The sequence below is a fragment of the Tachyglossus aculeatus genome, chromosome 4 (genome assembly GCF_015852505.1).
Source record: "Tachyglossus aculeatus isolate mTacAcu1 chromosome 4, mTacAcu1.pri, whole genome shotgun sequence".
NCBI classification, from domain to species: Eukaryota; Metazoa; Chordata; class Mammalia; order Monotremata; family Tachyglossidae; genus Tachyglossus; species Tachyglossus aculeatus.
Window position 1 is genome coordinate 49,089,217 of NC_052069.1, and position 144,179 is coordinate 49,233,395.

The window sequence follows — 144,179 nt, forward strand, 5'->3', positions numbered from 1 at the left end:
ATGCTTTCCACTGGTTCATTTAGCTTTTTCTATATCCATTCAGTTGATATACTTCTTTTTTTTCTTACTTTTTCTTCTTGCTGAGTCATAAGCCCGCTGCTGGGTAGGGACCGTCTCTATATGTTGCCAACTTGTACTTCCCAAGCGCTTAGTACAGTGCTCTGCACACAGTAAGCGCTCAATAAATACGATTGAATGAATGAATGAATATGACATATGCATTCCCTGCCCACAATGAGCTTACAGTCTAGAGGAGGAGGCAGACATTAATATAAATAAATACAATTACAGATACGTACATAAGTGCTGTGGGGTCGGGAGGGGATCAATAAAGGAAACAAGTCAAGGTGATGCAGAAGGGAGAGGGAGAAGACCAAAGCAGGGCTTTGTCACGGAAGGCATCTTAGAATCAATCAATCGTATTTATTGAGCGCTTACTGTGTGCAGAGCACTGGACTAAGCGCTTGGGAAGGACAAGTTGGCAACATATAGAGACGGTCCCTACCCAACAGTGGGCTCACAGTCTAGAAGGGGGAGACAGAGAACAAAACCAAACATATTAACAAAACAAAATAAATAGAATAGATATGTACAGGTAAAATAGAGTAATAAATATGTACAAACGTATATACATATATACAAGAGATGTGCCTTCAAGAGGACTTTGAAGCTGGGGAGAATAATTGTCAGATATGAAGAGGGAGGGTGTTTCAGGTCAGAGGCAGGACGTGAGTGAGAGGTCGGCGGCGAGATACGACTGCTAAGCACTGTAAATCAATCAATCAATCAATCAATCAATCAATCAATCGTATTTATTGAGCGCTAACTGTGTGCAGAGCACTGTACTAAGCGCTTGGGAAGTACAAGTTGGCAACATATAGAGACGGTCCCTACCCAACAGTGGGCTCACAGTCTAGAAGGGGGAGACGGAGAACAAAACCAAACATATTAACAAAACAAAATAAATAGAATAGATATGTACAAGTAAAATAAATAGAGAAATAAATATGTACAAACATATATACAAGATATGTGCCTTCAAGAGGACTTTGAAGCTGGGGAGAGTAATTGTCAGATATGAAGAGAGAGGGTGTTTCAGGTCAGAGGCAGGACGTGAGTGAGAGGTCGGCGGCGAGATAAGACTGCTAAGCACTGTAAAGAAACAGAGAAGATTCAATCATTTTTTCCAAACTGCCAGGAGGTTCAGCCACCGGATAGTAATAATGGCATTTATTAAGCGCTTACTATGTGCAAAGCACTGTTCTAAGCGCCGGATGAAGTGGGAACAAGAAGGTTCCCATTATCTCAGGCGTTTTATTCGGTTTATAAATGGTCTCCTTAGCAACCTCAAGTGCCGAGGCAATCGGTAACCAGTCTCAGATGTTGCAAGGTAAATGTCGCACGTGTTTGGGGGTGGTTTCAAGGAACCCATCTGGAAGGATTTTTTTTTTAATGGTTTCAATCAATCAATCTGTGATATGTATTGGGCATTTACTATGTGTGAGGGCACTGGACTTAAGTGTTAGGGAGAGTACGATACAACAGAATTAGCAGACGTGTTCCCTGCCCAATTCAGTCTGGATATATGCATACTTTGTGCCAGGCACTGTGCTAAGCTCTGGGGGACGTAGAGGCCACTTGGGTTGGACACAGTCCTTGTCCCACGTGGGGCTCACAGTCTTAATCCCCATTTGACAGACGAGGGAACTGAGGCACAGAGAAGTGACGTGACTTGCCCAAGGTCACGCGGCAGACAGGTTTCAGTGGCAGAATTAAACCCCAGGTCCTTCTGACTCCCACTCCGATTCTCTGTCCACTATTCATTCCTTCATTCAATCGTATTTATTGAGCGCTTACTGTGTGCAGAGCACTGGACTAAGCGCTTGGGAAGTACGAGTTGGCAACATATAGAGACGGTCCCTGCCCAACAGTGGGCTCACAGTCTAGAAGGGGGAGACAGAGAACAAAACAAAACATATAAACAAAATAAAATAAATAGAATAGATTTGTACAAGTAAAATAGAGTAATAAATAAATAAATAGAGTAACATTAATAAATAAATAGAGTAATAGGCCCCGCCCGCCCGTCCTTCTCGGCGCTCCCATGGCGCCCCGCGGCGGCGCGCGGGGGGCGGGGGGGGGTCTCGGCCGCCGTCCGCCAATCGGAAGCCGCGCCGTGCCCTGACCCCGCCCCCTCCCGAAGGCCCCGCCCCCTTCCTTTCGTCCTTCTCGGCGCTCCCATGGTGCCCCGCGGCGGCGCGCGGGGGGCGGGGTCTCGGCCGCCGTCAGCCAATCGGAAGCCTCGGCGCGCCCCGACCACGCCCCCTAGTGGCGGCCACGCCCCCGCCCTTCGAGGGTGCTCCCATGGCGCCCCGCGGCGGCGCGCGGGGGGCGGGGTCTCGGCCGCCGCCCGCCAATCGGAAGCCTCAGCGCGCCCTGACTACGCCCCCTCTCGGAGCCCCCGCCCCCGTCCTTCTCGGCCCTCCCATGGTGCCCCGCGGTGGCGCGCAGGGGGCGGGGTCTCGGACAACCTCCGCCAATCGGGAGGCTCGCCGCGCCCCGACCACGCCCCCTCCCGGAGGCCCCGCCCCCAGCCCGTCTCTGGTGCTCCCAAGGTGCCCCGCGGCGGCGCGCAGGGGGCGGGGTCTCGGCCGCCGCCCGCCAATCGGAAGCCTCAGCGCGCCCTGACCACGCCCCCTCTCGGAGCCCCCGCCCCCGTCCTTCTCGGCCCTCCCATGGTGCCCCGCGGTGTCGCGCAGGGGTGGGGGTCTCGGACAACCTCCGCCAATCGGGAGGCTCGCCGCGCCCTGACCACGCCCCCTCTCGGAGGCCCTGTCCCCCGCCCTTTTCGGCGCTCCCATGGTGCCCCGCGGCCGCGCTCGCGGGGCGGGGTCTCGGCCGCCGTCCGCAATCGGAAACCTCAGCGCGCCCTGACCACGCCCCCCGGACGGCGGCCCCGCCCCCGCCCTTCTCTGGTGCTCCCATGGTGCCCCGCGGCGGCGCGCGGGGGGCGGGGTTTCTGCCGCCGCCCGCCAATCGGAAGCCTCGGCGCGCCCTGACCACGCCCCCCGGACGGCGGCCCCGCCCCCGCCCTTCTCTGATGCTCCCATGGTGCCCCGCGGCGGCGCTCGGGGGGGCGGGGTCTCGGCCGCCGTCCGCCAATCGGAAGCCTCAGCGCGCCCTGACCACGCCCCCCGGACGGCGGCCACGCCCCCTCCCTTCTCGGCGCTCTGTGGCGCCCCGCGGCGGCGCGCGGGGGGCGGGGTCTCGGCCGCCGTCCGCCAATCGGAAGCCTCAGCGCGCCCTGACCACGCCCCCGAACGGCGGCCACGCCCCCCTCCCGTCTCTGGTGCTCCCATGGCGCCCCGCGGCGGCGCGCGGGGGGCGGGGTCTCGGCCGCCGCCCGCCAATCGGGAGGCTCGCCGCGCCCCGACCCCGCCCCCTCCCTCCCGGAGGCCCCGCCCCCGGGCGTCCGTGCGTCCTTCGGGGCGCTCCCATGGTGCCCCGCGGCGGTGGCGGGTCCGGGCAGCCATGGCGGCCTACAGCAAGTACCTCACGGCCCGAAGCTCGTCCGTGGTGGGTGCGGCCGTCCTGGGCCTCTGCCTCCTGCACAGGCAGCGACAGCGGCGACGACGACGGCTGCAGCAGCAGCAGCAGCAGCAGCAGGACTCCGCCCTCCAAGGGTGAGCAGCCCGTCCCCTCACTCCTTCCTTCAGTGCTATGTATTGAGCGCCTATTCTGTGAGGACAAGTCGGCAGCGTAGAGAGCTACCCTCCCCCCCCCCCACTCATTCATTCATTAATGGTATTTATTGAGCGCTTACTGTGTGCAGAGCACTGTACTAAGCGCTCGGGAAGGACAAGTTGGCAACGTGGAGAGACGGCCCCTACCCGACAACGGGCTACCCTTCCCCCCTTCCCCATCCCCCCCCCCATTTATTCATTCATTCATTCATTCATTCATTCATTCAATCGTACTTACGGAGCGCTTACTGTGTGCGGAGCACTGGACTAAGCGCTTGGGAAGCCCAAGTTGGCAACATGGAGAGACGGTCCCTACCCAACAGCGGGTTCACAGTCTAGTCGGGGGAGAGAGACAACGAAACAAAACATATCAACAAAGTAAAATCAACAGAATAGTAAATACGTACAAGTAAAATAAGCAGAGCCATTTATTTATTTTACTTGCACATTTCTATCCTACTTATTTCATTTTGTTGGTATGTTTGGTTCTGTTCTCTGTCTCCCCCTTTTAGACTGTGAGCCCACTGTTGGGTAGGGACTGTCTCTATGTGATGCCAATTTGTACTTCCCAAGCGCTTAGTACAGTGCTCTGCACATAGTAAGCGCTCAATAAATACGATTGATTGATCGATCGATGTATACATTCAGTCGTATTTATTGAGCGCTCACTGTGTGCAGAGCACTGGACTAAGCGCTTGGGAAGGACTAGACGGCAACATCTAGAGAGGGTCCCTACCCAGCAGCGGGCTCACAGTCTAGAAGCGGGAGACAGACAACAAAACAAAACATATTAACAAAATAAAATCAATAGAATAAATACCTGAGTAAAATAGAATAGTCCAGCTTATATACATTTATTCGTTCATTCTATCGTATTTATCGAAAGCTTACTGTGTGCGGAGCACTGGACTAAGCGCTTGGGAAGGACAAGTCGGCGACATCTAGAGACGGTCCCTACCCGACAGCAGGCTCACAGTCTAGAAGGGGGAGACAGACAACGAAACACGACATATTAACAAAATAAAATAAATAGAATAAATATGTACAAGTAGAATAAGTAGAGTAATAAATGTGTACAAACGTATATCCATTCGATCATTCAGTCGTATTTATTGAGCACTTACTGTGTGCAGAGCACTGGACTAAGCGCTTGGGAAGGACAAGTCGGCAACGTAGAGAGATGGTCCCTACCCGACAACGGACTATCCTTCCCCCATTCCCCATCTTCCCCTCCCCCCTTCTCCATCTTCCCCTCCCCCCTTATTCATCTTCCCCTCCCCCCTTCTCCATCTCCCCCATCCCCCGTCCCCTTACCCCCGTCCCCTTTCCCCCGTCCCCCTTCCCCACCTCCCCCTTCTCCATCCCCCCTTCCCCACCTCCCCCTTCTCCATCCCCCCTTCCCCATCTCCCCCTTCTCCATCTCCCCTTTCCCCCTTCCCATCTCCCCCTCCCCATCTCCCCATCACGCTTAGAAGCAGCATGGCTCAATGGAAAGAGCCCGGGATTTGGAGTCAGAGGTCATGGGTTCCAATCCCGGCTCTGCCAACTGTCAGCTGTGTGACTTGGGGCAGGCAAGTCACTTCACTTCTCAATGCCTCAGTTACCTCATCTGGAAAATGGGGATTAAGACTGTGAGCCCCATGTGGGACAACCTGATCACCCTGTAACCTCCCTAGTGCTTAGAACAGTGCTTTGCACATAGTAAGCACTTAATAAATGACATCATCATCATCATCCCCTCCCCCCACTCCCCATCCCCCCATCTCCCCCTTCCCATTTCCTCCTTCCTATCTCTCCCTCCCCCCCACTCCCCGTCCCCCCATCTCCCCCTTCCCATCTCCGCCTCCCCATCTCCCCCCTCTCCCATCCCTCTCCCCCCACCCCTATCATGCTCCCCCAGGCTGGGCCAGGGGGGTGAAGGTGCGGGGGGGGGGGGGGGGTGTCCCCGTCCTTGTCAAAGTTGGCATGATGAGCTGTCAATCACTCAAGCTGTCCACCCCCCTACCCTTCCCAGGAGGAAGGACAGCACCGGCCAGCAGGCCTGGAGCCCCTCGGACCCCCTTTGTAAATTGGCTATGCAAAGCCATCATTCAGCGGTATTTATTGAGCACTTTTTTGGGGTGCAGAGCACTGTCCTAAGCGCTTGGGACAGTATTTATTCATTCATTCAATCAATCATATTTGCCTAGCGCTTACTGTGTGCAGAGCACTGTACTAAGCACTTGGGGGAGTGTACACTATAACAAACAGAGACAATCCCTGCTCACAATGAGCTCACGTAACCGAGTCGGTGGACGGGTTCCCTAACTCACAGCGAACGTACGGTTTAGAGGATGATGATGATGATGATGATGATAATGGCATTTATTAAGCGCTTACTGTGTTGAAAGCACTGTTCTAAGCGCTGGGGAGGTTACAAGGTGATCAGGTTGTCCCACGTGGGGTTCACAGTCTTAATCCGCATTTTACAGATGAGATAACTGAGGCACAGAGAAGTTAAGTGACTTGCCCAAAGTCACACAGCTGAGAGCACCGTACTAAATGCTTGGGAGGATACAATCCAACAGAATTAGCAGTCCCGTTCCCTGCCCACAGAGGTTTGCAGTCAAGAGGGGGAGAGAGCCATGCCAGGCTAAATCTATTTTCCATGAAATTTATCTTCCTCTCCAGGTTCCTGGTGTCCTTATGTAGGTGAAAGGTGAAAGTCAACCACTTCCTAGATGAGAACAAGCCCAAATCCACTTCCCTGAAACCCAGACAGAATTCCCAGCCAAAATCTGTGCCCTTCTCATTCATCTCCTCAACACATAAAACCTCGACCCACACAGCCATTTAATGGCTGAAAACACGCCGGTAACTTTTCCACTCAGAAAAAAGGATTCGAGGGCAGTAACTTTTGCTCTGATGTTGTGTACATTTTAACTTCTTCAGGTTTTGGAATTAGGATATGGGAAGAACTTTGGATTCAACACGAAAACTTGCCAAAACCCCCCTCCAAAACAGGGTAGTTTTGGGAAGGGATGGAAGAAGGGTGGATTAAGAGGGTTATTGTGGGAAGTGTTAGAACTTTGATTAGACTATCTGTCTCTTTAGAGGATGAGATTTCTGTAGGGAACAACTCACAGGCAGAAGTTACTTGTGAGATAACTTGATAAATTGGATGTGGAGTGGGGATACTTGTTTATGGGAAAAATAGAATCGGGTCTTGGCTGACCCAGATTTTTTTTTTTTTTTAGTTTTAATGCCAGTGAGGGCTTTATCGTTCCACAATTTTGAAGGGCTGCCGTTCACTAGAGCCTGAATTTCCGCTTATGGAAGAATTGAGCCCAGTTAAAGAATCAAGTGCAGCACTAAGAACCACTATGATTTGCATTTAGCATCAATCGTATTGAGTGTTTACTGTGTGTAGAGCACTGTAGTAAGCACTTGGGGAAGTACAAAATAATAGGGCAGACACATTCCCTGCCCAGCATTTGCTGTCATTTACTGTTGCGTAATGCTTGCCCCGAGCAGTAGAGAGGAGTAGGTATTATCACCCCCATTTTATAGTTTGCATTAGGTCACGTATAATTAGTTTGGTCAGTCTAAAAACTAGTCCAATGCTTTGTCTACTGTACTCTGAGGTTTCCTCTTATGTCATTACCATCTTTTTGGACCCTCTCTCCTGTGACATCTGCAGTCCTCCAAGTCTGAAGCCACGGATAAGTTGACAAGGAGGAGAGGGGAGATGATCCACATCTAGGAGAGTGGATTGGCTATTACATAATACCTCAGTCCTCTACTATTTACTTAGTCGTGAACCCCAGAGTGATTTGCTTAGGCCAAGCAGAGAGTTCCGAGTTCTTAAAGCCTACAAAGTTTCCTTTGGCAGGTGCCATATAAAAGACGAAAGCAGAAGAGAGACACTCTGAGATCGGTTCCTTCCCCCCGGCCCCTAGGAGTACAAATCAGTTACAAACATGTTTGGAGCATTCCAGTCAAGGGAAATGTGCCAACATTTGAGTAAGAAAACTTGGCCTTGGATGGTGAGGTTCTTTATCTTAGAGCATTGCTTCAATGTTTAGTGTTCAGAGAAAGGACTCCTCACTGTTTCCGACTGGAGCCAGCCAAAGATTCTCTCGCAGAGTTAATCTGGAAAAAAAGAAGGTGGTCAGCAAAAAGCTGCAGACTGTATTTTAAGATACTGAAAAAGCCTCTTGGGTTCGTGATAGATTTCATCATTAGACCAATTTTACAGTGTCACAGCCCCTGTGCTATCGAGACAGTCCCAAGTGTAGCCACAGGAAAATTTTCTTTGCAAGCCCCCGCTCGAAAATATTCTTTCATTCATTCAGTCGTATTTATTGAGCGTTTACTGTGTGCAGAGCACTGTAAAAATACAGACCGGCCTCAGCAAAGACTGTTCAAACTCTGACTTGATGGGAAAGGAGTTTAGCAATAATAGTGCAACAGTGTTACAAAACGTTTTACAGTGTTTCATTAGTGTTCGTAAGGTGGTAAGAAAATCAGAAATCTAGAGAAGGAATTTTGTAGAATTTCTAAAATTAGAGTGTAGCTCATTGTGGGCAGGGAATGTGTCTGTTTTATTGTTGTGTTGGGCTCTCCCAAGCACCTTGTAGAGTGCTCTGCACACAGTAAGCACTCGGTAAGTGTGATTGATCGGTACACGGCTGATGCAGAGTTATAAGTCGTGTGGTGTTAGACGAAGTTTGAAGAATAAATAGGGTGGGAAATCAAAGGTTTTAGTTGTCCCCTACCCAGTCTAAACAGGTTTGAAAGTGTCTTCATATGGAGAAAAATATCTGCAGAGCAAATTCAACTTTTAAGGGGAAGGGGAAAGACTGAAAAATAATGCATTTAGCCCAAGACTACTCTCCCAAGCACTTAGCACGGTGCTCTCCACACAGGAAGCGCTCAGTAAGTACGGTTGATTGAGTGAAAGCATCTTGTGGGCAGGGAACATGTCTACCAACTCTGGTAGAGTGTACTCTCCCAAGTGTTTAGTACAGTGCTCTGCACATGGTAAGCACTCAATAAATGCCACTGATTGATTTAAGCTTCGGAGACTAAAGTGGGATGAATCGAACAGCTTTAAACCAATAGTTATAAATAATGGAGTAAAGAGTGTAACTCTTTAAATTCAGAGTTCTCAAAGTAGCATCCTGGTAGTGAAAGAAAAATGATCTTCCGTCATGACTTGTGAAAACTTGGAAGAGTTTAGGGTGGAGTATTTAACTGACCTTATGCATGTCTTCCTTGGTAGCCAGGTAATTAGATATACTATCTGCTGTTTAATCAAGGAGGGCAAATCATGCCTTTCCTTATTCTTTGTAGTTTAGCAGGTTTTTCTTGCCTGCCAGAGAATGCCAATTCAGGCCTAGTAAAATTGTTTTTCCTCTTTTTTTCACTGTCTTAGGGAAAATAAGCCAGTTTCTTATGCAACTGTGTTTAACGTGCAAAGGAGCACAGTTTTTGTGGGTCTGTTTATTGTTATGTTGTACTCTTCCAAGCGCTTAGTACAGTACTCTGCACACAGTAAGCACATAATAAATACAGTTGAATGAATGGGCTATTTATTCCATTTTATAGATAGCGAAAAAAAATACTTTATGGCACCAATTATCCATTTTAAATTCCTCTTAGCATTTGAAATGGTTTTAAAGAAAGACGCTTCTATGTTATAGAGAGTTCATAGTAATTTCTGAGGAATGTTCCTTAGATTCATTCACTCATTCATTCAGTCATTTATTGAGCACTTGCTGTGTGCAGAGCACTGTACTAAGCGCTTGGGAAGTATAGTGCAGCACATAGAGGCAATCCCTTGGCACAGTGGGCTCACAGTCTAGAGAGACCAGTCTGAAAAGCAGAGTGCTCCGCCCATAGCAAGCACTCAATAATACTAATGTTGGTATTTGTTAAGCGCTTACTGTGTGCCGAGCACTGTTCTAAGCGCTGGGGTCGATATGGGGTAATCAGGTTGTCCCACTTGGGGCTCACAGTCTTAATCCCCATTTTATAGATGAGGTAACTGAGGCACCGAGAAGTTAAGTGACTTGCCAAACATCACAGCTGCCAAGTGACAGAGACGGGATTAGAACCCACCACCTCTGACTCCTAAGCTGTGCCCTTTCCACTAAGCCATGTTGCTTCTACTAGTACAGTGCTTTGCACATAGTAAGCGCTTAACAAATGCCATTATTATTATTATTATTATTATTATTATTATTATTATTATTATTATATGAGCCCCATGGTCAATCATGCCAACTCACTGAATCCAAGTAATTTTGCAGTGTGGATCAAACCCTCTGTCTCTCCCTCCCTTCCCCCTCCACCCCTGTCATCCCTTTTCCCTAATGACCTGGCTGCCTCCTTTGAGAAAATTGAAGCCATCCAGTGTGATCTCCCTAAAACCTCCCCTGCTTCTCTCCGTCCTTCACCCTCTGACTCACCCGTCTTTCCCGACAGTATTGCAAGAGCTTTCCCGCCTCCTCTCAAATTCTCCTCCCGACTCCTGCATTTCTGACCTCATCCCGTATCCGAACACTCGCCCCCTCTCTCCTTGTCTCCCGGACTGCTGTCTTCAAGCATTCATACTCCAGCGGCTTCTTCCCCACTGCTTTCAAACATGCTCATGTCTCTCCCCACCTAAAAAGACCCCTTCCATGGCTTCCTCCAGGTATTGCCCCGTCTCCCGCCTAGCATTGCTCTCCAAACTAGTTGGGCGAGGTGCCCACGTCCACTGCTTCCATCTCCTCCCCTCCAGTTTTTCCTTGATCCCCTCCGATCTGGTTTCTGCCCCCTTCAGTCCACAGAAACCGCCCTCTCTAAGGTCACCTTCTTCTTGCCAAATCCGACCGGCCCTGTATTATTATTATTATTATTATTGTTACGGTATTAAGCACTTTCTATGTGTTGAGCACTATTTTAAGGGCTGGGGTCGATTCAGATTAATCAGGTTGGACACCCTCCGTGTCCCACATGGGGCTCACAGCCTCTTCTCCATCTGAGTCCTCCTCGACTTCTCAGCTGCCTTGGGTACTCTGGACCACCCCCTTCTCCTTGAAGCATTATCCAACCTTGGCTTCACTGATACCATCCTCTCCTGCTTCTCCTCCTGTTTCTCTGGCTGCTCAATCTCAGTCTTTTTCACGGCCTCCTCCTCCTCCTGTCTCCCACTCCTTAAATGTGAGAGTCCCTCTAAGGTCAGTTCTGGGTTTTTCAATTCTCCATCTGCCCCCATTCCTTTGGAGAGCTGATTTGCTCCCATGGCTTCAACTACCATTTCTACATGGAAGATTCCCAAATGCACCTCTCCTTCTCCGCAGCCTCATATTTCCACTTACCTTTAGGACAGTCATTCATTCAATCATTTTTTGAGCGCTTACTGTGTGCAGAGCACTGTACTAAGCACTTAATAATAATAATAATGATGGTATTTGTTAAGCACTTACTCTGTGCCAAGCACTGTTTTAAGCATTCGGGTAGATACAAGGACATCTCTACCCAATTATCCTGCTAACTAAACACGTCCAAAACAGAACTCTGCACACAGTAAGCGCTCAATAAATACTACTGAACTCATCTTCCCACCCAAACCCCACCCTTTCCCTGTATTTCCCGTCAGTATAGGCAATACCACTATCTTCCCTGTCTCCTAAACCCATACCTTGTCATTTTCCTCAATTCTTCTCCGTCATTCAATCCACGTATTTAATCTGTCACCAAATCCTGTTGGTTCTTCATTCATTCAATTGTATTTACTGAGCGCTTACTGTGTGCAGAACACTGTACTAAGCGCTTGGGAAGTGTCCGCATCACTCAAATCCACCCTTTCCTCTGCATCCAAACTGCCACTACCTTGATCCAAGCACATATTACTCTATTTATTTATTTATTTATTTATTTGTTCATATTTATTCTATTTATTTTATTTTGTTAATATGTTTTTGTTTTGTTCTCTGTCTCCCCCTTCTAGACTGTGAGCCCACTGTTGGGTAGGGACCGTCTCTGTATGTTGCCAACTTGGACTTCCCAAGCGCTTAGTACAGTGCTCTCTGCACACAGTAAGCGCTCAATAAATACGATTGAATGAATGAATGAATATCCTTTCCTGCCTTTATCACTGCTTCGGCCTCCTTGCTGACTTCCCTCCCTCCTGTCTTTCCCCACTCCAGTCCGTACTTTACTGCCTGGATCATTTTTCAGAAAAGAAATTCAGCCCATGTTTCCCCACTCCTCAAGAACCTCTGTGTGCATCAAACAGAAACGCTTTTACCGTTGGCTTTAAAGCACGCATTCAGCTCGCCCTCTCCTGTTTTACTCACCGATTTGCCATTCCAACCCAGCCCGCACTCTTCATCCTCCAATGCCAACCTACCCACCCTACTTCAGTCTCATCTCTCTTGCTGTCGATCCCTGGGCACATCCTCCCTCTGACCTAGAACTCCCTCCCTCTCCATATATGAAGACCACCACTCTCCCCATCTTCAAATCCTTATTAAAATCACATATCCTCCTATAGGCCTTCCCCCAATTAAGCCCTCTTTTCCCCTTTCCCCTCTGTGTCACCTATGCCCTTGGATCTATACCTTTATAGCAGTTGATATTCATTCCATCCTTAGCCCCACACACTTACGTACATATCCAAAATTTATTTATTTATATTAATATCTGCCTCCCCCTCTAGACTGTAAGCTCCATAGGGGTAGGGAAAGTGTCTACCAACTCTGTATATACTCTCCCAAGTACTTAGTACCATACTCTGCACAAAGTAAGCACTCACTAAATATGATTGACTGCTTGATTGAAGTTAGTGACTTTCTGAATATAAGTACTGAATATAAGTATATAAGCCCCTTTTAGACTGTGAGCCCACTGTTGGGTAGGGACTGTCTCTATCTGTTGCCAGTTTGTACTTCCCAAGCGCTTAGTACAGTCCTCTGCACACAGTAAGCGCTCAATAAATACGATTGATGATGATGATGAAGTACTCTGTGTAATGCCTCTGTCCATTTTAAGTTATTTAAAATGATATATGTGAAAATGATAAGATGATGGGCACGTCACGAAATCCAGGCTTTTAAATTCAGGTATTGCTAGTTCATCGAAAGGAAAAAAATGTATTGAAATCCTCTTAAATTGTCATCAATCAAATCCTTAATGAAATAGAAGCAGGGGGGTAGGGGAGGAGCATAGAGAAGTAGCATGACTTAGTGGATAGAGCATGGGCCTCGGAGTTAGAAGGGCCTGAGTTCTAATCCTGGCTCCACCACTTATCTGCAGTGTGACCTTGGCCAGGTCACTTCACTATGCCTCAGCTACCTCATTTGTAAAAGGGGATTTACGACTGTGAGTCTGATTTGGGACAGGGACTGCATCCAACTTGACTAATTTGTGTCTACCCCAGCACTTAGTACAGTGCCTGCCATGTATTCATTCAGTCATATTTATTGAGCACTTACTGTATGCAGAGCACTGTACTAAGCGATTGGAAAGTACCATTCGGCGACAAATAGAGACATTCCCTACACATAGTAAGCACTTAACAGGTAACATTCAAAACAAAACTGGAATAGGATATCATCATAATTCATTCATTCATTCAGCCGTATTTATTGAGTGCTTACTTTGTGCAGAGCAGTGTACTAAGCGCTTGGGAAGTGCAAGTCGGCAACAGATAGAGACGGTCCCTACCCAACAACGGGCTCACAGTCTAGAAGGGGGAGACAGACAACAAAACAAAACATGTTTTGTTTATTATATTAATATTATTTTATCACCACTCTATTATATTAATATAATCAACATATCAATTAACACAATACATTAGTACAGTATAATTATATTATTAATAATAATGATAGTATTTGTTAACCGCTTACTATGTGCCACGCATTGTTCTAAGCGCTGGGGGGACTACGAGGTAATTAGGTTGTCCCACGTGCGGCTAACAGTCTTAATCCCCATTTTACAGATGAGGCACAGGGAAGTGAAGTGACTTGCTCAAAGTCACACAGCTGACAGGTGGTGGAGCTGAGATGAGAACCCATGACCTGTGGCTTCCAAGCCCGGGCTCTTTCCACTAAGCCCCGTTTGAAACACTTGAACGTTGTAATGGTATGGACGGAATTCAACTAAGTCATCCTTACCAAAATATGTTAAATAGTCTCTTGATGCCTAGGCGTTACTTGCAACGATCGCTTAATGCTAATGAAAGAATGGTCCTACTCTCCCAAGCACTTGGTACAAGTGCTCTGCACACAGTTCAGTGCTCAATAAATACCGTTGATCGTGAATTTGCTTAGACGTTACTTGCTGTGATCGCTTAATGCTCAAGCCAGTCCAGTGCTCTGCACACAGTAAGTGCTCAGTAAAGACATTTGAATGAATGAATGCCAGAATGGTCAGGGCCAGAAGGTACGTAGCGCTGTTATTAAAACTTAAATTGTTTTGTGTCAGTAGCTTATGTTCCTAAGTATCTTCCTCTCCATCCCCCCATCTTACCTCCTTCCCTTCCCCGCCGCACCTCTATATATGTATATATGTTTGTACATATTTATTACTCTATTTAGTTTACTTGTACATATCTATTCTGTTTTATTTTGTTAGTATGTTTGGTTTTGTTCTCTGTCTCCCCCTTTTAGACTGTGAGCCCACTGTTGGGTAGGGACCGTCTCTATATGTTGCCAACTTGTACTTCCCAAGTGCTTAGTACAGTGCTCTGCACACAGTAAGCGCTCAGTAAATACGATTGATGATGATGTTGATGATGCGGGAATTGTTGAAGGATGCTCCTTTAAGATGGACTTTTTCACCATCAACGGATGTGCATAAACGGGCTAGCAGAGGCAAGGATCCGGACAGAATTCCGTGCTAATTCGTGCCGCCCACCTCCTTTGCTGGTGTCTCTTAATAATAATGATAATAATGATGGTATTTGTTAAGCGCTTACTATATGCAAAGCACTGTTCTAAGCGCTGGGGGGATACAAGGTGATCAGGTTGTCCCACGGGGGGCTCACAGCCTTCATCCCCATTTTACAGATGAGGGAACTGAGGCCCAGAGGAGTGAAGTGACTTGCCCAAAGTCACCCAGCTGACAACTGGCAGAGCCGGGATTTGAACCCATGACCTCTGACGCCAAAGCCCGGGCTCTTTCCACTGAGCCGCGCTGCTTCTCTGGTTTCTTGTGCTTTCTAGTAAGGAGCTATTATCAGAGCGTGTTCATGATAGCTTTTAAAGGCAGAAATTCTAAGCTGGCCTTTCGAATAGTTGCCTGAAAATAGAAAATTAAGATCTCCCCCAAATGAATCTTGTGATTTTATAGTAGAACAGCGTGCAACGTTTCTAGATGATTCAAACGCTGTTCAGGATATGAGAGTTTTAGATTGAACTAAATAGCAGATCTAAATTTTGAGGGATTTTAGTTTTTTTGATAGAAGACATGTGTTGCTGTATTGTTTTTGTGTTTTCCCTTTCTCCCCCTTGCACCCAAGTGCCACTATACTCATGGCATTGGGCCCCAGGTAGAACCGTGGCATGATTCATATAATTTATTGGCATTTGGGTACTCTTTTAGTAGGGTAAAGGCAAATTTGTGACATTGGACACCCATGTGCTCTCTGAATTAACTGTCATTTATGTCTGTCAGTATTCTGCGATGTGTGAGGGTCAAGTGTTACCCTATTTCAAGGATGAAATGACTCAAATGTCAAGATCAGAAGAGATAAGCCATTAAAAAATCCTGATGTACTCAATTAATTTCAGGAATTGTCACAATTTTTAGCTCTTGGGAAATGGAAAGCAAGACTGTTGAATTTGGGTGACTCACCATGATCTTTGTTTAAAATACGTCTTAACTAATCACTGGTGTTTATTGAATGCTCACTATGAGCAGAGCACTGTACACTAAGCACTTGGGAAAGCATTCATTCAGTAGTATTTATTGAGCACTTACTGTGTGCAGAGCACTGTACTAAACGCTTGGGAGAGTACAGTATAACAATAAAAAGGCACATTTCCTGCCCACAATGAGCATACAATCTAGAGGAAAGATAGACATTAATATAAATGAATAAATTGCAGGTATGTACATAAACGCTGTGGCTGTACATAAGCATGTAGTACAGTGCTTTGCACAGTAAATACGATTGAATTGAATAAATGCTGTGGATGTACTTAAGTGATGTGTATGTAAGTGACAGTACAAAGGAGTAGGTATAGACCATCTTGCTCATAAGGAGCTTAGAGAATTTTATGAGAAACAGGGAAGCTTTTGAATCTTTCCAACCTCAGAGGCTTTTTGGCTAAAAACTGTAAATTTTATTTATGTAATTCTCATAAGAGCAACATATCTATAACAGAGCTAAATTACTCTTTCTAATTTTACCATCTTAAAAACAGTTGAAATGATATCTTTCCCCTAAAATCGCATTCTTGAGGTTATAGTTCTGTGCCAGTTTTTAGATGAGAATGAATTTTATTATTAAGGCAGGCATCTATGGTTTTCAGAGGGTTTTTTTTTTGGTCTGGGCTGGTATTTTATGGTGAAAGAATTTAACTCTTGTGCAGAAGATGAACTTTGCAGAAATGGCGTTAACTCCTTCAATCTGAGTATGACTGATGTATTCTAATCTGAAAAAATAAATCAATCAATCGTATTTATTGAGCGCTTACTGTGTGCAGAGCACGGTACTAAGCGCTTGGGAAGTACAAGTTGGCAACAACTGAAAATCTGATAAAATGCATAAGTATTTGGTGATAGTGAATATTATCACTTTCATTAGGAGTCTTTACTCTTTTAATAGAGCTCTTAGATTGTGAGCCCCCACAAGGGGCAGGGATCATGTTTCAATTGCACCTCTTTATTCTCCTCCAGCGCTTAATCAATCAGTCGGTTGTATTTATTGAGCTCTTTGTGCAGAGTAGTATACTAAACACTTGGGAGAGCACAGTATAAAAACATAACAGACATATGCCCTACCCACAACAAGTTTACAGTCTAGAGGGGAAGACAGACAATATAAATAAATACAATTATAGATATGTACGTAAGTGCTGTGGGGCTAGGAGAGGGGTATAAATAAAGGGAGCAAGTTGGTGATGAAGAAGGGAATGGAAGAAGATGAAAAGAGAGTTTAGGGAAGGTCCTTGGAGGTGATGTACTTTCAATAAGGCTGTGAAGGAGGGGAGAGTTTGGTATGGGCCCTGTTACTACTACTCATCTTATGCTATCGAGTTGTCTCTGACCCATCGCGATGCCATGGACTATCTCTCCCAAACGCCCCACCTCCACTCGTTCTGGTTGGGGGAAGCAGCGTGGCCCAGTGGAAAGAGCCCGGGCTTTGGAGTCAGAGGTCATGGGTTCAAACCCCGGCTCCGCCAATTGTCAGCTGTGTGACTTCGGGCAAGTCACTCAACTTCTCTGTGCCTCAGCACCTCATCTGTAAAATGGGGACTAAGACTGTGAGCCCCCCGTGGGACAACCTGATCACCTTGTGACCTCCCCAGTGCTTAGAACAGTGCTTGGCACATAGTAAGCGCTTAATACATGCCATTATTGTTATTAGTGGAAGCCATAGAGTTTTCTTGGTCAAAATACGAAAGTGGTTTACCATCAGCCTCCCTCCACACAGTCAACTTGAGTCTCCGCCCTCCACTCTCTCCCCTGCCCAGCGTAGTGCTGGGCACACAATAAGCACTCAGTTAATCATCATCATCATCATCAATCGTATTTATTGAGCGCTTACTATGTGCAGAGCACTGTACTAAGCACTTGGGAAGTACAAATCGGCAACATACAGAGACAGTGGGCTCACAGTTAATACGACTGATTCTTTTCCAAACTCAAGCGAGCCGTCTGCACCCGCTGCCTCCACTTCCTCGCCTCCAGTTCCCTTCTCGACGCCGTCCAATCTGTCTCCCACTATCTTACCTTACCAGCTGCCCAGCATGGGAGTCTTGTAGCAGATAGCGTCCACTCGCTAGGCACTGGCCAAGTTAGTAACGGAGCGGGTATACCTCCGCATGACTTTTAGACTGTGAGCCCACTGTTGGGTAGGGACTGTCTCTATATGTTGCCAATTTGTACTTCCCAAGCGCTTAGTACAGTGCTCTGCACATAGTAAGCGCTCAATAAATACGATTGATGATGATGATGACTCTGCCTCCTGTAGTCGAGACTGGTAGCGGACTGGAAGCTCCCGGTGTGACCCTGATCGGGGAACTATTACTACCACTGCTGTTATCGTCTCAAACGATAAGACCACCACCCTCCCCATCCCAGAAGCCCCGCAACCTCGACGTCACTGTCTTTCAATTCCTCACTTCCTTTCAACTCTCACCTTCGGTTTACCGCCAAATTCTGCCAGTTTCTCCAGTGTTGTGGCATCTTGTGGATCCTTCCCTTCCCCCCTCAGGCATGACTGTTTTATCATCATCATCATCGATCGTATTTATTGAGTGCTTACTATGTGCAGAGCACTGTACTAAGCGCTTGGGAAGTACAAATTGGCAACATATAAAGACAGTCCCTACCCAACAGTGGGCTTTTATCAGTCACCTTGCTGGTCTCCCGGTCTGCAGCCTCTCTCCCCCACGCCATACCGCTCCACAGATCATCCTGTAGACTGTAAGCTTACTGTGGACAGGGAAGGTGTCGACTACCTCTGCTATAATGTACTCTCCTAAATGTTTGGTATAGTGCCCTGCATACAGTTAGCGCTCCCCCACGCCACACCGCTCCACAGATCATCCTGTAGACTGTAAGCTCACTGTGGACAGGGAAGGTGTCTACTACCTCTGTTATAATGTTTAATGTTATAATGTTAATGTATAATGTATATGTACATTATACATATACATAATGTATACATGTATACATAATGTATGTATGCATATATGTACATGTATAATGTATGTATGCATAATGTATGTATACATAATGTACATTATATATATGTATATATGTGTGTGTGTGTATATATATGTATATATGTATAATGTTAATGTATAATGTATAATGTTATGTTAATGTATAACATTATAATGTTATAATGTTTAGGATAGTGCCCTGCATACAGTTAGCGCTCTATAATCACAATTGATTGATTTCTAAAGTGAAGGGAAAGGCAGGGGAGGCTAGAGTTTGCGTGGGAAGTTTAGTTCTGTTTTGGACATGTTAAGTTTCATGTTTCGGCAGGACTGTGAGCCCCTTTGTTAGGTAGGGACCGTCTCTATATGTTGCTGATTTGTACTTCCCAAGCGCTTAGTGTAGTGTTCTGCGCACAGTCAGTGCTCAATAAATACAAATTAACGAATGAATGACATGAAAGTAACAATAATAATTATGGTACTTGTTAAGTGCTTACTGTGTGCCAAGCATTGTTCATTCATTCATTCAATCCTATTTATTGAGCACTGACTGTGTGCAGAGCACTGTACTAAGCGCTTGGAAAGTACAATTCGGCAACATATAGAGACAGTCCCTACCCAACAGAGGGCTTACAGGCTAGAAGGGGGAGACAGACAGCAAAACAGAACAAGTAGACAGGTGTCAGTACCATCAAAATAAATAGAATTACGGGCATATACACTTTGTTCTAAGTGCTAGGGTAGATATAAGTTAATCAGATTGGACACAGTCCCTGGCCCACATGGGGCTCACACTCTTATCCCCCCATTTTACAGATGAGGTAACTGAGGGACAGAGAAGTGAAGTGATTTGCCCAAGGTCACCTAGCAGATATGTGGTGGAGCCAAGATCGTAGAGATGTTCCTGAAGGCAGGAAGAAATGTGACACTGTAGAGGAGGAGAGAGGTCAGGGCTGGAGGGGTAGATTTGGGAAATAACCACAAAAAAGATGGAAGTTGAAGCTGTGGGAGCAGATGAGTTCTCTCAGGGAGTGTGTGTAGTTGAAGTATAGAAAAAGACCCAGAACTGAGCCCGGAGGGACTCCCACGGTTGGGTGGAAAGCCAAAGAGGAGTCCATAAAAGAAGCTGGGAATAGCGGCCAGAGAGATCAGGAGAGAACCAGGAGAGGACCGTCAACGAAGCCAAGGTCAGATGACATTTCCAGGAAAAGGGGGTGGTTGACGGTGTCAGAGGCAACTGAGAAGTCGAGGAGGATTAGGATGGTGTAGAAGTGGTCGGATTTGGCAAGAAGGTGGTTATTGGTGACCTTTGAGAGGGCAGCTCCCATGGAGTGAAGGGGGTGGAAACCAGATTGTAGCAGGTTAAGGAGAGCATTGGAGAGGAAGTTGAGACAGCAGGTGTAGACAACTCACTCAAGGAGCTTGGAGAGGAATGGTAGGAGGCAGATGGGCCGGTAACCGGAGGGAGCCGTCGGGTCAACAGAGGGTTTTTTTTTTTTTAGGATTGGGAGACGTGAGAATGTTTGAAAGTAGTGGGGAAGAAGCCTTTGGAGGGAGAAGAGTTGAAGATAATGGTCTGAGAGGGCAGAAGGGAGGAAGCAAGTATATTTATAATGTGCGAAGGGATGGGGACGCAGGTGGAAGGGGTAGATTTTGAGGGAAGAGGGGAGATCTCTTCTTGAGATGCTGCCGGGAAAGATGGGAGAGCCAAAGGAAAGGAGCAGGGGAGATTTCCCTCTTGCTTCTTTCCTTCTCATGGGACCTGAGAGAAATATATCTGTGGGTGTGGAAGCTCTGCAAGTTGATTCAGGGGTAGAGAGAGTGTGGCCGAGGGGATAAAGGTGATTCCCAAATCTACCTCTCCAACCTTAAACCGTCTCTTTTGATTCACTGTGCTACATGCTTATGTACAGCCACAGCATTTATGTACCTGTCTGCAATTTATTTATTTATATTAATGTCTGTCTCCCCTCTACAAGATTGTATGCTCATTGTGGGCAGGAAATGTGTGTTCTTATTGTTATTGTTATACTGTGCTCTCCCAGGTACTTGGTACAGTGCTCTGCACCCAGTAAGTGCTCAATAAATACAACTGAATGAATGTTTTCCCAAGTGCTTAGTGTAGAGAAGCAGCGTGGCTCAGTGGAAAGAGCCCGGGCTTTGAAGTCAGAGGTCATGGGTTCAAATCCCGGCTCCGCCACTTGTCAGCTGTGTGACTTTGGGCAAGTCACTTCACTTTTCTGCGCCTCCGTTCCCTCATTTGTAAAATGGGAATGAAGATTGTGAGCCCCTCGTGGGACAACCTGATCACCTTGTAAGTGCCCCAGCACTTAGAACAGTGCTTTGCACATAGTAAGCGCTTAATAAATGCCATCATTATTATAATTATCTCCCTCCTACCATTCCTTCACTTGAATCTTTACATGCTTGATCAGCCTCAGATCAGTCAATTATATATATTGAACATTTACTGTATGCAGAGCACTGTACTAAGCACTTCATAAGTACAGTAGTATAAACCTGGTAATTGTGGTATTTGTTAAGCATTTACTATGTGTCAGACACTGTAGTAAGCACTGGGATACATCCAAGATGATCAGGTCCCACGTGGGACTCAGTCTAGGAGGGAGAAGAGGTACTGAATCCCCATTTTGCAGATGAGTAGAACAGTGCTTTGCACATAGTAAGCGCTTAACAAATACCATAATTATTATGAGAGAACCGAGGCACAGAGAAGGGAAGTGAAATGCCCACGGTCACACAGCAGGCAAGCATCGGAGTTGGGATTAGATCCCAGATCTTCTGTCTCCTAGGCCCGGGGCTCTTTCCACTAGGCCACGCTGCTTCTCTCACTATAGCAGAATCGGTAGGCACAGTTCCTGCCCACAGTGAGTTTACAGTCTAGAAGGGGAGACAGACGTTAATATAAAGTGTGGAGCTGAATAAAAGATGCAATCCAACTGTGAGTGGGATGCAGAAGGGAGAGGAGGAAATGAGATATAGTTGGGACAACTCTGAGCTATGTAGCCATAGTTTATTTTCATGTCCATCTCCCTCTCTAGACTGAAAGCACCTGATGGGCAGGGGACGTGTCCACAAACTCTCGACTGTACTCTTCCAAGCGCTTAGCTTAGTGCTGGGCACACAATAAGCGCTCAGTTAATACGACTGATTCTTTTCCAAGCTCCTCAAGCGAGCCATCTGCACCCGCTGCCTCCACTTCCTCTCCTCCGGTTCTCTTCTCGACTCCCTCCAATCTGTCTCCCACTATCTTACCTTATACGCCACAGAAACTGCCCTGAAGTCACACCAGTCATCTCCTCTTTGCCAGATTCAACGGCCTGTACTCCATCATCCTCCTCCTCTACTTCTCGGCTGCCTTCAGCCCTGGAAACATGATCTAACTTGGCTTTCACTGACACTGTCTTCTCCTGGCTTGCCTCTTGTATCTCTCTCTACCTCGATGTCCCACCACCATCTCAAACTTAACATGGCCAAAACAGAACTCCTCATCTTCCCGCCCAAACCCTGGCCTCTCCGTGTCTTTCACGTCACTGTCGACAACACCACTTTCCTCCCTGTCTCACCTGCCCTTGGTGTTATCCTCGACTCACCTCTCGTTCAACCCACGTATTCAGTCTGTCACCAGATTCTGTCATTCTGCCCTCACGGCGTTGCCAAGGTCTGCCATTTCCTCTCCATCCAAAAGTGCTGCTACGATCCAAGCACTTTTCCTGTCCCTCCTTGATTACTGCATCAGCATCCTCGCTGACCTCCTGTCACTCCCTACTCCTGTCCATACTTCAGCCTGCAGCTCGGATCATTTTTTTTTTAAGTTCCATCCACGTTTCCCCATTGCTTGAGGACCTCCAGTAATTATCCATCCACTTCCACCTCAAACAGAAACTCCTTTCAAGTACTCCATCAGCTCTCCTCCTCCTACCTCTCCTTTTTGATTTTCTACCATAACCCAGCACACATTCTTCACCCCTCCAAGCATCAGCCTACTCACTGTACCTCGTCTATGTCACTGCCAACTCCTTGCCTCCGGCCCGAAATTCCCTCCCCCTTCATATGCAACAGACACCCTCCTCACCCTCAAAGCCTTCCTTATTAAAAGCACATCCCCTCCAGGAGGCCTTCCATAATCACACCCTCATTCTCTATTCCCTCTTCCTTCTGCATTGTCCCTGCATTTGGATTTGTAATAATAACAATTATTGTGGTGCTTGTTGCACGCTTACTATGTGCCAGGCACTGTACTAAGTGCTGGAGTGGATACAAGCAAATCGTGGTGGACGTAGTCTCTGTGGCACGTCTTGGTCCCCAGTTTGCAGATGAGGGAACTGAGGCTACATATGTGTAATTTATTTTAATATCTGTACAAACTCCCCCTCTAGACTCTAGATTTACTGTGGGCAGCAAGCGTGTCAGTCATTCATTCATTCATTCATTCAGTCATATTTATTGAGCGCCTACTGTGTGCAGAGCACTGTACTAAGCGCTTGGGAAGTCCAAGTTGGCAGCATATAGAGCCGGTCCTTACCCAACAGCGGGCTCACCGTCTAGAAGGGGGAGAATCTGATATACTTTACTCTCCCAAGAGCTTTGTACAGTGCTCTGTTCACAGTAAATGCTAAATGAATATCATTGATTGATTTTTAAAGATATTTTCAAATTTTGCCTTATAACACCATTTTATTAAATGGCAGTACAATTAGTTTGCTTGAAGGCAGTGTCTATTATTATTCTACAGTACAAAAATCTGGGGCGATTAGATAATTTTTGGAGGACTACAAACCACTACCCTTTCATACTGGATTTAAATGCCTAAGCGCTTAGTACAGTGCTGTGCACACAGTAAGTGCTCAATAAATACGATCGAATGAATGAATGAATATAAGCTTTTGCAAATGAAGGAACGGTTGTTTGGGAAGAGATTTCTTCTCTGTTGACTCTTTCTGAAACGTATTAATTGCTTATTAAACCAGAGAGAAATCATCATCATCATCAATCGTATTTATTGAGCGCTTACTATGTGCAGAGCACTGTACTAAGCGCTTGGGAAGTACAAATTGGCAACATGTAGAGACAGTCCCTACCCAACAGTGGGCTCACAGTCTAAAAGGGGGAGACAGAGAACAAAACCAAACATACTAACAAAATAAAATAAATAGAATAGATATGTACAAATAAATAAATAAATAAATAGAGTAAAAAAAATATGTACAAACATATATACATATATACAGGTAATATACATATATACAGAGAAATTTTCATCGTGTGTGTGTGTGTGTGTGTTTAACTGGGGGCAAATTTACTTGCTTTTTAAATCTGTTGAAGTACTTTGAAAGTATCTGAGGGCAGGTGATGTTGAGGGCTATTAGAGATGATTGCCAACAGATGATTAGATTAAGTAGATCGAATGTTACGTGAATTATTATATTAACTATTCCCAAATAATTCCAGTTTTAAAACATTTCTCCTTGCTTTCCTCTAATGCCCTGTCGTAATGTTTGTAAAGTGATTTCACTGTTTGAGTAGCCTAACTGGGTTTAGTAGGGCAGGTCGCTTGCCTCCTCATTTTGAGGGTTCAGAGTCTACTGCGGGAACAGGGTAACCCTGCGACTGCCTTTTAGCCTCAATGACCTTCGGTAATTGTCTTTTTCTGCCCACATGGCTGAATTGTTTCGGATCCCTTGACTGTCCTTCGGCTTAAGTGGTCCATGCGGTTCTTGCCGAGGAAGGAAAGAGGCAATTAAGGTATCGGGTCGGCTAGTGCAGACCTAGAAGTCTTGGGTAAGCAGGGAACCATACAGCAGTGTAGACCATCCTAATCTGAAAAAAATAAAATGATTATGCTAAACGTTAGCTACTTGCTTCTCCCCACACTCTCCTTACTTAACAGGATGAAGCCAGGGGCCTATCCCAAAATCCTAGTAGCTGCCCCACCACAGACTCTGCCAACTGTCAGCTGTGTGACTTCGGGCAAGTCACTTCTCTGTGCCTCAGTTACCTCATCTGTGAAATGGGGATTAAAACTGTGAGCCCCCTGTGGGACAACTTGATCACCTTGTAACCTCCCCCAACGCTTAGAACAGTGCTTTGCACATAGTAAGCACTTAACAAATGCCATCATCATCATCATCACAGACCAGCACTGCCCCAGCCTAGGTGCAAAATCCAGATCAAAAAGGAGCCAGCGCTATACTTCCTGGGGCAGGTACACCGTGGCTCAGTGGAAAGAGCCCGGGATTGGGAGTCAGAGGACAAGGGTTCTAATCCCGGCTCTGCCACTTGTCAGCTGTGTGACCTTGGACAAGCCACCTAACTTCTTTGTGCCTCAGTTACCTCGTCTGTAAAATGTGAAATAAGACTGTGAGCCCCATGTGGGACTACCTAATTGCCTTGTATATACCCCAGCGCTTAGAACAGTGGCACATAGTAAGCACTTAACAAATACTGTCGTAGTTATTATTATTATTATTATTTATAATAATGATAATAATGGCATTTATTAAGTGCTTACTATGTGCAAAGCACTGTTCTAAGTGCTGGGGAGGTGACAAGGTGATCAGGTTGTCCCACGGGGGGTTCACAGTCTTAATCCCTATTTTACAGATGGGGGAACTGAGGCCCTGGGAAGTGAAGTGACTTGCCCAAAGTCACACAGCTGACAAGCGGCTGAGCAGGGATTAGAACCCATGACCTCTGACTCCCAAGCCCGGGCTCTTTCCACTGAGCCACGCTGCTTCTCTAACCTTTGACCATCCTTCCTCTCCCCCTCCTTCCCCTCTCCATCCCCCCCCGCCTTACCTCCTTCCCTTCCCCACAGCACCTGTATATATGTATGCACGTATTTATTACTCTATTTATTTTACTTGTACATATTTATTCTGTTTATTGTATTTTGTTAATATGTTTTGTTGTCTGTCTCCCCCTTCTAGACTGTGAGCCCACTGTTGGGTAGGGACCGTCTCTATATGTTGCCAACTTGTACTTCCCAAGCGCTTAGTACAGGCTCTACACACAGTAAGCGCTCAATAAATACGATTGATTGACTGATTGATTGACCCTGGCCCAGTAGCCCTGGGCTAAAACTGGTAGCTTCTTCCCGCTCCGTCCCATAGGCTGAAGGATCCCAGCCTGAGGAGATCAGTGAGTTGTCAGTTCCCCTGGGATCTGGGCCTTCTCTAGTTCAACCTACTGGACTCTGGGGCAGGGCCAGAGCTCAAAGCAGAACCCCCTCTCCCAAACATGGGAACGGGATTAAAATACACAATAAAACATCTTCCCAGCTGGTCTCGTCTCCCCCCGAGTCCCAGAGAAGACTGGCAGAACTCCAGGCGGCTTTTAAACCCTCCTGACGGTCCTGTTTGCAGGTAAACCTTGAAGCACCAGGGGTATTATTATTATTACATGTCCCACAGCCCAAGGGGATCAGTCAGCGAATGGTGTTTTATTGAGTGCTTTCCGTGTGTAGATCACTGGATTAAGTGCTTGGAGGAGTACAGTATAACAGAGTTGGTAAGCGTGATCGCTGCCCACGGGAACTGCTCTTACAGTTCAGAGAGGGAGACAGATGATAAAATAATTACAAGGTGGGGAAATTGCAGGGTATGAGGATATGTACGTAAATGCCATGTCAAGCATAAACGCAAAAAAATCAGCACTTGGGAACAATATTCCAGCTGCTGAGCCTCCCTAAACCATTCAGTCATTCATTCCTCTATATCGAGCGCTTACTGTGCGCAGAGCACTGTACTAAGTGCTTGGGAGAGTACAATACAACAATGAACAGAAACAGTCCCTGCCCACAACGAGCTTACGGTCTAAACCAATCAGTTAATCATATTTTACCTCCTCCAGGAGGCCTTCCCAGACTGAGCCCCTTCCTTCCTCTCCCCCTCATCCCCCTCTCCGTCCCCCCATCTTACCTCCTTCCCTACCCCAAAACACCTGTATATATGTATATATGTTTGTACATATTTATTACTCTATTTATTTATTTTACTTGTACATATCTATTCTATTTATTTTATTTTGTTAGTATGTTTGGTTTTGTTCTCTGTCTCCCCTTTTAGACTGTGAGCCCACTGTTGGGTAGGGACTGTCTCTATACATTGCCAATTTGTACTTCCCAAGCGCTTAGTACAGTGCTCTGCACATAGTAAGCACTCAATAAATACGATTGATGATGATTTATTGAGCGCTTATGGAGTGTAGAGCACTGTCCTAAGCGCCTGGGAGAGTACAATATTACAGACACATTCCCTGCCCACAATGAGCTTACAGTCTAAACCAATCAGTTAATCATTTTTATTGAGCGCTTACGGCGTGTAGAGCACTGTCCTAAGCACCTGGGAGAGTACAGTATTACAGACACATTCCCTGCCCACAGTGAACTTACAGTCGAGAGGGGGAGATAGACATGAATTTAAATAAATAGTGCGGAGGCGGGGGAGAGTGTGGGATCCCCAGGTTGGGATGAGCTCAGCCCAGAGCAGCCTTAGAGCCATGGTCTTTGCATTTTTGTGCGTACAGCATTTAGTAAATATCACAATATTTTTTCCAGCCTTAGAACAGTGCCTGGCACATAGTAAGTGCTTAACAAAAACCGTAAGCGAACATGCCCTATTTTAACCAGTTACTCTCCTACTCACTTTTCCCTTTTATTTGTCAATTATTTTGTCTGAGTCTCCTACCAGCTGTGAACGTCTTGAGGGCAGGGATTCTGTCTTCTTCGTCATCATCATCATTAATCGTATTTATTGAGCACTTACTGTGTGCAGAGCACTGTACTAAGCCCTTGGGAAGTACAAGTTGGCAACATATAGAGACAGTCCCTACCCAGCAGTGGGCTCACAGTCTAAAAGGGGGAGACAGAGAACAAAATCGTATTTATTGATCAATCAATTGCCTGTATTGAGCACGTACCATGTGCAGAGCATTGTACCGTACACTCCGGAGAGAGAGCAGAGTTGGTAGACACATTCCCTGTCCACAGTGAGTTTACAGTCTAGAGGTGGTTACAGATCATTAATATAAGCGAATGAATTATGGATGTGAGGGGGGCAGAGGGAGTGGGTTAATAAAGTGCCAATCCAAGTGCAAGGGAAACACAGAGGAAATGAAGTTTTTTTTTAGGAGCAGGGCTTTTTTGAGGGGGTGTGCTTTTAATAAAAGGGAGTTCCAGGTCAGAGGAAGGATGTGGGTGAGTGGTTGGTCGCAAGATAGACGAGATTGGAGGTGCAGTGAGTAGGTTGGCATCGGAAGAGCGAAATGGGTGGCCTGGGTTGTAGTAGGACATCACAAACTAAGGTAGGAGGAGGTAAGGTGATTAGGTGGCTTAAAGGCAATGGTCAGGAGTTTCTGTTGAATACGGAGGTGGATGGGCAACTGCTGGAGGTTCTTGAGGAGTGGGGAAACTTGGACTGAACGGTTTTGTAGAAAAATGATCCGGGCATCATAGTGTAGTGTGGTCTGACGTGAGGAGGGACAGGAGGCAGAGAGGTCAGTAAGGTGGCTGATGCCGTAATTGAGGCAGGATAGGAGAGGGGTTGGATTAACATGGTAGCAATTTGTGTGGAGAGGGAAGGGTGGACTTTAGCAGTGTTGTGAAGGTAATAATAATAATGATGATGATGGGATTTGTTAAGCACTTACTTTGTGCCAAGCACTCTTCTAAGCGTTGGGGTAGATACAAGGTAATTATGTTGGACCCAGCCCCTTTCCCACTTGGGGCTCACAGTCTTAATCCCCATTTTGCAGCTGAGGTAACTGAGGCACAAAGAAGTAAAGTGACTTGCCAAGGTCACACCGCAGACAAGTGGCGGAGCTGGGATTGGAATCCATAATAATGATAAAGTTGGTATTTGTTAAGTGCTTAATATGTGCCAAGCACTGTTCGTTCATTCATTCATTCAATCGTATTTATTGAGCACTTACTGTGTGCAGAGCACTGTACTAAGCGCTTGGGAAGTACAAGTTGGCAGCATATAGAGACGGTCCCTACCCAACATCGGGCTCACAGTCTAGAAGTGGGAGACAGACAACAAAAAACAAAACGTATTAACAAAATAAAATGAATAGAATAGTAAGTATGTACCAGTAAAATAGAGTAATAAATCTGTACAAACATATATACAGGTGCTGTGGGGAGGGGAAGGAGGTAGGGCGGGGAGGATGGGGACGGGGAGAGGAAAAAGGGGGCTCAGTCTGGGAAGGCCTTTTGGAGGAGGTGAGCTCTCCATAGGGCTTTGAAGGGAGGAAGAGAGCTAGCTTGGTGGATGTGCGGAGGGAGGGCATTCCGGGCCAGGGGGAGGACGTGGGCCGGGGGTTGACGGTGGGACAGGTGAGAACGAGGCACGGTGAGGAGGTTAGCGGCGGCAGAGGAGTGGAGGGTGCGGGCTGGGCTGGAGAAGGAGAGAAGGGAGTAGGAGGGGGTGAGGTGATGGACAGCTTTGAAGCCGAAAGTGAGGAGTTTCTGCTTCATGCTGAACACGTTTGGCCTTTGGGTCGATGATGCTACAACTTCAAGAAACTACCCAGGACCTTTTTGTCTCAACAAAATCTGTTATCAATCAGTGGTATATGTTGAGCACTTACTGTGTGCAGAGCACCGTACTAAGCTTTTTTGAAAGTACAAGATTGGTAGATGCAATCCTTCTGTCCTTCTACACAATCCAACCCTCACACTCTGCTCCTCTGGTGCTAACCTTCTCTCTGTGCCTCCATCTCGCCTTTCTTGTCGCCGGCTTCCCGCCCACATCCTCCCTCTGGCCTGGAACGCCCTCCCTCCTCAAATCCGCCAGACAGTTAGTCTCTCCCACTTTCAAAGCCTTAATAAGTCCCACTTTTCTTCATCTCCCACTTCATTAAGCCCCGCTTTTCTTCATCTCCCACTTCATTAAGCCCCGCTTTTCTTCACCTCCCACTTCCTTCTGCATCACCCTAACTGGCTCCCTTTACTCTTCCCCCCTCCCAGCCCCGTAGCACTTATGTATTTATCGATAATTTTATTTATTTGTATTGATTTCTATCTCCCCGACTCTAGACTGTAAGCCCTTTGTGGGCTGGGAATGTGACTGTTTATTGCTGTATTATACTCTCCCAAGCCCGTAGCATACAGTAAGCGCTCAATACATTGAGTGAATGAATAAATGAATGAATACATTGTCATAAATCTTTTAGCGCAGGCCTGGGAATCAGAAGGATCGGGTTTTAATACCCAGGCTCGACACTTGTGTGCTGTGTGACCTCAGGCAAGTCACTTAACTTCTGAATGCACTTGTAAAATGGGGATTAAGACTGCGAGCCCCTTGGCAGACAGGGATTATGTCCAATTTGGTTAGCTTGTATTTACCACAGCGCTTAGCGTAGTGCCGTAGCCCATACCACTTTAAAAAAAGCCAACAAAAAATGCCAAGGGAAAGAGAATGCTGGGGAGATACCCAGCTAAAGGCCATGGATGGAAACATACATCAGAAAGATTTATTAGCCAGAATTTTTTTATAACTCAGGGAGGGAGGTATAATTTGGGACATTAGCAGCAGTAGTCATAGTATTTATTAGTCACTTAGTATGGGCAGAGCTTTCTACTAAGAGCTGGAAAGGAATACATGTGTGGGATTAGACACAGACTCTGTTCCTCAAGGGGCTCGTAATAATCTAAGAATATAGGTTGGGGGAGAGGACCGGCGACAACAATTCATTCATTCATACAATTGCATTTATTGAGCACTTACTATGTGCAGAGCACTGTACTAAGCGCTTGGGAAGTACAAGTCGGCAACGTATAGAGACGGTCCCTACCCAGCCACGGGCTCACAGTCTAGAAGGGGGAGACAGACAACAAAACAAAACATGTAAACGGGTGTCAAGATCGTCAGGAGCAATGAAATGATAAGACACTAAACCAGCATCACAGGGAAAATACATAATATATGAATTAAAACAAAAGTTCCGTGAGTCGCCGTGTCTAGAGAAGCAGAATTTAGTTAGAGGAGCAGAATTTCAGCCTCCTGGTGATTGAGTCCAAGGAGCATCCGCAGCCACATCAATATTTACCAAAGCCACTAGCTTTCCCGAAGTTTACCGAGGTCTCAGGTTGCTGGGGTTCCTCCTCGAGGTTGCCAAGGGGAGCCGGTACTTGTTCCTGCGGAAGCAGCCTGGCTGGGGCACAGAGCATGCCGGCGGACAGGATTTGATTCTGTGCTCCTTTAATAATAATAATAATAATAATAATAATAATAATAATGGCATTTATTAAGCGCTTACTATGTGCAAAGCACTGTTCTAAGCGCTGGGGAGGTTACAAGATGATCAGGTTGTCCCACAGGGGACTCACAGTCTTCATCCCCATTTGACAGATGAGGGAACTGAGGCCCAGAGGAGTTAAGGGACTTACCCAAGGTCACCCAGCTGACAATTGGCAGAGGCTGGATTTGAACCCATGACCTCTGACTCCAAAGCCCGGGTTCTTTCCACTGAGCCACGGTGCTTCCGTTGACCGTGTACTTGGTATAACAGCACTATCTGTTGGAACAGATTGCTGTTTGTGGTTTTACCTAGCATCTTAAGTACAATATGAGAAGCAGTGTGGCCTAGTGGGTAAAGCATGGGCCTGGGATTCAGAATCAATCAATTGTATTTATTGAGCACTTACTGTGTGCAGAGCACTGTACTAAGCACTTGGGAAGTACAAGTTGGCAACATATAGAGATGGTCCCTACCCAACAGTGGGCTCACAGTCTAGAATAATAATAATAATAATAATTTAATGGCATTTGTTAAGTGTTTACTACGTGCAAAGCACTGTTCTAAGCGCTGGGGGGATACAAGGTGATCAGGTTGTCAGAAGGACCTGAGTTCAAATCCTGGCTCTGCCCCTTGTCATTTCACTTTTCAGCGCTTAGAACAGTGCTTTGCACACAGTAAGCGCTTAATAAATGCCATTGTTATTATTATTATTATTCTCTGGGCCTCAGTTACCTCATCTGTAAAATGGGGATTAAAACTGGGAGTCCAGGTGGGACAGGGACTGTGACCAACCCAGTTATCTTGTATCTAACCCAGAGCTTAGTACACTGCCTGGTGCAAAGTAAGCACTTAAAAAAATGCCGTAAAAATACATTTTCATCCTTTTTCCCGTGTAAAGCAGAGAGCCCATGGGTTTTTATTTTCTAAACACCCAGATACATATTGGGATTACATCACCTCCGCATCAAACAGAAACTCTTTGCCATTGGCTTTAAAGCACTCAGTCAGCTTGCCCCCTCCTTACCTCACTGTTGTACTATAGCCCAGTCTGCACTTTGCTCCTCCAGCCTCAGTTTACTCACTGGGCCCCAGTCTCGTCCATCTCACTGCTCACCTCTTTCCCATATCCTCCTTCTGGCCTGGAACTCCCATCCTCCTATATGTTGCCAACTTGTACTTCCCAAGTCCTTAGTACAGTGGTCTGCCCACAGTAAGCGCTCAATAAATACGATTGAATGAATGAATCCTCCCCCCCACCCTACCTCCTTCCCTACAGCATCTGTGTATATTTGTACATATTTATTACTCTATTTATTTTACTTGTACATGTTTACTACTCTATTTTATTCATTCATTCAGTCGTATTTATTGAGCCTTTACTGTGTGCAGAGCACTGTACTAAGCACTTGGGAAGTACAAGTTGGCAACATATAGAGACGGTCCCTACCCAACAGTGGGCTCACAGTCTAAAGTGATGTGCATTCAGTATTATTATTGTTATTATTATTATTAATGATGTGCATATAGCTATAATTCTATTTATTCTGACGGTTTTGACACCCATCTACGTTTCGTTTTGTTGTCTGTCTCCCCCTTCTAGACTGTGAGTCCGTTGTTGGGTAGGGTCCGTCTCTATACGTTGCTGACTTGTACTTCCCAAGCGCTTAGTACAGTGCTTTGCACACAGTAAGCGCTCAATAAATACGATTGAATGAATGAATTGGTCGGCTATGAAGAGAGAGCGATCCAGGAATGCTTAGGCCCATCTCCTTGCAGACTTGGCAGCTGGAACAAGGGTCTGAAATCCTGGTGGAAACTTCCCATCTTTGCACAGTGGAGCGAGCCCACTGTTGGGTAGGGACTGTCTCTATATGTTGCCAATTTGTACTTCCCAAGCGCTTAGTACAGTGCTCTGCACATAGTAAGCACTCAATAAATACGGTTGATGATGATGATGATGAGGCAGGGAAACCAGGCACACCGGACCTTTCTGCCCCTGATTCAGGCTTGCTTCATCTTCATTGTGCGCTTTCAAGTTTCTAGACTGTAAGCTTGTTGTGGGCAGGTCCTGTTTATTGCTAGATTGTAGTCTCCCAAGCGCTCAGTACAGTGTTCTGCACATAGTAAGCAATCAATAAGCAATTCTTCTAGACTGTGAGCCCGTTGTTGGGCAGGGAATGTTTCTGTTTATTGTTAGATTGTAGTCTCCCAAGCGCTCAATCAGTCAATCGTATTGAGCGCTTACTGTGTGCAGAGCACTGTACTAAGCGCTTGGGAAGTACAAGTTGGCAGCATATAGAGACAGCCCCTACCCAACAGTGGGCTCAGAACAGTGTTATGCACATAGTAAGCAATCAATAAGCTATTCTTCTAGACTGTGAGCCCGTTGTTGGGTAGGGACCGTCTCTATATGTTGCCGGTTTGTACTTCCCAAGAGCTTAGTACAGTGCTCTGCACACAGTAAGCGCTCGATAAATACGATTGAATAAGTACGACTGAATGAATGAAATTTTGTGGTGAAGGGGGAAGAGGAGGAAATGGCTGAGACATCCATGAATCCTTCCTGTACATGTTTACCCCCCTTTTTTTCCATCTTGACTCCCTTTCTCTCTCTCTCTCCCTCTCTCTCTGCAATTTGTTAAGCACTTGCTAGGCACTGTACTAAGTACTAAGCACTGAGGTAGTTACAAGCTAATCAGGTTGGACACAGTCCTTGTCCCACAAGGGGCTCACAGTCTTAATCCCCATTTGACAGACAAGGTAACTGAGGCACAGGGAAATTATTGGTCCAGGGTCCAAGGTCATACAGTACATATTCAACAAGTACAAGGTCAACATACATATTGGTATGTCCAAGGTCATACAGTAGACTAGTGGCAGAGCTGGTAATTTTATTTTTATTTTTATTTTTTTAGTGTGTGTTAAGTACTTAGCATGTGCCGGACACTGTATTAAGTGCTGGAGTAGATACAAGCTAATTAAGTTGGATACAGTTCACGTCCCACTTGGGGCTCACTGTGATAATCCCCATTTTACGAATGAGGAAACTGAGGCCCAGTAAAGTAAGTTGCCCAAGGTGACACAGCAGATAAGTGGCAGAGAGGGGATTAGAACCCAGGCCCAGGCTCTATCCACTAGATCTCACTGCTTCTTTTCCTCCCTGTCAGGGAACAGATGACTTCATTATGCCGACTTCACCAGGGAAGTGCTGCAGTGACCTTTTATAATCAAAAGCCGCTTTTTGTTTTGAGGCTGCCAGATACGGGTGAGGCCGTGAGGGAGAAAGGCTAGGCACATTTATTCATTGTTCCCATTCAGGGAGAGAAATTAAGGAAGCAGGGAAGGTTGCTGCTAGAGACAGAGAAAAATAAATAGAGCAAGGGAGTATGTGAGAGAGGGAAGAAAGAAGAGAAGAGCAGCTGGAAAGGAAGAGAAGGAGAAATGCCAAAGGAGAGCAAATGACATGCTTAAGGGGAGCGGGATCGAAATGGAGAAAGATTACAGAGTAATTAAAAAGCAGAAAAGGGAAAGACAAAGGATAACGGGAAAAAGTAGAGACATTGAGTGGCAGAGAAGACTGAAAAGGAGGAATCATCATCATCATCATCAATCGTATTTATTGAACGCTTACTGTGTGCAGAGCACTGTACTAAGTGCTTGGGAAGTACAAGTTGGCAACATAGAGAGACAGTCCCTACCCACCAGTGGGCTCACAGTCTAAAAGGGGGAGACAGAGAACAAAACCAAACATACTAACAAAATAAAATAAATAGAATAGATATGGACAAGTAAAATAAATAAATAAAAATATGTACAAACATATATACAGGTGCTGTGGGGAAGGGAAGGAGGTAAGGCGGGGGGATGGAGGGGGGACGAGGGGGAGAGGAAGGAAGGGGCTCAGTCTGGGAAGGCCTCCTGGAGGAGGTGAGCTCTCAGCAGGGCCTTGAAGGGAGGAAGAGAGCTAGCTTGGCGGATGGGCAGAGGGAGGCCGTTCCAGGCCCGGGGGAGGACGTGGGCAGGGGGTCGACGGCGGGACAGGCGAGAACGAGGTACGGTGAGGAGATCAGCGGTGGAGGAGCGGAGGGTGCGGGCTGGGCTGGAGAAGGACAGAAGGGAGGGGAGGTAGGAGGGGGCGAGGGGATGGACAGCCTGGAAGCCCAGGGTGAGGAGTTTCTGCCTGATGCGCAGATTGATTGGTAGCCACTGGAGATTTTTGAGGAGGGGAGTAACATGCCCAGAGCGTTTCTGGACAAAGATAATCCGGGCAGCAGCATGAAGAATGTGCCAGGGATCCCAAGTCATATAAACCTGTTGGCCAACTCTGGCATTTTATGTAACTACAGCGTGGCTTAGTGGAAAAAGCCCGGGTTTAGGAGCCAGAGGGCGTGGGTTCTAATTCCGGCTCTGCCACTCTGATGTGTGACCTTGGGCAAGTCACTTTCATTCATTCATTCAGTGGTATTTATTGAGCACTTACCGTGTGCAGAGCACTTTACCAAGCGCTTGGGAAGTACAAGTTGGCAACATATAGAGACGGTCCCTACCCAACAGCGGGCTCACGGTCTAGAAGGGGGATAGAAGGAACTAAATGTCAGAGGTTCAGTTCCCTCATCTGTAAAATGGGGATTAAAAGTGTGAGCTCCACATGGGACAACCTGGTTACCTTTTATCTACCCCAGCGCCTAGAACAGCGCTTGGCACATAGTAAGCGCTTAACAAATACCTCTATTATTATTATAATAATGGTATTATATGGTATAGTCTCCCCCTCGCCCCCCTGTCCATCCCCCCCCGTCTTACCTCCTTCCCTTTCCCACAGCACCTGTATATATGTATATATGTTTGTACATATTTATTATTCTGTTTATTTATTTATTTTACTTGTACATGCCTATTCTATTTATTTTATTTTGTTAATATGTTTGGTTTTGTTCTCTTTCTCCCCCTTCTAGACTGTGAGCCCACTGTTGGGTAGGGACTGTCTCTATATGTTGCCAACTTGTACTTTCCAAGCGCTTAGTACAGTGCTCTGCACACAGTAGGCGCTCAATAAATACGATTGATTGATTGATCGATTATAATATAGCCTTCCTCAGAATTTATTTTATTGTCTATTCAATCATTCACTTTGATTACTCTCCTTGTAGAAATTTTTATTCCCATCTCCTCAGGTAGAGTGGAAGTTCCTTATGAGCCGGGAATGTGTTACTTGCTTGTTTGTTTTACTTTTCCGGTCAATAAGTGGTATATATTGAGGGCTGATTTTGTGCAGATCATTGTATGTCATTCAGTCGTATGTATTGAGTGCCTCCTGTGTGCAGAGCACTGTACTAAGCGCTTGGGTGAGAACAATATAGCAATGTAGCAGACACATTCCCTGCCCATGATGAGTTCACAGTCTAGAGTGGGGGAGACAGAGATCAATATAAATAAATAAAATTGCAGTTATGTGCATACGTGATTTGCACTTGGGAGTGTACGATACAGGATTTGATAGACACATTCCCTGCCCGCAGGGAGCTCACAGTCCAGAGACTTTAAGTACTTAGTACAGTGCACTGCACCCCATGGGTGCTCAGTAAATACGGCTGTGTTTACTGGGTACTCTAATGGTATCGTACGGTGGGCAGGGAGCAATTTACTTGGAGAAGTATGGATAGAGAGGGGCGTGGCAGTCAGAAGGACTTGGGTTCTAATCCTGACTCCACTTTGCCATGTGACCTTGATCAAGTCACTTAACTCCTGTTTGCCTCAGTTACCTCATCTGTAAAATGAGGATTGACTGTGATGGACTGTCCATAGCTTGTAACTTACACAGCACTCAACATAATGCCTGGCATATATTACGCTCTTAACAAATACCATTAAAAAAAATCCATTCGTTCATTGGAAGGAATGTTGGCCAAAATGTGTACTTTGAACTTTGCACGCAGAAAGAAGCCCTATTAAAATCCTACCAGTTTTTCAGTCGTAAAAATAGTTTGATCATGCTCCCTAGTCAATCATTCAATCATATACTTCCCAAGCTCTTAGTACAGTGCTGTGCACACTGTAAGCGCTCAATAAATACGGTTGAATGAATGAATGACTATTTATTAATAATGATGGCATTTATTAAGTGCTTACTATATGCAAAGCACTGTTCTAAGCACTGAGGAGGTTACAGGGTGATCAGGTTGTCCCACGGGGGGCTCACAGTCTTTATCCCCATTTTACAGTTGAGGGAACTGAGGCCCAGAGAAGTTGAGTGACTTACCCAAAGTCACACAGCTAAGTGGCTATTTATTGAGCATTTACTGTGTGCAGAGTACTGCACTGAGCACTGGAAAGATTACAATATAACAATAAACAGACACATTCCCTGACCACAACAACTTACAGTCTCGAAGGGGAGACAGATATTAATATAAATTTATAATGGATATGGACCTAAGTGCTACGGGGCTGAGGGAGGGGTGAATAAAGGTTGCAAATCCAGAGCAACTCAGAAGGGAGTGGGAGAAAAGGAAATGAGGGTTTAGTCGGGGAAGGGCTCTAGCTCAGGGTATCAGTTTTATATTGAATGGAAAATGTCCAGTTGGCTAAAACGGTTATCTTTAAGCTTTAGGAACCCGGCCAGTTTGTACCTGCTTAAATTCTATTCATGGGAAAAATACACATTCAGTTGATTATGTTGGAGGATTTGAATTTTGGTTAGCTTTTATTAATGTTTTCCTACTGACCATGAACTCTAGTGAAGTGGCTAGGACACTTGTACTGTTGTACTGGTCAAGTCATCTCTCCTTTCAGTGGTCGTGATCTCATTGGTGGTTTAGAAATAGGTGAAAGGAAATGCCTGTGTACTTTGAATTCCTACCTAATGACTCTTTAGTTTTCTGTAGTAAGGTTATTCAAGGGCTGTGGAGCAGAAAGTATTAGCATATACACTTACACACACACACACACACACAAGTTCTGGAATAAAGTTTCTTCTTGTATTGTTCGTTATATAAATGGCAAACTACCAAGCAGGATTCAGTTCTTGCTTTTCAGTTGTATTAGGGAGTGAGCTGATTTTTAAAATGTCTTTGGCCGAACACCCAGCATTTCATCCTTATCAACAAAAACTTCGCTAGGAAAGTCTTGGCAAACTCATTCCTATTCATTCAGTCATATTTATTGAGCGCTTACTGCGTGCAGAGCACTGTACTAAGCCCTTGGGAAGGACAAGTCGGCAACATATAGAGGCGGTCCCTACCCGACAACAACGGGCTCACAGTCTAGACAGACAACAAAACAAAACACGTGGACAGGTGTCAAGTTGTCGGAACAAATAGAAATAAAGCTAGATGCACATTATTAACAAAATAAATAGAATAGTAAATATGTACAAGTAAAATAGAATGATAAATCTAAGTAACATGTCCGTAGCGTTTCCTATGGGTGGAGTGGTTATGCAGTTCTACATTCGAACACGGGTCACGTGTAAAAAGGTTCAAATTACTCACAAATCCTTTGTAAATTTTTAGCCACAAAATCTATTGCTATTAAACAGAAGAAAGGTAATCAAATAGTCAGTGCAGGGCACTATACTAAGCACTTGGGAGTAAACTACAACACTGTTGGTAGAAACCTTCCCTGCCCCCAAGGAGTTTACTGTCTAGAGGGGAGTGAGACCTAATTAGAGGTGTGGAGCTTTCATTCATTCATTCAGTCGTATTTATTGAGCTCTTCCTGTCTGCAAAGCACTGTACTAAGCGCTTGAGAGAGCATAATGCAACAACGGGCACATTCCCTGCCCACAACGAGCTCACAGACTAACGACGAGCTCACAGTCTAGAATCATTTTTTACAGAGGCGTTCAGGCTGTGTTTCCCGACTCCTCAAGAAACTCCAGCGGTTGCCCATCTACCTCCACATCAAACAAAAGCTCCTCACCATTGGCTTAAAAGCACTTAATTATTTTGCCCCCTCCTACCTCACCTCCCAAATCTCTACCCTCCGTACTCCCCTACTACAGCCCAGCCCGCACACTTTGTTGCTCTGATGCTAACCTTCCCACTGTACCATGATTTCGTTTGTCTCGCTGCTGACCTCTCCCTCACATCCTGCCTCTGACCCGGAGTGCCCTCCCTCCTCGTGTCCAACAGACAATTACTGTATATATGTATATATATACCTGTATATATCAATCAATCAATCGTATTTATTGAGCGCTTATTGTGTGCAGAGCACTGTACTGAGCGCTTGGGAAGTACAAATTGGCAACATATGCAGTCCCTACCCAACAGTGGGATCACAGTCTAAAAGATATATGTTTGTACTTATTTATTACTCTATTTTATTTGTACATATTTATTCTATTTATTTTATTTTGTTAATATGTTTCGTTTTGTTCTCTGTCTCCCCCTTCTAGACTGTGAGCCCACTGTTGGGTAGGGACCATCTCTATATGTTGCCAACTTGTGCTTCCCAAGTGCTTAGTACGGTGCCCTGCACACAGTAAGCGCTCAGTAAATACGATTGAATGAATGAATGAATTACTCTCCTCTTTCAAAGCCATTTAGAAGGCACATCTCCTCCAAGAGGCCTTCCCTGATTAAGCCCTCCTTTCCCTTTGAGAAGCAGCGTGGCTCAGTGGAAAGAGCAAGGGCTTTGGAGTCAGAGGTCAGGGGTTCAAATCCTGGCTCCGCCAATTGTCAGCTCTGTGACTTTGGGCAAGTCACTTAACTTCTCTGTTCCTCAGTTCCCTCATCTGTAAAATGGTGATTAAAACTGTGAGCCCCCCCATGGGACAACCTGATCACCTTGTAATCTCCCCAGCACTTAGAACAGTGCTTTGCACATAGTAAGTGCTTAATAAGTGCCATTATTATTACTATTATTATTTCCTCTTCACCCTTTCCCTTCTGCATCACCCTTACTTGCTCCCTTCATTCATCTGCACCACCCAGCCCTGTAGCACTTAAGTACATATCTGTAATTTATTTATGTTAATGTCTGTCTCCCCCTCTAGACTGTTAGCTCATTGTGAGCAGGGAATATGTCTGTTTATTGTTCTCTTGTACTCTCCCAAATGCTAAATACAGTGCTGTACACACAAGTGCATGATAAATACCATTGAATGAGTGAATTAATGTAGAAGGAAGCATTCCCCTGTGAACCACACATACCCCAACGAATTGTATGGGGCCAAGGACAGTGATTTTGCCATCCTGGTTTAGAATTAGTCTACCTACAGTGCTAGGTTAAAGTTGTCTATTTTTCTCAAATTTTCTTTATGCTGTACCTCCCCCATTTTGAATGATAAACTGCCAGGAAACCCAGAAAAAGCCTTAAACTACATCATGAAACTTTTTAAAGTTTCTTTTGTGTGAAAAATACGTGGGTTTGTTTAGTTAGAAGTGTCCGTTTGGGTTCATCTTGAAGGCAAAACCGAGAACAGTATATTACATTCAGTTCTCCCATCGTGTCTTTGAGGATTTCTGTGTGTTCTCTGGCCCTTTCTGGAAGCGTCTTTAAAAGTTTCAGTGGTGATGGGAAAATATGTCAAGGAAAAGTAATTCTGGGGGCAAAATAAAGACCTGTTTTTCTTTTTTTTTTTCTCTGCAGCAAGAAAAGTGGAAAGCCACCATTACAGAGCAATGAGGTAATACTTCCAAACGATTCTCTATGAGATAAAATGCTTCGTTGTCACTTCTGTTTTAGTGGAAACAAGCTATTTTAAAGAATCATTCCTCTTTTCTGTTGTGTCCATGAGGTGAAAGGAAATATCCTTGAGTGGCTCATTTGGCAGCTATAGATCTATAAAACCAACAGTGTTTCTCACCCTCTTTGGATGATAATGTGCTGATTAGAGGAATCAGTAAAAGAATTGATCAGTGTAAATGTTTCATGAGGGTTTAGAAATAACATCTGGCCTAGTGGAAAGATCAAGGGCCTGGGAATCAGGTGACTTGGGTGCTAATTCTGGCTCTGCTACTTGCCAGCTGTGTGACCTTTAAGCTCACAGTTTAAGGGGGAAGGAGGACAGGTATATTACACATATATTTTACAGATGACGAAACTGAGGCACAGAGCAGTTAAGTGACCTCCCCTAGGTCATACGGTGGTTAGAGAAGCAGCGTGGCTCAGTGGAAAGAGCCCGGGCTCTGGAGTCAGAGGTCGTGGGTTCGAATGCCGCCTCCGCCACAAGTCTGCTGTGTGACCTTGGGCAAGTCACTTAACTTCTCTGAGCCTCAGTTCCCTCATCTGTAAAAATGGGGATTAAGACTGTGAGCGCCACGTGGGACAACTTGATCACATTGTATCCCCCCCCCAGCGCTTAGAACAGTGCTTTGCACATAGTAAGCGCTTAACAAAGGCCTTCATTAAATTAAATTAATTCCTAATTCTGTGCTCTTTCTACTACGCTGGGGCTGTTTATCTGCCCCTTCCTGCTGTGTGACCTTGGGCAAGTCACTTAACTTCTCTGGGCCTCAGCTTTCTCATCTGCGAAATATCTGTTCTTCCTTTTAGATTGTGGTTCCCATATGGGACAAGGACTATGTCTGATTTGATCATGAATCCATCCCAGCACTTAGTATAGTACTTGGTACATAGTAAGTGCTTAATGAATATTATTATTATTATTATTGTGACCATCTCTCTCGCTTCCAGATCAGATTTCCTCAAGCATCCTGCTGAGTCATTTCTGTGTCGTTTCACCTTTCCAGGCCCATTACAAACTGGATGGGAATACTTTTAATAATAGCGATGGCATTTGTTAATCAATCAATTAATCGTATTTATTGAGCGCTTACTGTGTGCAGAGTACTGTACTAAGCGCTTGGGAAGTGCAAGTTGGCAACATATAGAGACAGTCCCTACCCAGCAGTGGGCTCACAGTCTAGAGTGAGCGTAGACTGTTAAGTGCTTACTATTTATTTTGTTTTGTTGGTATGTTTGGTTTTGTTCTCTGTCTCCCCGTTTTAGACTGTGAGCCCACTGTTGGGTAGGGACTGTCTCTATGTGTTGCCAATTTGTATTTCCCAAGCGCTTAGTACAGTGCTCTGCACATAGTAAGCGCTCAATAAATGCGATTGATGATGGTGATGATGTGCAAAGCACTGTAGTCGAGGTACCCTCAAACTTCGGACGAAGGGATTTGTAATCACAGCATTTTATTTTTCCAAATACTTGACTGTGAATTAGTTGGATAACTCTTCAGATTCTTGGCCTCCTACCCTGCATCCTGGAGTTAGGAAGAGAGGTTGATCTGGGTGAACAGAACTAAAATATTCCCTGTCACATCCTTTGACCCTACTCATAATGGGAGATCATGTTCACCTAGACTAGCCGTCGTATTTGATCCCGGAACTTTTCAAATTAAGCAAGTTTTCCCCTCCAGCCTCCCTGTAAATCAAGATTCTTGTAAATACCCAAGAAATAAAATGTTAGGGGAAGCCATTCTGTAAACACCCGCTTTTAGGGATTCCCATAGTTCATCACCAACAATCTAGTAAGACGTATTATTATAAAGTTTTGCTGCTTAGGAGAAGCAGCGTGGCTCAGTGGAAAGAGCCCGGGCTTGGGAGTCAGAGGTCATGGGTTCGAATCCCAGCTCCACCACTTGTCAGCTATGTGACCTTGGGCAAGTCACTTAACTTCTCCGAGCCCCAGTTCCCTCATCTGTAAAATGGGGATTAAGACTGTGAGCCCCACGTGGGATAACCTGATCACCTTGTATCCACCCCAGCACTTAGAACAGTGCTTTGCACATAGTAAGCGCTTAACAAATGCCATTATTATTATTATTATTATTATTTTTAGACTGTGAGCCCACTGTTGGGTAGGGACTGTTCTATATGTTGCCAACTTGTACTTCCCAAGTGCTTAATACAGTGCTCTGCACACAGTAAGCGCTCAATAAATACGATTGATTGATTTGATTGATTGATTATAAAGTTTTATATTTGTAAGTTTTAAAGAAGCATTTTTGTTAGTATCAGTTCTGCCCCAGCTCCCAAGGAATTCCCAAATTGTTGCCCGGTAGAAAACCTCTTGTTTGACAAAAACTCAACTACTTTGTTGTTGAAGTGTTTATTTTCTTCAGTTCTGTGTACTAAGGGTACTTGTTTAATCGCATGAATGATCTCTTATTCATTCATTCATTCACTGAGAAGCAGCGTGGCTCAGTGGAAAGAGCACAGGCTTGGGAGTCAAAGGTCAAGGGTTCGAATTCTGGGTCTGCCACTTGTCTGCCATGTGACCTTGGGCAAGCCGCTTCACTTATCTGTGCCTTAGTTACCTCATCTGTAAAATGGGGGTGAAGACTGTGAGCCCCACGTGGGACAACCTGATCCCCTTGTATCCCCCCAGCACTTAGAACAGTGCTTTTCTCATAGCGCTTAGCAAATGCCATTATTATTATTATTATTCATTTAGCCACTCAGTCATATTTATTGAGTACTTATGCTGTGCAGAACACTGTACTAAGCACTTGGGAAGGTACAATACAACAATAAACAGTGACATTCCCTGCCCACAATGAGCTCACAGTCTAGAGTTGGGGAGATAGACATCAATACAAATACATAAAATTACAGATACCTACATAAGTGAGCCTGCTGTTGGGTAGGGACCGTCTCTGTATGTTGCCAACCTGTACTTCCCAAGCGCTTAGTACAGTGCTCTGCACACAGTAAGCGCTCAATGAGCACGATTGAATGAATAAGTGCTTTGGGGCTGGGAGGCGGGAAGAGCAAATGGAGGAAGTCAGGGTGACGCAGAAGGGAATGGGAGACTAGGAAACGTAGGGCTTAGTGTGGGAAGGCCTCCTGGAGATGTGCCTTCAATAAGACTCTGAAGCGGGGGAGTAGTTTTTCAATTGAAAAAAAAATTTGTGCTCAAATGAAACAATACAAAATGAAACACTTTTGGGTGATTTCACAGCTCAGTCAGGCTGGGAAAGCAGGCAGACAAGGTGACCTTTCATTCCTGAGGTTGCTTTTCTTTATTTATTTCATTGCACCCCAAGAGATACCATATTCATTTGTATTCATGTTTTGAATTCATCAGTCAATTTATGGTATTTATTAAGCACTTTGTGTTTGTAGAGCACTGTACTACAGTGCTCTACACATACAGTGCTCTACATATGTGCTCTACACATACAGTGTATGTAATAGAGAAGCAGCGTGGCTCAGTGGAAAGAGACCGGGCTGTGGAGTCAGAGGTCATGGGTTCGAGTCCCAGCTCCGCCAGTTGTCAGCTGTGTGAATTTGGGCAAGTCACTTCACTTCTCTGTGCCTCAGTTACCTCATCTGTAAAATGGGGATTAAGACTGTGAGCCCCCCGTGGGACAACCTGGTCACCTTGTAATCTCCCCAGCGCTTGGAACAGTGCTTTGCACATAGTAAGCGCTTAATAAAATACTATCATTATTATTATTATTACTAAGCACTTGGGAGAGTACAATACAACAGAGTGGGTAGATATGTTCCCTGTCCACGGCAAGCTTACATTTAGAGTGTCTTTACGTGTTCAGTGTGGTTTTTGCAGCTTCACACCCACCCGTGGGTGAATTTCACTTTGGCTCGCATCTCCTCCTGCCTTCAGGACATCTCCATCTGGATGTCCGCCCGCCACCTAAAGCTCAACATGTCGAAGACTGAGCTCCTTGTCTTCCCTCCCAAACCTTGTCCTCTCCCTGACTTTCCCATCTCTGTTGACGGCACTACCATCCTTCCCGTCTCACAAGCCCGCAACCTTGGTGTCATCCTCGACTCCGCTCTCTCATTCACCCCTCACATCCAAGCCGTCACCAAAACCTGCCGGTCTCAGCTCCGCAACATTGCCAAGATCCGCCCTTTCCTCTCCATCCAAACCGCTACCCTGCTAATTCAAGCTCTCATCCTATCCCGTCTGGACTACTGCACTAGCCTTCTCTCTGATCTCCCATCCTCGTGTCTCTCTCCACTTCAATCCATACTTCATGCTGCTGCCCGGATTATCTTTGTCCAGAAACGCTCTGGACATATTACTCCCCTCCTCAAAAACCTCCAATGGCTACCGATCAATCTGCGCATCAAGCAGAAACTCCTCACCCTGGGCTTCAAGGCTGTCCATCACCTCGCCCCCTCCTACCTCACCTCCCTTCTCTCCTTCTACTGCCCAGCCCGCACCCTCCGCTCCTCCACCACTAATCTCCTCACCGTCCCTCGTTCTCGCCTGTCCCGCCGTCGACCCCCGGCCCACGTCATCCCCCGGGCCCGGAATGCCCTCCCTCTGCCCCTCCGCCAAGCTAGCTCTCTTCCTCCCTTCAAGGCCCTACTGAGAGCTCACCTCCTCCAGGAGGCCTTCCCAGACTGAGCCCCTTCTTTCCTCTCCCCCTCGTCCGCCTCTCCATCCCCCTGTCTTACCTCCTTCCCTTCCCCACAGCACCTGTATATATGTATATATGGTTGTACATATTTATTACTCTATTTATTTATTTATTTATTTTACTTGTACATTTCTATCCTATTTATTTTATTTTGTTGGTATGTTTGGTTCTGTTCTCTGTCTCCCCCTTTTAGACTGTGAGCCCACTGTTGGGTAGGGACTGTCTCTATGTGTTGCCAATTTGTACTTCCCAAGCGCTTAGTACAGTGCTCTTCACATAGTAAGCGCTCAATAAATACGATTGATTGATTGATTGATAAAGGGCAAATGATTAATCTTAACTTCTTAATAACATCTTTGATTTCATATCAGTTTTATGATCTCTTAGTGGGCCCCTCACCTGTAGCTTCCATAATCAATATTGACCTCGTACAGGTAGATCTAATCTTTGTATACTGGCCTCATCATTTATATTAGTGTCTGTCTTTCTTTCTAATAATAATAATAATAATGATAATAATAATAATGACATTTATTAAGCACTTACTATGTGCAAAGCACTGTTCTAAGAGCTGGGGAGGTTACAAGGTGATCGGGTTGTCCCACGTGTGGGACTCAGTCTTAATCCCCATTTTACAGATGTGGGAACTGAGGCCCAGAGAAGTGGCTTGCCCAAAGTCACACAGCTGACAAGTGGCGGAGTCGGGATTTCAACCCATGACCTCTGACTCATTCATTCATTCAGTCGTACTTATTGAGCGCTTACTGTGTGCAGAGCACTTTACTTGTACTTGGGAAGTACAAGTTGGCAACAGATAGAGACGGTCCCTACCCAACAGCGGGCTCACAGTCTGGAAGGGGGAGACAGAGAACAAAACAAAACATATTAATAAAATAAATATAATAAATATGTACAAGTAAAATAGAGTAATAAATAGGTACAAACAATAACATTAATATTAACCATATAATATCATCAATCGTATTTATTGAGCGCTTACTGTGTGCAGAGCACTGTACTAAGCGCTTGGGAAGTACAAATTGGCAACATATAGAGACAATCCCTACCCAACAGTGGGCTCACAGTCTAAAACATATATATATATATTATATAATCTATATAATATATAATAATATTAATATTATTAATAATAACGTTGGTATTTGTTAAGCGCTTACTATGTGCAAAGCACTGTTCTAAGCGCTGGGGTAGATACAGGGTAACCAGGTTGTCCCACAGGGGGTTCACAGTCTTAGTGCCCATTTGACAGATGAGGTAACTGAGGCCCAGAGAAGTTAAGTGACTTGCCTAAGGTCACACAGCAGACAAGTGGTAGAGACGGGATTAGAACCCATGACCTCTGACTCCAAAGCCCGGGCTCTTTCCACAGAGCCACGCTGGAGCTCGTTTTGGGCAAGTTACATCAATTAATCAATCAATCAACCATATTTATTGAGTGCTTACTGTGTGCAGAGCACTGTACTAAGCGCTTGGGAAGTCCAAGTTGGCAACATATAGAGACGGTCCCTACCCAGCAGTGGGCTCACAGTCTAGAAGGGGGAGACAGACAACAAAACCAAACATACTAACAAAATAAAATAAATAGAATAGATACGTACAAGTAAAATAAATAAATAAATAGAGTAATAAATAGTTACAAACATATATCCATATATACAGGTGCTGTGGGGAAGGGAAGGAGGTAAGATGGGGGGATGGAGAGGGGGACGAGGGGGACGATTTGTCTACCAAATCTGTTAAATCACACTCTCCCAAATACTTAGTACAGTGCTCTGCACACAGTAAGCACTCAAGAAATACAATTGATTGACTGATCATCAGCTCTTCTAAGGCAGTCAATCAAAAGGAGGCCTGGAAACCAGTTTTCCTTCTGATGTCATCACTTCAGCAGCCCCTGTGAACATCTTTCATCTCGTGTCCATGATTTTGCTTAAAAAAGAATCGAGTGCCCACTGAGAACAGAGTTCCGTTTTTCTTTTATTTCACCTTTCTGTTTATATGCTGCTTTTTCAGCTGTGAACCACGCAGGGATTTCTAATTATTGGCCTTTTCCCCCTTAATAAATCAGCACTTCCTCTGTTGTTTCTTCACAACACTGTATTTTCTTGTTTGGGGCCAGTTATCATTATTAAGGACAGCTGAGGAAAGGGTGTTAACTTTTGCAGAAGGAATGTGAATCTATAAGTGTTCCACTTACTGTGCTTTTAAATTCTGATCAATGCCATGAAAAATGATTTCTAATGATATTTTTTTAAAGGTTCCCCAGTTTCCAAGATTTAGCCTGTATTGAGAGATTTGTAATTGTGCTCAACTCACATCTAGTGTTTCAGGGAACCAGAATAATTGTCTCATTTTGTTGTTGTTGTGAGGGGTGAGCCTGTTGTTGTGTAGGTACAGTCTCTATATTTTGCCAACTTGTACTTCCCAAGGGCTTACTACAGTGCTCCGCACACAGCGCTCAATAAATACGATTGAATGACTGAATGAATGTATTAATTTGGACTGAGAAAGTGGCACATTTTTCTCTTTATGTAATCAATATTTGTCTGAAATCACCAAGAAAGCTTCACTTTGTGTTTCTTTCTCAAATTTATTACGCAGAAAGAGGGAAAGAAAGAGCGGGCTATGGTGGACAAAGTGTTCTTTGCAAGGATCCGGCAAATCCTGAAAATCATGGTCCCCCGGATGTTTTGTAAAGAGGTAAGTCTTGCTCTGAGTTACTAGGTTAATGTTTAATCCGTCAGTTTAGTGATCGAACACAGCTTGGAAGGATATCATAAAATGAAAACGTTACCAATTCCGCCTGCTCTTGTTTTTGGTCTTCGCAATTTTTTGAAAAATGAGGTTAGTAGGCCTCTCAGTTTTATTGATCTGAGAGATTAGGACTAATTACATATTTTCTATGGAACACCTCTAGATGGAGAACAGATGAGAATTTTAAATCCTGGTAATCTGTAGAGAAGCAAAGGAATGTGGAGAAGTTGTTAATGCAGAGAGCACAGACCTAGGAATCAGAGGACCTGGGTTCGAATCACAGTTCTGCGACGTCTGCTATGTGACCTTGGGCAATTACTTTTTTTCTTCCTTTTTTTTTTAAAAAAAATGGTGTTAAGCACTCAGTATGTGCTAGGCACTGTAGTAAGCGCTGGGGTAGATTCATTGATTCATTCATTCAATCATATTGAGCGCTTACTGTGTGCAGAGCACTATACTAAGCGCTTGGGAAGTCCAAGATGGCATATAGAGATGGTCCCTACCCAACAACGAGCTTAGTCTAGAAGGGGGAGACAGATAACAAAACAAAACGTATTAAAATAGGATAAATAGAATAGTAAATATGTACAAGTAAAATAAATAGAGTAATAAATCTGTCCAAACCTGCAGCATGACTTGCAGTTGGGATAAGAATGAAGAAAGCGATGCTGACCCCTCTCTCCTCCACCCCCCAAAAAAGTCAATGATTCCAACATTCCTTGTAATGATAAACTCCCCTTAAATAACCTCTCAGGGTTCAATAGTTTTCTTAAAAAAAATGATATTTGTTCAGTCGGTCATTTTATACTGAGCGCTTACTGTGTGCAGAGCACTGTTCTCAGTGCTTTAGAGAGTGACTTGCCCAAAGTCACAAAGCTGATAATCGGCAGAGCTGGGATTTGAACCCATGACCTCTGACTTCAAAGGCCAGGCTCTTTTCCACTAAGCCACGCTGCTTCTCTACTGAAAGAGGGAAGCAGCCTGGTCCAGGGGAAAGAGCCCGGGCCTGGGAATCAGGGGACCTGGGTTCTAATCCTGGCTCTGCCACTTGTCTGCTGGGTGACCTTGGGCATCTCATTTCATGTCTCCGGCCCTCGGTTATACAAGCTAATTCATCCATTCAGTCATTCAGTCGCATTTATTGAGCGCTTACTGTGTGCAGAGCACTGTACTAAGCGCTTGGGAAGTACAAGTTGGCAACATATAGAGACGGTCCCTACCCAACAGTGGGCTCACAGTCTAGAAGCTAATATGGTTGGGCACAGTCCATGTCCCACCTGGGGCTCAAAATTCAAGACTGTGAGCCGCTGTTGGGTAGAGACCGTCTCTATATGTTGCCAACTTGGACTTCCCAAGCACTTAGTACAGTGCTGTGCACACAGTAAGCGCTCAATAAATACGATTGAATGAATGAATGAATGAATATGAATCTCCACTTGACAGCTGAGGCACAGAGAAACTCAGTGACTTGCCCACGTCACACAGCACGTAAGTGACGGAGCAGGGATTACAACCCAGGTCCTTTTGACTCCAGGCCCATGCTGTATCCACTACTTGATTTCCCTGTGCCTCAGTTTCCTCATCTGTAAAATGGGGATTAAATTCGGCTCCCTTTAATTTAGACTGTGAGCCCCATGTGGGATAGGGACTCTGACCAGCCTGATTATCTTGCATCTATTCATTCATTCATTCATTCAATCTTATTTATTGAGTGTTTACTGTGTGCAGAGCACTGTACTAAGCTCTTGGGAAGTACAAGTTGGCAACATATAGAGACGGTCCCTACCCAACAGCTGGCCCAGCGCTTGTCACATAGTGCTTGTCATGTAGGACACGCTCAATAAATACCATTAAAAATCTGAGATAAAATGAAACTAATTGGGCCGGACGAATGCAGCTGACCAAAAAATTATTAGAATGCACGAACCACACCCTGTTATCTGAAACCACTGAGTTTCCGAAGAGGCAAATTGGCCAAGAGAGAAAATTTGGTTAATCTTACCACTTCTCCCTTTATTGTTTTCTCGGCCTCCTAGAGAATGCACAAGAGCATAGTTCTCGATAGGTTCTTTTCAGCGTGACAGATGGGCTCAATCCTGTGGAGAAATCATCACAGAAAAATTCCGCGTAAAGGCCTCTTAGGCCTGAGTAGAAAGAAATACAGGTGGTAATGGGAAAATTAAAGAGAGGCAAACATGGACCGTGAGGTTTGTGAACAGTGCGGGGAGGATCCTTGTTTAACCCTCGCAATATAAATCTTCTGAGTGCTTGGTATAAGGCCGGATAACAGCCACCAAGGTATTTTATCCTCAACAGCGCTCAAATAGTGGGCCTGCCGTGACCAAATCAATTGACATTTTGAAAAAAGCAACCAAAAACCAAATTAGATCTGATCCTGCTCACTGCTAAATGGCCCTAGTATTCCCAGTCTCATTTCCATTTCTCAAGAAGAGGGATTTGTCCCTGGCATTTTGTCGTCTCAACTCAGTCCGTCTTCCGTGGAGCATGCCAGGTGGGATTGATACAGACAAGGCTGCAGGTCCTTGTGCGTGTCTCTTAATTAGCGTAAGGATATTATATATTATAAATTACATATTTATTCATATTTCAGTCTGTCTCCCCCTCTAGACTACAAGCTTATTACGGGCATGGAGTGTGTCTGAGAATTGTGTTGTATTATACTCTCCTAAGTGCTTAGTACAGTGCTCTACACATGGTAAACACTCCATTCATTCATCATTCATTCATTCAATCGTATTTATTGAGCGCTTACTGTGTGCAGAGCACTGTGCTAAGCGCTTGGGAAATACAAGTTGGCAACATATAGAGACGGTCCCTACCCAACAGCGGGCTCACAGCCTAGAAGGGGGATAATCAATAAACGTGATTGATTGAATGAATGAATATGTAATTCAACAGATGCTATCCTATGGAATCAGTAACCCCAAACCTCTGTTCCCCCTCAATTTTCCCATGGCTTCCTGACCGGTCTCTGGTATAATAATAATAACAATGATAATGATAATATTTGTATTTATTAAGTGCTTCCTGTGTGCCAGGCATTATTCTAAGTGCTGAAGTAGATACAAAATAATCAGGTTGGATACCGTCCGTGCCCCACATGGGGCTTCCGGTCTTAATCCCCATTTTACGGATGAGGTACCTGAGGTCCATAGAAGTGAAGTGACTTGCCCAAGGTCACTCAGCAGACAAGTGGTGGAGCTGGAATTAGAACCCAGGTCCTCCTGACTCCCAAGCCTGAGCTCCATCAACTAGGCAGTGCTGTTTCTCAGTTTCCTCCTAGCTTTCCTGCAGTTCCTCTCCAAAGTTCTCAGAGGCAGCATTTTTCCTTGTACTAAGTGGAGTGGAAAGGAACTGATTATTCATAAACTCCTGAATGTTCGTGGGACTTTTCTAGTAGCCAGCCTCCCTCCTTCCTGTGGAACTACCTGCTGTTCTCCACATCAGACAAAAATTCCTTGCCATCAGCTTTGAGGCATTCGATTTGCTCCTCTTCGACTACTACTCAGCCAGCACACTTTATTCCTCTAACACCCGTCATTCATTCATTCATTGTTGTATTTATTGAGCTCTCACTGTGTGCAAAGCACCGTACGAGGCGCTTGGGAGAGCACAATACAACAACCTGCTCACTGTACCTCCATCTAGACTCTAATCTCTGAGCCCTTGCTCACATCCTCTCTGAGACTCCCTCTCTTTTTATATCCTTTAGACTGTAAGCTCACTAGGGGCAGGGAATGTGACTGCTAATTCTGTTGTATTGTTCTCCCCGAAGCACATAGTACAGTGCTCAGCACATAGTAAGGGGTCCATAAGTACGATTGATTTGTATCAGTCAATTGTATTTATTAAGCACTTGCCATATGCAGTGCGCTGTACTAAACACTTGGGAGAGTGCACTACAGCATATCCAACAAGCTACTACTATATACACTTTAAAGTATACTTTAGAGTCTACTTTATACACAATGTTTAAAACCCCAGTAAAATCCTGTCTTCTCCAAGAAGCCTTCCGTGACTAACATTTCATCTTCTCACTGTATTCTTCCTCCCAGCTGCTTGCCTCCGTGCTCCGATCTGTAACCCTTAAGCACTTTGAGATTCACCCGACCACCGCAGCACTTACGTACATATCAATCAATCAATCAATCAATTGTATTTATTGAGCGCTTACTGTGTGCAGAGCACAGAACTAAGCGCTTGGGAAGTACAAGTTGGCAACATATAGAGACGGTCCCTACCCGGCAGTGGGCTCACAGTCTATCCTCATTCTCTTCTGCTTTCCCTATCGTAATTTATTTTAACGTCTGTCTCCCCAACTACAGTAGAATCATTCTGAAGGCAGAGATTGTGTTTACCAACTCATTTACTTGTATAAGCACTCAAAAAAAAAACCCCTTGGTTGATTGACTATAATAAGTTCTGGATGTTTAGTGTATAGATTCCAGATTGTAGTAGTTGATTGGGGTAGGCGTGGTAAAAGATTGATAGATTTTTTTAAAAAAAGTATAGCTCAGAAACTGAAATATTACTTTAACGTTATAATTGAGCCTAACATAGAAATCAAAAAACAAAAAAACTCCCTCCTTTATGCCCCCTGTAGTATGAACCCATTTGTACTGTAGGGAGGCTGATTTAGGACAGAGTCAAGGGTTGAAGTCACATCTGAATGAGAACAGCCTTGTAGTTTGTTGAAAATTTCTCTTAAATTTGTGGTGCAACCTGTATTCAGACCCAGCTACACCTGTGTGGCTTTTCAGGGTAGTAGTAGGTAAAACATGGATTTCTTTTTGGCAAAAATGTTGGCCAAGAATGGTCTCGGATGGCTAGCTGGTAACAGTAGGTAGATGAAATGGAGAGCAGAAGGATTTTGGAGAAAGATTGATTGCCATCTTTGCAAAAAAAAAAGTGATTTTGAAAACTTCACACTGCGCTTGTTTTGATCTCTCAAGTAGACTTTTAAAAATTGTATTTGGTAAATGACCAGGTTTCATTCACTCAGTTTAATTAAAATGTTTTCTACTAGACAGGTTATTTGTTACTTATTGCTGTTATGCTGGTATCTCGCACGTATTGTGATGTTTGGATGATTCAAAATGGAACCCTCATTGAAAGGTACTTTTCCGTTAAACTTCTGCTATTATATCTCTCTGTCTCATTTACTCCTGTGCTATCCTGTTAGCTCGGCCCTAAGTAGTTTAGGCTTTCGGTTTTCATTTTGAGCCCAGTGATGAACTTGGACTGTAATTTATTTATTTATATTAATACCCGTCCCCCCCTCTGGACTGTAAGCTCTTTGTGGGCAGGGATTGTGTTTGTCACATTGTTATATTGTACTTTCCCAAGCTCTCCGCACACAGTAGGTGCTCAGTAAATACTACTGACAGACTCTAGGAAACAGCCTCAGAGAAAGGAAAATGAAGACAGAGAGAAACCTAGAGAAGAGGTACAGGAAAATTAGAGATGAAGGAGAGAAAGAGAGAGAGATACAGGAAGACAAAGAGGATTTAGGACCCAGAGAGGAAGAAGAAATCAGAGGGGAAGATGCTGGGGGAAGAAACACCCAGCCGTGGCCCAAAAAACCAGGACCGAGCCACGTTGCCGGGTAGAGAAAGAGACATCTCTCATCATCATTAATTGTATTTATTGAGCGCTTACTGTGTGCAGAGCACTGTGCTAATCTCTCCCTCCTCCCCAGCTCTGAATTGGCATTGGCAGGGCAGAAGGGAGTTCACGAACACCCCAATTCAGGCCTTGGTGATGGCCCCGGTCGGAGCTGGAGGTGCTCAAGAGTGGTGGATTGGCATGGGTGCAATGCTAAGCAACAAACAAGCACAGTGGGAAACAGTGCGGTACAGTGGATAGAGCACGGGCCCGGGAGCAAGAAAGACGTAATTATCATTCCGGCTCTGCCACTCGTCTGCTGTGTGCCCTTGGACAAGTCACTTCGCTTCCCTGTCCCTATTAGCTCATCCGTAAAATGGAAGTTAACATCGTGAGCCCCATGTGGGACAGGGACTGTGTCCAACCAGCTTATCTTGTGTCTACCCCTGTACTTAGTGCCTGGCTCATAATAAGTGCTTAATCATCATCATCATCATCAATCGTATTTATTGAGCGCTTACTATGTGCAGAGCACTGTACTAAGCACCTGGGAAGTACAAATTGGCAACATATAGAGACAGTCCCTACTCAACAGTGGGCTCACAGTCTGAAAGGGGAAGACAGAGAACAAAACCAAGCATACTAATAAAATAAATAGAATAGATATGTACAAGTAAAATAAATAAATAAATAGAGTAATAAATATGTACAAACATATATACATATATACAGGTGCTGTGGGGAAGGGAAGGAGGTAAGGTGGGGGAGATGGAGAAGGGGACGAGGGGGAGAGGAAGGAAGGGGCTCAGTCTGGGAAGGCCTCCTGGAGGAGGTGAGCTCTCAGTAGGGCCTTGAAGGGAGGAAGAGAGCTAGCTTGGCGGATGGGCAGAGGGAGGGCATTCCGGGCCCGGGGGATGACGTGGGCTGGGGGTCGATGGCGGGACAGGCGAGAACGAGGTACGGTGAGGAGATTAGCTTAACAAATACCATTTAAAAAAAACCAGACAACAACAACACAAAAGAAATGCCGCCTCCTTGGGTGCGCGTAACGTGGCCTGTAGAACAAAATATCTTTTGGTCAGCCCCAAACCGGGCCAGGAATTCCCAACCTAGTGTGGGCCCGGTGCCAGGCATTTGCCCATCGTGGTCCAGGCCTTGCCCTGGGGTTTTGTGGAAAGGATCTCTAGCCTGGGGCCGGGTAGAGGTGAGAGGGATGTCTAAGCCTGCCGGGTGGGGAGGGGGAGGACCGAGAAAGAGAATATGAATATCGGTCTAGACGAAACACTGCCCTGATCCATTTTGGTATTGCTTATCTGTTTATTTGCAAAAGATCAATTCAAGGTTCCAAGCTACGGGTGATTTTCTTGCCTTAAATGGTATAAAAGATCACAAGGTTGTGATCGGGCGACAACTCGTTAAGAAATGCAGAATATTTTGTGGTCTTCCTCCTTATTCAGTCTCCCTCCTTAGAATCATCATCAGTCGTATTTATTGAGCGGTTACTGTGTGCAGAGCACTGTACTAAGCGCTTGGGAAGTACAAGTTGGCAGCATATAGAGACAGTCCCTACCCAACAGTGGGCTCACCGTCTAAAAGGGGGAGACAGAGAACAAAACCAAACATACTAATAAAATAAATAGAATAGATATGTACAAGTAAAATAAATAAATAAATAAATAGAGTAATAAATATGTACAAACATATATACAGGTGCTGTGGGGAAGGGAAGGAGGTAAGATGGGTAGATGGAGAGGGGGACGAGGGGAAGAGGAAGGAAGGGGCTGAATGGGAGCCCCAAATGGGATTGGGACTGTTCAAACTGCTTAACTTGTCTGAATCTCAGTGCTTAGAACGCCCCTTGACTCATAGTAAGTGCTTAACGAATACCATCATAATAATAGTGCTTGATACATACTGAGCTCTTAACAAATGCCTTAATTAGGGATTAGAAGTCCCAGCTCTGCCACTGACCTACTGTGTGACTTTGGGCAAGTCAATCTCTCTGGGCCTCAGTTTCCTCATCTCTGAAATGGCGATAAGATTTACTGTGAGTCCCTTATTTTGGACAAGGGCTTTGTCTGATCTCGTTACCTTATAACTTCCCTAGAGTCTACCTTATATTGATTTTAATAAATGCCATAATGATTACTCCACCAAGAAATAGTTATCACTCAAAGATAAAATCTTAGCCAATTCTCCTTATTTAAAAAAAAATCCCCCCTTTATATTTTCGTCAAGTTATTAAAGATGCTTTCATTATTTGTTTGCAAAAATATATTTTTGCAAGATAATTTGGATTAAATTATTTTAGAAATTAAGGTTTAAAATGACCTATCTGCTGGTGCTGGAGTCTTTTTTTTTTTTTTAAAGAAAATTATGGTGTTCGTTAGGTACTTACTATATGTCAAACGCTGAACCATGTCCTGGGGTAGATACAAGTTGATCAAGTTGGACACAGTCTCTGTCCCATATAGGGCTCACTGTTTTGATCCCCATTTTACAGATGAGGTACTGAGGCTCAAAGAAGTTGTAACTTGCCCAAGGCCACCCAGCAGACAAGTGGCGGAATCGGGATTAGAACCCAGGTCCTTCTGACTCCCAAGGTGGTGCTCTATCCATTAGATCATACTCTGTCCAACGTGATAAACTTATTTACACCCCAGAGCTTAGAACAGTGCTTGATGCATAGTAAGCACTTAACAAATACCATAAAACAATAAAATAAGCAAACACTAGCCCACCTTCTCTTTCCTCTATGTTTTTTAGGCTGGATTTAAATGTTCTAAAGAACAAGTGTTTTTTCATGGAATATTATTTGCTAATAATTTGCTAATAATTATTTGCTAATGGGTTATTTCAAGCATGAGTTTCTCAGACAATTTTTCAACTATATGTAGTACAATTTCTCAGTTTTTACCTGTGGAGAATAACTTCAGTTCCCAAATATTCAATTTGGCTATTCAGACTAGTACAGATAGCTCTTAGTCCTTGTAAATGGATTTTTTTTTTAGTATTGTGTTTTATGTTTGCTAAGTATCTTTGAGTGTAAATTACTTTCTGCTACTTACTGAAGGATTCCTGGTGTCCTGGCAACAGAATTGTGTGCCTCAAACCATCTTCTTGCTCTGTCCCAGAACGAACTGTCCATTTTTGCATCTGTAGCAAATTGAAGACTCATTTAATAAACTGTCGCCTTCAGTGTCTTTCACTTGAATGCCATCTTTTGGATGATTCTTTTCCTCTTTGTTATGTAGGTTGAACTCTGTCTTTTCCCTTAACAAAACTGAAGCCGTCGCTTAGTGTTGTGGTTTCTCCTTTTCCCAGGCATTCATTCATTCAGTCATATTTATTGAGTGCTTACTGTGTGCAGAGCACTGTACTAAGTGCTTGGGAAGTAGATAGAGACGGTCCCTACCCAACACTGGGCTCACAGTCTAGAAGGGGGAGACAGACAACAAAACAAAACATGTAGACAGGTGTCAAAATCGTGAGAATAAATAGAATTATACCTATATGCACATCATTAGCAAAATAAATAGAATAGTAAATATGTACAAGTAAAATAAATAGAGTAATAAATCTGTACAAACATATATACAGGTGCTTTGGGAGGGGAAGGAGGTAGGGCGGGGGAGATGGGGAGGAGGAGAGGAAAAGGGGGCTCAGTCTGGGAAGGCCTCCTGGAGGAGGTGAGCTCTCAGGCATTCCGAATGTCCTCTGAAAATTTCATTAAAGCAGAATGTGCATGCTATCTTTTCAAAGTAGCGAGCCCAATTTCTCAGGCTAAAGTTACCTTTTGGAATTAAGGAAGACAAGTCGGGGAGAGCATGTATCTTACAGTAGGCCAGTAGGTTCCATGCATATAATAATAATAATGGTATTTGTTAAGCCCTTACCATGTGCCAAGCACTGTTCTAAGCACCAGGGTAGATACAAGGTTATCAGGTTGTCCCATGTGGGGCTCACAGTCTTAATCCCCATTTTACAGCTGAGTTAACTGAGGCTCAGAGAAGTTAAGTGGCTTTCCCAAAGTTACACAGCTGACAAGTGGCAGAGCTGGGATTAGAACCCACAACCTCTGACTCCTGAGCCTGGGCTCTTTCCACTAAACCACATTGCAGTGTTTAAATGGCTCCATAGAATCTGAATTAATTCATACTCCTTCCAAAGGAGTAAATTTAGGCATTGGAAGAATTGGACTGGACATGGTTTAAAAACAACCCGAAACTAATTCCCTTTATTCTTGAAGAATTTAAATGCTTTCCCCTCTGTTTAAAAAATTGAGGTCATTTCCCTTTTATTTGTCAATTCAGTTCAGTTGTATTTACTGAGTGCTTACTGTACCAAGCACTTGGAAGTTTTCAATTTTGGTAGCACTCAGTATTTCGTTGACTTAGTGTAGTAGATTTCATTTGTTTCAGGTGGCTTTGCAGTTAAGATGTAGCACACCAGATTCATTCCTTTTACACGCTAATTTTATAGTTACATCAAAACATGTTTCAGAAGCCTTAACCTGTGATGGGTGACCAGAGTCCGTTGTCACTGGAAAATAATTTAATATAGGATTATGACTTTTTTTTAATGGTATTTAAGTTCTTACTATGAATCAGGCACTGTTCTAAGCGCTGGGATAGATACAGTTAATCAGGTTGGACCAAGTCCCTGTCCCGCGCGGGGCTCACAGACGAGTTAAGTGACTTGCCCAAGGTCACATGGCAAACAGCAGAACTGGGATTAGAATCCAGGTCCTCTTATTCCCAGGCCTGTACTCTTTCCATTAGGCCATGCTGCTTCTCAAGTCCCTTTTTTTTTTTAGTACATTAGAGACTAGTAAAAGAAAATGTCAAATATGTTTTTGAAGTTTACATGACTGTGGTAAATGCCCAGCACTACTTCTTTTTAGAAATTAGTTTTTAAAAACATCACTGTATCTTTTTCTTTTTTCCAGTGGAATCATAAGCAGAAATAAGACACTGTTCAAGAAACACTTTTTTAAGTTTATAGCTGCCTCCCCAATGGTAAACCATTGCTGAAAAATAGCATGCACATGTCCCCACTTCTGTAATTCTGTGTGCTTCACGGCTTGGGCAGCACTAAAGCACTTGGCTTTTCACCTGAAATTTGTTCCGTTCCAACTATTTCAGCCGAAATGTTTTGTTTCTTGCAGCAGTCTCAGTTGCCTGATCTTAGCTTTTGGTGTTCTTAGAGAGGTAAAGAATGTGGTTTTGTGGCTTTCCATCTCACTTCCGCTCTCCAACCTATCTGTCCTCCGTGTCAGACTTTTTTTTTTTAATTTTTCAAGAGCGATAATGAAAATTTAGAGGTCTCAGTTGAATTTTCCTGCCAGTATAAGTAGCTTACCTTTTTGGGTCTCAGTTGAATTTTCCTGCCAGTATAAGTAGCTTACCTTTTTGCTATTGGGGAAATTGTTATTCTAGTTAGAATGCCATGCTTACTGATATCTGGGTAATAATAATAATAGTTGCGGTATTTGTTAAGCACTTGCTATGTGCCCAGCACTGTTCTAAGTGCTGCGGTGGATACAGGGTAATCAGGTAGGACTCAGTCCCTGTCCCAGTTTGGGCTCACAGTCTTAATCCCCACTTGACAGATGAGGGGACTGAGGCTCAGGGAAGTGAAGTTAGTTGCCCAAGGTCACACAGCAGACTTGTGCTCTGCACACAGTAAGCGCTCAATAAATATGATTGATTGTGGTAGAGCTGGGATTAGAACCCAGGTCCTTCTGACTCCCGAGCCGAGCTCTATCCACTAGGCCACGCTGCTTCCATAAGAAGCTGACCTAATAATGTAGAGGGAGCGATTTAGCGTAATTCTATAGAGTGCAGAGCTTCATTTAGGAAATTAGTAACTCTATTGACACAGTATCCTATTGGACTTGGTCACTTTCCTGGTAGGCCCCAGGACCTTAGCTACTGTGGTGTTTATTTTTATTTCATGGGTTATGTTCTAATCCTGGCTCCGCTACTTGTCTGTGCTGTGCCCTTGGGCAAATCACTTAGCTTCTCTGTGCCTCAGATACCTCATTTGTAAAATGGGGATTGAGAGTGTGAGCCCCACGTGGGACGGGGACTGTATCCAACTGGATTTGCTTGAATCCAGTGCTTAGTACAGTCCCTGGCACATAGTGTGTGCTTAACAAAGACCATATTCATTGTTATTCTTATTATTAATAAGAATATTTATCATTTCTTTGCATAAGTCCAGAGTCAGGTGTGTCCTATGGTGTAATAAAGACAAACAGGCTAGGAGCACCTTGTCTTTTCCTGGGCCCCCGGTGTCCGGGACTTTAGAGAAGCCAGGGTCCATCTGTGTCTCCTTGTTAAGATTTGGGTGGGCTGTAGCAAGCACCGTATTTGTCTTGAGGCTGTATACGGTTAATGATCGTTCATGGTTTTGGGGGTGTGTGGTAATCTTCTGTAGCCTAAATGTATATTGTAAATATCTTAAATGGTATGCCTGAGCTACACTAGAATTGAGTGAACGTGGCCAACTTTAGTAGACCTTTCTCTGTATGAGAAAATTATTTGTGGTGGTTTTCAGTTGTAAAATAATCCCCCTAATTATCCTGTTAATTGACCAGGAGCATCAAGAAAAGCAGTTCATAGAATCATAGGCCTGGAAGAGTTTGAGATCATCCCTAGTGTATTCCCCTTATTGCTTTAAACATGATTTAGGCGCCATGCCGAAATCACTCCAAAGAGATGAGAATCTTTGCATTTTCAAGCTTTCAAAGCGGGTAATCCAGTGCCACTTCCAGTATCTTCAACTGATAAATCGCCCCTAGAGTCACTCTGTATCTTTGATACTACACCTATTTGCTCTTGTTTTGCTCAGACTAGATGATCGGTTGTGTAATATAACCTTGCCAATGCTCTTAGACCTCTGTTGTCCCTGTGGAAAATGTGGCTCCTGGAAAACTTTCTAAACAAAACCCCAAACATTTGGAGTACCGGTGTATTAAGGAAATGTAGGAACTTTTATGTGTTGACATCTGTATAGTTTAGTAAATTTAGCACCACACAGTGATCCTTCAGTATGACGTTTTGCATTGGCTTCATTTGCAACTAACCCTTTGCATGTGGTGGTTTGCAGTGGTATCATTGGTCGCAGCAGAAAAGATTTCAAGAAATATTTGTTCAACTTCATCGCTGCCATGCCTCTTGTAAGTGCAATTCTTTAAAATTTGCATTTCTTTAAAAAGAAACACACGTACTGGTTTGCTAAAAATGTTTATAAAGACTGGTTTGTTTTTTAAAAATCTTTTTCACAAGAAAATTATCTGTGGTGATTTTCAGTCAGCATCAACCGGAGCATTACAGAAGTAGCTTTCTAGAAAGTGGGGTGGTTCAAACCAGTTTGGAGAAGGTCTTTAGACCCACATTTCAAACATATATAAGTGGGTTAAAGGAGGCTCTCCACTCATAATTGATAATAAAGAAAATTCAATCACGTTCAGACTTGGTCAGAAACTCTGATTTAGGCAACTTTAGAGTGGGACCACTGTATGAGTTGAACTCAAAAGAAGACTCATTTTCCAATCTGGGGCATTTTGTTGAGCTACTTCTATGAGATACAGAACATCTGTATGTAGCAACCAGTGTGACTAGTACATTTTGAAACTAAAAGTAGGAATCCATTGAAACCTGAGTAGTTACAAACTCAAGAAGGGTTAATTGCAAGCAAGCGTTAAACAGCCAGAGCAAAGAACCAAAGATACGGGGCCGGAAGCCACCTTGAAACTCTCATTGATTGGTCAAAATCACTTGTGTCATTTTTCCAATTTTTTTCTAAGTGCGTCAAGTCCAAGTGTCCAGAAGTGCTCAAAGGCGATAGGACAGGAAAAGAAAATTCAGATTTTTGTAAAGTAAGAAAGATAGTAAGAGGCAAGGAGTTAAAGGGCATGTGACAAGATGTTATTTGTGGTACTTAGCATCATATGCCAAAATAAAATCCCAACTAAAATCTAGCAAATTTAGATTATTGACTGTCCCTACAGGTTTAGCGTGTGTTTCGGCTGTAGATAACCTTATTCGAAACTCTGTTTAAAAAGTGTAAGGGAAACTCGAATCAAAAAACTTATTTCAAGTAATATGACCTGTCTCAAGTTACCGTCCCATCATAAGTTAACTGTCCCATCATAAAATGTTAAATGTTGGGGGATAGACCAGATGTGAGAGGAACAAGGTTTTCTGGCGGGGGGGAAAGTGACCTAAATGAAGTAAAGCCAATCACATATTTTTGTAATTTCTCAGATCTCTCTGGTGAATAACTTTTTGAAGTTTGGGCTAAATGAACTTAAACTGTGCTTCCGAGTAAGACTCACCAAATACCTCTATGAGGAATATCTACAGTAAGTAGTCACTTGCCTGTCTTTTTTTTATGGTAAGCATGGGGTGTATTTTTGGTTTTGTGTGTTATAAGATGCCATTAGTTTAGCTCTCAGAATAATTCGTACAGCTTCATTGTGAAACTTGGGTGGATTAAAATAAAACTTCTCATTTTGCTATTTCAGAGCTTTCACATACTATAAAATGGGCAATCTAGACAACAGAATAGCTAATCCGGACCAGTTGCTTACTCAAGATGTAGAAAAATTCTGTAACAGTGTCGTTGACCTGTATTCCAACCTTAGCAAGGTGAGTCTTATTCAAGAACCTTAATATTTAGAACTTGTCAATTGTTGAACTCCCTGCAGGTATGTAAGAGCACGAACTAAGTGTTCAGGTGTTTTTGTTTAATTCCTCAGTTCACTGTATAAAATGCCAATTCAATTTGATCATATTTATTGGACACTTACTGTGTGCAGGGCACTGTACTGAGCGCTTGGGAGAGTACAGTACTACGATAAACAGATGCATTCCATACCCACAACGAGCTCACAGTCTAGATGGGGGGGGGGCAGATATTCACATAAATAAATTACAGGTGTATACATAAATGCCATTAAATTCATTAGAAAAATTATACTTTATTTCAATAAAGTAAAATAAATTATTTTCAAATAATATTTTCTGTGTTAAAGTAGGCTTGCTTCTAAGTAGAACTCCAGTTTCCCTTCAAATTCATCTGAATTTGGGGGCTTTTTTTTACAGTGAAATATGTACATGTTAACTTATAAATAGTATATTCTGTAAATCAGTCTGAGAGAGACTCTAATCTCGCTCACTGTTTTCCCTCTGCCAGTTCTCAGGTCCAAATAATCACTTGATTATTACCCCTTGCGGGAGTCTCTGCCATCAGTCTTTCCCCTCTCCAACCAGTCCTCTCCAGGGTAGTAGATCAGATAATCACTTGATTATTACCCCTTGCTGGAGTCTCTGCCATCAGTCTTTCCCTTCTCGAACCAGGCCTCTCCAGGGTAGTAGATCAAATAATCACTTGATTATTACCCCCTTGCTGGAGTTTCGCCATCAGTCTTTCCCCTTTTCCAACCAGTCCTCTCCAGGGTAGTAGATCAAATAATCACTTGATTATTACCCCTTGCTGGAGTCTCTGCCCCAGTCTTTCCCCTTCTCCAACCAGGTGTCTCCAGGGTAGTAGATCAAATAATCACTTGATTATTACCCCCTTGCTGGAGTCTCTGCCATCAGTCTTTCCCCTTCTCCAACCAGTCCTCTCCAGGGTGGTAGATCAAATGATCACTTGATTATTACCCCTTGCTGGAGTCTCTGCCATCAGTCTTTCCCCTCTCCAACCAGTCCTCTCCAGGGTAGTAGATCAAATAATCACTTGATTATTACCCCTTGCTGGAGTCTCTGCCATCAGTCTATCCCTTTTCCAACCAGTCCTCTCCAGGGTAGTAGATCAAATAATCACTTGATTATTACCCCCTTGCTGGAGTTTCTGAAATCAGTCTTTCCCCTTCTCCAACCAGTCCTCTCCAGGGTAGTAGATCAAATAATCACTTGATTATTACCCCCTTGCTGGAGTTTCGCCATCAGTCTTTCCCCTTCTCCAACCAGTCCTCTCCAGGGTAGTAGATCAAATAATCACTTGATTATTACCCCTCGCTGGAGTCTCTGCCATCAGTCTTTCCCTTTTCCAACCAGTTGTCTCCAGGGTAGTAGATCAAATAATCACTTGATTATTACCCCTTGCTGGAGTCTCTGCCATCAGTCTTTCCCCTCTCCAACCAGTCCTCTCCAGGGTAGTAGAAAGGGGCTCTCACAGGTGTCATTTGGGCTGCATCATTCCATACCGCTAGCTTCCAGGAGCCTACGGCTTCAAATCCAAGCGCTCGATGATTTACTTCCAGGCTCTTCAGTCACAGCTTTCGCCTTCTTCGAAAGCATCTAGCAGGGCTTTGGCCCAAAAAGGCTGGGGCCAAGGAGAGTTCTGACCGGCCCCGTCCCCTGCACACAAGTCACGCCTCCACTTGCCACGGCCACTCCTTGGGCCATTTTGAAGCTGGGGCCATTTCTCAAACAACTGCCACAGCGGTGCCCCTGGGACCGGCTCTTGAAGGGGGCTCTGCCTTTTAAACGGTGGCGGATAAAGTTTAAACGGTGGGGAAGGTATAAGAAATTTACATTCTAATTTATGTGAGGATGTATTTTTATTTCTTTGTTATTCATTCGTCTATAACTGAATAAATTATTAACGATAAATAAATAATAAATAAAATATATGCGTAATTATAAGTATAATTGCGGCAATATATTATTACCATTGTTTATGATCGTATTTATAATTACATATAAATAAATAAGATTTAAAATAATAGATATTTATTTATTTTTTAAACTGTGGGGAAGGTATAAGAAATTTATATTCTAATTTATGTGAGGAGGTATTTTTATTTCTTTATTGTTCATTTATCTATAACTGAATAAATTATTAACGATAAACAAATAATAAATAAAATGTATGCATAATTATAAGTATAATTGTTACAATATATTATTACCATTGTTTATTATCGTATTTATAATTACGTGTAAGTAAAAAAGATTTAAAATAATAGATACTTATTTATTTTTTAAAGTTCTGGGGAATCTATAAGAAATTCATATTCTAATTTATGTGAGAATGTATTTTTATTTCTTTGTTATTCATTTATCTATAACTGAATAAATTATTAACAATAAATAATAAATAAAATTTATACATAATTATAGGTATAATTATTACAATATATTATTACCATTGTTTATTATCGTATTTATAATTACCTATAAATGAATAAGATTTGAAATAATAGATATTATTTAAACTGTGGGGAATAAATTTTTAACGGTGGGGAGTGTATAAGAAATTTATATTCTAATTTACGTGAGGATGTATTTTTATTTCTTTGTTATTCATTTATCTATAACTGAATAAATTAGTAACAGTAAGCAAATAATAAATAAAATTTATGCATAATTATAAGTATAATTATTCCAATATATTATTACCATTGTTTATTATCGTATTTATAATTACATATAAGTAAACAAGATTTAAAATAATAGATATTTATTTTTTAAACTGTGGGGAATGTATAAGAAATTTATATTCTAATTTATGTGAGGATGTATTTTTATTTCTTTGTTATTCGTTTATCTATAACTGAATAAATTATTAACGATAAATAATGAATAAAATGCATGCATAATTATAAGTATAATTATTGCAATATATTATTACCATTGTTTATAATCGTATTTATACTTGCATATAAATAAATAAGATTTGAAATAATAGATATTTATTTATTTAAACTGTGGGGAATAAATTTTTAACCGTGGGGAATGTATAAGAAATTTATATTCTAATTTATGTGAGAATGTATTTTTATTTCTTTGTTATTCATTTATCTATAACCGAATAAATTATTAACGATAAATAAATAATAAATAAAATTTATGCATAATTATAAGTATAATTATTACAATATATTATTACCATTGTTTATTATCGTATTTATAATTACATGTAAGTAAATAAGATTTGAAATAATAGATATTTATTTATTATTTAAACTGTGGGGAATAAATTTTTAACTGTGGGAATGTATAAGAAATTTATATTCTAATTTATGTGAGAATGTATTTTTATTTCTTTGTTATTCATTTATCTATAACCAAATAAATTATTAACTATAAATAAATAATAAATAAAATGTATACATAATTATAAGTATAATTATTACAATATATTATTACCGTTGTTTATTGTCGTATTTATAATTACATATAAATAAATAAGATTTGAAGTAATAGATATTTATTTATTATTTGAACTGTGGGGAATAAATTTTTAACGGTGGGGAAGGTATAAGAAATTTACATTCTAATTTATGTGAGAATGTATTTTTATTTCTTTGTTATTCATTTATCTATAACCGAATAAATTATTAACGATAAATAAATAATAAATAAATAAAATTTATGCACAATGGTATAATTATTACAATATATTATTACCATTGTTTATTATCATATTTATAATTACATATAAATAAATAAGATTTAAAATAATAGATATTTATTATTTAAACTGTGGGGAATACATTTTTAACTGTGGGGAATGTATATATTAGAAATTTATATTCTAATCTATGCGATCATGCATTTATTATTCATTTATCTATAACTGAATAAATTATTAATGACAAATAATAAATAAATAAACCTTGCGCACAATTATATGTATAATTATTATTACCATTGTTTATTGTCATATTTATAATTGAATATACATAAATAAGATTTAAAATGATAGATACATTTATTTATTATTTATTTTATTTATTTTACTTATATTTACATATACATATTCATGTGTAATTTATGTATCTGTTTATATTCATGTCTGGGTCCCCCTCTAGACTGTAAGCTCATTGTGGGTAGGAATGAGTCTGTTGGTTAATAATAATAGTAATAATGGCATTTATTAAGCGCTTACTATGTGCAAAGCACTGTTCTAAGCACTGGGGAGGTTACAAGGTGATCAGGCTGTCCCATGAGGGGCTCACAGTCTTAATCCCCATTTTACAGATGAAGTAACTGAGGCCCAGAGAAGTTAAGTGACTTTTAGACTGTGAGCCCACTGTTGGGTAGGGACTGTCTCTATATGTTGCCAACTTGTACTTCCCAAGCGCTTAGTACGGTGCTCTACACACAGTAAGCGCTCAATAAATACGATTGATTGATTAAGTGACTGGCCCAAAGTCACCCAGCTGACAATTACATTGTAGTCTCCCAAGTGCTCAGTACAGTGCTTTGCGTGTAGTAAGCACTCAATAAATAGGACTGACTGACTATAACGAATGAATAGGCCGCCTGAGGAAGGAGACTGCATGTCATGTGGAGTTCATATCAGGAGGGTCTTGGGTTGTTCCTTTAAAATCCTTGCTACCTGAGAAGCAGCGTGGCTCAGTGGAAAGAGCACGGGCTTTGGAGTCAGAGGTCATGGGTTCGAATCCCAGCTCCACCACCACGTGTCTGCTGTGTGACCTTGGGCAAGTCATTTAACTTCTCGGAGCCTCAGTTACCTCATCTGTAAAATGGGGATGATAACTGTGAGCCCCATGCGGGACAACCTGATCACCTTGTATCCCCCCAGTGCTTAGAACAGTGCTTTGCACATAGTAAGCGCTTAACAAATGCCATTATTATTATTATTATTATTACCTCAGTTTCCTCCTCCTACTCAGCTCATTTGGGGCCTGGGGAGAGGTCGGATGACGCCCTTCCTCCCCCAGTTGTCCACCCCCTTCCTCCCCAAATTGTCCACCCCTTCCCTCCCATATTGATCTCCAGGCATCAGGGAGGAATCTTGCTTTTTATTTTGTTTTTCATTTGGAGAGGTTAGATGCTGAGTAGAAAAGGGAAAAGTTAGTGTAGTTTTTTTTTTTCTTAATGGTATTTGCTAAGTGCCTATTATGTGCCAGGCACTGTGCTAAGCACTTGGGTAGATACGAGGTAATCAGATTGGACACAGTCCATGTCCCACGTGGGGCTCACAGTTTTAATCCCCGTTTTACGGATGAGATAACTGAGGCACAGAGAAGTGAAGTGACTTGCCCGAGGTCACACAGCAGAGCTGGGATTAGAACCCTGGTCCTTCTGACCCCCTGGCTCAAACTCTATCCACTAGGCTATGCTGCTTGTCACATTTAAGTCTTTTAGACTGTGAGCCCACTGTTGGGTAGGGACTGTCTCTATATGTTGCCAATTTGTACTTCCCAAGCGCTTAGTACAGTGCTCTGCACATAGTAAGCACTCAATAAATACGATTGATGATGATGATGATTTAAGGTGTAAGGTAGTTTTACCTCATCTATAAAATGGGGATTAAGACCATCAGCCCCACATGGGACAGCCTTATTGCCTTGTTTCTACCCCAGTGCTTGGAACAGTGCTTGGCACAATAATAATAATAATAATAATGATGATGGCATTTATTAAGCACTTACTATGTGCAAAGCACTGTTCTAAGCGCTGGGACAAATGCCATAATTACTGTTATTATGGAAAATCAATCCATCAGTGGTATTTATTGAGCTTTACTATGTGCAGAGCACTGTACTGAGTACTTGGGAAGGTACAGTTATTCATTCATTCAGTTGTATTTATTGAGCTTTACTATGTGCAGAGCACTGTACTGAGCACTTGGGAAGGTACAATTATTCATTCATTCAGTCGTATTTATTGAGCTTTACTATGTGCAGAGCACTGTACTGAGCACTTGGAAAGGTACAGTTATTCATTCAATCGTGTTTATTGAGCGCTTACTGTGTGCAGAGCACTGTACTAAGCGCTTGGGAGGTACAAATTGGGAACATATAGAGATGGTCCCTACCCAACAGTGGGCTCACAGTGTAGAAGAGGGAGACAGAGAACAAAACATATTAACAAAATAAAATAAGTAGAATGAATATGTACAAATAAAATAGAGTAATAAATATGTATAAACATATATACAGGTATGCACATATATACAGGTGATAATAATAATGGTATTTGTTAAGCGCTTACTATGTGCAAAGCACTGTTCTAAGCACTGAGGAGGTTACCAGGTGATCAGGTTGTCCCTCGGGGGGCTCACAGGCTTAGTCCCCATTTTACAGATGGGGTAACTGAGGCCCAGAGAAGTTAAGTGACCTGCCCAAAGTCACCCAGCTTACAGTTGGCGGAGCCGGGATTTGAACCCATGACCTCTGACTGCAAAGCCCGGGCTCTTTCCACTGAGCCACGCTGCTTCACAGTTAAGCAGAATTAATGGGCACAGTCCCTGCCTATAATGAGTTTAAAGTCTCGAGGGAGGGGAAGGGAGGGAGGAAATGAGAAATCTCAGTGGGTCTGAGGTGATTTCCTCATGTGGCCCCACCTTTTTGGGCGTGTTTAGTCATCGAATGCTTGCCCCACTGCCGTGCAGGGGGTGACTTCAGCTGGAGGAATGGGAGGGCTCGTCCCCTGCCCCTCTCCCTCCCCCACACATCCGCCTTGAAGCCGACTTGGTTTTCAGAAAAGTAGGCCACAGAGGGAAATGAAATGGGACAAGCAGCGTGGCCCAGCAGGAAGAAAATGGTCCGGGGAGTCAGAGGATCCGGGTTCTAATCTTGCCTCTGCCGTTTGTCTGCTGTGTGACCTTGGACAGGTCACTTCTCTTCCCCTCAGTTACCACAACTGTAAAATGGGACTGTGAGCCCCTGGTGGGACATGGACCGTGTCCAACCCGATTAGGTTATATCTACCCCAGAGCTTACAACAGTGCCCGGCACATAGTAAGCACTGAACAGATACCGCAGTTATGATTATTACCTGGCACATACTAAACGCTGAACTAGTGCCATTTTTTAAAAAGGAGTTGGGAAGAGAGGCACTTTTAGTGTCACCCAGTCATGGCGGGAGTCCGACTGTCGCTAGGCAGTAGAAAGCCCAGTCCTGGCTGTCTCTGGTCAGGAGGGAAGCTTGTGGACGGTTTCTCCTACCCCGCCTTCAATCCTGACCCCCCAACCTGGAAACAGAATGCAGGGTTTGAGGTTCTCCGTCTGAGGTTACCTCTATATCAATCAATCAATCAATCGTATTTATTGAGCGCTTACTATGTGCAGAGCACTGTACTAAGCGCTTGGGAAGTACAAATTGGCAACACATAGAGACAGTCCCTACCCAACAGTGGGCTCACAGTCTAAAAGATATGTGTAAGTTCATCAAAGGGATCACCTACTAAATCTTAGGGTGTCACTACACCTGGGCGTCTTCTAGACTGTGAGCCCACTGTTGGGTAGGGACCGTCTCTGTATGTTGCCAGCTTGTACTTGTACTCAATAAATACGATTGATGATGATGAGTGCTCTGCACACAGTAAGCGCTCAATAAATACAATTGATGATGATGATGATATGTGTATATATATATATATGTTTGTACATATTTATTACTCTATTTATTCATTTCTTTATTTTACTTGTACATATCTATTCTATTTATTTTATTTTGTTAGTATGTTTGGTTTTGTTCTCTGTCTCCCCCTTTTAGACTGTGAGCCCACTGTTGGGTAGGGACCATCTCTGTATGTTGCCAGCTTGTACTTGTACTCAATAAATACGATTGATGATGATGAGTGCTCTGCACACAGTAAGCGCTCAATAAATACAATTGATGATGATGATGATATGTGTATATATATATATGTATATATGTTTGTACATATTTATTACTCTATTTATTAATTTCTTTATTTTACTTGTACATATCTATTCTATTTGTTTTATTTTGTTAGTATGTTTGGTTTTGTTCTCTGTCTCCCCCTTTTAGACTGTGAGCCCACTGTTGGGTAGGGACCGTCTCTGTATGTTGCCAACTTGGACTTCCCAAGCGCTTAGTACAGTGCTCTGCACATAGTAAGCGCTCAATAAATACGATTGATGATGATGATGATGTACTTCCCAAGCGCTTAGTACAGTGCTCTGCACACAGTAAGCGCTCAATAAATACGACTGATTGATTGATTGTCTGCTGGGTGACCTTGGGCAAGGCGTTTCGCTTCTCTGTGCCTCACTTACCTCATCTGTAAAATGGGGATTAAGAGGGAGCGCCTCATGTGGAACAGGGACTGTGTCCAACCTGATTAGCTTGTATCTACCGGAGCACTTAGAGCAGTGCTTGACACACAGTAAATGCTTAACAAAAACTATTTATTATTATTATTATTGCTGATCAAATGACTCTGATCACGTGAACTATTCCAGGAACCTTCCTTTCTTTCTTTGTTCCTCCACACCCACCCCCTATACTCCAGTCCCCTGTTCATTCATTCAGTCATTCATTCAATCAGTCGTATTTATTGAGCACTTACTGTGTGCAGAGCACTGTACTAAGCGCTTGGGAAGTACAAGTTGGCAACATAGAGACGGTCCCTACCCAACAACAGGCTCACGGTCTAGAAGGGGGAGACAGACAACAAAACAAAACATATAGACAGGTGTCAAAATAGAACAAATAGAATTAAAGCTATAACAAATAGAATTAAAGCTATCCATTCATTCAGCCATATTTATTGAGTGCTTATTATCATCAATCGTATTTATTGAGCGCTTACTATGTGCAGAGCACTGTATTATGTGCAAAGCACTGTTCTGAGCGCTTCCCTGTCCACCCTCTCTTCCTTGCCAGAGCCAACCCTAGCACAGTGTGAGATCTGAAACAAGTCGCCTGTTCTAGAGGAATGAGAAGGTAATAGTATTAATAATAGTTGATAAATGCTTATTATGTGCCAAGCACTGTACTGGGATCGATAAATATTTGATATTCAGGTTGGACACAGTCCCATGTCCTAAATGGGGCTCACAGTCCGAGTAGAAGGAAAAGGATTTAATCCCCATTTTACAGATGAGGAAACTAAGGTAGGTAGGAAGAGGAGAGCTTAAGGAGTGGAACTACTTGCCAGCAGTTACGTACATATCATCATCAGTCGTATTTATTGAGCGCTTACTGTGTGCAGAGCACTGTACTAAGCGCTTTGGAAGTACAAGTTAACATATAGAGACAGTCCCTACCCAGTATTCATTTTATTTAGTCTTCCTCTTTAGATGGTAAGTTTATCGTGGGCAGGCGATGTGTCTGTTTATTGTTATATTGTACTCTCCCAAACTCTTGGTACAGGGCTCTGCACATAGTGAGCGCACAATAAATGCAGTTGACTGACGGGCAGTACAGTTAAACCGCCCTTAAGAGGTTCCCCGTACAGTTAGAGTGTTTCCATCCTGCCAGAAGAGACTCGGCTAGGAACAAGAGAGACAGGCCCCCACAGTTACCCCGGTGCATTCAGTCGTATTTATTGAGCACTTACTGTGTGCAGAGCGTGGTATTAAACATTTGGGAGAGTGCAGTGCAACAATAAACTGACATGTTCCCTGCCCACAATGAGCATCAGGTGCGTAGGCATATTTAATGTATAACTGAGTACCTCCATATAGATCTGCGTGTGATTGTATGTATTTGGTGTATCTCATACGTGTGTTGTATGTTAGCGTTTGGGAGAGTACAGGGAAGCAGTGTGGCTCAGTGGAAAGAGCCCGGGCTTTGGAGTCAGAGGTCCTCGGTTCAAATCCCGGCTCCTCCACTTGTCAGCTGTGTGACTTTGGGCAAGTCACTTCACTTCTCTGGGCCTCAGTTCCCTCACCTGTAAAATGGGGATGAAGACTGTGAGCCCCACGTGGGGCAACCTGATCACTTTGTAAACTCCCCAGTGCTTAGAACAGTGCTTTGCACATAGTAAGCGCTTAATAAATGCCATTATTATTATTATTATTATTATTATTACAGTACAGCAGAGTTGGTAGGTAAGTGCCCTGCCCAAAGGGATTTTACAGTGTAGAGGGAGAGGCAGACGTTAAAATAAGCTAGGGATAATAATAATAATAATGGCATTTATTAAGCGCTTACTATGTGCAAAGCACTGTTCCATGTGCTGGGGAGGTTACAAGGCGATCAGGTTGTCCGGCGGGGGGGCTCACAGTCTCAATCCCCATTTTACAGGTGAGGTAACTGAGGCACAGAGAAGTGAAGTGACTTGCCCAAAGTCACAAGCTGACAAGTGGTGGAGCCGGGATTTGAACCCATGACCTCCGACTCCAAAGCCCGGGCTCTTTCCACGAAGGAGGGATGTGTACGTAAGGGCTGCGGGGCAGAGGATGGGGTGAATAAAGAGTACAAATCAAAGCGCGAGGACTTCTCAGAAGGGAAAGGGAGAAGAGGAATTGAGGGCTTAGTTGGGGAAGGCTTCTTGGAGGAGATGTGATTTTTAATAAGGCTTCGAAGATGAGGGGGGTGATGGTCTGTTGGACAATAAAGATGGAGAGAGTTCTGGCAGGATGAGGGAGAGGGGTTGGCGGCAAGATGGTCGAGGTACATCTACGCAGTAGTCTTGTCTTTGTTAAATTGTTCCACTCTTTTAAGGTTGGGATCATTCTCTCGTTTCTTTTTTTGTAAAATTTCCTAGTACCTATCTATAGTAAACTGAATGTTTTCATAGAGAAGCAGCATGGCTTAGTGGAAAGAGCACGGGCTTTGGAGTTAGAGGTCGTGGGTTCTAATCACATCTCTGTCACTTGTCAGCTGTGTGACTTTGGGCAAATCACTTAATAATAATAATAATAATGATGATGGCATTTATTAAGCGCTTACTATGTGCAAAGCACTGTTCTAAGCTCTGGAGAGGTTACAAGGTGATCAGGTTGTCCCCCGTGGGGCTTACAGTCTTAACCCCCATTTTACAGATGAGGGAACTGAGGCACAAAGAAGTTGAGTGACTTGCCCAAGGTCACACAGCTGACAGTTGGCAGAGCCGGGATTTGAACCCATGGCCTCTGACTCCAAAGCCCGTGCTCTTTCCACTAAGCCATGCTGCTTCTCTGCGCCTCAGTTACCTCATCTGTAAAATGGGGATTAAGACTGTGAGCCCCACATGGGACAAACTGATTAACTTGTATATACCCCAGCACTTAGAACAGTGCTTGGCACATAGTAAGTGCTATTATTATTAGTAGTAGTAGTATGATTATTATAATTTGTTAATGGATATTACTGGGCAGTTTAGTTGTGTAGTATAATTAAGTTTTAACAATAATTCTTTTTTTTTTTTGGACAGCCATTTTTGGACATAGTTTTGTATATCTTCAAGCTAACAAGTGCAATTGGAGCTCAGGTAAGTAATTCCCTACACCTAAAAGCAATGAATTAGTTGTTTAAACTAATGGAAAATTATTTTTAATGACTGCTATTTAATATTGATTATTGTGTTAAGCGCTCATTATGTCAAGCACTGTTGTAAGCGCTGGGATGGATACAGGTTAATCAGGTCAGACATAGTTCCTGTCCAACATTGGGGGGGTCACAGTCTCTAAGTATTTCTTCCAATCCAATTAATAAAATTCAATCTAAGTGGTGGTTTTAGTTCATATTTTATTTCTAATCTCAAACATTTCAATTTCACCATACTTTTAAATCGTACTGCTTATTCATCTTCCAGCATCCGATATGTTAATAATCATCCTTAGCATGTTGTCATTTGTATCGTAGTTCACATTACTTCATGTCATTTGCATAAAGTACAATTTAATCTTTCAATTGTAATTTTCATTTGGCCCTTTCTATCTTGCATATTGCAACAGATGTGTGTGTTTCCCCACCCGAGATGGTTTAAAAATCTGAGTCCAAACTGGAAGATGTTTAAATATCTCAAGTATTCAAAGATAAAGATTCAGACTGTATTTTAAGTCTGTCTTATTTATTATACGACATAAGTTTTTGAAAAATGAACCAGATATCGGGTTAGGAAGTGGGTGCCTATAATTTAAGGTAGGCTGCCATATGTAGGTAATTGGCTTAGGTTTTAGGATCGTACTAATAACCCAAATACCTGGCTTCACCCTGCAATAGAAGGCTCGTGAACAAGTTTAACTGGTCTGTGATTTAATTACTGCCTCAGGATCTTAAGCTGTGAGAGGGCTTGCTCCGTACCCCTAGTTTCAAGAGCTCTTCATAAACCAGTCCAAAAAGAGGGAGGGAGAAGCCCCATTCTTCCCGTATCCATTTTAACGAGTGTACTAAATGATCAGGTCATATCAAGTGCAGTTATGCCCCTTGGGAAGGGGCAGAAAATTTATACTCCACAGATACCCTTTTTTAAAAATGGTATTTAAGTGCTTATTATGTGCCAGGCACTGTCCTAAGCACTGGGGTAAATACAAACTAATCAGGTTCGACATGGGGCTCATAGTCGTAATCCCCATTTATAATAATAATAATAATAATGGCATTTATTAAGCACTTACTCTGTGCAAAGCACTGTTCTAAGCGCTGGGAAGGTTACAAGGTGATCAGCTTGAGCGCTTACTGTGGTTAGAACACAATGGTTCTAACCACAATGGTTCTAATCCTCAATGGTTAGAACAAAGCTTGGCACATAGTAAGCACTTAAAAAGTACCATTATTACTATTAAGAATAATAATAATAATGACATTTAAGCGCTTACTATGTGCGAAGCACTGTTCTAAGCACTGCGGGGGAATACAAGGTGATCAGGTTGTCCCACGTGGGGCTCACAGTCTTCATTCCCATTTTACAGATGAGGTAACCGAGGCCCAGAAAAGTTAAGTGACCTCCCCAAAGTCACACAGCTGACAATTGGCGGAGCCGGGATTTGAACCCGTGACCTGTGACTCCAAAGCCAGTGCTCTTTCCACTGAGCCAGGCTGCTTCTCTAATTTGATAGAGGAGGGGACTGAGGCTCAGGGAGGTGAAGTTAATTGCCCAAGGCCAGGCGGCAGACGGGTGGCGGAGCCGGGATTGGAATCCAGGTCCTTTTGGCTCCCAACCCTGTGCTCTAATAATAATAATAATTGTGGTGTTGGTTAAGTGCTTACTGTGTGCCAGGCACTGTACTAAGCGCTGGGGTGGATACAAGCAAATCGGGTTGGGCACAGTCCCTGTCCCACATGGGGCTGACAAGCCACACGCTTCTCAATTTATTAGATTAATGCAGTAGTCCAGATTTCCCAGTGACCCTAAATCAATCAATCAATCAATCAATTGTATTTATTGAGCGCTTACTGTGTGCAGAGCCAGGATATTGCTAAACGAGGAAAGGGAACATGATAGGGACAGTAGCTCCATGGAATTAGGATTTGGATTAAAGCCAGTAATTTCTAGTTTTTAAGAGGCTCTAGATCCCAGTTTTGGAACAGTTGCTCTGGAGAATAATAATAGTAATAATGGTATTTGTATAAGACTTTACTGTGTCTCAAGCACTGTTCTTAAGAGCTGGGGTACATATTACCTAGTCATTTATTGAGTGCTTACTGTGTGCAGAGCACTGTACGAAGCCCTCAGGAGAGGACACTATAACAAGAAACAGACTTATTCCCTGCTCACAACGAGCTTACGTTCGGGGACTTCTCCCCTGACCGTTTGTTGCTCCCGGGCTCCAACTCACATAGACACTGGGCCACAGTGCAGAGTCAAAATTGGGTTGGATGTTAGGTGGCACAAGCTCAAGAGCACAAGAGAAGCAGCGTGGCTCAGTGGAAATATGTATATATGTATAAATATAAATATAATATAAATAAATATAAATATGTATATATGTATAAATATGCATATATGTTTGTACATATTTATTACTCTGTTTATTTTACTTGTACATATCTATTCTATTTATTTTATTTTGTTAATATGTTTGGTTTTGTTCTCTGTCTCCCCCGTTTTAGACTGTGAGCCCACTGCTGGGTAGGGACTGTCTCTATATGTTACCAACTTGTACTTCCCAAGCGCTTAGTACAGTGCTCTGCACACAGTAAGCGCTCAATAAATACGATTGATGATGATGATGATAGTCAGATTAGACACAGTCCCTGCCCCATATGGGGGCCCACAGTCTTAATCCCCATTTTACAGATGAGGGAACTGAGGAACAGAGAAGCAAAGTGACTTGCCCAAGTTCGTACAGCAGAGCGGAGCCGGGATTAGTCCTTGTGACTCCCAGGGCTGTGCTCTCCCCACTGAGCCGTGCTGTTTCTAAGTTTATTAGATTAACAGAATAGTCCAGATTTTACAGGTTTTCTGGCTGTCACCCAGGCCTTGAACTGGCAATTACCACTCTTGGCCTAGACCTGCCCAGCCTCAAGCTGGAAATGAACGTGCCGGGCCCCGAATTTTCCAGTGACTCTTAATCACCATTTTTGGTGTGTGTAGGTGTGTCTGCAAATCTGTTTTTTTTGACCCCATCTGGTCCATACACCCTATTCTTGTCAGTGTGTGTCTCCCGGTTTTTTTTTGTATTGTGGGGGAACTTCACTCCCTGGGAGCCCCATTCCAAATCCCCCCTACACAGAAAATAAAAAGTTGGCACCTTGTCTCATCCAACAGTCACCCTGCGAGATTATATGTCAGCAGGGTTAGCCATAATAGCAGTATTTTCATAAATACTTGAAAAATTTTCGATGGCACAACCTGATCTATAAAATATGAACTAGGTATATCAGTCAATCAGTCAATCAGTCGTATTTATTGAGTGCTTACTGTGTGCAGAGCACTGTACTAAGCGCTTGGGAAGTACAAGCTGGCAACATATAGAGACAGTCCCTACCCAGCAGTGGGCTCACAGTCTAGAAGCGGGAGACAGAGAACAAAACCAAACATACTAACAAAATAAAATAAATAGAATAGATAGGTACAAGTAAAAGAAATAAATGAATAAATAGAGTAATAAATATGTACAAACATATATACAGGTGCTGGCATAGGTATATAAAACAGTACTTGTGGAAATAAAAGTTACCCTTGCAAAGTAACTTGGAAAGAAAGACTTCTTAATAATCATTTTGTTGCGGTTACTTGGGATGTTGTCTTTTTATTCTGCTATGTTCTACCTTCTCCACTCAGGGCATCTCAAAGCAGTTTTCAGAGTATTTTAGGAGATTTTCAAACCAAAGGGTCAGACTGCCTCTTATATCCTGGATCGCTGTTATTTGTTCTGCTTGATGTTAAGACTGAACTCGATTCCCTAGTCGTTAATGATGAATTCAGGTTTGAACTATTTTACACTTCAGATGGAAATGTGAAGTTAAAAGAAAATAGTAAACCAGTAGATTCTTTGACTCTAATTAGTCACCATACTCGTGTTTTCTTTACACTGATGTAGGATTTTGGTCTAGTGAAATGATCGTGGTTGTATTTTTAATTTTTCTATCATTATTGTAGGGCCCAGCTAGCATGATGGGATATTTGCTTATCTCGGGCCTACTCCTTACCCGTCTCAGGAGACCTATTGGTAAAATGACTATGACTGAGCAAAAATATGAAGGAGAATACAGATATGTCAATTCAAGGCTTATAACAAACAGGTAGGACTTTTCTGTTTAAGATATACTGTAAATTCTTATTGATGTTGAACCTAGGAAGATTAAGGTAAATACAAAACAAGTGGAGTTGTGGTGGTCGATGGGCCAAATTTGAAGTCAGGCTATTAAGTTCGTGTATATCAAGCCGTGAGACAGTCTTTAAAAACTAGACTGAAATTGCTATTGCCCCTTTTAAGTCTTTGGAATCTCACAAAATGGGATTTAGTCAATATTCCAATTGGGAGACTAGAGCCCACTATGCGCAGAATTGTTTTTATCTTCAAAAAACATGTCCAAAAGTGACCAATCCCAGACATTTTATCCAAGAAATTAGCTTTGTTTTCCTATTCTAATTGTAATGCGAGAATTAATTTTCATTTTTAAATTTTTTTTCAACGACTGAAACGTTTTGATTTTCCTTAATGGTCCTTGAAATGTTGGGTTTTTTGTTTTTATTTTTAGTTTGGTGGGTGGGGGACACACTCACAACACCTGTGTCAGTTTACCAAAGAACAACAAGGAGAGTCTGTGAAAATCAAAATGTTATTCACTTGAGTGACAGCATGACCAAAAAACAGTTGAGAAATGAAGAAATGGGCAATGGTGAAATTTCGCTGAGACTTGGGAATTATGTCCAAAACTTGGCAATTCATCCATTGAAAAAGAAGATTCAGATTCACTGTATGGCTGCCTTGCACCTCCAATGTTTGAATTTATTTTAAAATGTAATCTAATCCCCCAGGGGCAGGCCACATTTGATTTATCTTCCTAAATGGGTGTACTAAATTTCCTCTTCCCTCAGTCATTTACCTTATTTGTGTCTTTTGACATTGGAGTTTTTAATAGCTCCAGAGAGGCTAAAGAAAAGTTTGGCAGATCACTTTTTTGTTTAAACTTGCTAAGGGAATAAAAGCAAAAGACTTCAGCAAGGCTGTTCTTGTCAAGCGGACCAGCCAAAAAATTTGCCGGAAAATAACATCGGTAATCGTCAAACCCTCAGGCAGACCTCCCAGTTGAATCTCCTGTTTCTTTTTTCTTCAGCCAGTGGCCTTCACTCTCGAAACAAATAGCAGCCCTGCTCTCCCAGATAGATTGGGTCGATTTAAGTGGATCCATGCTCTGATAAGTGTAAAGGATTCACCTGGGTTCCTTATTCCCTTTCTGTTCCAAGATTGTGAAATTTGCAGCCAACCTGTCAAAGCCCGTGCAGTGTGCGTGGAAGATATGTGACGTAATTGGAAAGAACAAGTAGCAGTGGTTTCTCTAGCAGGGTTCTTGTAAATTCATTGCTCTCCCGGGCTTGCTTAATTCACTTGAAACAAATGCTGAAACCCAAATAAAATGAGGACGGGTGACTAAAGAAGCATCATTAAGCAGGGAACTTGTGTCTGCTAACTTGGTTGTATTGTACTCTCCTAAGTGTGTAGTGTAGCGTCCTGCACACAGTCAGCGCTCCATAAATACCTTTGTTTGGTTGACCAAGAGAAACAAAATGCCAGCATCCGCTTTGACTCCGAAGGCATAGAAACAGGTGTGGCTGTGCTGCATTCAACAGTTTCGAGCTTCCTTTGAAGAAAAATGAAATGCTGTGCCTTGCCCCGCAAATTGCAATGATAATAATACTTATGGTACTGGTTATGCCCTTACTATGTGTCAAGCACTGTTCTAAGCTCTGGGCTAGATAGGAGTTAATTAGGTTGGACGCAGTCCCTGTCCCACAGAAGGCTCACACTCTTACCTGCATTTTACAGATGAGGTAACTGAGGCAAGAGAAATTAAGTGACTTGCCAGAGGTCTCATAGCAGACACGTGACGGAGCTGGGATTAGAACCCAGGTCCTTCTGGCTCCCAGGCTCATGCTTTATCCAATGAGCCACGCTGCTTCTCCAGGAATTGTTACTAGTAAGATCCAGTTTTTCAGTATTACTGAGAGTGATCTTCCTTTTGAAAATGAAGGATTTTCAATCACTTAAAAAAACCAACCCCGAATCTCTTGTCATTTCCAGCTTTCACCTGAAACATCCCCATTTCTCCTCTTCTTGAATGTTAGTCACCCCCCCAAACGCTCATCCAGGCCCATTCTCCCACAGATAATAATTAATAATTATGGTATTTGTTAATGCTTACTATTTGTTAAGCACTTTTCTAAGTGATGGAATAGATAGAAGGTAAGCAGGGTGGACCCTGTCCCTGTCCTATATGGGGTTTAAAGTCTTAATCCCCGTTGTACGGGTGAGGAAACTGAAGCACAGAGAAGTTAAGTGACTTGTCCAAGGTCACAGGGCAGACAAGTGGTGGAGCTGGGATTAGAACCCACGTCCTATGACTCTGAAAACTGTACTGTTGCCACTAGGCCATGATGCTTCTTACATAAAATATCCACACTACACAGTGCCATCATCACTTCCCCTCCTAGATACTCACGGTAATGCTTGAGTGTTTCTTCTGGTGTCCAGAAGTGACTCAAAATATGGGAAGCTGAGCACGGCAGTCATCACTGGGCTGTTGCTGTTTCTTGCTGAGTTCCTTAGAAGTTCCCATTATCTGGCCTCATGATCCACAATAATGACTGTGCCCATTGCGTTGCTTTGATGGAGGAGGAGGGAATGGTGAGGGTTGGCAACCTCAGATTTAGAATATTGGTGGTGCAGTAAAACATGGTTTTAAGCAGTCTGATTTGCTGACTTCAGTTAGAGTTCAGTTTAAAATTGTATTTCTACAATGGGAAGAATTTTGATGGTTTTTAGTCATTTAGTTTTGCGCTTTCCATTTTATAATAATAATAATAATGGTATTTGTTAAGCGCTTACTATGGCAAAACACTGTTCTAAGCACTGGGGGGATACAAGGTGATCAGGTTGTCCCACGTGGGGCTCACAGTCTTAATCCCCATTTTACAGATGAGGGAACTGAGGCACAGAGAAGTGACTTGCCCACAGTCACACTGCTGACAATTGGCGGAGCCGGGATTCGAACCCATGACCTCTGACTCCAAAGCCGGGGCTCTTTCCACTGAGCCACGCTGCTTCTCTATAATAATGGCATTTACCAAGTGCTTACTATGTGCAAAGCACTGTTCTAAGCACTAGGGAGGTTACAAGGTGATCAGGTTGTGCCACAGGGAGCTCACAGTCTTAATCCCCATTTTACAGATGAGGGAACTGAGGCCCAGAGAAGGTAAGTCACTTGCCCAGTCACACAGCTGACAATTGGTGGAGCCGAGATTTGAACCCATGACCTCTGACTCCAAAGCCCGTGCTCTTTCCAGTGAGTCACGCTGCTTCTTTTGTCAGTTTGGAATATCAGAGTAGCATTAAAGCAACTAAGAAACGTGATCATGTAATTTGAGTCGTGAGATACTTTTTGTAACAAGTCAGAAGCAAATGAGAGCAAGCAGGAAAAATCATGATTTTAGAATGTTATTAGATGTAATTTCAAACACTTCTATTTTCTTTGTTACTGGTTGAGTAACTTCTTACGGTACCTTCAAGGTGCACAACACTATTAGGCACTTGGACAATTTGGAGTGTTTAAACATTGCTCACTTGTGTAAACTCTTCCTTAGTTACAGAAAGGGTATTTCATATTTTTTCCTTCAGGATGTGATGATGTGTGCTAATTAAATGTGATACTGTTTTATAGTGAGGAAATTGCCTTCTACAATGGGAATAAAAGGGAAAAGCATACAATTCACTCAGTCTTCCGCAAACTGGTAAGATAAGGATGCCCGTGAATAACTTCATATTCTTCATAAGAAAACAAAATTTGTGAGAAGCTTCGTCTCTGAAATTAAACTTGTATTGATGTTTGAGCTATAGTACACTTAAGTACAGTGTTTTATAGGTTGTTGACGGGGTCTTAGTGGGGCAGAAGGGTAGAGTTAGGAATTCTTTTGTCACTTCTAAACTGATATGGCTAATCACAATTTTAAGTTTGGGGGAAAAAAATCTTAACCGCTAGTATAACTATTTTTAAAAGAGAGTTTTTAAATAAAGAACCATAAACTATTAGGTTACAGATCCAGAATTGTACACATATATTTAATCAAGAGCATTTGTATCTTAATCCTTGGTGTCTTATTTCATTATTTTGCCATGACTTCCTGATTAGAGTTTCACATATCAGATTTGAAAGTTGATCATTTCAGTGGGATCATTGTAATGAATTAATATTGCCATTTGTTTTATTGAGCTACAGTACACTTATGTACAGTGTTTTATAGGTTGTTGATGGGGTCTTAGTGGGGCAGAAGGTTAGAGTTAGGAATTCTTTTGTCACTTCTAAACTGATACGGCTAATCACAATTTTAAGTTTGGGAGAAAGAAATTAACCACTGGTATAACTATTTTTAAAAGGGAGTTCTTAAATAGAGAACCATAAACTATTAGGTTACAGATCCAGAATTGTACACATATGTTTAATCAAGAGCATTTGTATCTTAATCTTTGGTGTCTTATTTCATTATTTTGCCATGACTTCTTGATCAGAGTTTCACATATCAGATTTGAAAGTTGATCATTTCGGTGGGATCAATGTAATGAATTAATATTGCCATTTGTTTTATTGAGGCAATTGTTTGTAATTGCCATTTGTTTTATCGAGGCAAATGTTTGTAACATTCATCTGAACGTCAGCCTCCTGAAAAACCAAAATTTAAATTGTGGTTTTACTTGTTTGGAAATTTAGTAGAGTTTGAACCCCTAAAAATTGTATGCAGATTTGAGTGGATTTTAGTTATAAGACTGGAAGGTGGTTTTTTTTATTCATAGGAGGTGGAAGGAGAGAGCATCTCCTATCCTGTAAATTTTGCGTAATATGATGTCCTAAAATTGCAGGAAACTTTGAAACAATGTGTATTTCAAACAGATTTGAAACTCCTCAAAGTCTGCATTCATCGTTTGCCAACCAGATTAAATATGAAGTGCTTTCAAGGTATAACAAATCTCAACGAGGGACTGACATTTTTCCCCTACTACTTAACTAGGTGGAGCACCTACATAATTTCATCTTGTTCCGGTTCACTATGGGCTTCGTCGACAGCATCATTGCCAAATGTAAGTATCCTTCAAAGAGCTGGTCAAGGAAGAAAAGGGATGAAGAAAAAGGAAATTCTGTCAAGTTCTTTCGGTGTTAAACCCACTCTCTCTGTCCCTGCAGATCTGGCCACTGTGGTCGGTTATCTCGTCGTCAGTCGTCCTTTTCTGGATCTGTCTCACCCTCGCCACCTTAGGAGCTCGCATTCCGAACTCTTGGAGGTAAGACGTAGAAGAGAAACGAGCACGGTATGGAATTTTAAGGCCGGATAGATCATAAGGTGGAAATAACGTTTTGTTTCTGTTAAGGATTACTACCAAAGTGGAAGAATGTTACTGAGAATGTCTCAAGCCCTGGGCAGAATAGTCTTGGCTGGTCGGGAAATGACCAGATTGGCTGGGTAAGATTGGTGACAGCGGGCCGCATGCACTTCAGAAACTGTTTTCTTTGAATGTGCCGTCCCCCTTGGGTTTCCACGCCCGCTTTCCTGATGCTGAACGAAAAGATTTTGTGATCCGGGGGCTGGTTATCTTTATTGGATCGGTCTGCCGTGCGTGTCTCAGCACTGTGATTTTGATACGGTTAAGGACAGCTGGGGTGGAAGAGTTTATGTAGACATCATCATCCTTCCTTGGTCATGATTTCAGTCAGTCAGTGGTATTTATTAAGCACTTGGGAGAGTTTTCCTTCATTCAGTCATATTTATTGAGCGCTTTCTGTGTGCAAAGCACTTTACAAAGCGCTTGGAAGAGTACAGTGTAACAATAAACAGACACATTCCCTGCCCACAATGAGCTCACAGTCTAGAGTCCAATAAAATCGAGTTGGTAGACACATTACCAGCCCACAGGGGGCTTACAGTCCTTTCTCTGGCTCATTCTTCATCCAGCTGCCCTAATTTCCCTGAGGGCCTATGAGCTGAATAGGAGAAGTTCTATAAAACTGCCTCTCCAGTTCAGTTCCTCCCTGGAAACTGTAAAACTAAATTGTAACGGAGGACTAAATCTTAACTAAATTTAAGTTTAACTATAAAACTAACTGTTAGTTTGTTCATAAACTCCAGCTCGGAAAGCAATAGGGTTCAACAAAATAAAGGCCTCTCCTCGACTCAGAACGGGACCCCAAGGAAACCAAATGTTTTTCACTTTATCCGTGTAACGTCTCCCCATCTTCTAATAGTAACCTGATTAATAGATGCAGTTGTTCTACAGGAAAGGAATGGCAGTATAGAGGTAGGTGTCTGAGCAGTTGGCATCAGAACGGCCTTCTTAAGTTTGCTGTCAGTCTGGTGACATTTAAATAATAATAACAGTGGTGGTATTTGTTAAGTGCTTACTATGTGCCAAGCACTGTTCTAAATTCCACCTTCAGTTAGAACAGTTTTGTCAGTCATTCAATCAGTTGAATTTATTGAGCGCTTGCTGTCTGCAGAGCACTGTACTACGCACTTGTGGGAGTACAATATAACAGAGTTATAGACTCATTCCCTGCCCACAAATCCCTGAAGATATTGACTCACAGAAGCTAAAAACGTTAGGCCGAAAATTTGGAGGTTGAGAGAATCCCAACTAATGATTCAGTTTCATGACGACATTATTTTCACAAGTCAGCCCAGAAACAAGCTCTGGTTTTTTAGAGGTGATAACTCACTCATTCATTCATTCATTCATTCAGTCGTATTTATTGAACGCTTACTGCGTACAAAGCGCTGTACTAAGCGCTCGGGAGAGTATAATGCAACAACAAACAGACACATTCCCTGCCCACATGAGGTCAAAATCCTCTCTGTAATCCAAGCTTTTGCTTTTGGTTCAAGTTGGAACTTTCTGTCCACCTTCAGTGGGAATTGGTGCCCTGAAGAAGCTTATTTAATGAATTTGAATGGCCACAAACTCCAGAATGGACTTAGATATCTGATCTCTTTTAAGAGCGGTCAATATCTGGTTAACCGTTGGCACAGTGAATCCAGACCTGGCACGATGGTTTAACTCTGGCAGGGACTGGCCTTGCCAGTTTTGCCTGGGCCAGGCATCTAGCTGAGGCAATATAACCTTGGATTATTTTTCCACTATGACCCCGGGCATAATAAAAATAATCTTACACCCTATAAAACAGAAGGTGAGATTACATGTTTAGATTAAATGTAGTTTTAAGTGAAAAATTGGCCCCAGAAATAGTTTTGCAGGAAAGTGTTCTCTACTTTGTTAGAACTGCTCTCCCCCACAGTCCCTATAGGGTCCAGAAAATTGGAACTTGACATCCTTAGGATTAAAGCATAAGGGGGTTTCTCTTATCTGCCTGTGTGGATTTTTATTTCATTTTATCTTAGTGGTATTTAAGCGTTTATTATGTGCCAGCCGCTGTACTAAGCTCTGGATTCAGTGGGACTATTTTCGTGGATTTACCTGGAAAACAACTCGCAAACGATTTCAGGATCTAGGCAGTACCCATGTCAGACTGAGTGATTCATGTTTATCAAATCATTCTTAACAGCTTAGGAAGGGGGAAAAAAGCAAACCTACTTTCCAAATTGAATCCTAAAATGTGTTCATCATCTTATATTGAGGGTGACCATAACTTTTTTTGGTGGCTGAAATTTTTTAGCAACTTTTACAAAGGAGCAAATGGAAAATCTATAGTGAGAACAGGTGCTCTACCTATTTCTAATAAGCTCTTGCCATGTTTTACTGAGTAATTGTTGGTGCTCCATTTCTAACAAGCTGTTGCCATGTTTTACTGAGTAATTGCTATCTTGCAAGAGTACTAAATACAAAGATTCCTCTTATAACTCTCTTCTGTCTAGTACTTTTCCCGAGGTAGCACTACTGAATCTTAATGCCACACTCTTACTTTGAGGAAACACTTCAAAGTTCACCTTGGCTTTAACATTCCCCTTCTCAAAACCGTCGAAATATTTTGACTTACTTGAACAGAGTGATCAAAGCCCATTTCATTATCTATTTCTCATTGACATTGACAGGTCTCTAGTCTGTTAGAACCAGATGCCTTTCGCTGAATTCATTCATTCAATCGTATTTATTGAGCGCTTACTGTGTGCAGAGCACTGTTCTAGGCGCTTGGGAAGTACAAGTTGGCAACATATAGAGACGGTCCCTACCCAACAGTGGGCTCACAGTCTAGAAGGGGGAGACAGAGAACAAAGCAAAACATATTAACAAAGTAAAATAAATAGAATAGATATGTACAAATAAAATAGAGTAATAAATACGTACTAACATATATACATATATACAGGTGCTGTGGGGAGGGGAAGGAGGTAAGGTGGGGGGGGATGGGGAGGGGAATAGAGTGTACACCTAAAAAAACTGAATTAGGAGTATGTAATTATTCGTATATGTTTAACTTCAGTTTCATCAAGTAACTAGATTTGCGTTTATCAAGTTTTGGATTTGGAGACTGGATTAATGTCCAATACCTTATTTTCTATTGGAATACATGCTTCATCTATCATTCTTTCATTTTCCACTCTTTTTGTGAAACCATTTAAATAGCGCTAATTGGAATATAGCTATACTCATTTTAAGTATAATCAACCTATCAATCAGTGGTATTTATCGAGCACTTACTCTGTGCAGAGCACTGTGTTGAACGCTTGGGAGAGTATAATACAACAGAGTTGGTAGACACTTTCCCTGCCCACAATGAGCTTACAGTCTAGAGGGGGAGACAGATATTAATGCAAATGTATGAATATTTATAAAATAAGTAAATGTGTCAGGGAATAGTAGTTACTGTGTTTGGGGAATTTCCTTATGTCCAGTAGTTACTTTGCGACCCTGTACATTTGGATCTGGGCACCCTTAATTGAGGTCCAGATAATGGACTTTGGTCTAGGGGTTTCAGTGGGTTTCATGTCCTTGAAGAACCTCTTCCAATCAAAAAGAAAATTGAATCGTATTCTAAATGTAGTCTCATATGCGTTTTCATTTTCACTCCTGTTGTCATTTTTAATAATTATAGGGTAATTTGCAATATCCATTTTTGTGTATGTAATGGTAAAATCTAAAAGAGTGTCACATAAACGTTCTCTTGTTTTCTCCAAATTTTAGTTTCACTGCTCGGATTACAGAATTAATGCAAGTGCTAAAGGACTTGAATCATGGAAAATATGAGCGTACAATGGTTTCCCAGCATGAAAAGGGTAATTTAATAGTAATCATTATTGTTTGTGTTTAGTGCCCATAGTAATATGGGCAAGTAATGTATTAAAGGCTGGGGTAGGTACAAAATAATCAGATCAGACACAGGCTCTGTCCCACATGGGCCTCACCGTCTAAATGGGAGGGAGGACAAGAATTAAGCCCCCATTTTACAGTTGAGGAAACCTGGGCACAGAAAGGTTAACTGACTTGCCCAAGGCCACTCAGCAGGCCAGTGCTGGACCTACGGCTAATAATAATAATTATGGTATTTAAGTACTTAATATGTGCCGGGCACTGTACTAACTAAGCACTGGGGTGGATACAAGCAAATCAGGTTGGACACAGTCCCTGTCCCATCATGGGGCTCACAGTCTCAATCCCCATTTTACAGATGAGGGAACTGAGGCCCAGAGAAGTGAAGTGACCTGTCCAGGGTCACCCAGCAGATAAGTGGCGGAGCCGGGATTAGAACCCCATGACCTTCGGATCCCGAGACCCAGGATCTAGCCACTGTGCCACACTGCTCCTCTAGACTAGAGCCCAGGGCCTCTGACTCCTAGGCTGTTCTCCGTCTACTAGGCCGCCCTGCTTCTCAAGTTAAGTGCGCAGTTTTAGGGACTTCCACGCATAGCATCTAGTCTGAAATATGTTTTTGTCATTTAAGGTGCTGAAGTATCCCTGCCCCTTCCCTTGATACCTGGTGGTGGAGAAATCATCAATGTAGATAATGTTATCAAGTATGTACAAAAAAAGTTGCCTCCTTGTTGCGCAGCTATTGTCATTTGAACTTTCTAGCAGCCTAGCTCTTTTCAAATGGAAGCGTACATTTTAGTGTGAATGTCTCCTTTTCCTGTTTCCTTTTCCGTATAGGTTTGATCATGTTCCTTTAGCTACGCCTAATGGGGATATTCTGATTCGCGATCTGAATTTTGAGGTAAGTCTTGTAATCAGAAAATAAAACCACTTTGAAAAAGGTGAGCAGAATGTATGTTCCTGGGTCATTAACCCCATCAGGAGTGAGTTTAAATCCCAAGTTTGAAGGTTGAAGTGTTTTAAAACCCTAATTCCACTAAATTCCTCTGATCTCCACTTCAGCTGCTGATCGTGTTGCATAATATGCTAACATAACTATTCCTTTAGAAGACCAAGCAGATTAATTCCTTCTAGATTGTGACTTCTAGCCTGTGAGCCCACTGTTGGGTAGGGACCGTCTCTATATGTTGCCAGCTTGTACTTTTCAAGCGCTTAGTACAGTGCTCTGCACACAGTAAGTGCTCAGTAAATACGATTGAATGAATTAATTCCTGCAGTAGCACATTTTCAGTCAAGAAAACATTTTGGTGTATTGTTCATCTTTAAGCCTCTTACATGCTTTTGAAACCTTCAGATCTGTGTAATTATTAAATACCCAGATACGCCATTTCAAGTTTCCCTGAATGAAAACCACTTTGTAGTCATTCCCTTGCCTGGGTGGAACGTGCCATGTTTCCTTTAGTCGATGTTATGACTAAAAATAATGAAGGGGATAGCTACTTACCCAAGGTGACACCAAATGGCTTCTTATGATAAAATCTAATGATCAAAGTCATTTTGGTGGGGGTGGATTGTTCTGGGGCTCATTTTCGTGTGTGGCAATGCAAGGTCCCCGATTAAGCTGGGCCTTGAGGTTAGTACAGTGCTCAATAATTAAGATTGAGGAGTTGCTGAGACTCGTGTGCTGTTTTAACGCAGTGATGCCATCAGAACGCTTTCTCTCCTCCCTTCCTACAGATCTGGCAAACCCACTGGTTTCAAAACTATTCAGGGCCAAAATGATTTAACCATCAGAGGCAGATCAGAGGCAGGGCTCACCTGTTTTGGTCCCTTGTATTTCCCGGGGGTCTGCCATGGGCAGTCCACCCCAGGTCAGAAATGGAAGCCAGACGTCTCAGTCCATCAATCCGTTGTGTTTAAGTGCTTACTGTGTGCAGAGCACTGTACTAAACACTTGGGAGAGTACAATGCAGCAGTAAACAGACACGTCCCCTGCCCACAATGAGCTTACAGTCTCAGCAGCGCCAGAGGTGAAGCTGGAGTCAGCTGTAGATTATCAGTTGTATTTATAGTTTGCTTTGTGTGTTCAGGGCACTTTACTAAGCACTTGAGAATACAGTATAACAGAGTGGGTAGACATGTTCCCTGCCCGCAGTGAGCGGGGGTTGCAGACACTATTGTAAATAAATAAATTACAGATGTGTACACTGGTGCTGTGGGGCTGAAGGAGGAGTGCAAATCCAAGTACAAGGGTGACGCAAATGGGAGTGGGAGAAGAGGAAATGAGGGCTTAGTCGGGGAAGACCTCTTGGAGGAGATGTGTTTTGAATAAGATTTTGAAGGTGAGGAGAGTATTTGCCTGCAGGATGGGGAGAAAGGAGGGCATTCCAGGCCAGAGTCAGGGTGGTGGTGAGAGGTCGGCGGCGATGTAGACTATATCGAGGTACATTGAGTAGGTTGGCATTAGAAGAGCTGGGTCACAGTAGGAAATCTGGGAAGTAAGGTAGGAGGGGACAAGGTGTTGAGTGCTTTAAAGCCGGTGGTATGGAGTTTCTGTTTGATGAGGAGTTAGATGGGCAACTGGAGGCTCTTGAGGAGTGGGGAGACACGGGCTGAACGTTTTTCTAGAACAATGATCTGGGCAGCAGAGTGAAGTATAGACTGGAATGGGGAGAGACAAGGAGACTGGGAGGCTGATGCAGTGATCAAGCGGGAGAGCACAAGTGTTTGGGTTAAACATGGTAGTAGTTTGGATGGAGAGGAAAGGATGGTTTTTAGTGAGTTGGGAAGGTTGAACTGAAAGGATTTGGTGACAGATTGAATATGTGGGTTGAGTGAGAGAGATGAGTTGAGGATAACTGTAAGGTTCTGGTCTGTGAGACAGGATGGTAATGCCATCTACAGTGCTGGGAAAGTCAGGGGGAGAAGAGAGTTGGGGTGGGAAGATGAGTTTTGTTTTGGACATGTTTAGCTTGAGGTGTCCATGGAACATCCAATTAGAGATGTCCTGAGGGAAGGGCGAAACGTGAGACTGCAGCAAGGGGAGAGATCGGGGTGGAGATAATGTGGAAATAACCCACTCATTGCTCTAAGCTCAAAGCTGGTGGTGATGATGATGATAATAATAATGATGGCATTTATTAGGCACTTACTATGTGCAAAAGCACTGTTTTAAGCGTTGGGGAGGATACAAGGGGATCAGGTTGTTCCATGGGGGGCTCACAGTCTTCTTCCCCATTTTACAGATGAGGCATCTGAGGCACAGAGAAGTTAAGTGACTTGCCCAAGGTCACACAGCTGACAATTGGTGGCTCAATAAATTGGTTTCTCCGGCCCCACCACTGCAGGCGAGTGGCCCTGCAGACCTCCATTTGTACCAAGTACTGTTCTAAGCGTTGGGGTAGATACAGTCTAATCAGGATGGACACAGTCCCAGTCCCACGTGCAGCTCATAGTCTTAATCCCCATTTTACATATGAGGTAACTGAGGCACTGAGAAATGACGTGACTTGCCCAAAGTGACACAGCACACAAGTGGCGGAGCCGGGATTAGAAAGCAGGTCCTTATCCACCGGAGTGGAGCTGGACTGGCCAAGGCCCCCACCTTGAGTATAAACGCTCAAAATTTCAATTATCCAAAATTTTTATCAGGAAAAAAAATTGTATAACTGAAAAATTGAGTAATCGCTATTCACTAAAAGCTGGGTCTCTGCCACTCGTCCTGGAGGCTTTCAGTCTCTCAGGGAGTGTCTGTCTGGTGATAAAAGTCTAGGCCTGGGAATTGAATTCTCCATTCTGCCATTGATGTACTATAGTTTGGGGCAAATCCTTGAGCCCCTCTACTGCATTCAGTCAGCTATTTATAGGGATGCATCACGTTTCCTACAACCATATTATTTCCCAAATTCTTAAGCTGAAATATCGTTCCATATGAAGAGCATAAATAATGTTTGTGGTATTAGTGAAGCACTTCCTATGTGCCAAGCGCTGAATTAAGCACTGGTGGGAGTATCAGATAATCAGGTCCCACGTGGGGCTCACATTCTAACCTGGAGGGAGCACAGGTTTTTGAAGCCCCATTTTGCAGATGAGGGAACTGAGGCCCAGTGAAATTAAGTGACTTGCCCCAGGTCTCAAAGCAGAAACGTGGCGGAGCTAGGGTTAGAATCCAGGTCCTTTGTCTCCCAGGCCTACTCTCTTTTCACTAGGCCAGCATCCCAAGAGCCTTGGATACGCTGGTATTTCAGCGTTAAGGTTTTAAATTCAAATATACAAATCAAGAAATAGAAGGGTATACTTAGAGTCAGGTAAAACTTTTTGTTTTATATGAGCAGTCACAGGAGTGCCACTGTAGGGTCTTGAAGAGGCAAGTGATCAGATTGCTTGAGAAGGGTGATCCTTGCTGTTCCACGTCGCATAAACGAGCAGGGAAAGATCAGAGACAGGGCGTTCCAACAACTTCAACAGTAATCCCATGGTGAGGTAATAAGATCTTGTATTGATTTTGAAATCTGAAAACTCTTAGCTCGAATAATGCCTTCACTGTTCGTGAAATTCCCCATATTTAAGTGTGTTTTCTATTTTGAGCACTTGCTGTTTTGCTGTGCTCTGAATAAATCATGGAATCAGACATCCTGTACCAGTTGGCGTCACATAAAAATCATGTTATTATCTTGTTCTGACTCGTGGCCTATCGTGAGACAACAAATGATGATAGGGAGAGAGAAGGTAAAAGGAAGTCTTTAACTGACTCTCCCGGCCAGCACACACTTGGTTGTGGACATTCATTTGTTGAGAGGTACAAACCTTTTCACTTAACAAAGAGTATGTTGAAAGTTCATTCATTCAATCGCATTTACTGAGGGCTTACTGTGTGCAGAGCACTGTACTAAGCGCCTGGGAAGTACGGGTTGGCAAAATATAGAGACGGTCCCAACCCAACAACAGGCTCACAGTCTAGAAGGGGGAGACAGACGACAAAACAAAATATATTAACAAAATAAAATAAATAGAATAGTAAATATGTACAAGTAAAATAAAGTTGAATAAAATAAAGTTGAAAATACCACTCATGGGAGGGAGTTGGGGGAGGAAAGCAGGAAGAAAAAAACAGTTTTTCATCAGCTGGGAATAGTTCTCACTAACTCACCAATTAGAAATTATTTCAGGGTGCATCAGTTGACAAAGAAGCGTAACAGTTGCATTCAAGGAGATGACACGTATCAGCAGCGCTTAGTACGGTGCTCTGCACACAGTAAGCGCTCAATAAATACGATTGAATGAATTTCAGACTTGAGGTTTGAAATTGGCTAGCACACTAACATCCAGGAGCACATTTATTTTTCAAAGTCAAGATAAAAATTGCCGCGTTCCTCAGAAAGAAGCAAAGGTTCTTTGTTATGTTTGAGAAGCAGCGTGGCCCAGGGCTAAAAGCACAGGCATGGGAGTTAGAGATCCTGAGTTCTAATTCTGCCTCTGCCACACTTATCTGCTGTGTGACCTTGGGCAAGTCACAAGCAGCGTGGCTTAGTGGAAAGAGGTCACGGGTTCAAATGCCGCTCCGCCAATTGTCAGCTGTGTGACTTTGGACAAGTCACTTCACTTCTCTGGGCCTCAGTTCCCTCATCTGTAAAATGGGGATGAAGACTGTGAGCCCCCTGTGGGACAACCTGATCACCCTGTAACCTCCCCAGCGCTTAGAACAGTGCTTTGCACGTAGCAGGCGCTTAATAAATGCCATTAGTATTATTATTATCGGTTTCTTCAACTGTAAAATGGGGATTCAGTACTCAGAACCATGTGAAACAAGGACTGCATCCAACCTCATTATCTTGCATCTATCTCTGCAAATAGAACAGTGCTTGACACGTAGTAAGCATTTAGCAAATACTATTATCGCTATTACTAGTATTAAGAATAATATTTTGATCAAAGAGTCTTTCAATAACAATTTTATGTATATATATGTTTGTAGACTGGTAATCTTATCTACTTTATAGGTTCAATCTGGGGCAAACGTTCTGATCTGTGGTCCAAATGGATGCGGGAAGAGTTCACTTTTCCGTGTTCTCGGTGAGGTAAGTTTCCGTATTCCAGAATGCAGACTCTTTCTTTTGCAAACTGCCTACAGTTCGAAACGTTTAAACCTCTCTTCCCCATTCTTTTAAAGCTCTGGCCTCTCTTCGGGGGCCGACTAACGAAGCCTGAAAGAGGAAAGTTATTTTATGTTCCCCAGGTAAACTTGACAACATTTTATCACTTTTTACCTTTTTTTTTTTAACCCACCCCCCAATACACACACACTTTCTTGGCGGGGTGGCGGGGGGAGGTGTTAATATTTTTATTTAAATCCAGCCTTACTTACCGTTATATCCTAAATTAGAGACCCTATATGACCCTTGGGACACTTCGAGACCAAGTGATTTACCCAGATGGAAAAGAAGACCAGAAGAAGAAGGGGATATCTGACCTAGTAAGAGAACACTTATATCTGCGTTCTAGTTGAAACCTTGTCTCTCAAATTATTTCCCAAAGCAATGCAGATTTTTTTGAAATGTACTCACAACTTCTCATACAGGCCTTGTCAACTTTCCATTAGGCCCAAAGCAAGGGTTAATTGGAGAAGACTGAGTTTGTCAACAGCTATCATCAGATAGTTTACAATCTCCGGAGACCTCTTAGAATCGTGCAGTTCATTAAGTAAATTCCGCCTCCTGCTTGTTGAGGCAATTTGATATTTTCTGTTTAACTCCGGACCTTTTTATCAAGAAATGTCCAGCTTCCGTCAGAGCATTTATTCATCTTTCCTATGTTTTCCCTCCTTTAGCTCTGGATTACTGAGTTATAGCCTGCTACTTGATTGGTCTCGGCACAGGTGCTTTGTAAACTGGAAGTGGTTGAGGAAGCTCAAAAAAGTCAGAAATTTTTCACACTAGAGTAACTTGTGGAGTCAGGATAAGCACTTAGGAGCATTCTCTTGGAGATCTTTGTGGATATATCTAGGCACTCAACAGTCAAATGCCAGTAAATCCTCTGCTACACAATTCTTTTGCTCTAAGGTGCTGAAAGAATATTTGGACAATGTCCAGCTGGGCCATATCCTGGAACGTGAAGGAGGCTGGGACAGCGTTCAGGATTGGATGGATGTTCTCAGTGGAGGAGAAAAACAAAGAATGGCGGTATGTGTAATACCTAAAAACTTTGGCCCCGAACTAATATTGAGGCGTTTGCTTCCCTACAGCCCAATTATGCAAGTGATATCTTTATTTTTTATGGTATTCGTTAAGCACTTACTATATGACAAGCACTTTTCTAAGCGCCGGGTAGCTACAAGGTAATCAGGCCGTATACAGTCCCTGTCAATCAATCAATCGTATTTATTGAGCGCTTACTATGTGCAGAGCACTGTACTAAGCGCTTGGGAAGTACAAATTGGCAACACATAGAGACAGTCCCTACCCAACAGTGGGCTCACAGTCTGTCCTGTGTGGGACTCACAGTCTTAAGTAGGAGGGAGAATTAGCGTGGCTCAATGGAAAGAGCCCAGGCTTTGGAGTCAGAGGTCGTGGGTTCAAATCCCGGCTCCACCCAATTGTCAGCTGTGTGACTTTGGGCAAGTCACCTCACTTCTCTGGGCCTCACTTCCCTCATCTGTAAAATGGGGATTAAGACTGTGAGCCCCCTTTGGGACAACCTGATCACCTTGTAACCTCCCCAGTACTTAGAACAGTGCTTTGCACATACTAAGCGCTTAACAAATGCCATCATTATTAGACGAGCAGCGTGGCTCAGCGGAAAGAGCACGGGCTTGGGAGTCAGAGGTCATGAGTTCAAATCCTGGCTCCGCCACTTATCAACTGTGTGACTTTGGACTTTGGGCAAGTCACTTGACTTCTCTGTGCCTCAGTTACCTCATCTGTAAAATGGGGATTAAGACTGTGAGCCCCACGTGGAACAATCTGATCACCTTGTAACCTCCCCAGCGCTTAGAACAATGCTTTGAACATAGTAAGTGCTTAATAAATGCCTCAAGAAAAAAAAAAGGTATTGAATCCCCATCTTGCAGTTGAAGAAACCGAGGCCTGGAGAAGTTAAGTGACTTTGCCCAGGGTCCCACAGCAGTCAAGTGGTGGGGTCGGCATTAGAACCCAGGCCCTCTGGCTCCCAGGCTTTATCCATTAGGCTACGCTGCTCCCCGTGTATTTATCATCCTTTTTATTTAGCAAGGACTGAATTGTAACACCGGGACACGCGCAGATAGTCCAAGATGGCCAGTGCCAGCCGGGGAACACATATAGAACAGTGCTTTGCACATAGTAAGCGCTTAACAAATACCAACATTATTATTATACGTGCGATCACCAGTCCTACGTTGTAAGAGGGAGAGAGAAGATAGTCCAGTGATTAGGGAGGCTGAACCGGTCTGCAGGCTTTGGTGGTGGGTTTGATTGCATTCATTCATACATTCAGTCGTATTTATTGAGCGCTTAGTGTGCAGCGCGCTGTACTAAGCGCTTGGAGAAGGGTGCTGTGGGCTGATAACCCAGCTCCACTGCCTTCTACCTCCTTCTGCTGCTTCCCCTGCAGATGTTCTGATGAGATCAGGGGCTTGGGCTGCCGACAGCGTGGCCCTGATCCGTGCTGCTGCCTTCTTCGGTGCCTGGCCAGGCGGCTGTGTAGACGAATCACCGCTCTCCCCGCTCACGCAGTGAGGTTAAAGAGTTTAAAATGGTGATCCCAGGTAGTAGGACAGTGACCATTGCAAGCGCAGAAACCTGTGCACCTGATCCTTTGTAAGCCAGATGCCAATCAGGAGCTGATTTCCACGGCGGCCAGGGAAATGAGGTTTCTCTTCTCACACTGCTGTGTTGACTGAAAAATGAGTGAGGCGGCGTATGAGTTAAGGATTACGGAATCTAGGGCAGGTCATCCATTTGATTTGGCCTGAAAGACGTAGGTGTCCTTGAAAGTTTCCTGCCAGATGCCAATCAGGAGCTACAGTGATTGAACAGAGCGATTGCCTCTTCTCAGAAAATTATCCCAAGAAGGAGAGTGGCTCTTGAAGTTAGGGAGAAAATGCATTCTGTGGCAGCTTTTATTTAGGGTTGAGGGCTCCGCTTCCTCCTCACACTCTCTTTGTATCCCTCTCATCCGCTGCCGTCCATGGCTCTCCCCCCACTCTCTGGATTCAATCCACCGATCATCATCATCATCATCAATCGTATTTATTGAGCGCTTACTATGTGCAGAGCACTGTACTAAGCACTTGGGACGTACAAATTGGCAACATATAGAGACAGTCCCTACCCAACAGTGGGCTCACAGTCTTAAAGATCTATTTTAGCATTTACTGAGCCCTTAATATGTACTAAGCACTTAGGAGACTTAGGAGACTTTTAGACTGTGAGCCCACTGTTGGGTAGGGACTGTCTCTATGTGTTGCCAATTTGTACTTCCCAAGCGCTTAGTACAGTGCTCTGCACATAGTAAGCGCTCAATAAATACGATTGATTGATTGATAGGAGAGCACTTGGGAGAGAAGCAGTGTGGCTCAGTGGAAAAAGCGCCAGAGGTCGTGGGTTCTAATACGGGTTCCGCCGCTTGTCAGCTATGGGACCTTGGGCAAGTCACTTTTCAATCAATCAATCAATTGTATTTATTGAGCGCTTACTGTGTGCAGAGCACTGTACTAAGTGCTTGGGAAGTACAAGTTGGCAACATATAGAGACAGTCCCTACCCAACAGTGGGCTCACAGTCTGAAAGGGGGAGACAGAGAACAAAACCAAACATACTAACAAAATAAAAGAAATAGAATAGATATGTACAAGCAAAATAAATAAATAAATAAATAGAGTGATAAATATGTACGAACATATATACATATATACAGGTGCTGTGGGGAAGGGGGTAAGATGGGGGGATGGAGAGGGGGAGAGGAAAGAAGGGGCTCAGTGTGGGAAGGCCTCCTGGAGGAGGTGAGCTCTCAGTAGGGCCTTGAAGGGAGGAAGAGAGCTAGCTTGGCGGATGGGCAGAGGGAGGGCATTCCAGGCCAGGGGGGTGACGTGGGCCCGGGGTCGACGGCGGGACAGGCGAGAACGAGGCACAGTGAGGAGGTGAGCGGCCGAGGAGCGGAGGGTGCGGGCTGGGCTGGAGAAGGAGAGAAGGGAGGTGAGGTAGGAGGGGGTGAGGGGATGGATGGACAGCCTTGAGGCCCAGGGTGAGTTAATCCTTAAATGAGCTGAGTTAAGGATTACGGAATCTAGGGCAGGTCATCCATTTGACTTGGCCCGAAACGTGGATGTTCTTGAAAGCAAATGAAATAAATGTGAAATTGTTATTTGTAGATGGCCCTCAGAATCAATCCATTAATCAGTGGTGATTCATTGAGCGCTTTATGTACGCAGAACGCCATATTAAGCGCTCAGGAGAGTCAGTAGATGCCAAAAAGTTGGAAAGACAGGAGAACAAGGGTGTGAATGTGTCTTGTTTCCCGGGGAGCATAGGAAAAGGATAAGGAAGTATGTAGGTAAACAGGTTAAACTATGACCTGGCTGTGTGGGTGGAGGTTTCCAGAGATAAGGGAATCAAGGGTGTGACTGGCTAAAGGAGGAATGAGAGGGGGAGTGGCTGAAGATGAGTAAAGGGGAAAAGAAACCCGTAGAAGTAGATCAATCAATCAATCATATTTATTGAGCGCTTCCTGTGTGCAGAGCACTGCACTAAGCGCTTGGGAAGTACAAATTGGCAACACATAGAGACAGTCCCTACCCAACAGTGGGCTCACAGTCTAAAAGGGGGAGACAGAGAACAAAACCAAACATACTAACAAAATAAAATAAATAGAATAGATATGTACAAGTAAAATAAATAAATAGAGTAATAAATGTGTACAGACGTATATACATATATACAGGTAGAGTATATAGAGTAGTATTTCTCCAAGTATTATTCCTCAGAAACCTCTTATCAATCAGTGGCGTGTGTTAGTTCATGCATTCAACCGTATTTATTGAGCGCTTACTGTGTGCAGAGCACTGTACTAAGCGCTTGAGAAGTACAAGTTGGCAACATATAGAGACGGTCCCTACCCAACAGTGGGCTCACAGTCTAGAAGTGGGCTCACAGTCCACTGTGGGGATGAAGACGGTGAGCCCCACGTGGGACAGCTCTCTGTGGAAAGAGCCCGGGCTTTGGAGTCAGAGGTCATGGGTTCAAATCCCGGCTCCCCCAGTTGTCAGCCGTGTGACTTTGGGCAAAGTCACTTAACTTCTCTGGGCCTCAGTTATCACCTTGTAACCTCCCCAGCGCTTAGAACAGTGCTTTGCACATAGTAAGCACTTAATAAATGGCATCATTATTTTTATTATTATTGTTATTATTATTATTATTATTATCTGTAAAATGGGGATTAAGACTGTGAGCTCCACGTGGGACAAACTGCTTACCTTGGAACCTCCCCAGTGCTTAGAACAGTGCTTTGCACATAGTAAGCGCTTAACAAATGCCATCATCATTATTATTATTATTATCTGTAAAATTGGGATTAAGACTGTGAGCCCCACGTGGGACAAACTGCTTACCTTGTATCTACCCCAGTGCTTAGAACAGTGCTTGGCACATAATAAGGGCTTAACAAATACCATAATTATTCATCATTATTATTATTATTAGCATTACTAAGCACTTGGAAAGTACAATTCGGCAACAGATAGAGGCAGTGCCTACCCAACAACGGGCTCACGTAGTACTCTCTCAAACACGAAATAGTGTTCTGCACACAGTAAGCGCTCAATTAATATCATTGATCAATGGGCCTGATTATCATTAGTGGTAATCATGATGATGATGCCCGATATCCTTTTCCTACAAGCTGTTTTTTAGAATGGAGCAGTTACTGCAATTGTCCATTCGTTAGTCAGTCATATTTATTAAGCGCTTACTGGGTGCAATGCATTGTACTAAGCGCTTGGAGAAGTATAATGCAACAATAAACAGTGACATTCCCTGCCCACAGCGAGCTCACATTCTAGAGTGGGGGAGGCAGGCATCAATACAAATAAATGAAATTACAGATATAGGTCTTGTCTGAGAACCACGCCTTTAGAGAGGCGATTGGGGGTCAATGCAATTTCTTTTCCCACCCCAACCCCAAAGCGGACAGTCTCCAGTTCAAAGGAGGAGTTCACTCTGCTGAAATGATCTGAAACGGTCCTGAAAAATCTGAAGATGACTGAAGGAGAGGGACGGTATTGGAGAAGAATAAGAAAAGGGGGAGTCGACTGAACTCATCTTCCCACCCAAACCCTGCCCTTTCCCTGTATTTCCCGTCAGTATAGGCAATACCACTATCTTTCCTGTCTCCCAAACCCATACCTTGTCATTTTCCTCAATTCTTCTCCGTCATTCAATCCACGTATTTAATCTGTCACCAAATCCTGTCGGTTCTTCATTCATTCAGTCGTATTTACTGAGCGCTTACTGTGTGCAGAACACTGTACTAAGCGCTTGGGAAGTGTTCGCATCACTTAAATCCACCCTTTCCTCTGCATCCAAACTGCCACTACCTTGATCCAAGCACATATTACTCTATTTTATTTGTACATATTTATTCTACTTTATTTTGTTAATATGTTTTGTTTTGTTCTGTCTCCCCCTTCTAGACTGTGAGCCCACTGTTGGGTAGGGACCGTCTCCGTATGTTGCCAACTTGTACTTCCCAAGCGCTTAGTCCAGTGCTCTGCACACAGTAAGCGCTCAATAAATACGACTGAATGAATGAATGATGGGAGGAATCATTGAGTGTGGCGGATAGAAGCCTGTTCTGTGGGAACATATTGCCAGTCGTCTTCGGGGAAAGGTTTTGGGTGAGAGCTGAAGTAAAATGAAGTGGATATTGTCTACAGATGAGGGTTAAAGCACGTAAAAATCTTCTTCAGTTTAGCCTTGTGGCTAAACTTCAAATTCTGTCTAAGATGATCTGAAGAAGCGAAATCCGCCCAAAAGTTAACAGTGAAAGGAGAAAGTGTGGACAAGAGGAACAGTTTATTCTGTGGAACTGTGAGCCCACTGTTGGGTAGGGACTGTCTCTATATGTTGCCAGCTTGTACTTCCCAAGCGCTTAGTACAGTGCTCTGCACACAGTAAGCGCTCAATAAATACGATTGAGTGATTGGTTGATTGGAACCTAGGCAAGGAAATGCCGATCATAGTGAAAAATGGTTCAGGATGAAGATTTTGCAGTTAGACAGTGGAGGTGTGGAACTACAGTTATGCTGTATAGATTGAAGTCGATTTACTGATACATCACCAGCATTATGAATAAAAAAGTAGTGTCAAATAAGTGTTTCTTGCCCCTCATGCTTTCTTCTAGGCATTCTTTCAATAACGTGGCTCAGTGGAAAGAGCCTGGGCTTTGGAGTCAGAGGTCATGGGTTCAAATCCCAGCTCCGCCACTTGTCAGCTGTGTGACTTTGGGCAAGAGAAGCAGCGTGGCTCAGTGGAAAGGGCCCGGGCTTTGGAGACAGAGGTCATGGGTTCAAATCCCAGCTCCGCCACTTATCAGCTGTGTGACTTTGGTCAAGTCGCTTCACTTCCCTGGGCCTCACTTACCTCATCTGTAAAATGGGGATGAAGACTGTGAGCCCCCTGTGGGACAACCTGATCACCTTGTTAACCTCCCCAGCACTTAGTGCTTTACACCTTCTAGACTGTGAGCCCACTGTTGGGTAGGGACCGTCTCTATATGTTGCCGACTTGTACTTCCCAAGCGCTTAGTACAGTGCTCTGCACACAGTAAGTGCTCAATAAATGATTGATTGATAGTAAGTGCTTAATAAATGCTATCATTATTACTATTATTATTTATTGAATGACTGTTTTGCAAGGAGGACTTTATTAGACCCTTGGGAGAGTAGAGTAAAAGTAAAAAAAAAAAAAGAAGAGAGAAAAAATCTGCCCCTGCTGTAAAGGAGTTTTGATTAAGGTTTAGTCTTAAATTTGAAATCAGCCTCAAGAGATGAACTAATCCTCAACAATTCGGCAAATGCGAAGATGGAAATCAGGAGGCGTCGTCGGTCTTGCAGACTGCATCGGCAGGCCCCATAACAACTAGCCCTGGACTCCCTCAGATGACTCCATTAGATTGTAAACTTCTTGAGGGCAGGGATTGGGTATACTAATTTCTATCAATCTCCCCCAAGCACTTAAGTGCTCTGCCCCACAGGAGTTGCTCAATAAATGCCACCGATTAAGTGGCGCCTCCTTTATCATTATTCTTCTTATTACCATTATCATTAACAACAACAATAATAATAGTGTTTTAAGGTGCTTATTATACATCAAGAATTGTCCTAAGCATTCATTCAGTTGTATTTATTGAGCGCTTACTGTGTGCAGAGTACTGTACTAAGCGCTTGGGAAGTACCTGGGGTAAGTACAAGGTAATCAAGTTGGGTACAGTCCCTGTCCCACATGGGGCTCATAGTTAAAGTAGGAGGGAGAACAGGAATTAACCCCCCCATTGAGATTATTTAACAATAATAATACTACATATCATCATATTCATTCATTCAGTTGTATTTACTGAGCGCTTACTGTGTGCAGAGCACTGTACTAAGCGCTTGGGAAGTACAAGTTGAAATATGATACAAATGACAAAATGAATAAGCAGTATGTACATAAATGCTTTGGGACATATGGTGAAGGTGCGGTGAATAAAGGGAACAAAGGGTGAGGCATAAAAGAGTGGGAGAAGTTTAAGCGCTCAATAAGTACGATTGATGATGATTATTAACATATTGGATGCTGGAAGATGAATAAGCGGTACGATTTAAAAGTATGGTGAAATTGAAATGTTGGAGGTCAGAAATAAAACATGAACTAAAACCACCACTTAAATTGAATTTTATTAATTGGATTGGAAGAAATACTTAGAGACTGTGACCCCCCCCCCCCACCCCACCCATGTTGGACAGGAACTATGTCTGACCTGATTATTAATGGTGGTATTGGTTAAGCGCTTTCTGTGGGTCAAGCACTGTTCTAAGCACTGGGGTTAGATACAGGTTAATCAGGTTGGACACAGTCCCTGTCCCTCCTGGGGCTCAGAGTCGAAGGAAGAGGGAGAACAGGTATTGAATCCCGATTTTACAGTTGAGGAAACTGAGGCCCAGAGAAGTTAAGCGACTTGCCCAAGGTCACACAGTAAGCAGTTGGCAGGACTCCTGCCTCTGATTCAGCTTCTAACTCCCAGGACTGTGCTCTTTCCACTGGGCCACACTGCTTCTCCTAGATCTCCAGCTCTCTAACACCTTCATTTTGATTAAGGCCTTTGTCAAGGCAATTAAGGTGAAAAATTAATTTTCCCAAGACGCAGTTTGTCTTCACCCAGAAAAAGAGAAGCAGTGTGGCCTAGAGAAAAGAGCCTGGGCTCAGAGGACCTGAGTCCCAACAATCCTGCTGCGGCCACTCGCCTGCTTGTGTGACCTTGGGCAAGTCAGTTCACCAATCTGGGCCTCAGTTTCCTCATCTGTAAAATAGGGATTGAGTATCGTGGCTCAGGGGAAAGAGCCCGGGCTTTGGAGTCAGAGGTCATGGGTTCAAATCCCGGCTCCGCCAATTGTCAGCTATGTGACTTTGGGCAAGGCACTTCTCTTCTCTGGGCCTCAGTTACCTCATCTGTAAAATGGGGATTAAGACTGTGAGCCCCCTGTGGGACAACCTGATCACCTTGTATCCTCCCCAGTGCTTAGAACAGTGCTTTGCACATAGTAAGCACTTAACAAATACCATCATTATTATTATTATTAATACGCCTGTTCTTCCTCCTTAGGCTATGAGTCCCGTGAGGGACAGGGACGGTGTCTGACTGATTAACTTGTATCTACTCCAGTGCCTAGAACAGTTCTTGACCCACAGAAAGCGCTTAACAAATGCCATCATTAAAATTATCATTAGGAGTAATAATAGTAATGATGGGATTTGTTGAGCGCTTACTATGTGCCAAGCACCGTTCTAAGCGCTGGGATAGATACAAGGTAATCACGTTGTTCCATGTGGGGCTCACAGTCTTCATCCCCATTCTACAGATGAGGTAACTGAGGCCCAGTGAAGTGACTTGCCCAAAGTTACACAGCTGATAAGTGGTGGAGCCGGGATTAGAACCCACAACCTCTGACTTTCAAGCCTGGGCTCTTTCCACTGAGCTAGCCAATAGTCTTAATAATAATAATAATGATGGTATTTATTAAGCTCTTACTATGTGCTAAGCACTGTTCTAAACGCTGGGGTAGATACAAGATAATCATGTTGTTCCACGTGGGGCCCCCAGTCTTAATCCCTATTTTACAGATGAGGTAGCTGGGGCACAGAGAAGTTAAGTGACTTGCCCGAAATCACACAGCCGATAAGTGGCGGAGCTGGAATTAGAACCCACAACCTCTGACTTTCAAGCCCGGACTCTTTCCACTGAGCTAGCCAATACTTTTAATAATAATAATAATGATGGTATTTATTAAATGCTTACTGTGTGCAAAGCGCTGTTCTAAGCGATGGGGAGGTTACAAGGTGATCAGGTTGTCCCATGGGGGGCCTCACAGTCTTCATCCCCATTTTCCAGATGAGGGAACTGAGGCCCAGAGAAGTGAATTGACTTGCCCAAAGTCACATAGCTGACAATTGGCGGAGCGGGGATTTGAACCCATGACCTCTGACTCCAAAGCCCAGGCTCTTTCCACTGAGCCACGCTGCTTCTCGTACTCTTAATCATTCCCTTCAAAGCCCTACTGAGAGCTCACCTCCTCCAGGAGGCCTTCCCAGACTGAGCCCCCTCCTTCCTCTCCCCTTCCTCACCCTCCCCATCCCCCGGCCCTACCTCCTTCCCCTCCCCACTGCACCTGTATAGATGTATATATGTTTGTACGTATTTATTACTCTATTTTACTTGTACATATTTACTATTCTATTTATTTTATTTTGTAAATATGTTTTGTTTTGTTGTCTGTCTCCCCCTTCTCGACTGTGAGCCCGCTGTTGGGTAGGGACCGTCTCTGTATGTTGCCAACTTGGACTTCCCACGCGCTTAGTACAGTGCTCTGCACACAGTAAGCGCTCAATAAATATGATTGATTGAATGAATGAATGAACCTGATCACCTTGTAACCTCCCCAGCGCTTAGAACAGTGCTTTGCACAGAGTAAGTGCTTAATAAATGCCGTCATTATTATTATTATTATCCAGGGAACCTCATCTTTACCCATCTCAGGGGGTCTATTATAAACAATTTCCAATTGTCATGCAAATTACACATAAAGCATTAATCCATTGTATTTATTGCGTGCTTGCTATGTGCAGAGGACTGTACTAAGCACTTGGGAGAGTACAGTGTAACAGAATTGGTAGAAACGTTCCCTGCCAACAAAGGGGCTTATGGTCTAAAGCCGGAGAGGGGCATTTAATAATAATAACAATAATAATAATAATAATAATAATAATAGTAATAATAACATTTATTAAGCAGTTACGATATGCAAAGCACCGTTCTAAGCGCTGGGGAGGTTACAAGGTGATCAGGTTGTCCCACGGGGGGCTCACAGTCTTAATCCCCATTTTACAGATGAGGTAACTGAGGCACAGAGAAGTTAAATGACTTGCCCGAAATCACACAACTGACAGTTGGCGGAGCCGGGATTTGAACCCATGAGCTCCGACTCCAAAGCCTGAGCTCTTTCCACTGAGCCACGCTGTTTCTCTGGGAATAAATAAATAAGTAACAAATAGATACATAAATGATAAAGAAAATAAATGTTATGGATATGTGTATAAGTGCTGGGGGTGTGGTGAATATCAAATGCTTACAGGGTACAAATCCAAGTTCAAGGTCGACAGAAAAGGAGTTGGGGAAATGAGGGCTTGGTTGGGGGAAAGCCTCTTGGAGGAAATGTGGCTTTTACCAAGGCTTTGAAGCTGTGGAGGGTGATCAATCAATAAGTCAATCAATCGTATTTATTGAGCGCTTTCTGTGTGCAGAGCACTGTACTAAGCGCTTGGGAAGTACAAGTTGGCAACACATAGAGGCAGTCCCTACCCAACAGTGGGCTCACAGTCTAGAAGGGGGAGACAGAGAACAAAACCAAACATATTAACACAATAAAATAAATAAAACAGATATGTACAAGTACAATAAATAAATAAATAGAGTAATAAATATGTACAAACATAATTACATATATACAGGTACCCAACAGTGGGCTCACAGTCTAGAAGGGGGAGACAGAGAACAAAACCAAACATATTAACAAAATAAAATAAATAGAATAGATAGGTACAAGTAAAATAAATAAATAAATAGAGTAATAAATATGTACAAACATATATACATATATACAGGTACCCAACAGTGGGCTCTCAGTCTAGAAGGGGGAGACAGAGAACAAAACCAAACATATTAACAAAATAAAATAAATAGAATAGATATGTACAAGTAAAATAACTAGAGTAGTAAATATGTACAAACATATATACATATGTACAGGTACCCAGCAGTGGGCTCACAGTCTAGAAGGGGGAGACAGAGAACAAAACCAAACATATTAACAAAATTAAATAAATAGAATCGATATGTACAAGTAAAATAACTAGAGTAATAAATATGTACAAACATATATACATATATACAGGTACCCAACAGTGGGCTCACAGTCTAGAAGGGGGAGACAGAGAACAAAACCAAACATATTAACAAAATTAAATAAATAGAATAGATATGTACAAGTAAAATAAATAAATAAATAGAGTAATAAATATGTACAAACATATATACATATATGCAGGTGCTGTGGGGAAGGGAAGGATCGTCTGTCGGGTATGAAGGAGGAGAGAGTTTCAGGCCTGAGGCAGGATATGGTCGAGGGTTTTGCCGTGAGATAAATGAGATACAGTTCTTATAGGTTGGCGTTAGGCATTACAGGAGCCAAGTGAGTTTGCTGAGCTGTACAAAATAATAATAATAATGGCATTTATTAAGCGCTTACTATGTGCAAAGCACTGTTCTAAGCACTGGGGGGATACAAGGTGATCAGGTTGTCCCACGTGGGGCTCACAGTCTTCATCCCCATTTTACAGATGAGGGAACTGAGGCCCAGAGAAGTGAAGTGACTTGCCCAAAGTCACACAGCTGACAAGTGGCGGAGCCGGGATTTGAACCCATGACCTCTGACTCCAAAGCCTGGGCTCTTTTCCACTGAGCCACGCTGCTTCTCAGTGAAAAATCAGTGAGGTAGAAGTGGGCAAGGTGAACTGCTTACCTTGTAACCTTCCCAGCACTTAGAACTGTGCTTTTCACATAGTAAGCGCTTAACAAATGCCATCATTATTATTATTATTATTATTGAGTGGTTTAAAGCCAATGGTAAGGAAATTTTGTTTGATGTGGAGTTGGATGAGCAACCATTAGAAGACTCAAGGGGTGGGGAAGCTTGGACTGCATGGTTTTTGTCGAAAAATGATCCGGGCAGCAGAGTGAAATGTGAACCGGAGTGGGGAGAGACAGGAGGAAACTGAGGTAGTAATCAAGGAGTGGCTCAGTGGAAAGAGCCCGGGCTCTGAAGTCACAGGTCATGGGTTCAAATCCCGGCTCCGCCGCTTGTCAGCTGTGTGACTTCGGGCAAGTCGCTTCACCTCTCTGGGCCTCAGTTGCCTCATCTGTAAAATGGGGATGAAGACGGTGAGCCCCCTGTGGGATCACCTTGTAACGTCACCAGCACTTAGAACAGTGCTTTGCACATAGTAAGTGCTTAACAAATATCGTTATTATTATTAAGTGCTTGGATTAATGTGGTAGCAGTTTCAATATAGAGCCAGTGCTTAGAACAGTGCCTTGCACATAGTAAGTGCTTAATAAATGCCATTATTATTGTTATTATTATAAGTGCTTGGATTAATGTGGTAGCAGTTTCAATATAGAGCCAGTGCTTAGAACAGTGCCTTGCACATAGTAAGCGCTTAATAAATGCCATTATTATTATTATAAGTGCTTGGATTAATGTGGTAGCAGTTTCAATATAGAGCCAGTGCTTAGAACAGTGCCTTGCACATAGTAAGCGCTTAATAAATGCCATTATTATTATTATTATTATTATATGTGCTTGGATTAATGTGGTAGCAGTTTCAATATAGAGCCAGTGCTTAGAACAGTGCCTTGCACATAGTAAGCGCTTAATAAATGCTATTATTATTATTATTATTATTATTATTATAAGTGCTTGGATTAATGTGGTAGCAGTTTCAATATAGAGCCAGTGCTTAGAACAGTGCCTTGCACATAGTAAGCACTTAATAAATGCCGTAATAATAAGAAGTACTTGGATTAATGTGGTAGCAGTTTCAATATAGAGCCAGTGCTTAGAACAGTGCCTTGCACATAGTAAGCGCTTAATAAATGCCATAATAATAATAAGTGGTGCTTGGATTAATGTGGTAGCAGTTTCAATATAGAGCCAGTGCTTAGAACAGTGCCTTGCACATAGTAAGCACTTAATGAATGCCATAATAATAAGAAGTGCTTAGATTAATGTGGTAGCAGTTTCAATATAGAGCCAGTGCTTAGAACAGTGCCTTGCACATAGTAAGCGCGTAATAAATGCCATAATAATAAGAAGTGCTTGGATTAATGTGGTAGCAGTTTCAATATAGAGCCAGTGCTTAGAACAGTGCCTTGCACATAGTAAGTGCTTAATCAGTGCCATAATAATAAGAAGAAGTGCTTGGATTAATGTGGTAGCAGTTTCAATATAGAGCCAGTGCTTAGAACAGTGCTTTGCACATAGTAAGCACTTAATAAATGCCATAATAATAAGAAGTGCTTGGATTAATGTGGTAGCAGTTTCAATATAGAGCCAGTGCTTAGAACAGTGCTTTGCACATAGTAAGCGCTTAATAAATGCCATTATTATTATTATTATTATTATTATTAGTGCTTGGATTAATGTGGTAGCAGTTTCAATATAGAGCCAGTGCTTAGAACAGTGCCTTGCACATAGTAAGCGCTTAATAAATGCCATTATTATTATTATTATTATATGTGCTTGGATTAATGTGGTAGCAGTTTCAATATAGAGCCAGTGCTTAGAACAGTGCCTTGCACATAGTAAGCGCTTAATAAATGCCATTATTATTATTATTATTATTATTATATGTGCTTGGATTAATGTGGTAGCAGTTTCAATATAGAGCCAGTGCTTAGAACAGTGCCTTGCACATAGTAAGCGCTTAATAAATGCTATTATTATTATTATTATTATTATTATTATCATTATTATAAGTGCTTGGATTAATGTGGTAGCAGTTTCAATATAGAGCCAGTGCTTAGAACAGTGCCTTGCACATAGTAAGCACTTAATAAATGCCGTAATAATAAGAAGTACTTGGATTAATGTGGTAGCAGTTTCAATATAGAGCCAGTGCTTAGAACAGTGCCTTGCACATAGTAAGCGCTTAATAAATGCCATAATAATAATAAGTGGTGCTTGGATTAATGTGGTAGCAGTTTCAATATAGAGCCAGTGCTTAGAACAGTGCCTTGCACATAGTAAGCACTTAATGAATGCCATAATAATAAGAAGTGCTTAGATTAATGTGGTAGCAGTTTCAATATAGAGCCAGTGCTTAGAACAGTGCCTTGCACATAGTAAGCGCGTAATAAATGCCATAATAATAAGAAGAAGTGCTTGGATTAATGTGGTAGCAGTTTCAATATAGAGCCAGTGCTTAGAACAGTGCCTTGCACATAGTAAGTGCTTAATCAGTGCCATAATAATAAGAAGAAGTGCTTGGATTAATGTGGTAGCAGTTTCAATATAGAGCCAGTGCTTAGAACAGTGCTTTGCACATAGTAAGCACTTAATAAATGCCATAATAATAAGAAGTGCTTGGATTAATGTGGTAGCAGTTTCAATATAGAGCCAGTGCTTAGAACAGTGCTTTGCACATAGTAAGCGCTTAATAAATGCCATTATTATTATTATTATTATTAGTGCTTGGATTAATGTGGTAGCAGTTTCAATATAGAGCCAGTGCTTAGAACAGTGCCTTGCACATAGTAAGCGCTTAATAAATGCCATTATTATTATTATTATTATATGTGCTTGGATTAATGTGGTAGCAGTTTCAATATAGAGCCAGTGCTTAGAACAGTGCCTTGCACATAGTAAGCGCTTAATAAATGCCATTATTATTATTATTATTATTATTATTATTATTATTATTATTATTATTAGTGCTTGGATTAATGTGGTAGCAGTTTCAATATAGAGCCAGTGCTTAGAACAGTGCCTTGCACATAGTAAGCACTTAATAAATGCCGTAATAATAAGAAGTACTTGGATTAATGTGGTAGCAGTTTCAATATAGAGCCAGTGCTTAGAACAGTGCCTTGCACATAGTAAGCGCTTAATCAGTGCCATAATAATAAGAAGAAGTGCTTGGATTAATGTGGTAGCAGTTTCAATATAGAGCCAGTGCTTAGAATAGTGCCTTGCACATAGTAAGCGCCTAATAAATGCCATAATAATAAGAAGAAGTGCTTGGATTAATGTGGTAGCAGTTTCAATATAGAGGAAAGGGCGGATTTTTAGCAGGGTCATGAAGGTAGAACGGACTGATCAAGGAGGTGTGAAGCTGGAGGTCTGGAAAAGGTAATCGGCTGAATGGGTCCTGATGCTTTGGGACGGTGAATTAATCTATTGAGTTTATCTCGATAGCGCTTAGTACAGTGCTCTGCACACAGTAAGCGCTCAAATAAATGTGACTGATTGATTGATCTCCTGGTTAAGCTGCCAAGGAGTAGGAATAAAGCCATCATTACCATCCCACATGCCTGGTAGTCGTTTGCGTCAGATTGTACCGTTTCAGCCTGCAAGTGCATTCTTCAGCCTCATCTGGTCAGATACGATTCCATTTGAAAATACGCATCTGTACTTTTGATCAGTCAAAAGAAACTTCTGCTTGCTTGCTTTCAGATGGCAAGATTGTTTTACCACAAACCCCAGTTTGCGATCTTGGATGAATGCACCAGTGCCGTGAGCGTCGACGTTGAAGGTTACATTTACAGTCACTGCCGGAAGGTAAGCCACCTTTGTTTTTCATGGAAGTAAAAACCTCCAGGGTACTGCTACTGCTGGTTAAGCGCTTACTACGTGCCAGGCAGTGTCCTAAGCTCTGGGGTGGGTACGAGCAAATTGGGCTGGACACAGTCCCCGTCCCACGTGGGGCTCACCGTCCCGTTTGACAGGTGAGGTAGCTGAGGCCCAGAGAATCAATCAGTCGTATTTATTGAGCGCTGACTGTGTGCAGAGCACTGTACTGAGCGCTTGGGAAGTACGAGTCGGCAACATATAGAGACAGTCGTCATCATCATCATCATCAATCGTATTTATTGAGCGCTTACTATGTGCAGAGCACTGTACTAAATTGGCAACATATAGAGACAGTCCCTACCCAACAGTGGGCTCACAGTCTAAAAGAAGTGAAGTGACTTGTCCGAGGTCACACAGCATAGAAGACAGACACCAGTTATGAGTGTGATGGTTGAAGGGGAATAGATTACTTCATTAACCTTGTATTTTAACTAGTATATGTAATTGAACCTTAGACCCATTACCATCGATTAATTTGCTTATACTCTTTGTGACTACGTGGCAATTAAAGAATGGCGCGTATTGAGTACCTCCTTGTGTATTGCAGTGGAAGAATGCAGTTCAGTCACTCGTACTTATTAAGCACTTAACTGTGTGCACAACAGTGTACTAAGCACTTGGGAGAGTACAATGCATTCATTCGTTCTTTGTGACTACATGGCAATTAAAGAATGGCAGGTATTGAGTACCTCCTTGTGTATTGCAATGGAAGAATGCAGTTCAGTCACTCGTACGTATTAAGCACTTACTGTGTGCAGAACAGTGTACTAAGCACTTGGTAGAGTACAGTACATTCATTCGTTCTTTGTGACTACGTGGCAATTAAAGAATGGCAGGTATTGAGTACCTCCTTGTGTATTGCAGTGGAAGAATGCAGTTCAGTCACTCGTACGTATTAAGCACTTACTGTGTGCAGAACAGTGTACTAAGCACTTGGGAGAGTACAATGCATTCATTCGTTCTTTGTGATTACGTGGCAATTAAAGAATGGCAGGTATTGAGCACCTCCTTGTTTAGACTGTGAGCCCACTGTTGGGTAGGGACTGTCTCTGTATGTTGCCAATTTGTACTTCCCAAGCGCTTAGTACAGTGCTCTGCACATAGTAAGCGCTCAATAAATACGATTGATGATGATGATGAAGAATGCAGTTCAGTCACTCGTACGTATTAAGCACTTACTGTGTGCAGAGCAGTGTACTAAGCACTTGGTAGAGTACAGTACATTCATTCGTTCTTTGTGACTATGTGGCAATTAAAGAATGGCAGGTATTGAGTACCTCCTTGTGTATTGCAGTGGAAGAATGCAGTTCAGTCACTCGTACGTATTAAGCACTTACTGTGTGCAGAACAGTGTACTAAGCACTTGGGAGAGTACAATGCATTCATTCGTTCTTTGTGACTACGTGGCAATTAAAGAATGGCAGGTATTGAGTACCTCCTTGTTTAGACTGTGAGCCTACTGTTGGGTAGGGACTGTCTCTGTATGTTGCCAATTTGTACTTCCCAAGCACTTAGTACAGTGCTCTGCACATAGTAAGCGCTCAATAAATACGATTGATGATGATGATGAAGAATGCAGTTCAGTCACTCGTACTTATTAAGCACTTAACTGTGTGCAGAACAGTGTACTAAGCACTTGGGAGAGTACAATGCATTCATTCGTTCTTTGTGACTGCGTGGCAATTAAAGAATGGCAGGTATTGAGTACCTCCTTGTGTATTGCAATGGAAGAATGCAGTTCAGTCACTCGTACGTATTAAGCACTTACTGTGTGCAGAGCAGTGTACTAAGCACTTGGGAGAGTACGATGCATTCATTCGTTCTTTGTGACTACGTGGCAATTAAAGAATGGCAGGTATTGAGTACCTCCTTGTGTATTGCAGTGGAAGAATGCAGTTCAGTCACTCGTACGTATTAAGCACTTACTGTGTGCAGAGCACTGTACTAAGCGCTTGGGAAGTACAACATATAGAGACGGTCCCTACCCAACAGCGGGCTCACAGTCTAGAAGGGGGAGACAGACAACAAAACAAAACACGTGGACAGGGGTCAAGTCATCAGAACAAATAGAATTAAAGCTCGATGCACAGCATTAACAAAGTAAATAGAATAGTAAATATGTACAAGTAAAATAAATAGAGTAATAAATCTGGGCATATATACAGGTGCTGTGGGGAGGGGAAGGAGGAGGGGAAAAGGGGGGCTCAGTCTGGGGACTGGGGACAGAGTTCCCTGCCCTCAGCGAGCTTAGTAAGAGGCATGACCCCCGCCCTCAAAGGGTGTGCAATCACATGGCTTACACAAAACAGTCACAAAATGCCTCGGGCGGTTGAAAGCAAATGTGTGGCTCAGTGGAAAGAGCCCGGGCTTTGGAGTCAGAGGTCATGGGTTCGAATCCCGGCTCCACCCCAAGTCTGCTGTGTGACCCTGGGCAAGTCACTTAACTTCTCTGAACCTCAGTTCCCTCATCTGTAAAAATGGGGGTTAAGACTGTGAGCCCCACGTGGGACAACTTGATCACATTGTATCCCCCCCCCCCCCAGCGCTTAGAACAGTGCTTTGCACATAGTAAGCGCTTAACAAATGCCATCATTATTATTATTTTTATTATAAATGGAAAAATAAGAGGAAATGAATGTATACAGATTATGCACCCACGTGTCCTGAGTGGCCGTGGGATAGACTTGAGCTGAGAAGGCCTCCCGGAGGAGGTGGAGCTGCAGCCAGGCAGTGAAGATGGGGAGGGCGATGGTCTGGAGAATTGGAAGCAGGAGGGAGTTGCAGGTGTGAGGATAGCACGAATAAGGGTGTGAGCCCACTGTTGGGTAGGGACCGTCTCTATATGTTGCCAACTTGTACTTCCCAAGCGCTTAGTACAGTGCTCTGCACACAGTAAGCGCTCAATAAATACGATCGATTGATTGATTGATAAGGGTCTGGAGGCAGCGTGGCTCAGTGGAAAGAGCATGGGATTTGGAGTCAGAGGTCCCGGGTTCAAATCCCGGCTCCACCAATTGTCAGCTGTGTGACTTTGGGCGAGTCACTTCACTTCTCTGGGCCTCAGTTACCTCATCTGTAAAATGGGGATTAAGACTGTGAGCCCCACATGGGACAACCTGATCACCTGGTACCCTCCCCAGCACTTAGAACAGTGCTTTGCACAAAGTAAGCACTTTTTAAATGCCATTATTATTTTGTACATCCCAAGCGCTTAGTACATTGCTCTGCACACAGTAAGCACTTCTCTCCTTCTCCAGCCCAGCCCGCACCCTCCGCTCCTCCGCTGCTAATCTCCTCACCGTTAGGCCTCATTCGCGCCTGTCCCGCCATCGACCCCCGGCCCACGTCATCCCCTGGGCCTGGAATGCCCCCAATCCCTCTGCCCCTCCACCAAGCTAGCTCTCTTCCTCCCTTCAAGGCCCTGCTGAGAGCTCACCTCCTCCAGGAGGCCTTCCCAGACTGAGCCCCTTCCTTCCTCTCCCCCCTCGTCCCCCTCTCCATCCCCCCACCTTACCTTCTTCCCTTCCCCACAGCACCAGTATATATGTATATATGTTTGTACATATTTATTAGTCTATCTATTTATTTATTTATTTTACTTGTACATAGCTATTCTATTAATTTTATTTTGTTAGTATGTTTGGTTTTGTTCTCTGTCTCCCCCTTTTAGACTGTGAGCCCACTGTTGGGTAGGGACTGTCTCTATATGTTGCCAATTTGTACTTCCCAAGCACTTAGTACAGTTCTCTGCACATAGTAAGTGCTCAATAAATACGATTGATGATGATGATAAATACGATTGATTGATTGATTGATTGACGTGGGACAGTCGAGAAAGAGCCCGCTATTGGGTAGGGACTGTCTCTATATGTTACCAACTTGTACTTCCCAAGCGCTTAGTTCAGTGCTCTGCACACAGTAAGCGCTCGATAAATACGATTGAATGAATGAATGAATGAGAGACAGTTATCTTCATTCATTCTGTTGTATTTATTGAGCGCTTACTGTGCACAGAGCACTGTACTCAGCACTTGAGAAAGTACAGTACGACAATAAACAGACACATTCCCTGCCCACAACGAGTTTACAGTCTGGGGTGGGGAGACAGACGTTAATATAAATAAATAAATTACAGATATGTGAGTAAGTGCCGTGGACTGGGAAGGGGGACCAAAGGGAGCAAGTCCAGGTGATGCAGAAGGGAGAAGAGGACAAGGGGGGCTTAGTCAGGGAAGGCCTCCTGGAGGAGATGTGCCTTTAATGTTGCCAACTTGTACTTTCCAAGGGCTTAGTACAGTGCTCTGCACACAGTAAGCGCTCAATAAATACGATTGATTGATTGATTGATTAATAAGGCTTTGAAGGGCGATCTCGGGAGGAACGAAGAATACAAGCTGGGGTGTACTGAGAGAAGAGAGTGAGCTGGCAGGGAGGAGATAGCTGATGGACTAGCTGTATTCTTTTAGACTGTGAGCCCACTGTTGAGTAGGGACTGTCTCTATATGTTGCCAACTTGTACTTCCCAAGCGCTTAGTACAGTGCTCTGCACACAGTAAGTGCTCAATAAATGCGATTGATGATGATGATGATGATGGACTGCCCCAAAGCCAGTGGTTGGGAGTTTTTGCTTAATGCAAAGAATAATGGGACATTGAGGACTGGAGAGACGAGTCCGGAATGACATTTTGGAAAGATGGGCAAGCGGGAATTATCGACCGGAGAAGAGAGAGTCAGTCAGACAGTCGGATGTATTTATTGAGCGCTTACTGTGTGCCGGGTACTGTAATAATAATAATTATAGCATCAGTTAACGGCTTACTATGTGCCAGGCACTGTACTGTACCAAGTTCTTGGGAGAGAACAGTGTAACACTATAACAGACACCCATTCCCTCCCCACAATGAGCTTACAGTCTAGAGATCCTGGAAATTCATTCATTCATTCAATCGTATTTATTGAGCGCTTACTGTGTGCAGAGCTCTGTACTAAGCGCTTGGGAAGTGCAAGATGCCAACATATGGAGACGGAAATGGGGAGACCATTGAGGAAGGTGATTCAGCAATCTAGCCGGAAGAGGATGCGCACTTCCATCTGGGAGGTGGTGGTCTGGAGGGAGGGGAAAGGGTGAACCTAGAGGGAAAACCAGCAGGATTTAACAACAGCCTCCCTCTTCCCCACATCAGAGATGGGGAGGGTGGGGGGATTGATAATAATAATAGTAATGATGGCATGTATTAAGCGCTTACTATGTGCAAAGCACTGTTCTAATCAATCAATCAATCAATCAGTCGTATTTATTGAGCGCTTACTGTGTGCAGAGCACTGTACTAAGCGCTTGGGAAGTACAAGTTGGCAACATATAGACAGTCCCTACCCAACAGTGGGCTCACAGTGTAGAAGACAGAGAAACATTACTTTTTTTCCTTTGTACACACCCCTTACCACATCAAGTATTTTAATTCATTATTAAGCTGAGGCAGAGAGACACATTATTCAGGTGAAGACATACGCACAAGTACCTTTACAACCTTATTTTACTTTATGCAGATACTTATACACAGCCTCTTATTTGCACATTACATTATTTATCTTTATTCAGGCGCTTACACAAACACATTGCGTTTATAGACCGACCCGCAGGCTTGAACCGACAACCTCTGACTTTAAAGGCGGACCACTTACCTCTGTTCCACGAGCTGATTCTAAGCGCTGGGGAGGTTACAAGGTGATCAGGTTGTCCCACGAGGGGCTCACAGTCTTCATCCCCGTTTTACAGATGAGTTAACTGAGGCACAGAGAAGTAATAATAATAGAATAATAATAATAATAATAATAGAAGAATAATAATAGTAATGATGGCATTTATTAAGCACTTACTATGTGCAAAGCACTGTTCTAAGCGCTGGGGAGGTTACAAGGTGATCAGGTTGTCCCACGGGGAGCTCACAGTCTTCATCCCCATTTTCCAGATGAGGGAACTGAGGCACAGAGAAGTGAAGTGACTTGCCCAAAGTCACACTGCTGACAATTGGCGGAGCCAGGATTTGAACCCAAAGCCCGTGCTCTTTCCATTGTGCCACACTGCCTCTCGTGTGACCGATTGGAAAGCTAGGTGGCACAGTAGGCTTGAGAGTGAAGTGAAAGAGTTCAAATGGTAGATATAATGAGCTTAAGGGGCCTGTAGACATCCATGTGGAGATGTCCAGGGGACAGGAGGAAATAGAGATTGCAAAGGAGGTGAGGTTGGGCTTAGTGAGCTAGATTTGGGAGTTATTGTGTTAATGCACTGGAATAATAATAGTATTTGTTAAGCACTTACTGTGTGCCAGGCACTGTACCAAGTGCTGGGGTGAGTACCAGAAAATCGGGTCCCTGTCCCACGTGGGGCTCCCAGTTTCTATCCCCATTTTACAAATGAGGTCACTGAGGCACAGAGAAGTGGAGCGAGTTGCCCAGGGTCACACAGCAGATAAGTGGCAGAGCCGGGATCGGAACCCATGACCTTCTTACTCCCGGGAGTCTATCCATTACACCATGCTGCTTCCCATACTGGATTCTCCCGAATGCTTAATGCAGTGCTTTGCACACAGTAAGCATTCAGAAAATATGAATGAATGAATGAAAAGGAGAAGCAGCGTGGCTTAGTGGGAAGAGCCCGGGCTTGGGAGTCAGAGGTCATGGGTTCGAATCGCTGCTCTGCCACTTGTCTAATGTGTGACCTTGGGCAAGTCACTTTACTTCTCTGTTTCTCAGTTCCCTCGTCGGTAAAATGGGGATGAAGACTGTGAGCCCCACGTGGGACAACCTGATCACCTAGTATCTACCCCAGCGCTTAGAACAGTGTTTGCCACATAGTAAGCGCTTAACAAATACCAACATTATTATTACAGAACAGCATATGTATAGTAGATACTACAGGAGAATGAGAACATCAAGTCTACTGTTTAATGGACTAAGGGTTCCATTAAGATCTTATGACCAAGTTTATCATTTTTAACTAATCTTTTGAAGACAGCTAGTTTTTCTGGAACTCAGCACAGGCTGGTTTTGAAATTTGTTCTAAATCTTTTTTTTCTTTGGCTTAGGTTGGCATCACCCTCTTCACCGTGTCTCACAGAAAGTCTCTTTGGAAGCATCATGAGGTTTGCATTTCTTAATCTTGGTAGCACTGTAGAGCTTGACCCAACTTGGAAAGGGGGGAGGAAGCTTTTTCCTTCAAAGGTTTACAGCATGTGTGAAAACTGTTACCAACATTTCTACTTCTCAAGAATCACATCTGGAAAGGACCCGCCCGAAGTTAATTTTGACTCTGGTAGTTAGAAAGGTTACAGATTATGGCAGAAGACAGGATGTTCTGGAGAAAATATATCCACAGAGTCGCGATGAATCGGAAACAACTTGATGGCACTTGATAATAATAATAATAAAGTAGAAGCTTGGGAAGTACAAGTTGGGAACATATAGAGACGGTCCCTACCCAACAGTGGGCTCACAGTCTAGAAGGGGGAGACAGAACAAAACAAAACATATTTACAAAGTAAAATAAATAGAATAGATATGTACAAATAAAATAGAGTAATAAATACATGCGAACATATATACAGGTGCTGTGGGGAGGGGAAGGAGGTAATGGAGGGGGATGGAGAGGGGAAGGAGGGGGCTGAGTCTCAAAGAAAGGTGACACCCACCCATCTGGTTTCTCAACCATTCCGTGAGGGCAGCCTGTTGTCTGGCTGATTTCCACGTTTTTAAGTTTCTAAATCATCCTAACCAGAGGGTCTGAGTCGGTCACATTCCTCCACTCCAGGAATTCAAGGAGGGCCGGAAAGCTACCTCATTTCTGCATTCCAGGGAACCTGAGTTATAACCTAGAAATAGCACAGATCATGAGTAGCATTGCTTTATAAAGACGGTTGCAATTTATCAGCCATTCCTGTGGATCACACAGGGAAAATCAGCAATTCACTTGGCATAAAAGGGAGAGATGTGTCCATAAGAGGTATTGACACTGTGAGAACTATGGGGGCTTAAAAGAGGAAAAAATATTTAGAGAATGATCTGATTTAGAGCTTACACACCATTGTGTTTAGTCTGTACCGAATTGGGTGAAGTAGTTTCTGTTCCGCCTTTTCTTTGAATAAAACTGAAAACCCTGCCACGGAAGGGATTTTTTTTTCAATCTTTGATCAATCAATCAGTGGTATTTATTGAACTCTTCATCATCATCAATCGTATTTATTAAGCGCTTACTGTGTGCAGAGCACTGTACTAAGCGCTTGGGAAATACAAGTTGGCAACATATAGAGACAGTCCCTACCCAACAGTGGGCTCACAGTCTAAAAGAGTGGGCTCACAGTCTAAAAGAGTGGGCTCACAGTCTAAAACTCTTATTATATGCAGAGCACTGTACTAAGCGCTTGGGAGAGTACAACAGAAAAGAATTAGCAGACACGTTCCCTACCTATAACGAGTTTACGTGAACTTTCCCTTCTCCCACAGTATTACCTGCACATGGATGGCCGAGGCAGTTATGAGTTCAAGCAGATTACCGAAGACACGGTTGAGTTCGGATCCTAAACCGAAGAACTGCACGTATTCCCACCGGAAATGGGAGAATTACTACAGGTGGCATGTAGAACTACACAACCACTGTAAATTCAAACTTTTTAGCCTGTTTTAAAAACCAAACTAGGTACAGATTAGTCCAAAAGAAGTATCATGTAGATTATTGCTAATTGTGTATATGTTGGTGTAATTATTAATATGTACTAAGAATGTCCTTATTCTTGTGGTTAAAAACCTGCCTAAATGAAATTGGGCTTAAATCAGTGTAACCAGATTCATCATGGGATGTAAACCAGTCGAAGTCAGCTAATCTGGCTCTTTTGGACCTTGCTCCTTCCTCCAGTGAAGAGGCCGTTTCAAATTGGGGTCGCTCCCAGTCCAGGGCTCTCAATTGTCTCGTGACTTACGTTCTGAGAATCAAAAAAGAACAATCCCATAATGTATTACCAAAATCTTTTTCATCGCTGCATAAACATCACTGGTTGGATAGTGGCAGATTTCCATAGCTGCCCCTGTTAAACTGACTCCTGGTATCCTAGAGCTGTCTAGAAAGCCTTTACTTTTCCGAGTCACAAATGTAGCCTTTTCCAGGACCATTTTGGGTTGTGTCAATCAATCAATCAATCGTATTTATTGAGCGCTTACTATGTGCAGAGCACTGTACTAAGCGCTTAATATCCCTGTCCATATGTCCATCCCTGATCTCCCCCTTTCCCGCCCCCGTACAGTTTTCTGGGGTGTAGGCCAAGATGTATGCTTAATCTTGTTTTAGAAGCGTGGAAGCCACCCGTAAGTACCTTGGGCTCCACAGAAAGCTGATCTTAACCAGTAAATTCCAATTTTTTGAAAGGTTTTTACGGTTTTAGTGCATTGGCTAGTTTTGCGTCCCCTGGGAAATCATGCATTGAAGACGTCTGGTGGTTGTATCACGTTAAACACGTAATGTACCATAGGAATGCACTACATGAAGGTATGCACTGAATATGAAATGTGATCTCTAAGTCCTTAATCCTGATTTTATAGAAAAGCATATTTCTTTTAGAATATCAGAATGCACATAGGGAAATTGTAATTCATTCCCTAGAGATTAGTTGACCTGCGTGAATCTTGAGTAACTTCTCATTTTTTACTATGAATGGATACGTTTAATTGCTTTCTCCTTTAGCAGCGTTGACTACAGCACTCACAAGGCACCCCCACCCCCGACTGCCTGTATTAATTTATAAGATGAGAACCTTTAATCCAACTAAACATAGTGGATTTTTTTTCCCCCAGACTGGGTGTTTGGAGGGGAGCAGTTGGTATTTTTGCCTCTGTAGTTTGTAACGTTATTCCAAGGATCACCAGCTACTAAAAGAAAACCCGATGAACTGATTCCATGAGACATAACATATACTTTTTACTAATTATCTTAGGAAAAAAAAAACTTATTATGCATCTCAATTACTTTCTGTTCAAGATTAAAAGAAATCAAATCTCCTGTACAGTTTGCCTCATTCTGTTCCGTAGTACGGTGGGAAATAAATGTACGTGTGTTCAACGTGCCGACTCAAGCTGAAACTCACTCGAATTACGAATCTCCCTCAATGTAGATTTTTATATAAGGGGGCTAAATAGAGTGTTTTTAGAGTATTGAAACTAGATAGTATCTCTAAGCCTCTTGGCATATTCATTCATTCATTCAGTCGTATTTACTGAGCGCTTACTGTGTGCAAAGCACTGTCCTAAACGCTTGGGAGAGAACAGTGCTTTGAACATAGTAAGTGCTTAATAAATGCCATTATTATTATTATTACAATAGAACAACAAACAGACACATTCCTGCCCACAACAAGCTCACAGTCTAGAGCACGGAAGTCAGAAGTTGACATTTTGGGTTGAGGTGAAGCCATGAATGGTTTAGTTTCCCCTCATTAAGCCAATCAGCTAGTCAGTTGATAATAAATCTGGGGGAATTTAACATGATATCTCACCCACCTCCCTAAAGAGGTCTCGAGCAATCAATCAGTGGTATTTGTTGTTTACTGTGTTCAGGGCACTGAATTAAGTGCTTGAGAGGGCAGATTACAGCAGTTCATTCATTCATTCAATCGTATTTATTGAGCGCTTCCTGTGTGCAGAGCACTGTACTAAGCGCTTGGGAAGGACAAGTCGGCAACATGTAGAGACGGTCCCTGCCCAACAACGGGCGGGCTCACAGTCTAGAAAATAATAATGATGGCATTTGGTAAGCGCTTACTATGTACGAATCAATCAATCAATCATCAATCGTATTTATTGAGCGCTTACTATGTGCAGAGCACTGTACTAAGCGCTTGGGAAGTACAAATTGGCAACACATAGAGACAGTCCCTACCCAACAGTGGGCTCACAGTCTAAAAGCACTGTTCGAAGCCCTGGGGAGGATACAAGGTGATCAAGCTGTCCCACATGGGGCTCACAGTCTTAATCCCCATTTTACAGATGAGGTAACGGAGGCTCGGAGAAGTGACTTGCCCAGAGTCACACAGCTAAGTGGCGGAGCAGGATTAGAACTCATGACCTCTGACTCCCAAGCCCGGGCTCTTTCCACTGAGCCACGTTGCCCTCCTCACTGGTAGACATACTCCCTGCCTGTAGCGAGAAACTCAACCCCTCGAAACCCTTGGGGGCCAGGGATTATATCCAATTCCCACTCGTGCGTTCTTTCCTGGCACTCAGTACAGTGTTCCACGTACACAGTAAGCACTTAAATTTTATTACTACTACTGCTAAACTGAGCTTGCTGAAGTCAGATGAATCTAGGTCGGGGCCTCCACGAGAAGCAGCGTGGTCCAAGCGGAAAGAGTACGGGCCTCGGGGTCGAGGACCTGGGTTCTAATCCTAACTCCACCACTTTTCTGCTGTGTGACCATGTCAAGCCACTTGACTTCTCTGTGCCGGTTACCTCATCTGTAAAATGGGGATTAAATCATCATCATCATCATCATCATCAATCGTATTTATTGAGCGCTTACTATGTGCAGAGCACTGTACTAAGCGCTTGGGAAGTACAAGTTGGCAACATATAGAGACAGTCCCTACCCAACAGTGGGCTCACAGTCTTAAAGGGGGAGACAGAGAACAAAACCAAACATACTAACAAAATAAAATAAATAGAACAGATATGTACAAATAAAATAAATAAATAAATAAATACCATTATTAAATCCTATTCCTAATCCTATTAGTGGTGTGCATCTAGCTTTATTTCTATTTATTTCTTTTTTTATTTCTATTTATTCTGATGACACCTGTCCACGTTTTGCTTTGTTGTCTGTCTCCCCCTTCTAGATTGCGAGCCCCGTTGTTGGGTAGGGACCGTCTCTATATGTTGCCGACTTGTACTTCCTAAGCGCTTAGTACAGTGCTCTGCACGCAGTAAGCGCTCAATAAGTACGACTGAATGAATGAATTCCCTCCGATTTAAAGTGTGAGCCCCATGGAAAACGGGACTGGGACCAAGCTGATCATCGCGGGCGGGGAATGTATTTGTTTATTGTATTGTACTCTTCCAAGTGCTTAGTACAGTGCTCTGCACACAGTAAGCACTCTGTAAATATGATGGATTGAGTGAATGATTAACTTAGCGTTTGGCACATAGTAGGTACTTATCAAAGACTGTGAGCCCATTGTTGGGTAGGGACCGTCTATGTTGCCGACTTGTACTTCCCAAGCGCTTAGTACAGTGCTCTGCGCATGGTAAGCGCTCTGTAAATACTATTTATTGAATGAATGATTAACTTGTGTCTACCCCGGCACTGAAAACGGTGTTTGGCAAATAGTAGACCACCGGCCGGCGTCGGGGTAGGCTGCACTGCGGGCTCAGTTCCTGGTAGGCCAGGAGGTTGGCACCGGGGGGCACGCGGGGGGCACGGACTGGTGGATGGGGGGCACACCCTGCACACCATGCTCATAGACGACGTGGACGCCCTCAAGTCCTGGCTGGCCAAGTTACTGGAGCCCACGTGAGGTAATTGAGGCCCAGAGAAGTGAAGTGACTTGCCCAAAGTCACACAGCTAGCAAGTGATTTGAACCGGGACCTCCGACTCCAAAGCCCGGGCTCTTTCCACTGAGCCACGCTGCTTCTCGACGCATCAGCTCATCATAGATTGTGATGGGGTTTTCAATGAGCAGACCGTGTAGGGTTTGACCCCATGGCCTAGTGGAAAGAGCACGGGCTTGGGTGTCAGGGGACCTGGGTTCTAATTTTGGTTGATGATGATGATGGTATTTCTTAAGCGCTTACTATGTGCAAACCACTGTTCTAAGCGCTGGGGAGCTTACAAGGTGATCAGGTTGTCCCACGGGGGGCTCACAGTTTTTAATCCCCATTTTACAGATGAGGGAACTGAGGCACAGAGAAGTGAAGTGACCTGCCCAAAGTCACACAGCTAATTGGTGGAGCTGGGATTTGAACCCATGACCTCTGACTCCAAAGCCCGGGCTCTTTCCACTGAGCCACGCTGGTTCCTCCACTTGTCCGCTGGCTGACCTTAGCAAGTCTCCGTGCCACAGCTTCGTCGTCTGTAAAGTGAATTGTGGTATTTGTTAAGCACGTACTATGTGTCAGGCACTGTTCTAAGCAACGGGGTAGATAAAAATGGGAAGTCCGTCCCTGTTCTCCCTTCCCCTTAGAATATGACCTATATTTGGGACAGGGACTATGTCCTACCTAGTTCTCTACCCCGCGCTTAGTACGGGGGTTTGGCACACTGTAAACGTGGCTTAGTGGAAAGAGCCCGGGCTTGGAAGTCAGAGGACATGAGTTCTAATCCCACCTCCCCCACTTGTCTGCCGTGTGACCGTGGGCAAGCCGCTTTTAACTTCTTTGTGCCTCAGTTACCTCATCTGTACAATGGGGATTAAGACTGTGACCCCCGTGTGGGAAAACCTGATCGCCTTGTATCGACCCCAGTGCTTAGAACAGTGCGTGGCACATAGTAAGCGCTTAACAAATACTATCATTATTGTTATTATTACTATAATAATAGTGGTGGCATTTATCATCATCAATCGTATTTATTGAGCGCTTACTATGTGCAGAGCACTGTACTAAGCGCTTGGGAAGTACAAATTGGTAACACATAGAGACAGTCCCTACCCAACAGTGGGCTCACAGTCTAAAAGACTGTGCCTTATTAAGCGCTTACTATGTGCCAAGCACTGTTCTAAGCACTGGGGAGGTTACAAGGTGATCAGGTTGTCCCACTGGGGGCTCACAGTCTTAATCCCCATTTTTTTTTTTTTCAGATGAGGTAACTGAGGCCCAGAGAAGTGAAGTGGCTTGCCCAAAGTCACACAGCTGGCAATTGGCATAGCTGGGATTTGAACCCATGACCTCTGACTCCAAAGCCCGGGCTCTTTCCACTGAGCCACGCTGCTTCTCTGCTCCAAATGCTACAGTCAATATTATTATCATTATGTTGCTGGTCATGTGTCGGTCTATTTAGTCATGTTTTGTGTCCTCAGGAATGGGAAGAGGGATTGCAATTTTAGTGGCACTTGTTAAGGGCTTACTATGTGCCAGGCACTGTACTAAGCACCAAAGTGTGGGCAGTGTGTCTGTTTGTTTTTATAATGTACTCTCCCAAACAGTACTGTGCTTTCCACACAATAGGTCCCCTCCCCACAGCACCTGTATATATGTTTGTACATATTTATTACTCCATTTTTCTTGTACATATTTACTATTCTATTTATTCTATTTTGTTAATATGTTTTGTTTTGTTCTCTGTCCCCCCCCTCTAGACTGTGAGCCCGCTGTTGGGTAGGGACCGTCTCTAGATGTTGCCAACTTGTACTTCCCAAGCGCTTAGTACAGTGCTGTGCACACAGTAAGCGCTCAATAAATATGATTGAATGAATGAATGAATGAGTAGACACCTATCAAATACCATAATTAAGGGCACCAGGGGGGCAATTAAATTATATTTACTGATAATAATTATAATAATAATGATGGTATTTTTTAAGCACTTACTATGTGCAAAGCACTTCTAAGTGCTGGGGGGATACAAGGCGATCAGGTTGTCCCACGTGGGGCTCACAGTCTTCATCCCCATTTTACAGATGAGGGAACTGAGGCACAGAGAAGTGAAGCGACTTGCCCAAGGTCACACAGCTGACACTTGGCAGAGCCAGGATTTGAACCCATGACCTCTGACTCCAAAGCCTGGCTCTTTTCACTGAGCCACGCTGCTTCTCTTACTGCGCAGAGCACTGTACTAAGGACTTGGGAGAGTACACTATAACACGAGTTAGTCTAGAAGAGGAGACATGTGAATATAGATAAATTGCAGAGATGTATAGACTTTTAGACTGTGAGCCCACTGTTGGGTAGGGACCGTCTCTATATGTTGCCAATTTGTACTTCCCAAGCGCTTAGTACAGTGCTCTGCACACAGTAAGTGCTCAATAAATACGATTGATGATGAAGTGCTGAGGGACGGGGTGAATAAAGGGCGCAAATCCAGGTGAAAGGGTGATACGGGAGAGAGTGGAGAAGAGGAATTGAGGGCTTAGTCGGAGAAGGTGTTTGGAAGAGATGTGCTTTCAGCGAGGGTTTTGGAGGGGTCGAATCTGGTTTCTCCGTTCCACGCTCCAGACTGCTGAAAAACCAGGAGCTTGACTGGTACAAGTTTGGTTTCTCTCAAGTCAGGGGCAATGAAAATCACTTCTGGTTCATGTCTTTAAAATAAGCTCACCTCATCCTGCATCTACATTCAGTTGTATTTATTGAGCGCTTACTGCGTGCAGAGCACTGTGCTAAGGCTTCAGATTTGGCCTCCATTTTCTTCTCTGCTGTTAGAGCTTGAGGCTGCTGCTGCTGCTGTTGAGCTTCTCCGTTCTGCCCCAGATTTGAGCAGATTTCAGGCATCTTTCACCTTCATTTTTTCGCACTCAGTTCCTTTTGCCATGCACTGGGGAAGTACAAGTCCGCGACAGAGACGGTCCCTACCCTTGTATCCTCCCCAGCGCTTGGAACAGTGCTTTGCACATAGTGAGCACTTGACAAATGCCATTATTGTTATTATTATTTCCTCATTGTCCCTTGGGATATATATGTATATACATATGTATGTATGCATGTATATGTATACATATATATGCTTTGCACATAGTGAGCACTTGACAAATGCCATTATTATTATTATTATTATTATTTCCTCATTGTCCCTTGGGATATATATGTATATGTATGTATACGTATATATGTATATATACATATATATATGTGTGTGTATATATGCATATATGTGTATGTGTATATATACATATATGTATGTATATGTATATATGTATATGTTTATACATATACAAACATATGCAAATCATTGTCCCTTGGGATATATATGTATATACATATATATGCATGTATACGTATATATGTATATATACATATGTGTGTATATATATGTATATATACATATATGTGTGTATATATGTATATATACATATGTGTGTGTATGTATATATACATATATGTGTGTATATGTATATATGTATATGTTTGTATGTATTTATTACTCTATTTTACTTGTACATATTTATTCTATTTATTTTATTTTGTTAATTTGTTTTGTTGTCTGTCCCCCACTTCTAGACTGTGAGCCCGCTGTTGGGTAGGGACCATCTCTCTATGTTGCCAACTTATACTTCCCAAGCGCTTAGTACAGTGCTCTGCACACAGTAAGCGCTCAATAAATACGATTGAATGAATGAATGAATGAATGCACTGGTCCTCACGTTCAAGTAAATGGTCAACTATTTTTGGAAACTGGCCGATTTTGTCCACAGAGTCCTTGCACTTTTTAAAAAATGTTGTTTGTTAAGCACTCCCTACATGCAGGCACTGCACTTAACCCTGGAGTCGATGCTAGTTAATCAGGTTGAATGATCACGGCCTTAATTTCCATTTTACAGGTAACAGGCACAGAGGAGCGAAGCCTCAGTTACCTCATCTGTAAAATGGGGATTAAGACTGGGAGGCCCATGTGGGACAATCTGATAACCTTGTATCTCCCCCAGTGTTTAGAGCAGTGCTTGGCACATAGTAAGCGTTTAACAGATACCATTATTATTATTATTGTGTCAGATGCGGCCCCTGTCCAGTCTAAGAGGGAGAACAGGTATTGAATCCCCATTCTACAGATGAGGAAACTGAGGTTAAGTGACTTGCCCTAGGTCACCCAAGGGGTGTGTGGCAAAATTGGGGTTAGTCTCCTGATCCTCTGACTTCCATGGCCTCTCTGGGCCATGCTGCTTCTCTTATTCACATTATGTTCATATAGGAGATTCTTAATGGCTTGAAATCCTGTGATCCTCAAAGCAGGGAACCAAAATTCCCAAGGAGGTGGCTAAAATCCTGGCTCCTCCTGATAATAGGGCAAGATTAGCAGGAATATCCCCAGTCATTTAGTGATTGTAATGGATCCTTGCTCTAAAGAGTTAACTTAGTTGGGTTAACTTAAATATGCTTTGTAAATGTAATTGAGATGAAAATTAATTGCACCCCAGAATTGTAGTTTTGAAAAACAAGGAACTAAGTTAACACGAGGTCAACTGAATAATATTTTCTTGAAGTCAGTATATTCCTAATTTTAAAATGAGGGTTGACTTGCAGAGATAAGTCAATCAATCAATCGTATTTATTGAGCGCTTACTGTGTGCAGAGCACTGTACTAAGCGCTTGGGAAGTACAAGTTGGCGACCTATAGAGACAGTCCCTACCCAACAGTGGGCTCACAGTCTAAAAGTCCTGCTTCATTTCAAGCTTTCTAGTCTTAAAAACCCTTCAGCAGTATAGCTGTTGAAATACTCCAAGGAGAAGGAAACTGAATATGCAATAATTGCATACAGGTTTTCCTGTGCCGGTTTAATCTCAATAATAAGATTCCAAGAAACGAAGGAATAGCCGAATTAAGAACAGTTCTCTTTCTGAATCACCGACCGAACACACTCAGCTAACATTTCTGGCTACCGTGAGAAGAGAGCACCGTTTGTGCTCTGAGTAAATATGATACAGATGTTGACCTCGCTGCATTCTTGGTATTCATTCGTTCATTCAGTTGTATTTATTGAGCGCTTACTGTGTGCAGAGCACTGTACTAAGCGCTTGGGAAGTCCAAGTTGGCAACATATAGAGACGGTCCCTACCCAACAGCGGGCTCACAGTCTAGAAGGGGGAGGCAGACAACAAACAAAGCATATAAACTAAATAAATTGAATAAATATGTACAAGTAAAATAGAGTAATAAATATGTACGAACATATACATATATACAGGTGTTGTGGGGAGGGGAAGGAGGTAGGGTGGGAGGGATGGGGAGGGGGAGAGGAAGGAGGGGGCTCAGTCTGGGACTTCCTGATCTCCCAGCCTTGGAGGTTAGGTTGGGCTGGGGCAGCCCGAAGTCATCCCAAAGGTCTGCGTGGTCTCGGAACTCATCGGAGAGTTTGGAAGTACTGGGGGGATCTGTTGTTGGGAAGTCTTGAGTTGGAGATAACCGGAGAGCACGGAGAAGTTCACGCCAACCTCAGAGCTGACCCAATGTCAGCTCTCCGGGATGCTGGGGGTGATGAGACTTCACTATACTTCACTATACTTCTATACTTCACGTTGCTGCCCGGATCATCTTTACGCAGAAACGCTCTGGGCATGTTGCCCTCCCTCCACACATAATAATAATAATAATAATAATAATAATAATGGCGTTTGTTAAGCGCTTACTATGTGCAGAGCACTGTTTTTTTTTTAATGGCATTTATTAAGCGCTTACTATGTGCAAAGCACTGTTCTAAGCTCTGGGGGGATACAAGGTGATCAAGTTGTCCCACGCGGGGCTCACAGTCTTAATCCCCATTTTACAGACGAGGTAACAGGCTCAGAGAAGTTAAGTGACTTGCCCAAGGTCACACAGCAGATGTGGCGGAGTCGGGATTCGAACCCATGACCTCTGACTCCAAAGCCCGTGCTCCTTCCACTGAGCCACGCTGCTTCTCCACTGAGCCACATCCCCCAAGCTAGCTCTGTTCCTCCCTTCAAAGCCCTACTGAGAGCTCACCTCCTCCAGCAGGTCTTCCCAGACTGAGCCCCCTCCTTTCCTCTCCCCCTCCCCACAACACCTGTATATATGTATATATGTACATATTTATTACTATATTTATTTTACTTGTACATATTTATTCTATTGATTTTATTTTAATACGTTTTGTTTGTCGTCTGTCTCCCCCTTCTAGACTGTGAGCCCGCTGTTGGGTAGGGACCGTCTCTACATGTTGCCAACTTCCCAAGTGCTTAGTACAGTGCTCTGCACACAGTAAGCGCTCAAATACGATCGAATGAATTGAATGAATGAATGAATGAGAGGGTTGGGGAGGGGCTGGTGTTGAGGTAGAGTCTTGAGTAGGGAATATTTTCTCCTCCACACGCTCCTCTCCACAATTCTGTCCCGTTCCCCCATAGAGACCGCCAATCTTTTGACCCTATCTGGTTTTTTCTCATAACCTACCCCTTCCACAACCCCTTATGTTGTCAACTTGTACTTCCCAAGCGCTTAGTACAGTGCTCTGCACACAGTAAGCGCTCAATAAATACGATTGATTGATTCCACCTGGACCTCCGACTCTGTAGCTTCATGCTTTTTATCAACACACTTACCCCCATCCTTCTTCCCTGTTCACCATCCAGGAGCTTCTCCCCTCAGCTTTCAACTGTGTTCATGTATCCCTCCTTGACCCCATGGCTCCCTCCGATTACCGCCCCTTCTCCTTCCTACCATTCCTCTCCAAACTCCTCGAGCGAGTTGTCTGAGAAGCAGCGTGGCTCAGGGGAAAGAGCCCGGGCTTCGGAGTCAGAGGTCATGGGTTCAGATCCCGGCTCCGCCAATTGTCAGCTGGGTGACTTTGGGCAAGTCACTTCATTTCTCTGGGCCTCAGTTACCTGTAAAATGGGGATGACGACGGTGAGCCCTCCGTGGGACAACCTGATCACCTTGTCCGCTCCTCTGCCGCTAATCTCCTCACTGTGCCTTGTTCTCGCCTGTCCCGCCATCGACCCCCCGGCCCACGTCCTCCCCCGGGCCTGGAATGCCCTCCCTCTGCCCCTCCGCCAAGCTAGCTCTCTTCCTCCCTTCAAGGCCCTACTGAGAGCTCACCTCCTCCAGGAGGCCTTCCCAGACTGAGCCCCTTCCTTCCTCTCCCCCTCGTCCCTCTCCATCCCTCCCATCTTACCTCCTTCCCTTCCCCACAGCACCTGCATATATGTATATATGTCTGTACATATTTATTACTCTATTTATTTATTTACTTGTACATATCTATTCTATTTATTTTATTTTGTTAGTATGTTTGGTTTTGTTCTCTGTCTCCCCCTTTTAGACTGTGAGCCCACTGTTGGGTAGGGACCGTCTCTATATGTTGCCAACTTGTACTTCCCAAGCGCTTAGTACAGTGCTTTGCACACAGTAAGCGCTCAATAAATACAATTGATTGATTGATTGATTGATTGTAACCTCCCCAGCACTTAGAACAGGGCTTTGCACATGGTACGCACTTAATAAATGCCATCATTATTGCTGTTATTACACCTACTCACTATACCTCCGTCTCAATCATTTTTATTGAGCATTTACTGTGTGCAGAGCACTGTACTAAGCGCTTGGGAGAGTAAAATATACCTAATTGGTAGCCACACTCCCTGCCCACAACGAGCTTACACTCTAGAGGGAAACAGAGAGACCGACTCTGAAAACCAGCTCTCCATTTAATAATTGTGACATTTGTTAAGCTCCTGCTATGCTCCAGACATTTCCAGTGGGAAAGGGCAGAGTAGCAACTGTGCTAGGGAAGCTGTCTGAAGATCAGAAGACTGTAAGCTTGTTGTAGGCAGGGAATGTGTCCGTTTAGTGTTGCATTGTCCTCTCCCAAGCGCTTAGTATAGTGCTTCACACACACAGTAAGTGCTCGATATATACAACTCAATGAAAGATCATGGACCAGACCAGTCTGTCTTAACACGTTTTAGCGCCTGAAGTTAGAAGAAGGGGCTCCAACTTCAGTCAACTGTTCAGTCAGTCAGTCGAAAGTCAGTCAATTGCATTTTTTGAGCGCCTACTGTGTGCAGAGCACTGTACTAAGCGCCTGGGAGAGTACAACAGACACATTCCCCGCCCACAATGAGTCACAGTCAAAAGAAGCAGCGTGGCTCAGTGGAAAAAGAGCATGGGCTTTGCAGTCAGAGGACATGGGTTCAAATCCCAGCTCTGCCAATTGTCAGCTGTGTGACTTCGGGGAAGTCACTTCACTTCTCTTTGCCTCAGTTACCTCCTCCGTAAAATGGGGATGAAGACTGTGAGCCCCCCGTGGGGCAACCTGATCACCTTTTCATTCATTCATTCAGTCGTATTTATTCAATCAATCAATCAATCAATCATATTTATTGAGCGCTTACTGTGTGCAGAGCACTGTACTAAGCGCTTGGGAAGTACAAGTTGGCAACATATAGAGACGGTCCCTGCCCAACAGTGGGCTCACAGTCTAGAAGCGGGAGACAGAACAAAATCAATCAATCATCAATTGTATTGAGTGCTTACTGTGCGCAGACCACTGTACTAAGCGCTTGGGAAGTACAAGTCGGCAACATATACAAAACATGTGAGCCCACTGTTGGGTAGGGACTGTCTCTATATGTTGCCAAATTGTACTTCCCAAGCGCTTAGTACAGTGCTCTGCACACAGTAAGCGCTCAATAAATACAATTGATGATGATGATATTAACAAAATAAAATAAATAGAATAAATATGTACAAGTAAAATAGAGTAATAAATACATTCAAACATATATACAGGTAACCTCCCCAGTGCTTAGAACAGTGCTTTGCACATAGTAAGCACGTAATAAATGCCATTATTATTATCTTTAGAGGGGGAGACAGACATTAATATAAATCAAATACAGTTATGGACATAAGTGCTGTGGGGTTGGGAAGTGGGGGGATGATCGTTTCAAACACAGTCACAGTGCCTCAGGTGAGAAACTCATTTTCCTACAGAGAGGAGTCAGTTCTCGCTGAGACCAGGGACAGGTTGAAAAACAAAATACACGGTGACTGTAAACTGATGCCAATCCAGGGTAAAGGCTCATTTTGGTGATAGCGATGGCAGGGACAAATGAGGCTCCATTTATTCATTCAATCATTTATTGAGTTCTTCCTGTGTGCAGAGCACTGTACTAAACGCTTGGGATAGTACAGCACATTCATTACTCAATTTTAGACTGTGAGCCCACTGCTGGGTAGGGACTGTCTCTATATGTTACCAACTTGTACTTCCCAAGCGCTTAGTCCAGTGCTCTGCACACAGTAAGCGCTCAATAAATACGATTGATGATGATGATGATTTACTGAGCGCTTACTGTGTGCAGAGCACTGGACTAAGTACTTGGGAAGTGCAAATCGACAACGTATAGGGACGATCCCTACCCAATAATGGGCTCACAGTCTAGAAGACTGAGCCCCCTCCTTCCTCTCCCCTCCTCCCCCTCCCCACAGCACCTGTATATATGTTTGCACAGATTTATTACTCTATTTTACTTGTACGTATTTATTCTATTTATTTTATTTTGTTAATATGTTTTGTTTCGTTGTCCGCCTCCCCCTTCTAGACTGTGAGCCCACTGTTGGGTCTCTAGATGTTGCCGACTTGGCCTTCCCAAGCGCTTAGTACAGTGCTCTGCACACAGTAAGCACTCAATAAAGACGATTGAATGAATGAATGAATGATTATTCACCAAGCTATTGCTTAACCATAGCACAACATAGTTTAATCAAAGCCTATCTTCACAAAGTTATGTGATTACCTATCTTTTGTGTTGTGTTGTCGAATTGTTGTCTTCTAACACAACAATAAACAGTGACATTCCCTGCCCGCAGAGGCCCAGGAGTGACTAAATGGATCTAGAATCTGTCTCGGTGTCTTAATTGAATTTGCTATGTTGGAAGGCAGCATATTACACGCAAAGCATAGGTAGTAATGATTGGGTTTTTAAGTGCTATGTGCCAGGCACTGTATTAAGCGCTGGGGTGGAGACAAGCAGATCATCATCATCAATCGTATTTATTGAGCGCTTACTATGTGCAGAGCACTGTACTAAGCGCTTGGGAAGTACAAATTGGCAACATATAGAGACAGTCCCTACCCAACATTGGGCTCACAGTCTAAAAGGGGGAGACAGGATGGGGGTAAGTGTGTTGATAAAAGGCATGAAGCTACAGAGTCGGAGGTCCAGGTGGATCAGGTTGGACACAATACTCAATCCCCATTTTATAGACGAGGTAACTGAGGCCCAGAAAAGTGAAGTGACTTGCCCAAGGTCACGCAACGGACAAGTGGCAGAGCCTGGATTAGAACCTGTGACCTTCCGACTCCCAGACTTGTGCTTTTTTAGAGAAGCAGCATGGCTCAGTGGAAAGAGCCCGGGCTTTGGAGTCAGAGGTCATGGGTTCAAATCCCTGCTCCGCCGCTTGTCAGCTGTGTGACTTTGAGCAAGTCACTTCACTTTTCTGTGCCTCAGTTACCTCATCTGTGAAATGGGGATTAAGACGGTGAGCCCTATGAGGGGCAGGGACGGTGTCTGCCCTGCTAACCTTGTATCTACCTCAGTGCTTGAGGCTATCATCATCATCATCATCATAATAATAGCATTTGTTAAGCGCTTACTAGGTGCCAAGCACTGTTCTAAGCACTGGGGTAGACACAAGGTAATCAGGTTGTTCCTCGTGGGGCTCCCCATTTTCCATCCCCATTTTCCAGATGAGGGAACTGAGGCACAAAGAAGTGAAGCGACTTGCCCAGGGTCACCCAGCTGACAGATGGCAGAGCCGGGATTAGAACCCACGACCTCTCACGCCCAAGCCCGGGCTCTTTCCATTCATTCATTCATTCATTCAATCGTATTTATTGAGCGCTTACTGTGTGCAGAGCACTGTACTAAGCGCTTGGGAAGTACAAGTTGGCAACATATAGAGGCGATCCCTACCCAACAACAGGCTCACCATGGTAACTCCAAGGCCCGTGCTCTTTCCACTAGGCAATGCTGCTTCTCCCTTTCCTCTGGGCAGCATTTTCTTCAATCAATCAATCAAAAGTATTTATTGAGCACGTACTGTGCTCAGAACACTGTACTAAGCACTCAGGAGAGAGCAACACAATAGAGCTGCCAGACACGATCCCCACTCCGAAGGATTTAAGGTTTAGAAGGGGAGAAAAACGCCCACTTGGGTAGGGACTGTCTCTATATGTTGCCAGCTTGTACTTCCCAAGCGCTTAGTACAGTGCTCTGCACACAGGAAGCGCTCGATAAATACGATTGATTGATTGAAACAAATATCAGGAGAAATGGAAGCAAAAAGGAAGTGAAGACAAGTGTTGTGGGGCAAATATCAGGTGTTCAAGGAGTACAGACACAAGGAGTACAGTACAGTTAGAAGCAGCGTGGCTCAGTGGAAAGAGCCCGGGCTTTGGAGTCAGAGGTCATGGGTTCAAATCCCAGCTCTGCCACTTGTCAGCTGCGTGACTCTGGGCAAGTCACTTCACTTCTCTGGGCCTCAGTTCCCTCATCTGTAAAATGTGGATTAAGACTGTGAGCCCCCCCATGGGACGATCTGATCACCTTGTAACCTCCCCAGCGCTTAGAACAGTGCTTGGCACAGAGTAAGCACTTAATAAATGCCAGCATTATTATTATGGAGAAGCAGCGTGGCTCAGTGGAAAGAGCCCGGGCTTTGGAGTCAGAGGTCATGGGTTTGAATTCTGACTCCACCACATGTCTGCTGTGTGATCTTGGGCAAGTCACTTCACTTCTCTGGGCCTCAGTTACCTCATCTGTAAAATGGGGATTAAGACTGTGAGCCCCACGTGGGACAACCTGATCAGCCTGTATCCTCCCCAGCGCTTAGAACAGTGCTTTGCACATAGTAAGCGCTTAACAAATGCCAATTATTATTATTATTATTACAGACCTAAGTGCAGATGTGACAGAAAGGGGATAAAGGCTTTACTAGAGAAGCAGCGTGGTTCATTCATTCAATCATATTTATTGAGCGCTTACTGTGTGCAGAGCACTGTACTAAGCGCTTGGGAAGTACGAGTCGGCAACATATAGAGACGGTCCCTACCCAACAAACGGGCTCACAGTCTAGAAGGCTCAGTGGAAAGAGCCCGGGCTTTAGAGTCAGAGGTCATGGGTTCAAATTCCAACTCTGCCAATTGTCAGCTGTGTGACTTTGGGCAAGTCACTTCACTTCTCTGGGCCTCAGTTACCTTATCTGTAAAATGGGGATTAAGACTGTGAGCCCCCTGTGGGACAACCTGATCACCTTATAGCCACCCCAGTGCTTAGAACAGTGCTTTGCTCATAGTAAATGCTTAATAAATGCTATCATTATTATTAGAAGGCTCAGTGGAAGGAGCACGGGCTTTAGAGTAAGTGGTCATGGGTTCAAATCCCGACTCTGCCGATTGTCAGCTGTGTGACTTTGGACAAGTCACTTCACTTCTCTGTGCCTCAGTTACCTCATCTGTAAAATGGGGATTGACTGTGAGCCCCCTGTGGGACAACCTGATCACCTTATAGCCTCCCCAGCGCTTAGAACAGTGCTTTGCCCATAGTAAGCGCTTAACAAAATACCATTATTGTTATTATTATTATGATTTGCTGCCGTCCACCTCCAGCCTTAATTCTCCCCCTTCCCAGAACCCTCTCCAGTAGGCATTCCTGCAAGATTCCTCGGGGGCTTAGTGGGTCAAAAATAGCACAAATAAAAATCTATGGTCAAGCCTCTGTTCCTGTGGCTACTAGAGAAGCAGCGTGGCTCAGTAGAAAGAGCCCGGGCTTTGGAGTCGGAGGTTATGGGTTCAAATCCCGACTCCGCCAATTGTCAGCTGTGTGACTTTGGGCAAGTCACTTCACTTCTCTGTGCTTCAGTTCCCTCATCTGTAAAATGGGAATTAAGACTGTGAGCCCCCTGTGGGACAACCTGATCACCTTGTAACCTCCCCAGCGCTTAGAACAGTGCTTTGCACATAGTAAGCGCTTAACAAAATACCATTATTATTATTATTATTATTTTCTGCCTTCCACCTCCAGCCTTAACCCTCCCCCTTCCCAGAACCCTCTCCAGTAGGCATTCCTGAAAGATTCCTCGGGGGCTTAGTGGGTCACAAATAGCACGAATAAAAGTCTTTGGGTAAGCCTCTGTTCCCGTGGCTACTAGAGAAGCAGCGTGGCTCAGTGGAAGGAGCCCGGGCTTGGGAGTCAGAGGTCATGGGTTCAAATCCCGGCCCTGTCACATGTCAGCTGTTTGACTTTGGGCAAGTCACTTCACTTCTCTGGGCCTCAGTTACCTCATCTGTAAAATGGGGATTAATAATAATAATAATAATGATGGCATTTGGTAAGCACTTACTATGTGCAAAGCACTGCTCTAAATGCTGATTAAGATTGTGAGCCCCACGTGGGACAACCTGATCACCTTGTATCCCCCCAGTGCTTTGCACATAGTAAGTGCTTAACAAATGCCATCATTATTATTATTATTATAACTAGATGCAGGTCACACTGGCCACTATTCAAAATCTTTAAAGTCAGAAGCACTTAGAATGGTGCTTTGCACATAGTAGGCCCTACTGAGAGCTCACCTCCTCCAGGAGGCCTTCCCAGACTGAGCCCCTTCCTTCCTCTCCCCCTCCTCCCCCTCTCCATCCCCCCATCTTACCTCCTTCCCTTCCCCACAGCACCTGTATATATGTATATATGTTTGTACATATTTGTTACTCTATTTATTTATTTATTTATTTATTTTACTTGTACATATCTATTCTATTTATTTTATTTTGTTAGCATGTTTGGTTTTGTTCTCTGTCTCCCCCTTCTAGACTGTGAGCCCACTGTTGGGTAGGGACCGTCTCTATATGTTGCCAACTTGGACTTCCCAAGCGCTTAGTACAGTGCTCTGCACACAGTAAGCGCTCAATAAATACGATTGATGATGATGATGATGATAAGTGCTTAATAAATGTCATTATTATTATTATTATCATTATGAAGGGAAGCAGCATGGCTCAGTGGAAAGAGCCCAGGCTTTGGAGTCAGAGGTCATGCCTCTGACCCCAAATAATAATAATAATAATAATAATAATAATAATAATAACAGCAATTATTATTATTATTATACAAGGTGATCAGGTTGTCCCCCATGGGGCTCCCAGTCTTCACCCCCATTTTACAGATGAGGTCACCGAGGCACAGAGAAGTGAAGTGGCTTGCTCAAGGTCACGCAGCTGACAAGTGCTTAGTACAGTGCTCTGCACACAGTAAGTGCTCAATAAATACGATTGATTGATTGATTGATTGAAGAAAATTTACCTGCCACCAGCGGAACAGCCAAGCCATTCCTAATCAGAAACTCTTCTCACCTGTGGAATTCCTTCCTTGACCCAAATCCACCCCCAGGCTAGTCAGCTGTGCCCAATCAGTTCTCCCTGTGCTAGTGGGAAGGACTAGTTAATAGGATTATAGGCTTGGTAGTAATCTGGGCTTTTTCTCCAGGTCAATCAATCACATTTAATTAATTGAATTTATTGAGCACCTACTGTGAGCAGAGCACTGTACTAAGCACTTGGGCAGCAGCTTGGCCTAGTGGCAAGAGCTGTGGGGTAGGGACCGTCTCTATATGTTGCCAATTTGTACTTCTCAAGCGCTTAGTACACTGCTCTGCACACAGTAAGCGCTTAATAAATACGAATGAATGAATGCAGAGCACAAGATTCATTCATTCAATCGTATTTGTTGAGCACTTAAGCGCTCGGGAAGTCCAAGTCGGCAACATCTAGAGACGGTCCCGACCCAACAGTGGGCTCACAGTCTAGAAGGGGGAGACAGACAACAAAACAAAACATATTAACAAAATAAAATAAATAAAATAAACATGTACAAGTAAAATAAATAAATAGAGTAATAAATATGTACAAACATATATACATTGGGAGTCAGAGGATGCGGGCTCTAATCCCAGCTCCGCCACTCGTCTGCTGTGTGACCTTGGGCAAGTCGCTTAACTTCTTTGGGCCTCAGTTCCCTCATCTGTAAAATGGGGATTTAGACTGTGAGTCCCATGTGGGGCTCACACAGGCTTAGTGCAGAGCGCTTAGTACAGTGCTCTGTGCACAGTAAGTGCTCAATAAATATGATTGAATAAATGAATGTGAGACAGGGACTGTGTCCAATCTGATTACCTTGCATCTACCCCAGTGCTTAGAACGGTGGTTGGCACATAGTAAGCGCTTAACAAATACCACCATTATATTTATTATTACAATATAACAATAAACAGACACAATCTCTGCCATCAGTGATCTTACAGTCTAGAGGGGGAATCGGGCATTAATAGAAATAAATAAATGACAGATATGGAGACAAGATATGGGGAAGCAGCGTGGCTCAGTGGAAAGAGCCCGGGCTTTGGAGTCAGAGTTCATGGGTTTGAATCCCGGCTCCGCCAATTGTCAGCTGTGTGACTTTGGGCAAGTCACTTCACTTCTCTGGGCCTCAGTTACCACATCTGTAAAATGCGGATTAAGATTGCGAGCCCCCCGTGGGACAACCTGATCATCTCGTAACCTCCCCAGTGCTTAGAACAGTGCTTTGCACATAGTAAGCACTTAACAAATACCATCATTATTATTATTCTCTGTGCCTCAGTTACCTCATCTGTAAAATGCGGATTAAGATTGCGAGCCCCCCATGGGACAACCTGATCATCTTGTAACCGCCCCAGCGCTTAGAACAGTGCTTTGCACATAGTAAGTGCTTAATAAATGCCATTATTATTATTATTATTATTATTATTATTGAGTGCTGTGAGGCTGGGAGGGACGATGAATGAAGGGAGCAAGTCAGGGTGACACAGAAGGGAATGGGAGAAGAGCAAAGGAGTGTGTGCATTACCAAACTTGAGATGGATAGAGCTAATGAATGCATTTTTCTACCGCCCTTCCTATCATCATCATCATCATCATCATCATCAATCGTATTTATTGAGCGCTTACTATGTGCAGAGCACTGTACTAAGCGCTTGGGAAGTACAAATTGGCAACATATAGAGACAGTCCCTACCCAACAGTGGTATCCTTAGGAAGGTCCTGTCAGTGCTTGGCACATAGTAAGCGCTTCCTCCAAGACGCCTTCCCAGACTGAGCCCCCTTTTTCCTCTCCTCCTCCCCCGCCCTGCCTCCTTCCCCTCCCCACAGCACCAGTATATATGCTTGTACAGATTTATTACTCTATTTATTCTACTTACACATATTTACTATTCTATTTATTTTGTTAATGATGCGTGTATAGCTATAATTCTATTTATTCTGATGGTATTGACACCTGTCTACTTGTTTTGTTATTTGTCTCCCCCTTCTAGACCGTGAGCCCACCTTTTAGACTGTGAGCCCACTGTTGGGTAGGGACTGTCTCTATATGTTGCCAATTTGTACTTCCCAAGCGCTTAGTACAGTGCTCTGCACACAGTAAGCGCTCAATAAATACGATTGATGATGATGATGATGTGAGCCCGTTGTTGGGTAGAGACCGTCTCTATATGTTGCCGACTTGTACTTCCCAAGCGCTTAGTACAGTGCTCTCTGCACATGGTAAGCGCTCAATAAAAACGATTGAATGAATGAATGAATGAAAACAAATACCATTATTATTATTATTATTATTATTATTATTATTATTTAGCTATGAAGACTTACTCAGCTGTAACTAACCCTGTTGGCAGATCCTGATTATGTTAATGCTAAAACACCTGTCGCTACCCTCTTACACTTGAATTTTGGGCAGGGGAAGCAGCATGGCCTAGTGGATAGAGCATATGCCTGGGAGTCGGAAGGACCTGGGTTCTAATCCCCGCTCTCTGCTCTGTGACTTGGGCCAAGTCACTTCACTTCTTGTGCCTCAGTTTCCTCACCTGTAAAAATGGGGATTAAGACTGTGAGCCTGTGTGGGACAGGGACTCTGTTCAACCTGATTAGCTCGTATCAAGCAGCGTGGCTCAATGGAAAGAGCCCGGCCTTGGGAGTCAGAGGTCATGGGTTCTAATCCCGGCTCCACCACATAGCTGTGTGACTTTGGGCAAGTCACTTCACATCTCTGTACCTCAGTTCCCTCGTCTGTAAAATGGGGATTAAGACTGTGAGCCTATGTGGGACAACCTGATTACCTTGTATCCTCCCCAGCACTTCAAACAGTCCTTTGCACATAGTAAGCACCTAACAAATGTCATCATCATCATTATTATTACCCCAGTGCTTATTACTCTATTCTATTACTCTATTTATTTATTTTACTTGTACATATCTATTCTATTTATTTTATTTTATTTTGTTAATATGTTTTGTTTTGTTCTCTGTCTCCCCCTTCTAGACTGTGAGCCCACTGTTGGGTAGGGACCGTCTCTATGTGTTGCCAACTTGGACTTCCCAAGTGCTCAGTACAGTGTTCTGCACACAGTAAGCGCTCAATAATTGATTGATTGCTTGGATTGATTGCTTAGACAGTCTTCTAGACTGTGAGCCCACTGTTGGGTAGGGACTGTCTCTATATGTTGCCAACTTGGACTTCCCAAACGCTTAGTACAGTGCTCTGCACACAGTAAGCGCTCAATACAATTGATTGACTGATTGCTTGGAACAGCACTTGACATATAGTAAGCACTTAAATACCATCATTATTGTTAATAATAATAATAATGATGGCGTTTATTAAGCGCTTACTATGTGCCAAGAACTGTATTGGTAGCAGGCATTTTCTTATTAGTTTCTACTAAGAGACTGTGAGCCCGTTGTTGGGTAGGGACCATCTCTATATGTTGCCAACTTGTACGTCTCAAGCGCTTAGTACAGTGCTCTGCACACAGTAAGCGCTCAATAAATACGATTGAATGAATGAATGAATAAATGAAGAGGCTGAACTGTAACTGGAGGGGAGAGGAGAGGAGGGGAGGGGAGGGGGTGGAGGGTGAAGGAGAAGCCTCATGGCCTAGTGGAAAGAACATGGCCCTGAGAGTCAGAAGACCTGGGTTCTAATCCTGCCTCTGCCAATTGCTTGCCGTGTGAACTTGGGCAAGGAAGTAGCATGGCTCAGTGGAAAGAGCACGGGCTTGGGAGTCAGAGGTCATGGGTTCAAATCCCGGCTCTACCACTTGTTAGCTGTGTGACTTTGGACAAGTCACTTCACTTCTCTGGGCCTCAGTTCCCTCATCTGTAAAATGGGGATTAAAACTGTGAGCCCCACGGGGGACAACCTGATCTCCTTGTAATCTCCTCAGTGCTTAGAACAGCGCTTTGCACATAGTAAACACTTAATAAATGCCATTATTATTATTATTATTATTATTAATCCTGACTCCGCCACTTGTCTGCTGTGTGATTTTGGGCAAGTCACTTCTCTATGTCTCAGTTACCTCATCTGTAAAATGGGGATTAAGACTGTGAGCCCCCTGTGGGACAAACTGATTACCTTGTATCTACCCCAGCGCTTAGAACAGTGCTTGGCAGATAGTAAGCGCTTCATCAATCGTATTTATTGAGCGCTTACTATGTGCAGAGCACTGTACTAAGCACTTGGGAAGTACAAATTGGCAACGTATAGAGACGGTCCCTGCCCAACAGTGGGCTCACAGTCTAAAAGGGGGAAGACAGAGAACAAAACCAAACATACTAACAAAATAAAATAAATAGAATAGATATGTACAAGTAAAATAAATAAATAAATAGAGTAATAAATATGTACAAACATATATACATATATACAGGTGCTGTGGGGAAGGGAATTTTACCACCGGGCTGGCTGGCTTAACAAATACCAACATTATTATTCCCTGTGCCCCACTAACTTCATCTGTATAACGGGGATTAAATCCAACCTGATAAGCTTGTATCTACCCCAGCATTTAGAACAGTGCTCGATACATAGTCCATGTAACAACTGTAATTTAAAAAAATTAAATTTTTAATTTTTTTTAATTAAAAAAATAATCAAAAGAGGAGATTGATTTCTATAATTTTCTCATCCCTGCAAACTACATTTCCCTGAATCTGAGACTGGGACTTTATGGAGCTGGCCAATACGATCCCAGGAGAAGTTCAGCAAATCGGTGAACCAGTAAGAGATTTTAAATCCAGGACAGGTGGAACTTTTCTGAGTTTTTTTTCCAGCAGGGTTGAGCTGTTTCTCCTTCTTGTAGCTGCCCTGAGAATATCTGCCAACCCTACATGCTCAGGTCCAAGAGAGCAAATGTGAGTAAGAGGGCTTGTGTTGTTTTTGAAGTATGTGCTCAAGAGAACTAATGGGATTAATGTGTCTGTGAATTGCTGAAAGTTGGGTAATTAGAGGTGGGGGAGAATTTTTCTGTGTTAAATCTACAAGCTATGTAAGCCAATGTTGTGCAACTGCGAATTGAGAAGTGAGAAACCGAAAAAATGAGGTTTTTTTTTAATTTAAAGGCCTTGGTGCCCACCTGTAAGCATGGAAACACAGAGTAGAGTGATTCTGATTATTTTATATCTACCACAGTTCTTAACACAGACCTGGAACACAGCTAATGCATAATAAATAAAATGATTGTTACTACCAACAACCTGATAAGTGAGAAGCAGAAAAATGAGGTTTTTTTATTTAAAGGCCTTGGTGCCCACCTGTAAGCATGGAAACACAGAGTAGAGTGATTCTGATTATTTTATATCTACCACAGTTCTTAACACAGACCTGGAACACAGCTAATGCATAATAAATAAAATGACTGTTACTACCAACAACTTGATGAGAAGTGAGAAGCAGAAAAATGAGGGTTTTTTATTTAAAGCCCTAGGTGCCTACCTGTAAACATGGAAACACAGAGTGATTCTGACTATTTTGTATCTACCACAGTTCTTAACACAGAGCTGGAACACAGCTAATGCATAATAAATAAAATGATTGTTATTACCAACAACCTGATGCGACGTGAGAAGCAGAAAAATGAAGTTTTTTAATTTAAAGGCCTTGGTGCCCACCTGTAAGCATGGAAACACAGAGTAGAGTGATTCTGATTATTTTGTATCTACCACAGTTCTTAACACAGAGCTGCAACGCAGCTAATGCATAATGAATAAAATGATTGTTACTACTAACAACCTGATGAGAAGTGAGAAGCAGAAAAATGAGGTTTTTTTAATTTAAAGGCCTAGGTGCCCACCTGTAAGCATGGAAACACAGAGTAGAGTGATTCTGATTATTTTGTATCTACCACAGTTCTTAACACAGAGCTGGAACACAGCTAATGCATAATAAATAAAATGACTGTTACTACCAACAACTTGATGAGAAGTGAGAAGCAGAAAAATGAGGTTTTTTTTTATTTAAAGGCCTTGGTGCCTACCTGTAAACATGGAAACACAGAGTGATTCTGACTATTTTGTATCTACCACAGTTCTTAACACAGAGCTGGAACACAGCTAATGAATAATAAATAAAATGATTGTTACTACCTACAACTTGATGAGAAGTGAGAAGCAGAAAAATGAGGGTTTTTTTTATTTAAAGGCCTTGGTGCCCACCTGTAAGCATGGAAACACAGAGTAGAGTGATTCTGATTATTTTGTATCCACCACAGTTCTTAACACAGAGCTGGAACACAGCTAATGCATAATAAATAAAATGATTGTTACTACCAACAACTTGATGAGAAGTGAGAAGCAGAAAAATGAGGGTTTTTTATTTAAAGCCCTAGGTGCCCACCTGTAAGCATGGAAACACAGAGTAGAGTGATTCTGATTATTTTGTATCCACCACAGTTCTTAACACAGAGCTGGAACACAGCTAATGCATAATAAATAAAATGACTGTTACTACCAACACCTTGATGAGAAGTGAGAAGCAGAAAAATGAGTTTTTTTTTTTAATTTAAAGGCCTTGGTGCCTACCTGTAAACATGGAAACACAGAGTGATTCTGACTATTTTGTATCTACCACAGTTCTTAACACAGAGCTGGAACACAGCTAATGCATAATAAATAAAATGACTGTTACTACCAACAACTTGATGAGAAGTGAGAAACAGAAAAATGAGGTTTTTTATTTAAAGGCCTTGGTGCCCACCTG

General features: G+C 43.3%; 1 protein-coding gene across 1 annotated transcript; it reads left to right on the top strand.

Annotated features, from left to right (window-relative positions):
- Positions 1 to 3,520: 3,520 nt before the first annotated feature.
- Positions 3,521 to 120,450, top strand: ABCD3 (ATP binding cassette subfamily D member 3). The gene is made up of 23 exons (XM_038745136.1): positions 3,521 to 3,683; positions 40,475 to 40,511; positions 47,850 to 47,948; positions 53,050 to 53,138; positions 60,741 to 60,810; positions 61,901 to 61,998; positions 62,161 to 62,284; positions 73,731 to 73,787; positions 77,844 to 77,986; positions 81,626 to 81,695; positions 82,968 to 83,037; positions 83,141 to 83,238; positions 83,326 to 83,417; positions 87,088 to 87,179; positions 87,845 to 87,917; positions 88,051 to 88,114; positions 93,213 to 93,290; positions 93,383 to 93,448; positions 93,596 to 93,685; positions 94,272 to 94,391; positions 110,227 to 110,331; positions 117,489 to 117,545; positions 118,903 to 120,450. Exons 1-23 carry the CDS (start codon positions 3,532 to 3,534, stop codon positions 118,978 to 118,980), a joined length of 2,022 nt encoding a protein of 673 aa, XP_038601064.1. The 5' UTR covers positions 3,521 to 3,531; the 3' UTR covers positions 118,981 to 120,450.
- Positions 120,451 to 144,179: the final 23,729 nt, after the last annotated feature.

Excerpts from the sequence above, each read along its gene's own strand:
- ABCD3 (XM_038745136.1), top strand. The coding sequence starts at position 3,532 with ATGGCGGCCTACAGCAAGTACCTCACGGCCCGAAGCTCGTCCGTGGTG. Across the intron at positions 47,949-53,049 it reads CCCGGATGTTTTGTAAAGAG|ACAGGTTATTTGTTACTTAT; the intron begins GTAAGTCTTGCT and ends GTTTTCTACTAG. Across the intron at positions 83,418-87,087 it reads GAAATGACCAGATTGGCTGG|TTTCACTGCTCGGATTACAG; the intron begins GTAAGATTGGTG and ends TCCAAATTTTAG.